The sequence below is a fragment of the Helianthus annuus genome, chromosome 16 (genome assembly GCF_002127325.2).
Source record: "Helianthus annuus cultivar XRQ/B chromosome 16, HanXRQr2.0-SUNRISE, whole genome shotgun sequence".
In the NCBI taxonomy this organism is placed as follows: domain Eukaryota; kingdom Viridiplantae; phylum Streptophyta; class Magnoliopsida; order Asterales; family Asteraceae; genus Helianthus; species Helianthus annuus.
In genome coordinates this window covers 188,136,734-188,280,912 of record NC_035448.2, presented here as the reverse complement: position 1 = coordinate 188,280,912, position 144,179 = coordinate 188,136,734, and the positions used below count along the sequence as shown (strand labels likewise).

Sequence of the window (144,179 nt, the reverse complement as noted above, 5' to 3'; positions counted from 1 at the left end):
ACTCACATCTCACACACACTCAACACACACACACCAACCAACTCTCTCCCTTGCTCCCTCCCCTTCTCTCGGCCGAACACACCCACACTCACACCACCATTTTCGAGTTCGGGTCTTGCCATTCCAAGCATACACTAGTGTCGGGGATCACGTACAACGAAGCTTGGAGCAAACGGAAGCTAAAGGACCTCGTGCATTTGCTTTTATCCATGCCGTTTTCGCCAAAGAACTTCCCTAGCCCCGAGCTAGAGGTATAACATTTAAAACTCATTTTTAATCGTGTCTAAAGTGGTTAAAAGGATTTTTGACGGTTAAAAGTCGGTAACCCACTTCTTGAATCATTAAAGTCTACTAAAATGTGAATATCGTTGGTTAAAAGCACATAACGCGTGTAAATGTCATAGTATTCAAGTATGTTGGTTAATAAGGCCCGATCTACGATGTGGTGGCTCCTATCATCGTTTAACCCGACTTTGTTAAGATCCCGTATCTTAACATAAGCTTGTTTCTTTTGTACAAGGGTTAAAAGGTGAAACTCCACCACACGGGAAACATGAACTTGTGTAAAAGTGTTTTAACATGAAAAATAGTATTTAAAACGAGCCGATCTACGTATGTACAAGTGGTATATCCGTAGGACCGGGTGTCGAGAAAATCATGTTTTACAAAAGTGGATAACATGTTAATAAAAGACGATTTCTATAAACTACAAGTGTAAAAACACTTGTGAAACGAAAGATCCGACAAAATAACAATTTTTATAAAAATTGTCGGAAGTTGTAAAGAGTGATTTGTTTCAAAAACGGGGTTTTTGCAAGACTAAACTATTTTATACATAGATCCATAAATTATAACGAGATCTACACCATGGTTTTTGGAAAAACTACAAGTTCATGAAACGATGCGATTTTACATACTAGTCTACAAATTTGAAGTGTTGAAACTTGTTTATTATGTTGGAAATTGATTGATTGAAATAAAAGAAAATGATACGCTTGAAAGCGTGGCCACCTCCAGTTACAGGGGAAACTCTGGCGAAATTTTTCTAAAATCTAACACTTAGAGTTATTTACAAGTGTTAGAATTATTTTTGGAAATATTTACGAATATATATTTTCGCCATAACTTTATTTATTAAATAATCGGAGGTGGGATTTTCACAAAACTAAACGTGATAAATATATATTCGGTAAATATATTTTTCACAACACTGTTTATGATTATTTTGTGAAAATGTATAAATATTATTTTTAGAGTAAAAATAATATTTACTAACTTGTCAAACCCAAAATAATACAAACGCTTATACGACAAGCATAAAAGTTACAACGGTAATTTCTATTACCACCTAATCATTAAAACGTAACTTACGCCTTACGCGGAAATATTCACCAACACGTATGTTGTCAACGTATTATTTTGGAAAGTATTATGTAAAGAGAAAATATATTATTTTTGAGAAAAATAATTATATTTTGGAAAGAGCAATAAAAATATATTAAGTGGGACTTAATGAGATAGTATAAATACACATGTATTTAAATCCCCCATCCTTGGGAAGGAAAGTAAAATACCAAGTATGTACACGAAACGGTTGTCTAACCGTCTCCTAAAAATATAAGTTATAAAGCTAAGGCACGGCCATCCGTCTAATAGAATTAGCACCTGTAGGTCGTTGCACAGCTTCGGATATTCGGATTACTTGGTAGAGATACGCATTCACTGTGAGTTCATGTCCCCCTTTTCTCTAACTGTTTTCAGTTTACTTAACTGCGGGGGTGAAATACATGTTACTATGATTTACGAGTACTTTTCAACGGTATGTTTAACGTAAGGAGGTGTTATACGATCATGTGAGTGGATAGGAACAACATGGGGCCATTAGTCCTCATGGAGGGACCGAGGGACATGAGCGGTAGATCTATCTGGGTGTAGCGAGCCCAGCCCCCGGCCAAACTAGAAACGGACCGTGGGGTGACTTTGTCCACATACTTTGCCGTGGCGAAATCTGCTAGGTTTGAGTCTCCCTATTTGCACTTCACATATGTCAGTGGCCTTGCAAACCATTGGTGATCACAAGTCCTCTTACACTGCTACATACCACAACTATTTTTATACTCACAAATGTTTTACATACTCACCTACACGTGAAATCGCTCAACATTATTGTTGATTTTTCAACTCACATGTATTTCAGGAAATTAAACGGATCTGGCACGGTATGGAACGTTTTCCGCTGCACTGGTCATGAAGTCATCAGGGTTTAGGGTTGTGTCTCTTACCTGGACAAGACACAATCCCTAAATCACGTTTATGTTTTGTTATAAGTTGTAATGTTACTGAACAAGGTTATGGTTGCATGTTAAAAACACTGGTATTGTATGATGTTTTCAAAAACTTAATGGATGACTTGCATGGTTTTTAAATTCATATAGCTTTGTTATGATTAAGCTATGGTATTAAGAAGTCACACAAATTAACCACGCTTCCGCAAAGCCAGGGTGTGACAGCTTGGTATCAGAGCTCTGATCATAGCGAACTAGGATTCTTTCTTGAGTCTAGACTATGATCACTAGGGCTCTCACGAAAACATTTTTCTGCATACCACTTAAGTCCAGATCCACAAACTTTTTACAAACAAATGTTGAGCACATTTTATTCATTATTCTAGGCTCAGTCTGAGAGGCTGAGGTTCGGGCTAGTGGGACTAGGAAGGACAGTCTGGGAGGCTGGGAGGCTAGTGGGACTAGGAAGGACAGTCTGGGAGGCTGGGAGGCTAGTGGGACTAGGAGTGTTGGCTAGTGAGACTAGGAAGGACAGTCTGGGAGGCTGGGAGGCTAGTGGGACTAGGTGGATTATGTGGTTATTACCTGGTAACTTATGTGATTATTTGATTCACTGATTTTGTGCTTATTCTGTGTTATGTTACAGACCCATGGATTCACCAGCTACAGGTGGATCAGATACCACTGGACCTCTACCGTTAGTGTCAGACGATGTTATGTCCTCGGAGCATGAGGTGCACACCTCGGATTTTACGAGCACAGACGATGACGATTTCCAGCAGTTCGCGCTACCCGACGGCGCCGATGAGCACACTGACGACTCCTTGCTCTTTGCTTTACCCGACGGCGCCTTTGAGCCTATCGCAGACCCACCTGCTGAGTACCTTCCCATTATTGCGATTCCGGCACCGATTCCTCTTGCTTCTTACCCTGCGTATGAGCTTTTGCCAGACGCCGATGCCGACGGCGACATCGATCTGTACGAGGACGAGCCATTTGAGGACGAGGCTCCTGACGTAGCTCCTCTACCTGCAGGCGGTCTCTTGATGATAGCTGATGTTCCAGCTGGAGACTCGCCCATTCACTCACCCGTCCTAGACTCTTTTGAGTCTGTGGCATCCGTACCATCTCGCGGGGCGAGCGTGCAGCAGTTTATTCACGACTCGGACCCTGATCAGGCGTCTTCAGTCGCCCCCATTCCGAGCTATGCCTTTGAGCACGATGATATCGAGGATTCTGACCCTGTTTTCCCTCCAGGATTTGATCCTGACCACGATATCGAGTATATTCCTATGGATGAGCATATGGAGGACCCTGATGATCCTATCGGTCCCATTGATCCAGATTTCGACTTTGACATGGCGTTCGACGACCCTGAGCCTGCCATAGCCCCAGAGCAGACAGCTGCTTTTGACCCTTTACCTGAGCATGACCCTGTTCATGCTGATTTTCCTCTTGAGCCTGTTGATGCTGATCCCCCTGTAAATGTTCCTGTGATCGAGGGCGATCATGTTGCTGCTGATCCCATTGTTCCTTTACCCGTTGGTGACATACCCGCTGATCCTGTTATTGATCCTGTCGATCCTGATATTGCACCTGTTGACCCCGTTATTGCTCCTATCGATCCTTTACCCATCGAGCCCGAGCAAGCTCTTTTTGCTGAGCACATGGATCCTCCAGATGAGGAGGCACAGCACGGGTGGATACCGGCGGACGAGGATGTTCCACCGTTTCCCCCACATCACACTGGCACACATCATACTGATTTCTCATTTCAGATCCCATCATTTATTCCTCCAGCGGGGCCTGGAGAGGGCTCTTCAGCCCACCCATTCGGTCATGTACCGATGACCATGCCATTCATGCCTCAGATAGCATCTATCCCATCTTCTGTTGCACCTATCGATCTTACCAGCACGCCATTACTTTGGTCATCTTCCTCACCGATGCCACCCACTGATCCATATCATCCATTTTATTTGGGCCATACTATTGAGGATCTTTTGATGTCGTTTGTACACCAGCACGAGTCTCATTCACAGCGACTCCAGGAGCTCGAGAGAGCTCAGTTGTCTTTTGGTCCATATCTTGGTCAGACATCTTCATCTTTTCAGCCTTTTCGATCATTTCCTCCTGACATTGCTGCCCGACTTTCGACCTTGGAGCAGCAGGTTGCGTCCGTGATCCGTACTCAGCAGGCGATGGAGGAGGACTGGTATCACTTACGCCGCTTACTTTTCGCTCACTTTCCCCCTCCTCCACCCCCATTTGCATAGAGCTCATTGGTTGCCATAGTGGTAGACGTGGTGAGACGACCGCGATTGCGATTGCACAGATTTTTGGAGACCAGCCGACGATACAGATTTTTTGTTGATATTTGTTGATGTACTGGTTGTATGTGACCCTGATGTGATGTTGTTTTTGACAGGGGTGATGTAGCCCCTATTTGATTTGTGATTGTATGATACAGTGACGTGTTGACACACTTGCTACACTTTATGGTCTCGATATATAACAATCGCTGTATTCTCACCATATCTGTTTCACATGGTTGCTTATTTATGTTTTGGGACATGGGATGTTGTATGTATGATATTTGCAACATGGGATGTTGTGTATGTATAAGTAACATGGGATGTTGTGACATGGGATGTTGTGTGTGATATTGATAACATGAGATGTTATATGCTATTACTATTACTATATATATATGTTTATTATGGCCTAATCAATGTACGCATCTGTAGAAGATGGCACCAAGACGTCAACCGCAGCCGATGCCCACGACTCATGAAGAACTCCAACAACTTATCGCTAGCGCCATTGCTCAATACGCTGCCTCGCAAGGAGGACCGAGCGGAAGTAGCTCGAACATTAACGGCAACCAAAATCCTCCTCATGGGTGCACCTACAAACAGTTCATGGACTGTAAGCCCATCAACTTCGACGGCACAGGTGGTGCTGTTGCTTTCGTTCGCTGGGCAGAGAAGACTGATTCCACCATCCGCATGAGCAAATGTGCGCTCGACCAGCAGGTCACTTACATCTCAGGGCTGTTTCTAGACGGAGCCCTATCTTGGTGGAACTTACAAGTACAAACACTAGGCGAAGCTGCCGCCTACGCCCTGTCTTGGGCCGAATTGAAAGAGCTTATGCGCAAGAAGTACTGTTCCCGCGCAGAAATTCAAAGGTTGGAGACTGAATTTTGGCACCTAAAGATGGATGGGCCAAAGGTTGCAGAATACGTCCAGAGGTTTCATGACCTATCTCAAGTGGTTCCTTATATGGTCACGCCTGAATACAAGCGAACTGAGCGCTTCATTTGGGGATTAGCTCCCCAAATCATTAGCATGGTGACCTCCTCCAAACCGGCAACTATTACGGAAGCCATTGATTTGAGCGTGGCTCTCACTGAGGAGGCAATTCGTTTAAACAAGTTTGATGAAGTCAAGGCGAAGAAGACAGAGACTCACGTTGAGTCCTCAGGAGATAACAAAAGGAAGTTTTCAAACTTCAAACAAGGCGTCAGTATGGCAGTAAAGAAAGGAAAATCAACTGGTAGTACCAAGAAAGGGAAAGGGTACCAGGGCACCCAGCCCAAATGCAACAACTGCCAACGCCACCATGCTGGCTATTGTAACGTGAAAATTTGTGAATCTTGTGGAAAACCGGGCCACTCGAAGGAATCATGTTGGGCTAGTACAGGCCGGGGAGGCCAGGGAGGATATATGAATAGAAACGATAATCGTGGTGGTTTGGGAAATCGCCCACAAGGGAATAACCGAGGCTACAATGCAAATCAAGCCGGAACTGCCAATCAAAACAACCCGCCAGCTGGGGACGGTGCGGGAAGTGGAAAAAGATTAGGATGTTTTTATTGCGGTGACATTGGGCACTTCAAGAAGGATTGCCCGGGATTGAACCAAGCCCGTGGAAGGGTGTTCCAGATCGGTGCACGGGAAGCACGCCAGGATCCCAACGTTGTTACTGGTACGTTCCCTGTAAATCAACACTATGCATCTGTTCTGTTTGATACTGGTGCCGACTATAGCTTCATCTCACTAGAATTTAAGAATATACTTGGGCTAGCCGCTAATAAGTTAGACATTCCCTACGCAATCGAATTGGCTAATGGAAAGTTGGTAGAAGCCAATGATGTGATCAGAGGCTGTGTGATTGAATTAGGAGAACGTGAGTTTGCTCTCGATCTACTACCAGTCCAGTTGGGAAGCTTCGACGTGGTAGTAGGGATGGATTGGTTATCCGGGAACAAGGCAGAGATAGTATGTCACGAGAAGGTTATTCGTATTCCGACCGACGATGGTGAGACCATTGTTGTTCATGGAGAAAAGCGTGAGACGCCGTTAAGGATGATTAGTTGCCTGAAAGCAAGAAAGTGTCTGAAGAAAGGATGTGTTGCTTTTCTAGCACACATTGTGGATAAGAAGGCTGCTGAGCCGAAGATCGAAGACATCCCTGTCGTGAGGGAATACCCAGAAGTCTTTCCAGAAGACTTGTCTGGCTTGCCACCTCAAAGGCAAGTGGAGTTTCACATTGACTTAGTTCCAGGCGCCGCGCCTGTGGCTAAGGCACCTTATAGACTTGCCCCGTCTGAGATGCAAGAGCTGTCGACGCAACTTCAAGAGTTGTTAGACAAGGGTTTTATCCGACCAAGCTTCTCGCCTTGGGGAGCTCCAGTTTTGTTTGTCAAGAAGAAGGACGGAAGTTTCCGTATGTGTATCGACTACAGAGAGTTGAACAAGCTGACGATCAAGAATAGGTATCCCCTGCCAAGAATCGATGATCTGTTCGACCAACTTCAAGGTTCAAGTTTCTACTCAAAGATCGATCTTCGATCTGGATATCATCAACTGCGGATACAGGAAGAGAGTATTCCGAAGACAGCCTTCAGAACTCGTTATGGACACTACGAGTTTCTCGTTATGCCGTTTGGTTTGACAAACGCACCTGCAGTGTTCATGGATTTGATGAACCGAGTTTGTAAGCCGTACCTGGATAAGTTTGTGATCGTATTCATCGATGACATTCTGATTTATTCAAAGACAAAGGCTGAGCACGAGCAGCATCTTAGAGCCATTCTAGAGTTGCTAAAGAAGGAACAACTGTACGCCAAGTTCTCTAAGTGTGAGTTTTGGCTACGTGAGGTGCAATTCCTTGGGCACGTGGTAAATGGAGATGGAATCCACGTGGATCCCACCAAGATCGAGGCGATCAAAGATTGGGAAACGCCTACAACGCCAACCGAGATTCGACAATTCCTGGGTTTGGCTGGCTACTATCGAAGGTTCATCGAGGACTTCTCGAAAATCGCTCAACCTTTGACGCTCCTCACGCAGAAGGACAAGACGTTTGATTGGGGAATCAAACAGGATGAAGCATTTCAGATATTAAAGGATAAGCTTTGTAACGCGCCAATCTTAGCTCTACCAGAAGGTACTGACGATTTCGTGGTATACTGCGACGCATCGCGTCAAGGTTTGGGTTGTGTGTTGATGCAACGTCAAAAGGTTATCGCCTACGCATCACGCCAACTGAAGGTGCATGAAAAGAATTATACCACGCATGATCTGGAGCTAGGCGCAGTGGTTTTTGCTTTGAAGATCTGGAGACACTACCTGTATGGTACGAAGTGCACAATCTTCACAGATCACAAAAGCCTACAGCATATATTCAACCAGAAGGAGTTGAATATGAGGCAAAGACGATGGGTTGAATTATTGAATGATTACGACTACGAGATAAAGTATCACCCAGGGAAGGCGAATGTAGTCGCCGATGCCCTAAGTCGTAAAGAAAGAATCAAGCCCATAAGGGTTAGGGCTATGGAAATGATAATTCAAACCGACCTTACCTCGCGCGTTCGTGCAGCACAAAAGGAAGCTCTCAAGGAGGGAAACCTTGAGGAAGAATATCTCCGTGGAATGGAGAAGCTTTTGGTACCAAACGAGGAAGGAACGTTATGTTTTGGGAAAAGGATTTGGGTTCCTCTATTTGGTGAATTAAGGGAAGTTATTTTCGATGAAGCGCACAAGTCACGGTACTCTATCCACCCGGGATCGGATAAGATGTACCAAGATCTCAAAAATTACTATTGGTGGCCTAGGATGAAAGGCGACGTTGCTATTTACGTGAGCAAATGTTTAACGTGCGCTAAGGTCAAGGCGGAATACCAGAAGCCCTCGGGACTTCTGCAACAACCTGAGATTCCCAAGTGGAAATGGGAACAAATCTCAATGGATTTTGTTACAAAACTGCCAAGAACGCCAAGAGGCCACGATATGATTTGGGTGATTGTTGACCGCCTAACAAAGTCCGCACACTTTCTGCCAATCAAGGAGAAAGACAGTACTAGTAAACTTGCGGAAATTTACTTGAGAGAGATCGTAGCACGACATGGAGTACCCCTCTCGATCATCTCTGATAGAGACGGAAGGTTTGTGTCGAGGATATGGCAATCCTTCCAAGAAGCTTTTGGCTCACAATTGAATCTGAGCACTGCGTTCCATCCGCAAACTGACGGCCAGAGCGAGCGAACGATACAGACTTTGGAAGATATGCTGAGAGCATGTGCTATGGATTTGGGCGGTAGCTGGGATAAACACTTACCTTTGGTCGAATTCTCATACAACAACGGCTACCACACCAGTATTGGTGTCGCGCCTTTTGAAGCCCTTTACGGACGCAAGTGTCGATCGCCACTATGTTGGGCTGACGCAGGTGATAGGCAGCTTGCCGGTCCCGAAATCGTCCAAGAAACGACAGACAAAATTGCGCAGATTCTTAAACGCATCGAAGCCGCTCGCCACAGACAAAAGGCCTATGCGGATCCAAACCGAAAACATGTGGATTTTCAAGTTGGAGAGATGGTGTTATTGAAGGTATCACCCTGGAAAGGGGTGGCACGCTTTGGGAAGCGTGGGAAGTTAAATCCACGCTACATTGGTCCTTTCAGAATTCTAGAAAGAATTGGAACCGTAGCATACAAGTTGGACCTACCTGCTGAATTAAATGGTGTTCACGATACATTTCATGTATCCAATTTAAAGAAGAGTCCAACTCAAGTTGACGTTGCCATTCCTATCGACGAGATTCATGTTGACGACACGCTCCACTTCGTAGAAGCACCTGTCGAGGTCACAGATTGGAAAGTGAACAGGACCCGCCGGAGCAGTGTCAAACTCGTCAAGGTTCGCTGGAATGCCAGACATGGTCCTGAATACACCTGGGAGCGTGAGGACCGGATGAAAGAGAAATACCCCCACTTATTTCCCAAAAACTCTGCATCTACCAGCAGAACTTAAATTTCGGGACGAAATTTATTTAACGGGGGGAGAATGTGACAACCCTCACAAAACCAGGTATCCGTACGACTTAATTAGCTATTAACTGTTGCCTAATTACTGTGCTTAACTGAGATTTCTGATAAACTGCTACTTGATTGTTGATACATGTACATGTCTGCATCATACTTTGATTTTTCCTGTCACTACATTATTTATTTACTGAACTCTAGTGACAAACTTGATGCACAAGAAGCACAGTAGCACTAAACGGATACACAGTGAACATGCTGATATAACCAGCATCAGGCAAACACTGCCTCTAAAGGCCTGTAAGAGCCAGAATTATTTTACTACACCCGTAGAGTGTGTAGGGATACAAGGGTTGTATAATTGCGTCTCTAGGAATAAGATACAGAGATTGGATGTGCCTAAAACGTACCTTAAGCACGGAACACAGCACTTTTATTTACACACTAGCTTCTAGCTAATTAATAAAGTGCCAAAATACAAAGAATTATTCCCGACACCTTGCTGAAGAAATTGTGTCGCTAAAAATATTACTTACGACGCTTAAAGGATATCTTAAGCACTTTAACGGATTCCTATCCAACCGAACAACCGGACAATACCCGGAACATAAAAATATTGCCAGAATTATTGTTGGTATTTTTCTGAGCCAGTTAGGGTCCCTGATTACCCTAACACCCGCAAATTAACACATTAAACAACTAACAGGGTTAGACCTTAAAGTAACCGACTTTAACCAAACTAAACTGTAACTGCACGATCGAGACTCAACCGGGCGACCCCACACCCCTTGGGCCGGTTCCATTCCTTTGGAACTAGGCAAGTACACTTTTGAATTTTTTATTAGAAATCGTGGATATCTAGGAGCATGGAGAACTGGTGGACGATAACTAAACTTTTCTCTATAAATACTCACATCTCACACACACTCAACACACACACACACCAACCAACTCTCTCCCTTGCTCCCTCCCCTTCTCTCGGCCGAACACACCCACACTCACACCACCATTTTCGAGTTCGGGTCTTGCCATTCCAAGCATACACTAGTGTCGGGGATCACGTACAACGAAGCTTGGAGCAAACGGAAGCTAAAGGACCTCGTGCATTTGCTTTTATCCACGCCGTTTTCGCCAAAGAACTTCCCTAGCCCCAAGCTAGAGGTATAACATTTAAAACTCATTTTTAATCGTGTCTAAAGTGGTTAAAAGGATTTTTGACGGTTAAAAGTCGGTAACCCACTTCTTGAATCATTAAAGTCTACTAAAATGTGAATATCGTTGGTTAAAAGCACATAACGCGTGTAAATGTCGTAGTATTCAAGTATGTTGGTTAATAAGGCCCGATCTACGATGTGGTGGCTCCTATCATCGTTTAACCCGACTTTGTTAAGATCCCGTATCTTAACATAAGCTTGTTTCTTTTGTACAAGGGTTAAAAGGTGAAACTCCACCACACGGGAAACATGAACTTGTGTAAAAGTGTTTTAACATGAAAAATAGTATTTAAAACGAGCCGATCTACGTATGTACAAGTGGTATATCCGTAGGACCGGGTGTCGAGAAAATCATGTTTTACAAAAGTGGATAACATGTTAATAAAAGACGATTTCTATAAACTACAAGTGTAAAAACACTTGTGAAACGAAAGATCCGACAAAATAACAATTTTTATAAAAATTGTCGGAAGTTGTAAAGAGTGATTTGTTTCAAAAACGGGGTTTTTGCAAGACTAAACTATTTTATACATAGATCCATAAATTATAACGAGATCTACACCATGGTTTTTGGAAAAACTACAAGTTCATGAAACGATGCGATTTTACATACTAGTCTACAAATTTGAAGTGTTGAAACTTGTTTATTATGTTGGAAATTGATTGATTGAAATAAAAGAAAATGATACGCTTGAAAGCGTGGCCACCTCCAGTTACAGGGGAAACTCTGGCGAAATTTTTCTAAAATCTAACACTTAGAGTTATTTACAAGTGTTAGAATTATTTTTGGAAATATTTACGAATATATATTTTCGCCATAACTTTATTTATTAAATAATCGGAGGTGGGATTTTCACAAAACTAAACGTGATAAATATATATTCGGTAAATATATTTTTCACAACACTGTTTATGATTATTTTGTGAAAATGTATAAATATTATTTTTAGAGTAAAAATAATATTTACTAACTTGTCAAACCCAAAATAATACAAACGCTTATACGACAAGCATAAAAGTTACAACGGTAATTTCTATTACCACCTAATCATTAAAACGTAACTTACGCCTTACGCGGAAATATTCACCAACACGTATGTTGTCAACGTATTATTTTGGAAAGTATTATGTAAAGAGAAAATATATTATTTTTGAGAAAAATAATTATATTTTGGAAAGAGCAATAAAAATATATTAAGTGGGACTTAATGAGATAGTATAAATACACATGTATTTAAATCCCCCATCCTTGGGAAGGAAAGTAAAATACCAAGTATGTACACGAAACGGTTGTCTAACCGTCTCCTAAAAATATAAGTTATAAAGCTAAGGCACGGCCATCCGTCTAATAGAATTAGCACCTGTAGGTCGTTGCACAGCTTCGGATATTCGGATTACTTGGTAGAGATACGCATTCACTGTGAGTTCATGTCCCCCTTTTCTCTAACTGTTTTCAGTTTACTTAACTGCGGGGGTGAAATACATGTTACTATGATTTACGAGTACTTTTCAACGGTATGTTTAACGTAAGGAGGTGTTATACGATCATGTGAGTGGATAGGAACAACATGGGGCCATTAGTCCTCATGGAGGGACCGAGGGACAGGAGCGGTAGATCTATCTGGGTGTAGCGAGCCCAGCCCCCGGCCAAACTAGAAACGGACCGTGGGGTGACTTTGTCCACATACTTTGCCGTGGCGAAATCTGCTAGGTTTGAGTCTCCCTATTTGCACTTCACATATGTCAGTGGCCTTGCAAACCATTGGTGATCACAAGTCCTCTTACACTGCTACATACCACAACTATTTTTATACTCACAAATGTTTTACATACTCACCTACACGTGAACTCGCTCAACATTATTGTTGATTTTTCAACTCACATGTATTTCAGGAAATTAAACGGATCTGGCACGGTATGGAACGTTTTCCGCTGCACTGGTCATGAAGTCATCATGGTTTAGGGTTGTGTCTCTTACCTGGACAAGACACAATCCCTAAATCACGTTTATGTTTTGTTATAAGTTGTAATGTTACTGAACAAGGTTATGGTTGCATGTTAAAAACACTGGTATTGTATGATGTTTTCAAAAACTTAATGGATGACTTGCATGGTTTTTAAATTCATATAGTTTTGTTATGATTAAGCTATGGTATTAAGAAGTCACACAAATTAACCACGCTTCCGCAAAGCCAGGGTGTGACAAACATAAACAACCAAATATCCTAAAATGTGCAAAAGAGGGTTTAAATCCAAACATTAACTCAAAAGGACTTTTTCCTAACAACACAGATGAAGGTAACCTGTTGATAATATAAACAGCAGTCAAAACACAATCAGACCAGAAAGAAAGAGGAACACCACTTTGAAACAATAATGATTTGGCTAAGTTTAACAGATGTCGATGTTTCCTCTCAACAATACCATTTTGTTGAGGGGTATAAGCACAAGTTGTTTGATGTAAGATGCCTTTTGATTTGCAGAAAACATCCATTTTACTATTTACAAATTCAGTCCCATTGTCACTTCTAAAAACTTTAACCCTTTTTTTAAACTGAGTTAATATTAACTCATAAAAACTTTCAATATTTTCAAACACTTCCATTTTGTTTTTTAACAGATAACACCAAACAACCCGGGAATAGTCATCAACAACAGTTAGAAAATACTTAAACCCATCTCTGCTAGTCACCCTATAGGGTCCCCAAACATCCAAATGAATCAAATCACCTACATGTTTTGACTTGTGTTCACTCAAAGGAAAAGGAGTTCTAACCTGTTTAGCTCTATGACAGATTTCACAAGATTGTTTATCAAAACCAACAACACCTAAATCATTTTTTAAAATAGACAAAACTTGATCAGCAGGATGCCCTAATCTATTATGCCACAAATTGCTAACATTCAAACTATTAAAACATAGATTAACAGCATTATCACCTTTACTAATAAAGTACAAACCATTATCTTGTTTACCAATCACCAGGGCTTTCCCTGATTTCAAATCCTGAAGCACACAAGTATCTTCATTAAACACAACAATAATTTTATTATCTTTTGCTAACTTAAACACAGACAAAAGATTAACACTATAAGTAGGTACAAAGAAAACATCGCTCAAAATAACATTTTCAGCAAGTTTTAAATTGCCAATTTTTGAAACCTAAGCCTTTGTACCATTTGGATGTGAAACAGACAAATCATACTCAGACACATCAACACAATTAAACATATCTTTATCAGTTTTAACCATGTGCTGATTAGCACCTGAATCACAAATCCAGTTGTAATCAAACCCAAAATTAACCATACTAGAACAACTCACAAACTCTCCTAAAGAATTAAAACCACAACTAGTCTTACCTCCTATATTAGAAGGTTGAGACTCAGTACTTGACTTTTCTCCCAACAAACTTAAGATTTTAGCAACCTGCTCAGGAGAAAATGGAGAAGAAGATGGAACAGAAGACACATTTGACTTAGGATTAGACATATTTTTTCCATTTTGATTAACAGATTTCTTTTTAAATCCCTGAGGATATCCTATTACTTCAAAACACCTGTCCACAGTATGTCCAATTTTATTACAATGCGTGCATTTAAAATTTGGATTTGGACCTTTAAATTCTCTTTTTTTTGATCAAAGGATTGATTAGTTTTAGAGACAAATGACACACTTTGATTCTTAGTAACATTACTAGAATTCCTATGTGATTCTTCTCTAGACACAATTGAAAAAGCAACTTTGACTGAAGGCAATGGCTCTCTAGTTAGCAAACTAGTTCTAACAGGATGGTAAATATCATCCAATCCCATAAGAAACTGCATCAATTTTATTAGTGTAGAAAAATCATTAAAATCTTTTGCTGCTTGACAAGAACATGTAGGCAGTTGAAGCACAGCATCAAACTGCTTCCACATAGTATTCAACTTATGATAATATTCAGATACTGAACTTCCACTTTGTGTTATACAATTAATTTTTTTATACAAATCATACACTATAGAGCCATCAACCTTATCATAAGTCTCTTTCAAATCTGTCCAAACCTCAGATGCTAACTTGGAAAAAACTTGACCTAGATACAACTCTTCTGAAACAGAATTTAATAACCAGCTTAAGACCACAGAGTTACATCTATCCCACTGACTACTCAACACAGGATCATCAGTTTTCTTCTCACATTTACCATTAATAAAGCCAAACTTATTCTTAGCTTCCAAAGCTAACTTCATAGCACTAGACCAGACTCTGTAATTTTCAGTTCCTTTTAATTTTATATTAACAATAGTCAGGGAACTAGAATCACTAGGATGCAGAAACAAAGGATCACCAATATCCAGTTTACTAATCAAAGTTTGAGATGAACTAGTATTATCATCCTTATCAGTCATGATGAACAATCACAGCAAAGACAACAAACAAGATAACAGTAGCACAACAATAACAAGAAATCAACAAAAAACAAGGCGAAGCTGTATCAGTGTCCAGATTCCAGGTTCATCACTTATAGTGCCTGGACAGGTCTTAATACAGGAGCCAATACCCAAACAAAGATAAAGAATCAACAAGAAACAAAAAAATAATCAACCAGGAAACAAACAGATGTGCCGGTCCTCACTACCCCGACTTCAACTAGTCAACCAATCAACAGAAAATAAAGAGAAGGGAAAGAATAGCCTCACAGAGGGTGCAACTAGATCTGAAGTTTGCCACAACAGATCTAGAATCAGTAACAACAATAAACCACTACTGGTCAGTTTGCCCTAAATCTTCAAGGATTTAGAGACCAACACAGTATGTTTATCCACCAAGAACAAGAAGAATCTTCACACTTCCAATGAAACCCTAGCTAGGGTTTCAAAAGCAAATATCGAAGCACCACAACCAAGATCAAGACGATCTACCCAGAATAACAACCAGATCTGTACCTTCCAACAGACCTAGACACAAATCAACAATAGATCAGCAAATAACAGCGGAAAAACAACAAGATCAAGAGCCTTAAGCTCTGATACCATGTGAAATTTTAAGAAACAACTACTAATAACAGATCAACACAACGATATAGTGACAAAACAGGTGACAAAACTATTATTAAACCAACCCAAAATATTTGCCCCCCAAAATACCCAAAGATCTTACAACAGTAAGATCAGATCTTACAATAGTAAGATCAAAGTACAGAATACAAAGTACAAAACAAACGATGATGATCATCCACTGATGATCATCAACATAACAAGATAAATCTCTCAGATACAGTTGAGAGATTATCACAATCTTCAAAGATACAACAGAAACCCTAATCGGAGGATACAAAGAAGCCAAAGTACAAGATCTACGCAACTGAATGATTGAAGAGAGAGATGAAGTATTTATACTTCAATCTTCCACATAAGCCCAAAACTATCAGCAACATACACGAGCAGTCCTCCAATTTACATCCAAGCCCTTAGATATTTTCTGTAACAACAAACAGGCTCACACAACAAATAAGCCCAATAACAAACCAATAACAACCCAACTAACAAACTAAACCAACGAATGATAATAAGCCCAATAACAATATGTCCAATAGACAATTATTTTAACATAGTCGCGCACACCACAACGTCCTGGCTTCAGCGGGGAGCATGAGCGGAGGCTTCAGCGTGGTTACTGGCGCGATTGGTGAAGTTACCACAACAGATTCAAGTGAGTGGACAATGTGATGACTAGGTGTCTAGTCAGCGCCATGTGTTGCAATATTAAAGGATGAATACGGGTTGTGGCTTCAGCCACAACAGACAGTCTTATTAGTAGCGGTCATAAAAATAACCAAACAACTAGCAATGGATCGTGCCATCGAGCATTTTCAAAGACCAAAAATCGTAATGAAGTGACTTCTACGACGTGTTTAGATCATATGATGCTAACTAGTCTTTAAATGTCGGAATCAATCATAGTGAAAACAAAGTTTTTTAGTCACGTAATTTATATAATTTAAAGTATAGGTTTTAAGAATACCAATCATGGAACTATGGAAGTGTGTTTGTTAATTATTTTGGTCCCAATTTAGATATTTCATCTAAAAAGAACTATTAAAAGGTCAAATAAGACAATAACATAAAAACAAAAATAATGATCGTGTCTAATGAGTCATAACTATTGTACAAATGATCGACCCGACCAATATATGAACACTTTGATTGGTTGTTTGATAGCACACACTATTCAGACAAGATACAATGATACATATAAGTTATCCTCAACAAGTTGAATTAAGCCACATATTTGGGATTTTGTAAGGCGAAATTACTATTATACCCTTACAAGTTGCATGCATAATAAATTAGTCACAAGAAGGCAAAAGAAAAAGGCCAAAACATGGATAAAGTGAAGGCGAAAGACTGAAAGTCGTTGATGGTTAAAGTTTATAATACTAACTTTTCAACATTAAATTCAAGCATTGTTTGAAAACAGCAACACATGTGAAGATTGAATTCAATTAATGTGACATCTAGGAGATATGGATTACGGCCCTTTACCTCAAATCTATATGCTTTTACCCAAAATGGCTTTATGATTCCCTGCTCTATGATATTGTACATTTGTACATGTGTAAACTATTTGAGTGAATTGTGAACTATTTGATATTGATTTGTTAAAAGCTCAAATAGTGCCAAAGTATAAATTGGAGCTTATTTATTAAATATATAACACAATAATCACAAAAACTTTCATTTGTTTTACTTAGGGTGTGTGTTTGGGATTGCTTTTTCAACCTGATTTTTTGATTATTGTGTTTTGAAATCGCAAAAAATCTATATTGAATTTGGTAAAAAATTAACAAAAACTGATTAATTTTTACGTTTTCTAGAGATCAAAACGTGATAATCCAAAAGTAGATCACCCCTTACTGCAGGAAAACGTGATAATCCAAAAACAATTTTTTTTTTGTCATTTCACTTATTTATTTTTTAAAATATATATATTTGCCAAACACTCAAATAGTTGATTATCTGATTATTGTGATATCAAACAACATAATCAAATCCAAACACTATCTTTCTGCAGCACGTTTTGTTACAACTAATTATCTGATTCTGATTATTCAAAACGCATAATCTATTTTCAAAACTCAACCCAAACACCCTCTTAGAATTTTTTTCATTAAAGACGTTAGAAAAATTGCCCCCCTCTCCCCCTTAACCACCTTCAACACCATCACCCTTAAGACTTCTACCATCTCAGTAGTTTAATTGTGGTATGCGGGACAGCAACATCTTTTGCCCAAACATTTTTTAATGGAATGAGGCCCAATTTGTTTGGACCCAAGTTCTTAAGTAATATCTAAAAGCTATTGGCCCGGCAATGACTTGAGTCTTAACTAATGGCATCATCAAACGATTAGACTAACAATTAGAGTAAAGAAACAATATTTGTGTGATTGTGTCCTTTGGGATTTTTAAGAATCATTAAAGATAGGGGTGAGCAAAAACCAAACCGTAACTGAAAACTGAACGGTAATCGAAATTAATTGAAACCGATCAAACCGAACGGTTATGGTTAAGTGAATATGATTAACCGACCATTCGGTTACGGTTAAGGTATCATCATTAACCGAGTCGAACCGAACCTAGTTTTTTATATTTATTTGTGATTTTTTTTATATTTACGCTTGAAGTTAAATGTTTAGGAAACATTAAAGTTATTTTTTTTATCGTCTTCCTCTTATTTTCTTGTCTCTAATTTATCTGTCACTTTACCTATTTATTTATTATTGTATTTGCATCTAAGGGTTGAGATCATGTACAAACAGTGCTAACTGTAAGAACCGTAAGAACAGATCTGAACCATTGATAGTTTAAATCAGGGGTTATGGTTGATTATAAATAAAACCCTTATAATTAAAAATTAGTACTAACAAGTTAGAGGTAATTATGTAAAATTGCTAGTCATTTGACATTTTCAATTAAATACAAATTCCACCAAGGTTTTTTAAACTAAAATAACTTTTATATACTTCATTATTTTTAAAAAAAATATATATCATAAAATCAAATATTTTTTTATCTTTAATATGAGTACCATATTGCTATACTTTTTTTTTTTGTTTATAAAAGTAATTTTTAAAAAAGTTACCAAAAGTTGTTTTATAATTGTGCTGATAATGTGCTGATTATGTGTTAATTACAATATAATTGTCCATCGAGATATTTCATAAAATTTGTTAAATATTCTTCCCATAAGATTTTATCCTGCTTGAAGCTGATTTGAATCAGCACTTTGAAAACTAACCAACACGTGTATTAACAACACTTTAAAAACATACCAGCACATATGCTAACAACACTTTAAAAACATATCAGCACATGTGCTAACAGAACTTTAGAAACATACCAGCACATGTGTAAACAACACATTAAAAACATACTGAAAAAAATAAGTAGCACATGTTTTAGCAGCACTTGAAAAACAAGCACAACAGGGAATTAAATTTGTTTTTTGCTGCACTTGAAAAACAAGCACAACAGGAAACTAAATTTATGTAAATACACATGTTAACTGCGTAATGGAAAATTAATTTCAAGTTTTTATTTTAGTTTATCTGTTTATTTCTTTATTTGAATTCTTGGTACTTATTTTTATTAACTTTTATCTTAGTTTAAAACAATCATATAGTTGTCATAATTTGTTACAAAGTGCTGATTAACAATTTGCCTGTTGTTGGAGGAGATTGTGCTGATTAATAAAGTGCTGATTAACAAAGTGCCTATTGTTGTGATTTGTGAAGATTGTGCTGATTTACAAAGTGCCTGTTGTTGGAAATTTTCAAATTTTGATTTGAAATAGTGCATTAATATAAGGTATAATTAAAATTTGGTATTAATTAAATTCAAAAAATAGAGTGATAAAGTCTAAAATACCCCTGTCTAGTTTTTTTAATGAAGGACACATGTCTAATAGTTGTTGGTTCTTATAGTTCTTACACATATTGAGGTTTGTATTTGATCTCATCTCTTGCATCTAATTATCCATATCCAGAACATGGTTATATCAATTTTTAATTGCTTATGAACTAAGTAATTCATTTTTCATTATACGGTATATGGTCTAAAAAATAAAATAGCTCGTATAAGAACATAATTAGGTTTTAATTTTTGAAATATTAATAAACTATATATAAGATAACAAGAATACAACCATATTCTTATTTAAAAAACATACATATCCGTTAATAACCGAAATTACCAAAACCGAATCTTAACCGCCGATTAACCGAACTACGGTTAACCACCTATCAGTTATTGTTACGATTAACACGTTTCAATTAACCGAACGCTCAATTAACCGAACCTGTAGTTAACCGACTTTAGTACTTTACACACCCCTATTTTCAAGAAAAGAGATTGTAAATGATTTAACTTTTATGTTTTTTACATGGGCCCACTTAAATGTGGATCTTTTCTTGTGGTCAAACTAATGAATCAATTACTTTACGAAAGAATGACTCTTGTGTAGTTATGTAACACAATCATGTATGAAAATTTAACTTTTGACGTATCTTGTCAGTTGTCATATTATATCATTTTAACGAGTAGAAATGTAAAACAAACCAGTTTGGATTTTGAAACCGGTTTTTAACCCGACTGAATACCGAACCCAAAATTTGTCTAACCTAAGCCGATTCCAACCTGGATTTAAACTGTGAGTTGGTATATCAATTCCTACTCTTGTTACTTAAACCAGTTTCAACCGAGCCGGTTTGAAAATCCGCTTTTAACCCTAACCAAAGCTATTTGTATAAGGTTCAAATATTTTCCTCCATAACCAGTGTATGACTGGAACCGGTTTCCACCAAACCGATTCATTTTACAGCCCGAACCAAGTTTCACCAATAAAAAAACCTAAATTGTACACCTCTAGACAGGGCCGACCCTGAGCATGAGCCGGTGAGTGACGGCTTAGGGCGAAAAACGTAAGAGGGCACGTATGTTTAAAAGAAAATTATATATAACAAATCTGTGTGAATCCATAAATATAATTAAAGGTGAACATATAAGAAATAATCACAGTCCAGCGGAAATGCCTCTTGTTTTCATGCAAAAGGTACCTGGTTTGTGTCTTTTCTGCGTCATTTTTTTTTTTGTCACTTTTATCCAAATGGAAACCTAAGATGCATAGCAAAATATCTAGAACATTATCTTTTCGTTCCTTCTGTCAAAATGTATCATTGGTTAATTTTTTTTTTTTTTTTGGAAAGCCTATTCAATCAACATAGATGAATATATCAATCCAGAGTTGTAATAAAATCAGCTCATGTTAAGTTTACAAGACCAAGTTCTAATTATCAAATACTTGAAGACATATACACAGCTGAGATGTACAAAAAAACCGGTTTTAGGACTGAAACCGAAGAAAAAGAAACCGGTTTCAACCCGAACCGAATCGTCGATTTATAGACTGTTTAGGGTTTTTGATCATTGGAACCAGTTTAAAAACCGAAGCCGCTTAAAAACGTTTTTTTTTTCTTCCCAAACCGGTTTTTAACCAAACCAAAACAATTAGTACCCGTTTGGGTTCCATCATGTATAACCGGTTAAAAGACTGAACCCTATTTTTTTTTTTTAACTCAAAATGTATACGAGTAGTAAAGAAACAGGGGTACAAGTGTAATATAAAAAAGTAAAGACGGACGATTGTTATTTTTCGGCAACCAACCAGTGCACGTGGCACCCAAAATTTATCACAAGAAAATTAACAAAACACACAACACCAAGATGCACCACCACCACCAACACTCACAACCCGCCGGAAACCTAACCGTTTCTTCACCGGAACCACAACCCTCAACGCCCGAGGCTCCTCCCAAGCAGGTAGCCTTAGCAATGGATCGCCTAGCTCATGCGGCTCGGCTCATCGCCGATATCCGGCTCGGCGCCGACCGCCTCCTTGAAGCGTTGTTTATCGCCGGTCAACAGCCGCACCAGTCCGGCGTTAATAAACCGTTGAGTTTGATTGTTCAGGAAGGTGCTTCTATGCGTCAGTATCTTCAGGATCTTCGAACTATTGGTAATTGTTTAATTTTGAAAGTTTGAGATTTCTAGGGTTTGTGGTTTTGAGTAACTGTTGTACGATCTGTACTCTGTGATTCAATGTTGTTGTTGTTATGCCTTCAGATTGCTTCAAATATGTTTAATTTTGTTAAATTTGAATATTGATTTACGGATTTAGTTAGGGTTTCGTAGTGTATCTTAAGTTTTGACCAGTGAGATTAACTGTTGCTACTCATGTAATACTGTAACTCAGTGTAGCAACCGAAAAAAAAAAGAAATAAAGTTGTGAAATACACTAAAGGATATCGAGATGTGTTTTACGTCAATTGAAAACTATAAGATTGAATAGCGGTAACCGATTCTGATAATACGATACTGGTACTGATGCTCGGGCTTCAGACGGTGTTGGTTCGGTTTGTCATAGTACTTGCACTCGGTATTATGACACCAAAAATTACTCTATTTTGTTTACAACTACATTGTCAACAAAATTATAAGCTAGGGAATCATACATGAAACAGGAATCATGTACTATTATTTAGTGACAATTATGAATTTTGAATGAAATCTCTGTGCTTTTATTAGGAAGACAATTGGAAGATTCTGGAGTCCTGAATGAATCACTTAGATCAAGAAGTAATTCTTGGGGCCTTCACATGCCTCTAGTTTGTCCAGATGGTGCTGTTGTAGCATACGCATGGAAACGACAACTTGCCGGTCAAGCTGGTGCGTCTGCTGTTGACCGGACCAGGTGCACCTTAACTTCTTGATTATCCGTAATCTTTTCTGAATTTTAAGTTTCCGATTATAAAAAGGCTATATTGTTATAGGTTGGCTTTGAAGGCATTTACTGATCAAAAAAGGCGATTTTTTCCTCATCTTGATGACAAATCTGTAGACGGGCCAGTCTCAAAAAAGCAGCGTGGGACCCACACGTCAACTCAACACGAAGAGTTTAGTGACTTGAAAACAATGTCAGATGTATTAACAGAACTTGAGAAAGAAATTCCGGAAGTCAAAACCTCAACTTATCAACGACTGGAGTGGTCAAAACGAGCCTCTTTACTTCCTAACGATACCTTCGATGAATCACCAAAAGATCATAATAATTTTCAGAGTTCCCGAAACATCATATCTGATCAGATTGGTGTCATTGAGTTGTTAATCCCTTCTGTATTTAGGGCAGTAATATCATTGTATCCAACTGGTTCGCTGCTTCCTGATGCGGTAGCTTTCTTTTCACCAGATGAGGTATTAAATTATTAATCATAATACTAATTAATTAAATTTAATTATTTTGCATTTAAACAATCCCTGATGATGTCTTTCTAAACTGTCTTCACAGGGTGGCAGTTATGTACATGCAAGAGGGGTTTCAGCTTTTAACGTGTTTAGAAACATCACGGTAAGAAGATACATAATATTTGCACACTTGGAATTTTAATAGGGCTGCAAACGAACTGAACATTCAGCAAACGGTTCGTGAACCGTTTGGCGGGAAGTTCGTTTGTGTTCGTTCGTTTAATGAATGAACGAGCACGGACAAGAAATTTCATTCGTTTAGTTAAAGGAACGGACATGAACAGAGGCTGAGTTCGTACGTTTATGTTTATGTTTGTGAATGTTCGGTCTCGTGTTCATTTATGTTCGTTTGTGTTCGATAGCTCATTAGTGTTTTTAATTTCCATATTTTATTTCAAAACTTGTATTTAGTTAGTATCAGTGTATTATATATTCTGTTCATGAACGTTTGTTTGCGTTCATTTGTTTTCATTTGTGTTCATGAACATTAGTTTGTGTTCATGAACGTTCGTCACCTAAAATTAACAAACAAACACGAACACGTTCATTTCCTTAACGAACAAACACGAACAAAAAATCTCGTTTATTCGTGATCGTTCGGTTCGTTTGCAGCCCTAAATTTTAATACAGCAACACTTGCTTCATATTCAGTCTTTTATACATATTTATTTTAATTGCAGGAGCATGCTGCAATGGCTCCACAGCATTTTATCGGTGTCAATGCTGAAACGGCCCTCTATAAGTTACTGGTATAATCTTTAGTTACGTTATAAATCTGTTTATACATTGATGCAAACCTTTTTATTAAATTAAATGTTGATTTTTTGTCGCAGCATTGGATCTGCAGTTATCAAACTCTATTTACTAAAGTCTGCAGGTATACATATACATACATGATATATTGAAATTATATTGTTTGTTATTTTATTTTATATTTATGTTTTTTGTGCAGTAAATGTGGGAAGCTTCTTTCAATGGACAAAGAATCAGCTTTGCTTTTACCGCCTGTTCAACGGCCATACCGTAATTTCTCTGTGAGTAAAAATTTGTCACAGAATTCGTCAACTAAAGATCAGAGCATGAATGATGTCCCGGCTTATCACATTGGTTGTTTTCCCCAAGAATGATAGTTTAGACTATAGATATGAAGTTATTTGTAGATATTAAAAGTTGTATTTTTTATATTCATCAGGTGATAGATTTTCCATCATGTGTGTTGTGGTTTCTTTTTTTTTTTTTTTTTTTTTTTTTTTTTTTTTTTTTGCATTTTATGACATGGTTCTGTTTTTTTTGGGGGTTATGTCGTCTTCAAGTTTCGCAATCCCGCGTATCTACACTTTAGATTGTTGGAGAGCTGGCATGAACACGACCCCATAGCCTGCTGAAGGATCATTGAATGACTGCCCAACCCGCATTTGCTAGTAAGTGCGTGATGGGCTACGTTAAAAGAGTAATGGAAATGAATTGGTTAAGTGCTTATTTTACCATTACTCGAAGTCGGGGTTCGAACCCCGTAATCTTCTGATTATTGAAAATATGTAGAGTAAGTTGCAATTTGTGTCCTTGTGGTTTGGTGGCGAGATCAATATCCATACTTATTTTTCACTGCCTGAGTCCTTATGGTTTAAAAATCTCACATTATGCGTCCCATCCGTCATCTAGCTGTTAACTTACACTGAAATTATATATTTACACCCAGGTCATCTAGTGTCCGGATTCCACTAAAACTCCCCCAAAATTTCCCATCATCTACAAGTCAAGGAACTACATTTATATCACTTCCCCAATTATCAACCCCATTTTCAAGAACACTAGAAACTCTCCATCATCAAGAAACCAGCCCTTTACTTGCACGATCAACATGAAGTTCTTTGATACCAATAAATAAATCCTTAAATTTCATGCAATCAACAAGACAATGAGAAATCAAGAATCATAACACACTGATCTGTCACGCAATAACATAGATTTGTTTTTAGAACTTGTGTAAACCTTATCTAATTCACCAACAGCGCTGGGTTATTCCTAACTCGATCAAATCCCCCTTATTTGGTAAGGATTTGTGTTGGGTATAAAATTAAAATTGGATGAGGTTAACAAAGTAGATGAAAATAGCTAATTTTAGAAATACACAAATATTTTTTTATTTGGAAAAAAGTGTGACAAAACATATGCGACGAAAATGACATTTTGCTCTTATAAATATGACTAGTTTTTGCCCCGTTCGTGTTGCGGGGCACTAAGTTGAATATTTCTCTCTCTCTCTCTCTCTTAACATGTACGTCTGTGTTTCGGTTACTTGTATATACTACTCATAACACGACCTAAAAAAATTACATCGAGTCAACCAATTAAAACAAAACACTACCATACTTTTGCTAAAAAATAAATAAAAAATAAAACGATGGAAATACTATAATTTTAAACTGGGCATTGGGCGCAAAATTGTAATTTTATTAGGACAAATGAGCGTTACGAATAAAAATTACACCGAGTCAACAATTAAAACAAAACACTACCATAGTTTTGTAAAAAAAAAAAACTAAAACGATCGCATGACTGTAGTTTTACACAGGGGGCAAATTCTTAATTTGACGGAAAAAAAAAACAAAAACGATGGCAAAACTGTTAATTTGAACTGAGGGCAAAATCATAATTTGGTTAGGAGAAAAGAAAAACAAAACCAATAACAATTGTAAATTTAAACGGGGCAAAATCGTAATTTGGCTGGACCAATGGGGAAGTGTGAGGTATGACTCTGACACGAAAACAAATTACACGAAAAAAAAACTAAAATGATTGCATGACTGTAATCTTACACTGGGGCAAATTCGTAATTTGACAGAAAAAAAAAAAACAAAACGATTGAAAAACTGCAAATTTGGACTAAGGGCAAAATCGTAATTTGGTTGTGAAAAAATAAAAACAAAACAAATAGTAAAAATGTAAAGATAAACAGGGTAAAATCGTAATTTGGATTCACTAATAGGAAAGTGTCAGACAGCTAAGCTACCTAACACTACTCCCCTTTATGTATTTTGTAGTTATAGATAATATGATGCTATATACGTAATATTTGTATAATATTATAACTATACGTTATATTTTTATAATATTATAACAATGATCAAGAATGTCATATAGGCAAAATATCATTCAAAGACTTGTACATATATACATGTGTCTTCTTCTCAATATAACTTTACAAGATCAACTACATTCACATAACCTCTCTTCTTCGATTAGTGTCATCTGTCATGGCAAACAATGGCTCGAGTTATCGGATGTCGGCCTTTCCGGTGACCGTCTTCTCACATTTGTTAGCGGTGTCTATTGCCACCCTTGTGTTGTATTGGCTTTTAAAGTTGAGGGAAGGCGTTGCATTCACATCTCATGTCAAAATCCAGATTTTCAATGTAAGTTTTGGTCCAAGAAAATGCGTATTACTTTATGTTTTATGCTTAAAAAACTAGTATCAAGGACCCGCGCTTTATGGCGGGACCATTAAACCGAACAAAAAGTAAACATAAAAATGATGAACCACGCACACACGTTACAGCGTGTTAATTCGCAAAAATAGACGGAAAAGTAAAACATAGAAAAGAATGACTAAGTCGGCTTAGGACACGCGAGTTTCAACGGAACTGTTAAACCGTAAAAAAATAGATGTAAAAATGTTGAACCTCATGCGCGTGTTGCAGCATGTTAACTCGCAAAATTTAGAATGAATCGTAAAGCAATAAATTTGTAAAAGATGTAAAGTATAGAGACCAAAGTCGAAAGTTGAAAAATGTTGTGGCTAAAAATAGAAAATCCTTTATCCAAAAAAAAAATAGAAAATGCTTGTGACAAATATGTAAAAGATCAAAACTATAGGGTTAAAAGTGTAAATTATGAAAACTATGATGGTCATGTAAAGATGAAAACTCTTGGGGTTAAAAGTGTAAAAGATAAAAAAAGAAAAGGGTTAAAAGTAAATAAAAATTAAAGAGTAAAAAAAAGTCAAACAAAATTGAATAGTGTTTATGTCAGAGAAGATTTTTTTTTTTTTTTTTTTTTTGCAAATTAATATATAGGTAATAAGTAAATAAATAAACAAATCTAAGTACCAAGAGTTTAACTGATTTGTTTGACTCTTTGTTTGAATTGCAGTTGCATCCACTTCTTACACTACTTGGATTCATAATTTGTTCAGGGGAAGGTAAGATTACATGTATAACATAAGTATCCAATCATAAATTAATTTAAGGCGATAAAAATCGCTTATGAGCGCGCTAACGCCTATCGTTATTTTTTATCAGCGATCATAACATACAAGGGGATCCTTGCAACTAGACAAGCCCTTAAACTAATTCATCTAGTATTACATTTACTTGCCCTTTTTGCTGGAATCTTGGGCATTTGTGCAGTTTTTAAGTTTCATAATGAACTCAAAATCGCGCATGCGTACACTTTACATTCCTGGACCGGTTTGTCTACCATCTGCTTATTTGGCCTTCAGGTAATCTGTATGCGCTTCAATCCCGAAAACCATATATTAATTATTTTCTAACATGTTACATGCTCATGTCTTACTAACACAAAATCTTAACAAATGCTAGTTGTTACTTGGATTTGTCACATTCTTGTTCCCGGGTGCCAAGTCAGGAACACGGGCCAGATTTGCGCCGTGGCATATTTTTACTGGTGTAGTCGTGTTTTTCATGGCGATAGTGACCGCGGAAACCGGGTTAATGGAAGTATTTATGTTTCAGAAGTTGTATAGAGGTCAAGAAGCCCTTGTGGTGAACTTTATAGGATTATTGGTACTTGTATTTTGGATATCTGTTGGTCTTATTGTTGTCCTTCCTTCAAAAAGGAAATAGTTTACTTCTTTTGATTTTCTATAAATTTTATGTTGGGTTAATATTGTTGTATTCTAATAGTTACACTATTCGGTGTAGAGGGGCTTGAAGGGACATGAAACACCACGTTGAAGCCCTATCAGCAAAAATGGATTTCCCCTTCAAGCTGCAAAAAGCGCGGGGTGGGAGGGGCGCGGAAGGGTGGCGTTAAGTGACACGTGACAATCATTTTTTATTTAAGTTATGTTAAAAAAATAAAACAAATCACTAAAAACATTAATATTAATATTAATTAAAGAAGAAACATTAATAAAAAAAACATTACACAAACTTAAAAGAAGACATTAATAAGAAACTACAATTTTTTTAATTATCATCTTCGTCAGCGTCGTTGTTTCGTGGAAGACTCCAAATGTGTTCAACCAAATCCACTCGAAGGTTTTAATGTATCTGATTATCATAAATTTCCCGTACGTTTAATTCCCTCGCTTCATCACTAATCTCTTCAGTGTTAGGTTGTGTCTCCTCCCCGTAGTACTCGCAAATTGCATGTCCTTCATCCTCAAAAATCATGTCATGTAATATAATGCATAAGTACATCACATTTCTAACTCTAAATATTTCCATAATCCTACACGGCATGCTCAAAAAGCACCATCTTTTCTGTAAGTGTAAAACACCAAAAGCTCGTTTGATGTCTATTCGTGCCGCCATTTGAGCACCATTAAACTGCGTTCTCTTTTTATCTAACGTTATACCCCGTGTAAATGATTTTGCAAACACAACACGGTTTTTACTACACACCCAAACCCATTTGAATTGGTTTATATTGATGAATGGAGTTGGCACTCATGCTTTTAATTCACCTATTTTATGGCTAAACTCGTTTTTGCCTACCCTAACTTTTTCAATATCCCAAGTAAGTATATTGATGAAAACTTGTATAGTATATTGATGACCCGTTTTTGCTGCAAAAAAAGAAAGATCTGTAATGGAATCTGGATTGGGCCTTAAATAACTTCTATGGGCTTTGCTAGGCTTTTGGATTTAGGCTCATCGCCATTAATTATTTAGTTCAGGTAAAGTACCTACTAAACATTCCCTTAACAACTATATGTCTTACAAACATATAAAGGCTAAAGGGCTCATATTATTTAATTACTCTGTGTAAATTTAAAAGGTTAAACTTGAAAACTTGTTAAACATTCCCTTAACAACTATATGAGTGTATAATTAAACATCGTGATTGTATTTATTCGTGTTAACAGCAGTAGATTGGGAAATATTTACCAAAGGGTTATAAAATAACTATTTACGTTCGTTTCAACTAATCTAGCTATGATAATTAGAGGTGTCGGTACAAGAAAACAACTACTTTAGATACCTGTATTGATTGAAATGTTTGACCAGCCGGAAGGGTAATGGACTCTCTAATTACGCCCATGTAACAAAGAATAATTGAAAAGAAAAAGTTGTTATATTTCACATCAAATTATTGGAGATTAGTGGAATTTTCAACCATATTAAACATAATTATTATAAATACAAAAGGTTGAATATCAACATTAAAAGATAGACCATGGCCAAACTGCCATATAATTCTAAATCTTGTTCTATTAGATAATGTTGAGAATCCCACTTAACATATTATCTTATGGCTCTAATTTGCCCATCATTTCATGGAGTTAACTATATAATATTAACGTAACAAAATAAATTAAAGAAAACTTACATGATTTAATTAATAATTAATCAAACTTTTTTGGTGGCAATTTTGTCTGCCACCATACCCTTAATAATCCGCTTACAAACAAAACACACGACTTTTAAATAAGAAAAGGACGAGACATAATGCTTGCCATGAGCCCCAGGTTTGATTTTCTAGTTTCTTTAGAGCTCTAAAATGTATAATATATAGAGAGAGAAAAGGACTTTCAAATAACAAAACACGCGACTTTTAAATAAGAAAAGAACGAGACGAATGGGGATGTTTAACACAGGATCAATTTTAAGCAGAGAGCCAAACAAACACTTATTTATTGTGCATGTTTGATGTAGTGCGAGAGGAAAAAAGAGGTAGTTATAGTATCACTAATACAACAATAAATATAAGTGTTTATGTTGTTCACATATATTTTTTTTTACTATAAATGGTTTCGTATTGAAAGTCCCTTTATATACGAGTGTGTTTTGTACATTTTGAGTAATGAATCACACAAGCACTTACGTTGTGAACGTGATATGTAGTGGGATAGAGAATGACGTGTAAGAATAAATAAATAATATATTTATTTATATATGACCATTATAATCATTTACATTATATGGATCAAAATATATAATAATCCATTAAATAATTAGTTGGTAATTGTTGATGGGCCTTATTACCATTATTAACTAATTAGGGTTCCCTCCTGGGTGCATATATAAGGAGACTTATGTTGAGGTTCTAGGGTTAGACACATAACCTAACTAATTCACATAACATCAATCGACCTCCTCTCTACAGCCGATTACCCTTTATCGGTTTCTCATACCACCATCATTAGATTGCACCCTAAGGAGGAACCAGATCAAGATGACAATCATGTCAAACCTTATTGCTGCGTTTCACATCTGGATTCTCTGCTGACCTGTACTACTGCAATCAGGTATGTTTTCATGTTTTCCATTATGCCTAAAACAGAACTAACCAACATGTGGTATCAGAGCATATGTTGATTAGTCAGTTCTGTTTTCGTATCCATTAATTCTGGGATTGAAATCTGGAAAACGGAATTTTGAAAGCCTAATTAAATTCATAGCCGGTTTCGAGTCACATAACCCGAGTCCACTGTGTCGCGGAAAAAGAATGTTTTAATGACTCGGAATCATAATCGTAAACCTTAACTGTCCGAAATCTGTATAAAACTCTTAAAAATTCAGGTTTCGGGTTCCAGAATTATTATTTTATTTATTAGGGTTCTTCATGTTCTTAGTGAAATTCGAATAAATTCCCTTATTTGGAATGAATTAAGGATTAGAAGGTGTTTTTCCTGTATTTGATTAATTTTTATTCCTTAAGATTTCGAAAAATCTGTTAATGTTATTAGATATAATTTTCGAAATTATTGGATAAATATAAAATATCTTTTTAAAATAGGAAATAAAATATACCAAATCCCTTAAAATTCGAATTTCAAACTTATCATACAATCAGCTGATTAACAGGAAGTTTCGAGATCCCTTTAACGAGCCGAGACCAAGATCTCGACTCGAGACCATAAGGTCTCTACTCGAAATCATAAGTGTTCTCAAATCTTCATAACTAGAGACAACGATTTCGAATCGAGACCACAGGGTCTCGACTCGAGACCACCAAGGTTTCGGCTAGGGGCTTAAATCTGTGCGACTCGAGACCATAAAGGTCACAACTCGAGACCATGGTTGCGACTCGAGACCTCATAAGGAGTCGAGATCTCATAATTCACAGCAGTCGAGACCATGATTACGACTCGAGACACTGAGGTTGTGACTCGAGACCATTAATGAGTCGAGACCTCATAATGTTATAAGCTGAGTCGAGACTTGACTCGAGATCTCACTCGAGACCTCATAACTAAGTCGAGATCTGACTCGAAACTTCATTATTTTAGGCTGTTTAATGTGAACTAAGATTTAGCTCGGGGCTCCGCCCCGAACCCCGTGCGGGGGCACGCTGCCCCTCTGCAACCCCAGCGCTAACAGGTGGTTTGCTACTAAATAATTGGTTTTTGTAAATACTTAGTTAATTAATAAGGATCAAATAATGTTTTACAAAACCAAAATGGCTTAACTTGAATGAGCTTTTGATGTATCACTTCTGGCCAAAGCTGATTTGATGCATCTATTTATTGTTCAAGTATTATAAAAGCTATGTTGAGTATGCATTACAAACGTGAAATGTCTTAATTCTGGCCAAAGTTGATTTAATTCATTTATGTTTAGCATGCTTGACAAGTGCATAACTAAAGTGATTGTCTCATTTCTGGCCAAAGCTGATTTGTCACGATTACTTTGCACACATGCTTAAATGATTACACTTCTGGCCAAAGCTGATTTGTCTTCGTTTAAGTAGAATTTTAAATAAGTCTATTATTTTGATGTTAGTAATAGACATATCACAACCTCTTCACACAATGATCCTTATATTAATGATCCTTAATTAATTTTATGATCATTTCGTCTACCTTATTCTTAGTACCCATAATTTTACTCACTATAATTTTCTTCTATAAATCTATATCTCATCCACTCTAATTCCTAAATCAATATGTTTTACTTAAAGTTTCTATAAGAATTAGCTCTTAAATTAAATCCTTGATTATCTCTTAAGACACGATAATCCTATTGCTCTATTCTGATAAAGCACTACAGAAGAAAAATAGAGCATGATGATTAGGATAAATCGAACATGATGACTCTTATGATAATCAAGAATAAGTATTGTCACTAAAAGGTTATTCCAGATTAAGTCTTTCCTAAGACTAATCTATTATTGTGGAATAATCACTAGAACTCCTAAGATGCATGCCTTCATTTAAAATTATAAATTATAAAGCTAAGTGGTTTATGTGAATACATAACAATGTACAATACCATGACCCATAAAGTTAAGGGCTTACGCATGGAAATGAGTACATTTTTCCAGTACATTACATACTAAGATTTTCACTTGTACAATTTGATGCCTTATAAATCAACTATAACACTCAAAAATACCAAAGTATAACGAGTGTGTTGATAAGCAACATATGTACAAAGAAATAAATGTTTGAAACTGGAAAATAAGATGTTATTCACCTTACAACCACTAAAACCTTAAGAGAGGAGTGTTCTAAGGTCCATAGACAAATTACAAGTGCTAATTCCAACTTTAAGGTTCTTCAAGGGAAAATCTCACTGCATAATTATGCCATTAGACTAGACATAAGCAACGAGACTATCCATTATTCTAAAGAACAGTTGGATAAATTAATTAGATAGTCACTTAATAGTGATATTTAAGTCTGATAATTTTAATATTCCAATTAACACATGATTAGTTGACTCTAGTTTTAAGTGTTTCCTTACGAGAAGTCAACAAATAACTAACGTGAGAGTTAGTGACAAAATTAAATGTTAAGACTATAAGAACCATAATAAGCAGTCTTCTAACAACGCTATTCGATACCTTACATATTCTGAAGATTAATCAGAATACAGTATCATTACTTAGGCTATGTTATGAGGATTGTGAGGTTTGCATAGTCAACATAAAGTCACACTTATCTTAAACTCTCCTCTTATTTGTTCTAAATATCTGGATAGAAACATTACTAAGATGAAACTAGATGATACCTTACTTTTTCACAACTTTTGTCATCATGCAAATGAGAATTTGACAAAAGGAAAATGAGACTTATAAATTTCATCCATTATAACCAAAATTCATGAGAAATCATGACATGGTTAATGAGGATGATTTTTTCATTTAATCTCATTCTAAGTGATTTTAAATCATGACGTTAAAGCCCTAAAATATGACTTGGCTTAAGGAATAAGCATGGGTCCATCATAAGTCATTCATTGACATTCGTGGAACTTATTCCAAATGGAATATTCAGACATAATTCATTTATCATTTAACAGACTATCAACTTGTATCTAAATTTTGTCACATATGGCTCATGGTCTTAGAAGAAATCTATTCATATATATACTTAATAAGATTTCAATTAAAAATGTCCCTAAAGTTTCTTATGATATCTGGACATTAAAGAAGTCAAATAAAGTCTAACGTATATGTGATAGGTTCCCACGTCACATAGCTCATTGAAACTTCTCTTGTAGCATTCTAGAGATATTAAAGATCAGTGGGAGCATTAAGTGTCTTAATAATAACTTGCAACAATTGCAAGAGGTGGGGGAGTGAAAAATTTTACATTACCTAAATTTACACCTCTTGTATAAGACACCGCTCCATCATGACACTGTTCTATCAAAACTTGTCTCATTAAATCTAATGCTACTCTTACAAAAGTTTCATTGTTGCTTAATTGTGGGCACACTTAGATTTCTTACCTAAACTAACATAATCCTCAACAAGAGAAATCACAACGACTAACGTCATTAACTTGTTTCTCTATTAGAATTTGTTGGTCGTTAAATATTGACCCTAAGCATGCTGAGTTCCTAAAGTTTTCTAAGGTTAGTGGGAGCAGTCAAAGTCCTTATCATGATTTGTAAGGAATACAAGAGGCGGGGGGAAGAGTGTCATTAAATTTCACTCCGAATTTAACTCCGATTACACCTCTTGTACACCATACTGCACCAACTCTTACAAAACTTAGAATGAAAATGATAGCAACCTAACCAAGAGCTAATCCATAAAGCTGAAACTTTTTAAAACCCAATAATCAACTCAGGAGGTCATCTAGGTTTAAAAACCTACTAACTTTGATGATTACGTAACCTCCCTAACTGAAGTTGAAATGGATTTTGGAAATGTTTACTGATCCTATCTCTTAATATCAAGCCATTAGCGTAAATTAATCATCTGAATGGAATAAAACAGTTTCCTAGTAAAACTGATTTTATGTGTTCGTGTAACGTTTGGGATTTGATTGAATTACCTAAGAGTGTTCATAACTAAACCAAATCCTGATATAAGCGTTAAGACACTAAGAAGCATGATTGATTGTCAAAGGTTATACTTAGGAAGAGATAAATTATCAAAGATTTCTTTGAGGATCATCACTGTTCTAGTAGCTTATATTGGTTTAAAGCTACATTAGATGAACATTAAAAACAATTTTCCCTAACAAATGGCTGACACATTTACATGTTCATTAGATAACAACCTAAAGTTTCAAACTGAAGGTTAAAGAACACTTTATTTGTAAGCTAATAATATCCATGTATGGGTTAATGCAAACATCATAATGTGATGAAAAGCTAACGTAATTATTTTCATCAAGAATCAAGTGGATTAATGAACCTACCTCAAAATGAGTGGGAGCAACTAAGATAAACTTGTCTATATAGATGATATTCTTTTGACAAGTATATGTTACATAAGTCAAAGCATTGTTAACACAAACTTTGATATAATAGATCTCAGAGATGTCTCTTATGTAATAGATATCATAACGTACCGAGATAGACCCAATGGGACATTAGTTTCGTTCCATAAGTTTAACATTAAATGGGTCCTTACATATGTAACAAAATACTGCTCTCCTTTAGAGGATAATAGGACAAATGAAATTATTTCCTTATGCTTCATTAATTGGAAGCCTTATGTAAGTTTAAGTCTATACTCGTTTAGATATTACTCACATTGCAACACACTAGATATGTCTAGATTAATGTGAAGCATCTAATGGAGTATTACAATATCTTTAAAAGAAACGAGAGACTATACTTTAAAGAAGAAGTGAGAATTAAAACCGGTTTATTACTCTAACTTTGTGATATTCAAAGATTACAAAATGTAATTTTGGGTATATCTTTATGTCAGCAGACAAAATCTATCTCATGGAGGAGTCATAATACACTGATATCAACAACCTAAGTTATAACGACATAATATAGTCACTAAATGTTGTTAGAAATTTATCAGTGGACTCATAAGTTTATTAACTCCATATAATGTTTTGAAGACTTAGTGTGATAAAGTCAGCTACCATAACTCCTTGAACAGTAACAGTTCAAGAGGTGCTGCATTAAATTTCGATACGCAATTAATTATTCGTTTCTGAACGAATTGAGGAAACTAAGTTTTGTATCGAATACATTCATGATATGCTTAAGGATCCTATAACTGAAGGGCTATTACCCATAAGTCTTATTAAGAGAGCTCATAGACGGGTATTAATTAATGGCCGTGCGCAATTGCATATCGTACTATGAATGACTAAGTATTAGTTAATTTTCCTCACCAGTTTGATTTTGTATGTCTCTAAGAATATGTAAAGTCGACATAATGGCATATAGACAAATAAAGATACAAATCAAACAAAGGGCTTATGCGTATTTTGATCATGACGATTAGGTTTTAAATTAAGGCTATAGTATGATTAATGGGGGTCCTGAGTCGCATAATGATTCTACGGCTGTATTTCTCTGCTATAGTACTTGTTTAAGGTTAAAATGAGTGTTAACTCCTGATCAGGCTTATCTAATACTCATAGTAAATGATTACTCGGCCAAGTGGGAGAATGTAAGAATAAATAAATAATATATTTATTTATATATGGCCATTATAATCATTTACATTATATGGATCAAAATATATAACAATCCATTAAATAATTAGTTGGTAATTGTTGATGGGCCTTATTACCATTATTAACTAATTAGGGTTTCCTCCTGGGTGCATATATAAGGAGACTTATGTTGAGGTTCTAGGGTTGGACACATAACCTAACTAATTCACATAACATCAATCGACCTCCTCTCTACAGCCGATTACCCTTTATCGGTTTCTCATACCACCATCATTAGATTGCACCCTAAGGAGGAACCAGATCAAGATGACAATCATGTCAAACCTTATTGCTGCGTTTCACATCTGGATTCTCTGCTGACCTGTACTACTGCAATCAGGTATGTTTTCATGTTTTCCATTATGCCTAAAACAGAACTAACCAACATGACGTGGTTGTGAGGTACATTTTTTTAACGGCAAATTTGGATCACTGACCACTGACGGACCACTGTAGTATTATCATGTCACCAGCGGAACCATCCGATCACATCCATCCCCACTAGGTATAATGTTTGTACACCAAATCAGGAGGAAACCAAAAAAATATGAGAAAATCCCTCATTGTGGGAATCGAACCCATGACCTATTGGTCCCAAAGACTATATATATAACATGTAAAACAATATATAAAACTAGTGGTTCTTATACTTTTTTTTAAGTTTTACGTATTAAACTGAACCTATTTATAATATTAACTTTCGTAAAATTATTTACAAACACATATTTATATTCTTATAATCTTACCACTTATTCGTTTGTTTGTGTTTAGTTTAAAATAAATTACCAATCATTATTTATCATTTGTCAATATAAAAAGAACATTTTTAAGACAACATATCAAACAATTTTCTTATGTTCAACCACGTGGTTGGATACCAAGAGTTACATAAGACCAAGGGCTATGGGGCCGGCTTAGGCCTGGCGAAGCCCGGCGCCGGTCCCTTACACCGCCCCCTTTGGCCTGGTTTGTGAAAACCGGCGTGCTGAAGACGTTTATGACGGGCCCATTTTTTCAAAAATAATGCCGTTAACCAACCGCTATAATAAAAAAAAACTTTTAAACTTTAAATAAATACCCTCCTTTCAACCATTTTTATACCATTTTCTCACATTCTTCTCCCAATCTCATCCATTTTTATGACGTAAACGACGACCGTTGTCAAATCGACATAAACGACGACCCGATATATGACGAGGATGTGTTGCCCGTTCACGAGAACGAACGTCCCACCGGAAGGGACAAAGCAAAAAAAGAGGCGGCCGGAAGCGCAAAGGGGCTGGCTCGAGTAGAGGGGGCGGCTCGAAGGCGTCTTCGAAAATGGACGAGTTGATTTCCGAATTCAGTTCGTTCAAAGACTTTGCGGCCGAAAAATATAGTCACAAGAAAAACGTGTCGGCCGACTATGCTCGAGCGGAGGATTTTAGGATAATGAGGTTGGATCTCGACTCGGTTCCGAAGGATGAACGCGAGGTTTATTGGAGGATGAAGGAAGAGGTGAAGAAAAAATGGACGTCGTCGTTTGTTTAGGTTTTTAATCGTATCGTAATTTTTTTTTTCGTTTTTATGTTTTCCGTTTCTAGGATTAGTAATTTTTATTTTAGGAAATGTAGTTTTTTTATGTTATGAAATGAATTTATTTATCTTGTTTTATGTTGTATTTTTTAATTTTTATGAACTTTTTATTAAGTTAACAAAAAAAACTTTAGAAAATTATAAAATAATTACGTGGGGTAGCCTCATCATCCACCCCTCAAATTGGGAGGAGGCCCATCCTCCATAAGATGGTGATGTGGTACCTACGTGACTACCCATCCTCATGGGATGAGCCTCCTCATGCCCACTAGTCTAAGAAAACTTTTAATCTACTCAAACTTATAATAATGGATTGTATTAACAATTTGGTAAAGATATTAAGCTTTTATATTGAGATATATATTTACTAACATATAAAGAAACAATAACTTTTTTATATTTATTTCCATAAAAAGTTAACAAAGACAAAACTAGACGCCATTAGCGACCCGACAAAGATTTGCATGAGACACGCGGTAACTACGCCTTCATATTCTGTTCCCCCTTCACACTTGTTTCTTTTACTTATTATTACTTTTTCATTTATTTCTGAAAAATATCATACACAAAAAATGTCACATAAATTATGTCTTAACAATAATTCTGATATCATATTATCATTATAGAACCTAAATCGGAAACAAGAAGCACCTGAGTTTTATATTAAAAAAGTATTTTTTTTTCTTACAAGTAATAAAATATTGGTTTGTGTTGCTTGTTTAAAACATCTAAGGAGCTAGTATTTTTAATACCATCTTTTGCACCTAAATATTATTTAACATTTCACTTGTAGTGATTTGAACGTACGGTATTTTTATGGTGGATAAACACCATACAACTAGACCACTAGGTCGTGAGTAGTTTGGGTGTTAGTTAACTTATAAGATTTTCTCTTGGGAAGTGTATGAAAATTGACACTCTTAATGTAAACATTATGTAAGTTGATTCACTATAATGAGAGATAAACGCTGACATTTAACATAGAATTCTTGGTTTGACTGAATTCTGGACTTGGTGCTACGCATCGGTTTTTTAAGGCAAATTTCTTTTATTCTCTATCGTTTATGAGATTTGAACCCAATACATCCTCCTTCCGAACCCAGTGTTTAAAGGTTTTGTCTTTGCCATTGGTGCTACGCATCGGTTATGCAAGCTACTCTAACCTGAATTGCTATAATTAGACATTTCAAAATAAATCTAGATAGTTCCGGTGAAGTTCTTTTTTTTGCAATCGAAAAGAATGAAATTCGACATCAGGTGTTTATCCCTCTACCAAAGTAGTGTGAATTCAAATCTAAATAGGTGGATTTTAGATGTTAGGGATTGTGGGTGTTCGCCATTAAAAACACACACGCACACTTCAATCGTGGACGTAATGTCGTAATCCGGCCATATTTGCTTGATTATTTCAATTATCAAATAAACCAAGTTGTCTTCATGTTCTTTATATATTTTTGTACTTCAATTCATCTTTTAATTGGTTGTGATATATATTAATTTTTGTGATATTTAACATAGCATATAAGACTATTTTTCCAACACAAAATCAAAGCTTAGATTTGTGGGGTTCCTACGCCAACTAATTATACATCGATCCCTAGAAAAAAGATGGTTTTTAAAGCAAAATTTTCAACTTTTCATATTAACAATAATTGTTTTATACAAGTAGATCTTTAAACATAAATAAAACCAAAAATTCCATATAATTGATATAATGTAACTTTTTCTTGTAGTTTTCTGGGAAAGAAAAATATTATCATGTAGAAATCAAAGAACGTATATATATATATGTATATATAATATATCAACGTAGTGGAGCTCTTTGAGGAATACCCTTTCTCTTATGAGCTACACTCTTTTTGGCCTTTAAACTTGAAGTTAACCAAGGGCTTCTTTGAGTATTTTCTTCAACCGAGTCAAGTGATGAAGAGAATGATGATTCATTTTCAATAGCAAGGCCTTCAAAGTCATTATAAGTTTCCTTACAAAAAGAATATGACACCATTTTGTGGTGTTCTTGTGTTTTTAAATCTTCCACAACAATTATCGATACCTGAAAATATTTGATATTGTAACTTATGAAGAATAACTTAAACATAGTGTTTGTGATCAAAACATATATATGTATAGTGTATACACACCTTGCAAGCAATAGAACAAAAGCGATTTGGGACCTCTTGAATATGCCTTCCACAAGCTTCACAATAAGTGCCATAAATTTTTGATTTTGATGGTCTCGAGTCCTTATGTTGAGGCCGTGGATTCAAATGCACCGCCTTTTCGCCATTAATTTTGTATGTCTGTGTACCGAATATAGATAAGTAAGTTCAACCCGAAAAGAAAGGAATTACAATTCAAATTTCTTAAGAGAAGAAAGTTTATTAAAAAGAGAAGATCAATTTGTATTTGCCTAACTGCATTAGCTTTAGCAAGTCTATATAATTGTGATAAAATTAGCCATGAATTCGTCTAGGATTAATATTAATTTAGTGTAATTTAAAAGTAGGAATAGAAAACATTCGCCGATAGAAAAAATGAAATAAAATTTGTAATCAACTAGCTAATTTGAATCAATCATGAACCTTAACAAATTCCAAATGCTTGAAACTTAACAATTTATTTTAATTTAATATATAAATAAAACCAATCAATCAACATTGAAGAACTATTCAGATATCAATTCAATCAACATACAAAAAATACAAAATTATAGAAAGAGAAATTAACCTAATTCATCAACCTAATATTGAGACAACTTATTACATTGAACTTAAATGGATTAAGAAATTCAACTGTAATTTAAATAAAATTCATGGAACCAAAAGGTTATAATCCATGTTCATATTCATCATCATAAATCAACTTTAATATCAGAAAAACATTAAAAAATAATAATAATATTAATATACAAATTCATTGAGAAAGAAAAACTTACTTGAATATTGGAGCAATCAAGATGTTTCTGAATATCTTGAAGACGAACAACATCATGGTAAACATATCGGCAAATTTGAAGACGACGGTGGTGGCGGTTACACAGTTTGAAACCAGTAACACAATGTTTACAAAAACAAAGATTACAATCAATGCAAAACATATTCTTTTCATTTTTCCTCATGTTCCAGTGATCGATACATGACCCGAAAAACTTGCTTTCAAGTAGATTTAATATCCATTTGCAATCTTCAACTTCACACTTCAACTTTAGCTGTTGAGTGATCATCATCAAAGTAAGAAAATGCTAAGAATTTGATATAATTTGAAGCAGTTTTTAATTGGGTTTGGTTTTTGTTGTGGAAATGAAACAAAAATGTGTGTTTTATGAGGGAAAAAGGAGACGAGAGAGTGGAGACATCAACTTTTAAGGGATGGGTTTTAATCATGAAAATAGACAAAAAGAAAATTATACATTTATGTTAAAAAATTAATAAGTTTTTTTTAAAAGTTAATTCTGATTATCCGTTTTTAGGTAATAAATCATTGCTTTCTTAATCATATTTATACGGTCAAATTTCTTATAATCATACGTTTTCTAAAGGCCCTAATTTGATCATACTTTAGTCACATCTACATGCGTTGAACGTTTAAATTGAGACTTGAATCCAACACTTCTTCAGTGAGTGACAGGACGTGCACCTTTGTCACTGGACCACTGCCATGGGTTACTTTTTATAAAAATATATATATGTGTGTGTAAATTTTGTAATATAGTTATATTTATTATTGAAAATGTTATAAATGTTTTTTTGTTCGTGAAAACACATTACCATAGTGATGAAGTGTCTACCAATATGTCTATTTTTAGAACAATAAAGTAAAATTATAAACTTCAATCAACTTTTTTAGTCATATCAATCAATCACAACATTATTTCTTTTTGCAACCAAAAAAAAAAAAAATCAGAAAAGTTCTATAGCATTTTCCTTACAAATTAATTCTTTAATCATATTTTCTTGTTAATTTTTCTATCATCAACCTTTAATCAATCACAACATTTGAATCCGCACTATTTTTGCTAATTAATTACATTACAATTTAATAAGTTAATAAGATAGAGTTAATTATAAATTCGTAAAACGCATGTAAGGAATTTTTGTAAATAAAATAGAGTAATGAGTTTATAAGTTATTGTATTTTTTTGACGACAATTTGGATCATTGACGGACCACTGTAATATCATTGTACAATCAACGGAACCACCTAATCATATTCATCTCCACTAGACATAATGCATATACACCAATTCAGGAGTAAACCCAATAAATATGAGAAAACTCCCATTGTGGGAATCGAACCCAGGACCCATTATGGGATGGGATCAAATAGGAAGTGTAGGTTCGCTAGGAAAGATAAGAAGCAATGGGGTTGTGACACGTGGTAAAATTGAAAAATAAAAGGGAAAGGTATTTTAGTCAATCCTATCTCATCTTCTACTTTCATCTTTCCATGCAACTTCAAAACTCATCATTTTTAAAAACCCACTATCTTCAACATTTTCTTCACTTTCTATTCAATAATCACTACATCATAGTACGATTTTCGTCATCAATCAGTGATTCAAAGACTCAATCAACGTGTTCTTCGACTTTTTTGAAGAAATCCAGTTTAATTTCATACAATTTCTCATTTTTTCCCGTGATTTTGAAGTGAATCACTTGATCGTTCGATTCGATCGTTGATAAGTGTTTCTAACATTCAAATTTCGCCAATCGTTGAAGACATTTGAAGAAATCGGCTTCGATCTGTGTAAGAATTTTTTTAATTCCGTTTTACGGTCTGGGTTTTTGAATTAAGTCATTACGTTTTATAAAAGAATGAAAAACACACTTTTGTGGTTTTAGTCCATTGTGTTTTAAAAACAACACATTTCTTTGTTATTAGTCCATTGCGTTTTAGAAAAAAAAATTTGTGTTTTTAGCTTATTGCCTTTTAGAAAAAAGGACATTTCTTTCTGTATATTGTCTATTGCATTTTAAAAACAAAACATTTCTTTGTGTTTTTAATACATTGAGTTTTATAACACTAAAAAAATTGTTTTACGCTTTTAATCAATTGTGTTAATGAAAAAAAAAACACATTTTTTGTGTTTTTAGCCCATTGCATTTCAGACCTGGAGTGTATGGGAACTAAACTGACATTATCATGTTAAAACAGCAACATGATCATGTTGTGAAACCCCCCATTGCGTTTTAGACCTGCAGACTGAAAGAACATGATCATGTTTAACAGAAGCATGATCTTGTTGAAACTTGAAACTAGGCCCATTGCGTTTTAGACCTGTATACTAAAAGAACATGATCATATTTAACAGAAGCATGATCTTGTTGAAACTTGAAATTGGAATGTGAGGTACACTAAACTAACATGATCATGTTAAAACAAAACATGATCATATTGTTGTGAAAGCCAACCATTGCGTTTTAGACCTGGAAAGGAAAGTGAGGTAACTAGCATGATCATGTTAAAACAGAAACATGATTATGTTGTGAAACCTGCGTTGCGTTGTGTTTTAGACATGCAGTACGTTTTAGAAACTGAAAGAACATGATCATGTTTAACAGAAGCATGATCATGTTGAAACATAAAATATGATCGTGTTAAAACAAAAAGATGGTCATGTGAAACCCAATTGCGTTTTAGACCTGAAAGAGGTGAGGTAAGTTCAAAGAACATGATTTTGCTCAAATAGAAACCTGATCACGTTAGAACAAAAACATGATCATGTTAAAACTCATGCAAAGAAACATGACTATGTTAAATAGAAGTCAAATCCCATTACATTTTATGCCTAGAGTGTACGTTTTATAGACCTAGAGTGCAAAATGTTGGAACAAAAACATAACCATGTTAAAACCCACTGCGTTTTAGAACCTGCAACTGCAAAATCTTTATTTTTGGTTTCATTGCGTTTTACGTATCTGAGTTTTCAATTTTTTTTGTTCAAAACTATAATAATAGTATACTCGTTTTAAAAATAAAAAACGCTCATTCTTATGGTACAATTTTTATAATAAAAATTATGTCGTATGAAATATTTATTAACGTCTAAAAAATTGGGGAAATTGGAGGATAAAGAAAACTATTGCTTTCAATTGACTAAAATACCACTACACAAACTCACTCGGCTTTTTCTTTAGGTTCAATTTCACTTATCTAATGTTAACCCTTGATTACTAAATAGCTACACAAGATTACTTAGTATCATTCCTACCGAGTAAGTTTTCTATTATATCCCAACCGATTGCAAAATTGATATATTACTCTACATTATTATGGAAGGCAAAACGGAGAATGAAAATGATAAAGTGGGACTTGATTGGGTACAAATATACAATGAACACGTGGGGATGTATCAAACCAATCAGTTTTGGAAGGCCAATCAAAGAAAAGATTTGGGCCGTAGATTACGGGCTTTGCGGCTGCGCCGTTTTGCCTCCCTAAAATAAAGTGAATTCATGCTCACTTAAAAGCTAAAGTAAAAATATTCCTTTTGCATATTTAACTTAAATTAAATTAAATTAAATACACCTTTTAGAAAGATAATAATTTAGTTTGTACTAAACCCACTAATTAACTACACAATTAGCAGTTTGCGGAGTTGACTTGTTAAACCGAAGCATAACCTATTGAAGGGGTATGGTCTTAAATCTTGCGCCGACCAGACAAGTCGCGCGCGAGACCATACCCTTAACAGACTAATTTGGTTGCTTTTCCAGCCTCGCACCGACCAAACAGGTGTGAACTAGGTCGCGCGCGGGGTCAAGGCAAACACAAGACCAGATGTCACACTTGGGCCCTTGGATGAAAACCCTCACTTCCTGGACCTTACGCCGGCTACTTGGGACATTACTGATAGCCACGCGGATGGAAGAAGCGCAACTAATCTAAGGACAAGTACTAAAGGTACAAGTGGCAGAACAACGGGCCAATGAGCGTCCAACAAGTTGTATCCGATTGTGCTCCACGATTGACAATCGTACATGAGACAAGAAGGTACACAAGGACGCTTACCTGGCACCAATCAGCGTGCGCCGACAACTGCACCATGATCTACACTTAGTCGCTGATGACGTAACAGACAACAAGGACAACGGTCAAGCCAAGTGGATCCAATCAAGGTGCGCCGGCTCTCCTCTCACCTAGAAGCATTAACAGTCGTGGCAGAGTAGACAAAACAAATATTCCTTGTTGTCGACGTCAAGGCCCAAGGCCATCAGCCCATTTCCTTTCACACCACTACGGCTATAAATAGGAACCTTCACTTCAGGTTTAAGGGGCTACTTCTTTGCTCTCTCACTCTCTTAATAACATACTTAATCCTCAAAGCATATACTTATTCTCACGCCAAAGAGTGGTTACGATGAGAACCCCGCTATTCCCCTCCTCGTAACGAGCTTAACGGGGTGTTTAATGTTTTGCAGGAGAATCACCATCACAACTTGGACGAGACAAAAAAGGTTAACCTTATTTGTTAAGACAGAATCCCAAACTAAGATTAGTTTTGTATTTCTTCACCTATATATTTATTCTTGTTGAAAAACAAATATTTCAATTTGAACACACTTATCGTGTAATTCGAACATGAATTAATATAGTTATATATATATTTTTTTAACAAAACGGAACTTTATTCAATACACAAAATCGGAACTATAGCAAGGAGCTATAGAACCGACCGATTACATCCAGGAAGTCAAGAGAACATACATCAAGGAAAACAAAATAAAACATACAGATTACCAACACTTCTCTATTCCGGTAGCAAGAATTCACTCCACTCGAGCCATGTAATCCCTTGAAACCTTGATCTTTTGTTTATCCAATCGAACGACTCCTTTTTGATCTCTTCCACTAGTTTGTATGGTTCCGTTATATCGTCGCAGAATACCTTTTTATTTCTGTTTAACCAAATGTTCCACACAGTAAGGAGATATATTGCATGTATTACTTTTGATTTTCTCCTCGGCCAACTTAATCTATCTTGGATTCTGGTTCGTAGTGACTCCTGGTGGTCCCTAACAGGAACTTTTAACCATGCCCAAATCTTCGTCCACACTTGTTTTGCATATGGACATTGAATGAAAAGATGTTGTGCCAATTCAGATGACGTACCGCAGATTTTGCAGGTTACAGATGTGACCTGCACCCCCTTCTTCTTAGTGCGTCCGTCGTAGGGATCCTTTCCTCCATCGCTCTCCATATGAAGAAGTTAGTTTTTGGCGTTGCAATTCTGCACCAATCGAGGCAGTTGGGCTCGGTATTTAAGTTTACATTCCCGCTTAAATCTTTCCTAATATCCTTCACTGAGAAGCCCAGCATCACGTTACCGGTTCTCAATTAAAAAAAAAAACTTAACGGAGTTAAGTTTTTTTTTTCCGAATTACAAACTGGCGTATTAGGGTTTTTGATCAGAACGAGGATACGAGCCTATTGATGTAAAACTTACCTCGAAACAGTGCTCCAAACGATTTAATTTTTGTTAATTGGCAGTTTAAACACTCGAATTGAAGCACCGTTTTCATCATTTGGTGCACAATTTCAAGGTAAGTTTTATATCATTCGACTCGTATCCTCGTTCTGATCAAAAGCACTAAAACGTCAGCTTGTAATTCAGAAAAAAAAAACTTAACCCCATTAAGTTTTTTTAACTGAGGACCGGTGGAGGAAAAATAAGTGAAATCTGGGACTAGCATAGGGAATATTCAAAGTTGTAACTGGCAATGGCCAATGACGTCTAGTTAGGATTATTACAGGCCAATTCCCCTGTAATAAATAGGCTACAACATATTTACAAGCTGATCTATCTACTTAAAAAAACTTAGTTTTTATACAGAAAAAAGGTTGATTGAATATGTCACGTTTTAGTTCAACTCAAATACAAACTCTTTAATTAAACTACAATCCAAACAACACTGATTAAAGAGTGAATTGAAAATTTTGTCATTTATATTTATACCTAATTTCAGACGGTTTGTCCTTTAGCCTTAACTGAGTTTGTTTTTAACGTTAAATGAGATCATGTGCATATCACATGAGTGTACTTTTATAATTTTGCCTATTTTTCTAACAAAATATGTTAACTAAAATTAAAATATATATAAACACAAAACACTGTCTCTCTTAAGAGCATTCTCATCCAAACCACCAAAATCTGTGTGGGGAGTTTTTAAAATATAAGAAGTATAAAAAGTGGTTGTGAGTGAAGGAGAGAGAAAATGTTAGTGTTCATCTGTATATTTGGGGGGACACTGTTCACCCCCTATACTTTTTTAATATATATTGAAAGTGGTTGTGAGTGGAGGAGAGAGAAAATGTAATATATATTGAAAAGGAGAGAGAAAAAGTATTTGTTTTTAGTGGAAATATATTGATATAGGAGTTGTTTTTTAGTGGAATGTATGTATATTTTTAGTGGATTGGATGTGAATGCTCTAAAACCCTTTCTCTCTCTAAAAACACACACATTCTCTCTCTCTTCTCTCTGCCTTAGAGCATCCACAATAGAGATATTTTTTGGTGTTTTTAAGGAGAGAGGGTGTGATGTGGAGGAGAGAGGGTGTGAGGTGGAGGAGAGATAGTGTAGTGGTGTATGTGAGAAAAAATGAGAAAAATGGAGGAAAGAAATGTATGTGAGTGTGATAGAGGAGAGATGAGAGAGGAGAGAGAAGATAAATATTTGATGGGTATTTTGTTTGCGAGAGGGCAAGAGAGAGAAATTTATGGGCATGTGTCATGTGGCACCTTAAAAACATCTCCTAAATATTGCTTATTGTGGATGCTCTTAGTTCTGTAAATCAAAGCTCATTTAAACTATTTTTCTCTTCTCTCGCTCTGTACCCTAATTCTGAAGAATAAGCAAATAATGGATGGGCGGTAGTTGTGGGAGGTCGCTAGTAGAGGTGTGGCTGTGGGTGCAGGTGGTTGTAAGTGACCGATCATGCAGGGTTGGTTGTGGGTGTGGTTGTGGGTGGCCGACAGTTGTAGGTGGCCGATGGTGCAGGGTTGGTTGTGGGTGCGGTTGTGGGTGGCCGACGGTTGTAGGTGGCCGGTGGTGCAGGGGTGGTTGTCGGTGGCTGTTGGCCGGTGGTGCAGGTGATGGGGTGGCAAATCAGACTGGTGATGGGGTTTTGGGATACAAGTAGCCATAGTAAAGTGAGCAAAACGTCGCTGGACCCATCTGCTTTGCAAGAATCTCGATCATAACTCCTGCCGGCGATAACTCCACTTAAACCAAAGTACTCAGGTGATAATTTTTCTTGTAGGTAACCCTATAGGTTGTGTCCCATTTAGTATTTATAGAGGGGAAGAAAAAAAATTAAGATGGTGGAAAATCAAACAGGTAATGATTGTGGGAAAGTTCTAACAGAATTTGTAAAGATTGATTCTTGGATTGGTATTTTAGATTTAGGGCTTTCAATTTAGCTTCAATTTCGTATACAAGTGATGGGGTTTTGATGGGTGGCAAATCAGATTTGCACCGAATCTGAAGAAGATGAAGCTTATGAAGATTTGAGGTGGCAAATCTGATTTGATGTGGGGTTGTTGTTCTTCAGATTTGGGGTGACAAATGATTAGGGTTTGGATTATTTAATTTGGGGAAAAATTGTAGAAGGTAGTGGAAAAGACGAATCTACCCTCATGCGATATGCACATAATCTCATTTAACAGAGAAAAAAGTAACTGAGCTAGGCTCAAAGGACAAACCATGCAAGATTTTGAAACATTAAATACAAAAGTCGTCAATTTTAAATGTAAATGACACCGACTGAAATTGAATATAAAGATAAAGGACAAAACTTGTCATTCACTCCTGATTAAATAAGTCACGTTTATTCATGTCATAAATTATCACCCAAAACTAAAATCATGCAAATTGATTTGGATGATTTTGAACGCAATAGTCAATATCTCTTTACATTTTCACTATTGTCTAAGTTAAGCTTTACCCGATTTGACATAGTCCAGAGATATAATTTGGATTCTATTTCAATTCTTTACATATATTTTCAAAAGTAACATCGTGACTTTTGATCTAACTTCTTTCGGTGGAATTTAATGCAAAAAAAAAAAAAAAAAGATAATTCTTATTTTTTATTCTTTCTCAATATTAATAAAAACATAGTTTTTTTAAATGTATTATTTTATAATTCTGGTTCTATATGTTTTTTTTAGTAATACATTTTATGTATGTATAAGAAGATGGTTATTTCTATAATACGATGGAGGTGCTTTTCATAAGTCATAACATACGATGTTAATCTTCATTAGTTTGTAATAATTCTTTAAAGGCGTGTACATTATATATTAATTAAAGAGTGTAACTGCTTTATTTATGTTTATGAAAATAACTAGTTTTAACTACATTCCATGAGTGCTTTAAGGAAGTGATCATTGATTTTGATTAGCATCATGGAGCATACTTGAAATCATAAGGATTTATCTTTCATCTTTGTATGTTCGATGTTCGAGTTTTACTGGTTTATTCTTGTTTCTAACTCGTTAGAGTAGTGAATGTAATCGATTGAGTATTTCAAAAAATAGATATGGACTCAAGAGTGTTTGAAGTTGAATGTGGCCATTTGGTTATTCCTTATCTTTTCTTTTAACGGCAATGAGTTCTTTAAATAGGCTACCGGCGAAATTCACCATATCAGGATAAATTTGTCTCTGAATCAGGGAAAACCCTCACCTAGGGCCGAAGCCCAGGAACACTCGCCCGAAGGCACGGCAGTGCGATAAGGTAAAACCCGCTTAGTTCAAGGATCGAACTAACGATTGCTGCCTACTCGCCTAGTCTCCAATCATAACAAGGTGCCGCCGAAATGGTGGGGGCAAGAGTCGAACATGTGTCACTTGGTACCAGGTCTCTCCTCTACTATTTCATCACCAGCTCATTGAGTGCTGATTATTCCTTATCTAATCATTATATATATTTTAGAAAAAGATAAAATTATCTCTCTTTGTGTAATTGTGTTAAATCTGTCATGTTAATTCTACTTTAAAACTTATAATATTATTACCTTCTATTTTAAGCACACGCGCATCTCCATGTCAAAGTAATTTGATTTTTATTATATATGTTTTTTGCCATTGTCATTTGTCAAATCAGCTTTACTTTATTCAGTTTTATTATGCCTTTTTTATAGATATAATTACTTTCTATTTTAAAGTTTACTTTAATTTATAAAAAATAATTTATCCAGTTTTTATATATATTAAATTAAAAACGATTTGAACCAACTCAAGTAAAGTAAAATTAAAAGTTATATGAGGTTATTAAAGCAAAATAAATATTAATTTATTATGACTGGTAAAAAATAGTAATTTCATTTGATTAAGTAAAAGAAATAATATTTAATATAACTAAAAATAATAAAATAATCTGTATATACGCGTGTATTAAAAATTCATTCATTTCTTACGCATTCTTTACTTCATTATTTTAACGATAACATCAACGTTACATAAACTATTCATTGGTTCGTAAGTTACCTTATTAAATCCTTAGAGCATTCACAATGAAGACCCTTGAGTGGGTTTAGTTATATTATAAAGAATGGTTGTTAGTGTTTTTGAGTGATTATTTGTAGAGTAGAGAGAAAATATATGAGAAAATTACTGTTCATCTGTAAGTATATGGAAAAAAAAAACTAGAGAGAGAAAACTTTATAAATTTTTTTAGTATTTTTAGAATTGGTTGTCAGTGGAGGAGAGAAAAATGTAATGATAAATATATAAAAAAAATTATTTAATTGAAAATTAGAGAGAAAAAGTAGTCGTTTTTAATGTAAATATATGGATATAGATAAAGAATTCATTGCGAATCCTCTCATAATATGTGTAATGGCCATCCATATGCTTTGGTGTTTTCTTGTCATGTGTCGTCCCGTTATATTAACCATTTCACATGTTGAAATGATAAAGTGATGAGACATCTGAAACTAGTGGGTTAAATATATAGTTTGGAATTGAAAATAATAATAATAATAATAATAATAATAATAATAATAATAATAGTAATGTCTAAACCTCTCGAACTTTTCACTTAATAGTGTTCGCTATGTAGTTTTCATATAGAATTTTTTAGGTATATACGTTTTCGACCCCCGGTTTTATAATTTTTTAGGTATAATTTTAGATCCGGTGACTTCCGACCCCCCCGGTCAGAAAATCTCAAGCGACGCCACTGCGTGAAGATAAAGACAACTGTAGTTGGAATAACTGTTAGTGTATACTTTGATAGTTAGTTTAGATTACGGATCTGGATGAACATAAAACTTTTCAATCAATAGAATTGTTAAAGGTATGTCCAAAATTTTAGACTTTATCGAGTTTCTTAACCCTTATATTATTATTTGAAATAATTTGACAAAATTTTGGTTGAAGACTTGAAGGTTGAAATGGTTTTTGACATTCATTAATTTATATCTTTTACTGTAATTATTATTATCTATATAAATAAAAGGAGAACGTTTTCGCTGCAGAAATCTTTAAGAATTTTCAACGTGACCAGTAAAGTTTTAGTATTTGACATTTGACACAGAACCATTGCATTGACACAAATAACGTTAGGGTTGTTATGGAAGAGACTAACATATAGTAATTAATTTTGTTTATGAATAATAGTATAATAATTTCAAATAATCTGACAATATTTATGGTTAAAAGGATCCATAAAGTTGAAATTTATTTATAATCATGATGGTCAAAGCTCAAGTGATAAAAGTAGAGATGCCAAAGCTCGATTAAGCAAACGAAGCCCGGTCACTAGATCCAGTTTTAATTTCACTAGGCCCAATTTTATTTTTCATTTCACTTTTATTGTTTTTAGTATAATTAATTAAGTAAGTTAGAATTATTTTCAGTTAAACAGTGTTTCTGTACATATCGTTTTCTTTTACACGTTTTTTTTTGGTTAACAATTAAAAAATGATGAAAATGGAGGAGATAATGACTAAACTACCCCCAGACACAACCTTTTCAACACAATTAGGGGTGTAAACAACCCCGGATGCCCGAGAGCAACTCGTTATCGGTTTGGCTAAAAACTTGAACGAGCCTAGTTTTAACGAGTCCGAGCCCGAGCCTGAAATAGAGCTCGTTTAGTTATTGAGCCCGAGCTTGAGCTCGAGCTCGAGTCTGAAATACAAAGCTAGTTTAGGTTCGCGAGCCTATACGAGCCCAAACAACATTGTTTATATATGTAGCATAATAAAAATGATAATAATATTGGCGATACGAGCTTTGGCTCGTTTAAGCAATATTGAAGCGAGATCGAGCCGAGCTTTTAGCTCGTTTGAGATTGTTCTCAAAATAGCTCGAGCTGAGCTCGAGCTTTGGGTTTTACTCGCAAGCCGATCTCAAGCTCAAATAAGTAGGCTTGAACCGAGCAGAGCTCGAGCTCCGCCGAGCTCGTTTACACCCCAACTTAAATATTTTTATGTACCTTAATTGTTGTTACTAACTTAAATATTTTTATTTGTTATCTATAATCTGAACTGATGTGGGTACATTCACTCTAGTTTTTTATTTATTTATTTATTTAGGAAAAATACCAAGTTTTTACCATTGCGCCTTAGTTTTCAAATATGCATCAATTCAGTTGATATGATTTAGGCTTCATGGCAATTCATTGTAGTTGGAAGATCATTGTTTCATTGATATATGGGCGATTTGGCTAGCACCAAACAATGTATGTGGTTTTCACAAATTGTTTTCTTTGTTACATCATAAATTATGCTTTTGTGTTGGTGGATGTGGATTTTATTAACATAAGAGTTTTTTTTTATTGATAAAAGAATTCATTGTTTAATCATACAATGAAAACACACTATATTTTATGATGAATTTACAAAAACTCTCTATGTTTACACGTTTTCTATAAATTTACAAAAACTCTGTAAGTATTTTCTATATTATTTATATTTTACCATAGTTGGAATAATTAGATGTGAATTTAATTAGGGAAAATTACAAAAAATAACTATTGGTCAAAACTATTTTTAAATTTGGTAACCTCACGCATCCTTAGAGTGGCGCATCATGCGTGTGATACGTCTTTCAAGCACGGGATGCGTTTTTAGTGTGAAACCCAATAAAAAGTGGAAACGTGGCCAACATGACTTTCAAAAGGGGCATGAGATGCGTCTGCGAGGGCATGAGATGAATTTGGGCCCACCTACAATATTTGAAACAACACGTGTCATTTTTATTGGGTGTTTGAAAGGTCTGCATACAGACGCATCCAATGCTTGATGCGCCGCTCCAAGAACGCGTGAGGTTGCTAGATTTGAAAAATAGTTTTGGTCAATGACTATTTTTGTAATTTTCTCTTTTTTTTAATGTGATATAATAATTTAAAAGATCACAAAATCTGATTAAAATTGATAACTCCATCATGCCGATGTACGTTATCATGGCAAAATACTTTGAACATTGCCTTTTGAGAGGAATAACTTTAAGTTATAGTTAATGGCCAAGTAATTCCAATATTATTAAATGTTAATAAGACAAAAAGGGTAGGTTAATTTTCCTAAAAACATTCCACTTGCCCCGTATACTTTTTACAAAAAGTGGAAACATGTAACTAAACACGTTTAAATGGTTGGAACTTTAACGATGATTCATAAAATTTGAGAAAAAAATAATAGTTAAAAGGACATATAAATCAAGAGGGCGGTCTCACCTCACCTTTAAGAGACATAAGCCTATATCAAGTGGGCTAGCCCCATATTAGTACTATAAATACATAATAGACTTATTATCCCACCATTATTTTATAAAATTCTTTTGTGTCTACTTTTCACTATTCATTTTTTTACCACCCCATATAGCTTAAGTCAATGTGTAGTGGGGCTTCATATGGCGCCCTTTTCTCCTATAACGCCCCCATAACGTCTGGCACACCACTACGAGCGGCGTTATGAGGCAAAAAAAGGGGGGAACACGATCTATATAGCGCTGGTATGGGCGAACTTTTCAAAATTTGGACCAATCAAAAATTAGTTAATGCTTTTATAATTAATTAATAAAAAACGAAAATTAATAATTAGGTAATGATAGGTAGGGGCTTTATGACTACGGACTCTAGTGATATAACGCCCCATAAAGCCCATGTGTGATGTGGCACGACACGTGTCGCATAACGCCCCATAAGGAGCTTTATGACTACGGATGGCCTAAGTACAGGTTGATGAAGTATTAAAAATCAGAATTCTGTTTATCCATTATCATTTTACTTTCTCTATTTGTGATCCATTAAAACTTCTTTGTTAATCATTAGTTTATATTTTAGTTCATCACTCTCTCCTTCATTCTAATATTGACATGATAGATTGTGACAATATAACTTAACTAATAATAATAGTCATCATCATATAACTCTTATTTGATTTTAAATTTCATGTTCTACATTTTAGTATAATTTTTTTGAGTTAATACTTTGCAATGTGTGCGTGTGGTTCGACGTTTTTTACGTCTGTTTTTTATAATTTAACGGTGCCGTCGCAACACGCGGGTCCTAAGTCGAGTTAGTTATCCTTTTTCATGCTTTTCGTTTTGATCTATTTTTTTGTGAATTAACACACCGTAACACATGTGCATGGTTAAACATTTTTACGTCTACTGTTTGTTTGGTTTAACGATTCCACCGCAACACACGAGTTATAATATGAACCCTTCTATCCACTCATGATTATAAGACCATGTGTAGTGGCCAGGACGGTCCCCAAAAATACGAAGTCCCTCAAGGCCCTGTGTGAGTAGGAAAAATGGGCCCCCGAGGTGTTGTGTTGGGTGCAAGCAAAATTGGGTGTGTCAAGCGTGTATGACTGATTCAAGCTTTTTAGAGCCCTAATGTAACAACTCTCATTAAAATCAATAATTAGAATGATAATTAGTCAATAAGGAAACCCTAATTGAGACACCCAAGTAATTCTGCACTAACCCTAAAATTTTCGGAACAATCGGAATTAGGATCAGGGCCCCTAAAACTCAGGGGGGATAAACCCTAGTGATAATTATCTCTAAAAAACGTTGTCACAATAGAAATTAATAAAACTGTCAATTCATGCAAGCTAGTCCCGAGCCTAGGCAGCCTATAATTAGACTGCTTAGCTTACGGACCGTAAGGGATCAGGCATACGGTCCGTAAGGGAGTCCCAAAAATCACTATAAATAGCAGACATTGGCACTTGCATTTTGAAGTTAAAACGACGTAAAAACTCTCTGTGGACGTCGAGATATCACAATAGTATTACAATTAAACACACACTGATCACGAAGTGCTGCCGCAAAACAGGGTAATAACTCGATCGCTATTACGATTCATTTTCCGACTGATCAATATATCCAATGGATGTTTAAGTGCCGCCCACATTAGGGTGATACTTTGTCGTTCGTCGTTAATTCGATGGATGTTTAAGTATCGCACTTTGTCGTTCGTTGTGAGAATTTGATCTCGTGAGTTATCGTAAATGCTGTATTGATCACTAACCCGGTTTTGTGTGCATTATTATTTAAATTAGGTTAACAAGGCTAAACCATATTATGTCCGTGTTAAATCTGCAATGTGAGTCATTCTCTTTTTATCAACTGTTTTACAATACTCCAAATTATTTTCAGAATTATAATTACAGTGATTAAGTTTATGTAATCACCAAATTACAGCCAGTATGTGGGGTATTGTGCACATTACTACTGTCTTAATCACGTTAGGTGGGCGAACCTAAAATTAAGTGATATACGTCATTCATTGGGGCAGCCAATGGTGATATGACCACAGTCACAGATCCGGTCGAGTGACAAATACTGTGGGTAGTTGGTAGATATCAGAAACATATGTAAAAACTCTTAATACTGTAAATTATAATAAACGAGTCATTTTAAATAAATAGAATAATTCACTCAGTATTTCCCGTTGACAAAACCTTTTTCAAACATGTTTCAGGTGATCTATTGTAATTCAGGAAAAGTGCTGAGGAGCATTTCAAGCTTAAGAAAGTGGCTCATTATAAAATGGAGAAATATGTTTTCTAAAAATAAAGATTTCTCAGTAAAATCATGTTATTGTAAATTACCGGGATTTTATCCCGAGTTGTGAAATAAAATAATCGAGAAAATTTTAGCTTTACAACGATCCTGATAATAAACTTCCGCTGTTAAAACCAATTAAATAAATATCACGGGATTTCTGTCCCGCGGCTCCTGAAACGGGTCAAACCGGGTCGGGGGCCATGACACCTAAAGCAAAGCGCATGATAAATATAACATCGTTTTCGCAATAAAATAAAAATAATAAATTGATTTCAATCCTCAAACAGTTATAGTGTTAACTTTGGGTATAGTGATAGACAATAATTAGATGAAATATATACATAGATGAACATGATTGGCAACATATTGATTCAAGTTTTGTTGTCAATTTTAAGTTAGAAATTTTACATCAAACTTACAAATGCATGCTTAGATAAACACTAAAAAGAGATGCTTAGAGAATAATCAATCAAATCACTAGGATTAGGTTAGCTTTAACTAAATTTTAGGTGGCAATCTGTTTGATGGAAACAAATGATATTAACACGACCAAGGGACTACTGAGTCAAATTGGCCTTAAGCAACCAAAACAACAGTCAACAGAAGGGCCCCGAAGAAACCAAGGGGATTAAAAAAATTGTTAATGCTGAGTTTCGAACGCACATCTTGGGTGGAACTGTGGAAGGAGAGGACGCTTAACCATTTGTGCTACAATATGATTGCTTCTTTACCTACATTTAAATATAAATTACATATATAAAACGAAAATAGTTTTGGGCCCTAAAAACGTTGGGCTCTGTTCGATGGCACACCCTGCACACCCTATGGACCGGGCCTGGTAGTGGCAAAGGAATTGGGCGTTTTTTTTTGCCCATAATGCCTAACCACGCCCACCACCCCGCCCCCTAGGCGTTTTCTTTCAAAATGTGGCTTGGGCATTTTATTTAAAACGTCTGTCGATCAAAAAGTTAATTGAATGGGCCAATAGGAAATTAGAAAATAGAAATGGGTAATCATCGGATGGGCATTATTAGACATTGTATCACTACACCCATTTTAAACTAATGCCCCATAATACTCTAATGCTGACTAGACTGCCACGTGTCGCTTCAGGCCCAAGGGAGGGACATTAGTTTTAAGCCCCACTACAAATTGTTTAATTGATGAGTGAATAAAATCTAATCCACTTGTCAATTGTTATAGCTTATAATAACACTTTTCATTCGATATTGATATGCTCTAAAACATATAATGTACTTATCTCATCACCGATATAAATTAATAGAAACTAGATGTAAGACCCCGCCGCGTTGCAGCCGGGGCTTACAAATTCAACCGGCATGGGCTAGTTAATAATTAAGGGGCTGTTTGTTTACCTCTTAATGAGGGTTTGAATGGTTCAGACCTCTTACTGGTTCAACACTTAATGATTCATACTGTTTGTTTCGTGAGTAAATGTCTGAATGTTTCAGACATTTGCATCTGAATGGTTCAGACATTTGCATCTGAATGATTAATTATTATACCGAGTCTCAATGTTTAAGACCTCTAATCTGAATTGTTCAGACATTTGTTTCTGAACGGTTAAGCATTATACTGTCTCTTAATAGTTCAGACCTCATACTGCTTAATTGTTGCCATAAAAAGTTTACGTCGAAACGTAGAGCAAATTGAATTTATATCGACACGCACATAAAAATATGCACATAAAAATTAGTTTTTCTTAAGTAAAAGAGATATAGTTGTAAACTCGAAACAAATTATTAGTAAAAAACTTCATAGGTTAAATATGTCCGTAAAATCGTGCCAAGTGGCACTAATGCCACAGCACTGCCAACAACCACCAACATCAAAGGAGCTTGTAAAAATAAAATAAATTAAAAAGTAAAAAATAATACCGAACGAAAAACAGCCGTAAAATCGTTGAATCACGTACGCCCATTGTAGCGTGTTAATCCAAAAAAATTAGACATAAATGTAAAACGTAGAAAAAAATAACTAAGTCGATCCAGGACATGCGTGTTGCGACGAACTTGTCAAATGGAGAAAAATAGACGTGTTGCGACTGCCTGTCAAATGGGAAAAACAGAAAAAAAAAAAAAAAACGTTGAATCCTAGACACATGTGGCGTGTTGACTTGAAAAAATTATAACGAAACTTAAAACGAAAAACTTATGAAAGATGGAAAGTATGGGGGACCAAAGTTGAAAACAAAAAAGTGTTGGGGTTGAATTGTAAAAGATGAAAAGCTTTTTGGTAAAAGTAAAAAATTCAAAGGAGTAAAATGCAAGAGATTAAAATCTTAGGGTTAAAAGTGAAAAAATACAAAAGTTTTTTGAAAAACTCCCAAGGCCTATGTTACAACAACATATAGCACAACTTTGTTGTAAATTTATAGTTTGTAAATTTGCTCTCATTTGGTGCTTAGTTTGTTTATATCCTCTATTAGGGACGTAAAGAGAAAGTTTGACAGAAAGACTCACCCAAAATTGAAAACATAAAGACTTATTAATCACAAAATTGACTTCCTAAATAAGCGTGTAAACTACTCAAATCAAAGGTTTTATTAAGATGACTAAAATCGCGGTAAAATATTTGAATTCCATGCGGCTTGAATGATATGATAGAACTCCGGTCCGATTGTTAACCACATGCTCGGCTCGTTGAGACCATTCTACTCACTATCAATGCAGTTATCCGTCCCATAACACATAACTCCATCAATAGCCTCTTTAAATTGGATCACTTCTATTTTGTTGATACTCAACTACGACTCGTCCACTTGTATCAAGTAAAAGTTTGCTAGCTTGTATTCATTTTGTGCTTAAAAATAAGATTGCATGAAGAATGTTGAGGCAAAATATCCTTTTGATGTGACCTTAATATTATTATTTCATTGAGTATTAATCACCTCTCATTTTTATACAATCAAAACTTAGAAATGTTTCAAATATTTATATTTTTCCGAGAAAATTACAAGAACGTAATTACAAGAAACATACACGGACTTTTAAATGCTTTATGCCCTCGTGAACTTCCTGCTAATCACTATACGCCACATCACGACCTTCACAATCAAAGAGATTTACAATGATATTAAACTTTTAATTACAACACTCCTAATTAACTTTTTTTTTTTTGTCAAAATATGCAAATAAAAAATTTATGAAAATACGACCAAGTCTTCTTGCTATATAGTTAGGGCTGCAAACGAACCAAACGTTCGACAAACAGTTTGTGAACCGTTTGTCGGAAAGTTTGTTTGTGTTCGTTCGTTTATTAAACAAACGAACAGGGACAAGAAATTCCGTTTATTTAGTTAAATGAACGAACATCAACAAAGTCCGCATTCATGAACGTTCGGTAACGTGTTCGATAATTAATTAGTGTTTTTTTTGTTTATATATATTATTTAAGTATTTCAAAATTCTGACAAATAAAATATTTAATAAGTGTCGGTGTGTTATATCTTATGTTCGTGAACGCTTGTTTGTGTTCATGAACATTAGTTTGTGTTCATTTGTGTTCATCAACGTTTGTTTTCGTTCGTTACCTAAAATTAACAAACAAACACAAACGAACACGAACAAGTTCATTTCTTTAATAAACGAAAACGAACATAAAATCTCGTTCGATAATTGTTCATGAACAGTTCGTGAACATATATATTTCTTAACAAATGAACACGAACAAGGTCTTGTTCGTGTTTGTTCGGTTCGTTTTCAGCACCATATATAGTCTATCTAATTGTATTGTAATTGATCCTTGATTCCTGGTCCTACTAGCCGAATTGATTTGGTTATAAAAACCATGCATATTTAGTTATGTATGCATACGCATATTCCTATATATATAGTCACAACTCTTGTATTCTTCATTCACTACAACACAATATGAAATTCAAGCTTTTAATCCCATATCTCTTATCCACACTTCTATCCTCTTGTTATATAACATCCACCCAATCCCTACAAACGACCATTGTTGCCGCAACTACCGCCACAACGCCTTTTGACTCTGATGGTCATGAAATTCAACCGGGTCTAAAGTACTACATAACTCCAGCCCAATCCAACGACAGTGGTGGTGGCCTTTCTTTAGCGATACGAGGTGGTATTTGCCCACCTTTTGTCGTTCAAGAAAACACCCAACTCTCAAAAGGCCTCACTCTTCGGTTCTTACCACTCGACAACAAACAAAACGCCATATATCTATCTAGTGATCTCAATATTTTGTTCAATGCCGCAACAATATGTGTCCAATCCACTGTATGGAAGCTTAGTAACGGTGTTGGAAGTGGTGGTGGTGGTAGTGACGACATGGTGGCAGGACGAAAGTATTATGTGAGGAGTGGCGGCATCATAGGGCGGCCAGGGGTGGGCACCGTGAGCAATTGGTTTAGGATTGAGAAGGCTGGAGACATTGGGTACAAAATTGTGTTTTGTCCTAGTGTATGTAGTAGTTGTAAAGTTGTGTGTGGGGATGTTGGGGTGTTGGAGGAAAATGGGAAAAGATGGCTTGCTCTAGTTGACCAACCACTTGTTTTTACCTTAAAGAAGGCCTAATGGTTTATATGTAAAGAATAATTATTATCGTTTATATGTAAAGAGAAGTGTTTTACTACATAAAAAGACAACTGTGAAATCGTTGTTTTGTTAAAAGGATTGTCTTAACGACAAAGTTAACCAACGGACTTGTAGTCCAATGGTATCAAGATGTTGCATTTATGGTATCAAGTGATGATGGTTAGTCTCATTAGAGACAAGTGGTATACATTTTAGTAGTAGTGTAGTTTGTTGTTAAAAAAAAAACTAAATGTGTTGATTTGTTATAAGGAAGTTATACGGCATGACACCTTTTGCACAATTAAATTTTTGTTTTAATAGGGAACTTAAACACACCTCTAGCTACTGCTAAGTTACCCAAATAAAGGTAACTGATTATTGACGCGACTTGTTTAACATGACTATTGAACATGAACACAACAAGTTTAAGTAAACATATATTATTAAACACGAACACTGACATGTTACACAACTCGACACATATAACACAATTAAATGTATCTGGTTATTGACACGACACAATATAGTTTGATAAATGATAACACAAATGTCATGACATTTTAACACATTTATTTCCATAACACATTTAACATAATTATTGACACAATTCACTGAACACCGTTAAAAAAATTACAAAACACAATTAACCTGGTAAAACTATCGTATTTTGATAAATTAGTTATGCACATGTTTTGTCGACCTATTAACCTTTAGACGCCTTTTTAATCGTGTCATTAACGTGTCAACACAGTTGTGACCCGAACAGCCGAACCCATTTATCCCAAACACCAAACCACTCAACTTTGTGTCCTTGTGGGGTCATAAACTACCCACTTTAACAAAATATATAAAAAATATTTTAAAATAATCCCTAAATCAACGTATTTACTTCAATTTTTCATCACAGAATTAGGAGAGGATGGTATTGATTGGGGCAGCCGATGTTTTCGCGGGAACCTTTTTTTATGGTTTATCTTTACCATCCCCCACCGGGCACCGGCGCCGATCAAATTCTCCTAATCCCGGTTTTGAACTTATATAAATCCTCATATATCGGTACGTATCACATCAACCGGCGATCCCTTTTTTCATTTCATAATATCGATTTCTTGATTTCATTCGGATACAACATCTTTGCATTATCTTCTGCCAAAATTCATGCAAGTTTGTTATATTAAATTTGAAATATTTTTGTGTTTGTTAAATTTCTTGTTTTTTTTTTTTTTTTTTTGTTGTGGTTGTGATTATGTAAAATTTGTAAACAAGAATAATGGTTAGGGGTTGTGGATTAATTTTGGTGGTGGAACAAACTTAACCAATGGGTGGTCCATTGGCAAAGGCAAAGTATTTAAACACCTTGGGAGACGACAGGAATAAAAAGAAATTTGCCGTTAGACTATACGTAGTCGTTCAAAAATTGGGCCTTTTTTACCCAAGCACGCCCCGATGTCGCCCCACCCCCCTTGGCGTTTTTCAACCAAAATTTTGAAAGGCGTTTTATAAACAAAGCCATGGCCCCTTGTGTGTTGACCAATCACCCTTTTTTAATGGTTTTTTGTCCAATAACATTTTTTTGATAGTTTTTTTTATTTAATTCTATTATTAAACCCTTTTTAACATAATGTCTCACATCCCCACTACACCCATTTATAAAAAACGCCTCATTGCTGACTGTACTGACACATGGCGCAAAACGCCCTAGGGTGGGGCATTATTCATGTGTACCACTACGCATAGTCTTAAAAAAATAAATAATTATTATTTTGATGATGACAGGAATAAAAAGAAATTTGCCGTTTAAAAAAATAAATAATTATTATTTTGAATTTTGTGCTGGTTATGACCATGGGTTACTGGTTTCGTCCCAGCTGATTGTTAGGGAGTAGAGAGGTGTAAGCATTTCTGACACACGTCTTTCCTTAATCGTTAAGGCAAGGACCGAACAGGAACCCACACGTCAAAGGACATTCTTAAGTAGACGTGATCCTCAAACATTTGACCAGTTACACCATGCTAGCTAAGACACATAAAAGAAATGAAACATGTCATTTTTGAATGTGGAAATGCTTTCAGAATATATGGTTGAACATTTGCGATTTCATTGTAGGTTTCCATGGCTGCAACTGAATCGAAAACTGAAACAGAAGTTCCCCCAACAACCGGGAATGCTTCAGAAGTGAGAACAAACTTCCTTTATTTCTTTTATAAAAATTTAAATATTTAAAGGTACATTATAATGATATCATGATCTCAAATCAACAGACGAAAACCGTGGAAGTGAGTAATGTCTCAATGACGGTCACTGAGAAGGATATCCGAGAATTCTTCTCATTTTCGGGAAATATCCATTATGTTGAAATGAAAAGGTTTAAGTGACACTAATAGTCTCTTTTCATTATTCAATATGCAACTATCTAAGTACTTGAGATTTAAGAAGCCTTCTGATTTTAGATGGTTAACTCTGCAGTGAAAGTGAAACCACCCAACGCGCGTTTGTCACCTTCAAGGAATCAAAGGGAGCACATACAGCACTTCTTTTGACAGTACGTTAACTTTTACGTTTTAACTCATAGTCACAGGAAACGCTAGCCTACCCTCGATCTACGTGCCAGATCGTTCGTACCGGAGACGGGTACAAAATTGTACCGATCGCTCAAGGTACGCGATCCGGATCGCTCTAATTGATAGTTTTCGAATTTCTAGATTATCGTGCTTTGTTCATGTAATTTGCGTACCCGATAGATCGATTCGCTGATAGGGGTTGTAATAAAACACGTACCGGTTAGTTGTGGGTCGCTGATTCGATGTACCAGACTATATGGTACACCGTACCACGTACCGAATTGGTGTTTCGAATGAACCTACCCCCTCGTACCAAATTTTAGAAATGCACGAATCGCGTACCTGTTTTCGTTCCGCGTACCGGAACGTACCGGGATCCATGTGACTATGATTTAACTAGCTTTATTATGGTCATTTTAATGTTTTTAGACAAACTTTACAGGGAGCCACGATCGGCGATTTATTAGTTTCACTAAGCCCGGTTGAGAATTACCAGTTGCCTGCGGGGGCTCCTCCTCTAACACCGGTCGTTACTATATTTTCACTGATATATCATTGGGGCGCATTCATTACAAAACCAATTGTTCGGCTACACAACAGCCTTATGTATCACCATTAAAAATTGGTTTTGTATTGAATGGCCTTTTATATTGTTACTGTTGGATGTATAATAATTTCATTAATGGATTTGACTCTGTAGCAGACAGATACAGATGGGAAATCTGAAGTTGCACAACAGGCAGAAGAAGTGGTAAGCACGATGCTTGCAAAGGGTTTCGTTCTGGGAAAAGACGCGCTACAAAAGGCGAAGTCGTTTGACGAGAAACACCAGTTGACATCGAACGCTTCTGCGACCGCTGTTTCCATTGACCAAAAGATGGGTTTGACTCAGAAGTTAAGTACGGGGACAGCTGTCGTGAATGAAAAGATGAAAGAAGTCGACGAACGTTACCAAGTATCCGAAGCAACAAAGTCCGCTGTTACTAAAGCCGAGAAGAAGGCGAATGATGCTGGTTCCGCTCTCATGAGCAACAAATATGTATCCAATGGAGCTGTGTGGATCGCGGGTGCTTTTGCTGCGGTTGCAAAGGCAGCTGAAGGTGTTGGGTCCAAGACTAAGAAAAAGGTTCATGAAGCCGAAGAGGAAAAGGAGGGTTCAAAGACTAAAGACTCGGTTCAGAAAGCTGAGGGTTCAAATAAAGACTCTTCTGTGTCACCTGTCAAACCATCCAATGAAAACAACAAACTTCCAAATCAGTGAACATGCGAAATGAGAACATGAAATCATATTGTCTGCAAATCTAGATTGATATCTTCTTTACTAATACTATATAGAAAGTTTACAACAGAGGATATAAAAATGGTAATATCTACTTTTAGTGTGAAAAAATGGATAGTTTGTGTAACTATGTTAACAAAATATACCTTTTGGAACCTTGTTCCACTTATTCATAACCAATGTCTGTTTTTTGCTTGTTTCAAAAGTGGGATAACTTTTATGGGTACCAATCTTCCAGTTATGTTATGTATTATCATATGTACTGAACCAACCATTCCAGAGACTGTCAACATACAAGAACAATATTAGCTTTATGATTAACAGAACTATTTCACATATTTTAAATTTATGTGTGTTCGTATTTATGAATTTTGATATCAATTTTTTAGCCAAAACCAGAGGTGTTAATCTTGTGGGGTTGCGGGTTGAATTATTAAAACCGAACACGACCCATGTTTTTATTCTTGTCAAAGACATCAACCCGTAACACACTTGGTAACTATAACACAAACCGTTGAACCCATTATCTAAATAAGACAAACATGTTGACGGGTTGTAATGAATGAGTTGGCGAGTCGACATGTCTAATTAAATGTGTTGAAAAAGTAAACCTGAACACAAGCAACTTACTAAATGGGTTAGATATGGTAACCAACTACCATATCATAGTTGTTAATGGCGAATTGCGATAAATAGCGATAAGGTACCTACATGGTTGCAAAAGTCGCTAGGCGCTCCCTAGTCGGATTCGGGAGTACTCGGGAGGTACTCGGGAGTATTCGGGAGTACTCGGGGAGTAATTGGACTGGGAGAAGAGTACTCGTGCCTCGGCAACCTACCTTGTAGCGAGTACTCGGGGAGTACTCGGAGCCTAGTCGGGACTTTTACAACCATGGGTACCTATACATAGCGAACAATGATAAACAGCGGATTTATAAATAGCGATACACTACAAAAAAAAATTATATTTTTTAATATGTATATTATATCAAAATACCTTAGTATATACGCTAATTTTACATGTATGTTTAATAAAAAGCTAAAATCCAACTCTTTTGTAGCTATATTTAATCGCTATTTATACTTAAAAAATCTGAAAATCCGCTCTTTATCGCTACACGCCTTGTAGCGACCTTCGACCTATACACTACACTATTCGCTATAGTGACCATAGCGACCGCTATTGACAACTATGGACCATATTATTTTCGTGTCGTGTCAGAAATTGCCACCCTTAGCCAAAATGCAAATCTTTGGTTTGGATGGAGGCTGCTTTTACATGTAAACAATATGGTTTGTAATTTATTACCTTTATGCATTCAGGTAGATCCTTATCATTCGACCCGTTGTGAATCTGAAATGCAAAATCCAGAAAGTTGGATTAGTAAATAGATGGCTAGATTTCAGTTATTCCATAACTACACTTTTTGGCTGTATTTGAAGAAATTAAGTTTTATACCCATGCGATTTGTTGGAGAGAAGACTGTTCATCTCCTGCTAGACATGCTAAGCTGACTAAACTGGCTGCAACGGTTGATGGCCAATAGCACAACTGTTCATGGCCCAATAGTGCAAGCACTGCAAGATATTTGGCTGTTTTATCTACTTCTTCATCCGATCTTGCAGCTTTGAGATAAAACCTTTTTCATTTTTCATAACACGACAATGAACAAGAAAAGTCAGCAAATTTCCGATATATATACTTGATTCAAAATTTTTCAATAGAAATGAAGACTTCTGATCATGTGGAAACACTTTTTATTACCATAAGAAATTGTAGATGGTTGGTAAATAGCACTGGAAGTTTAGGACATCCTGGACCAGCCATTCCATGGCGACAACTTCAGATCTGCTGTATTCATTGCTTCCTACATTGAATAGCTTTTGCTGAATGCTGCAGTGATTAAAATATACAATAAAATACCAATCAGGTAAAAAGTAAACGAAAAAATATTAGTATGGACTGTATGGTATCTGCATTCAACCCAATAACGTGGAATTTGGCAGCCATCAACTCGTTATGGATCAGGAAATTGATTGGGCAAACATCAGACCTGTTGTAGGGCTGGTTTTCTTCAATCCTTGTTGCAAGTGTGAGACACGCAATGTCACGGCCCCCGACCCGGTTTGACCCGTTTCAGGAGCCGCGGGACAGGAATCCCGTGGTATTTTAATTTAGGCGACAGCGGAAGTCTTTTTAAAACAGGATCTTTCAATAATTTAAACTGCCCGTTTCATAACTTAGGGATATATTCCCGAAAGTTACAATAATGTGATTTCTCAGGGAAATCTTTATTTTCAAAACATGTTCATTTATTTATTTACATTGAGCCACTTTTCTAAGCTGGGAGTGCTCCACGGCACTTTTCTTTGCTCATACTATATCACCTGAAACATGTTTGAAAAAGGTTTTGTCAGCGGGGAAATACTGAGTGAATCATTCAGTTTACTGAAAACGACACATTTGTTATAATCTACAGTATTAAGGGGAATTACAATGTTTCTGATATCAAACCAACTACCCACAGTATTTGTCACTCGACCATCCATTGGCTAGCCCATTTGTCCAATGGTGTCTGTGACTGTGGTCAGATCACCCCTTGGCCACTCGTTTGTCCAAGTGTGACGGGAAATAAGTAATGTATACAAAACCCCACATACCGGCTGTAACTTGGTGATTACATAGACTTAATCCCTGTAATTATAACTTTGAAAATAACTTGGAGTTTTGTAAAACAGTTGACTCACAAACTGTGAGAAAAGAGTTTATAAAAGTGGAATGACTCACATTGTAGATTTACGAGCAGAGTATAAGCTTTACTGATTAGCCTGCTAACCTAATTTAAATAACAATGCATACACAAACGGGATTAGTAACTAATTCAGCAGTTACGTCAATTCACGAGATTAAACCCTCACAACTATTATCAAGTGCGATACTTAACAATTCAATGGATTCACAACGAATGACAGAGCATAGTCCGAATTCGAACAGCACTCAAACATTCAAGTTGAAATCACAATGAATAACAAAGTACAAGCTCAATTTGAGCAGCACTCGGACAATCGTTGGATAGTTATAATCGATCGGACGTTGAATCGTAATAGCGATTGAGTTATTACCCTGATTGCGGCAGCACCTCGTGATCGTGTGTGTGTTTATTGTGATATAATGGCCTGAACTCGACGTACACAGAGACAATTTACGTCGTTTCAACTCCCCTGTGCAAGTCCCAAGGTCGGCTATTTATAGCCAAAATTTGGCCTTGCTTACGGACCGTAAGCCTGATCCCTTACGGTCCGTAAGGGATACCTATTTGTCCTAGACTTGCCATGCACGGGAGTAGCTTGCATGAATCAATGGAATTGGCCAATCAGCTTTAAGCAACGTATTATTGAGATAATTATCAACTAGGGTTTACCCCCCTTGAGTTTTAGGGGCCCTGATCCTGATTCTGATTGTTCTGAAAATTTTAGGGCTAGTGCAGAATTACTTGGGTGTCTCAATTAAGGTTTTCTTATTGACTAATTATTGTTCTAACTATTGATTTTAGTGGCAGTTGTTACACGCAATGCCAGCAATTTCAAGCTCCTTTTTGCTTCTGAAACACCCTTTGCTCAAAAACCGGTCCAAAAGGCTGACACCTAAGAACATAGTTTCCTTCCGGAGGTCCTTGCTAGCTGATTGTTGCTTTAGAAAGTATGAAGTAAGAGTCAAATGTTTGTTTATAACTTACAAGAAATCTCCAGTTAGTAGTGCAAATGTTCTAGTGAATGTTGTGTAAGTAAAATGTTTATTTAACTTGTATTGCATAAAGAACATGTTTCTAACAAAACAATTTAGATAAAAAGACAGTTCTAACAAACCTCCATTATCCAATGCACCATCTGCAACCTTTGCTGGACAACCAAATCCCCATATTCCGTCATCCCACAGTATTCCTCAGCATAATCATGCAAATACACCTGCCTCCTCTCTCTAACCTTCATCACCTGGTAGCTTTCTTCATGTTCTTCATCTTCAGGTTTTAACAATTTCTAAACACAGTAACATAAACCACCTTATATCTACCATATAACAATAGTAAGTAATCCAGCAAACAACTGGCAAATTAAGCACATAAAAAATCTCAATGCAGTACTATACTATACTTATATTCCATTAAAACATATATACCATATACGAAATAATACTATATACAAAACTAATGTTGTAAAAAAAAGTACAACGTCAAACTACTATTTCCAAACTAATGAAATAACTAACACTATAGATATAGGCATCATCAGTTCATCACTTACAATAATTCCATTAGAAGGTTCGTTTTTGTTGTAACAGTGTTCTGAAGAGATTTTTGTATCAAACTCAGATTTGCAGAACTTTTGACGGTAGATGAGGAACAGCTAAAACGTCGGTGACGGAATTGGATCACCAATCGATCGTTCAGAAAACTGACTGCCGGAATCGAACCACGACGGTGTAAAAAAGCCTGAAGAAATTTCCACTCAGAACTGTCCATATTACCATCCGTACATCCGGCCGATGAGTAACCGCTCACTTCATCTCCACAATACAACTGTTCTGAACATGTCAAATCAATCTCAGCTGAAATCAGCTTTGACTCTCCACAATTCTCCGTTTCATCATCGTTGTTGACTGTTATATTCGTTGATTTTAACGCTGATTCACTGTCGTTAATCGTTGTGTTTGATAAATTGAAACTCGTCGTTCCGAATTTTGCTTCAGGAGAATCTCGTCTAGAGGAAACAGAAACGACGTCATTTTCTTCATTTTTATGGCTATCTCTTCCATTTGTAACCTCTTTCTGGAAAACTGAACACTCGGATCTCGTTGAAACTTCTGATTTCTCGATTGCACTAACAGCAACTGAAACTGAAACTTCATCATCATCATCTGAATATCTCAACGCTGCATCTCCTTTACGAATTAACTTCTTCGAGCTCGAATCACACAATTCAACACACGATGAAGCTTCCGACAATTCAACTTTAAATTTCTGGCTATAAGACCTAGTAATCCTCCGAAACTCACCGAATCCATCGTCATTTCTGTCGGAAAAGCTTCTCTTCTTCATCGATTTGTTGTTTGTGGACATACTGGAGGAATCATCGCACGAGAACGCAACATCTCGCGTCAAATTCGAAGAAGAAGCAGCGAACGAAGTTGAATCGAGTTTTCGTGCTACAGAAGGTATGAAAATCGGAGAAAAATTCGAGCGTTTCCGGCGAGGTATGTTTGATCTGAGCTTCTTCATTGCGAATAGTGAACAGTGCTAAGTAAGTATGATGAACGATTGAAATGAAGTTCCAGATCTAGAATTTGATGAAAACGGTTACGTTGAAGTGTTTTGAATGTCTGGTGATGGAGTACGTGTGTGATATGAGAAACGGTTAGCTATGGCAATTTTGTGGGGAAGAATGGGTTGTTTTTACCGGCCCCACTTAGACCGTGGGGTATGGTGGGGCTTGGGTTGGGATTGGGTTGGGGCATTTGTTGACAAGTGGCTTGGTGGGGCATACATGGGGCGACCCACATTTAAACAAGGTATGGTGGGGCGGGAGTTTGGGGCGTGGGTTTGGTGGGCTTCGCTGGGCTGACCCGGTGGGCTGTTTGTTAAACAACAAATTTAATTTTTTTAATATTGTTAATTAAAGAAAATTACATAAAAAAATTCCTAATGTTTATATTTGTTTTTTATCCCTTCTCTCATCTCCAAGACTAGTTGTAACTCGTCACCTGTAGGTGATCAATAGGCTGGGATAGAATTTTCAAATCATCACGTCTTTGTCTCAGGGCATCTCTAGCTTCTTTGTTCCTTCGTTGTTCGGCCCTTTGTTGTTGGAAGACGTTGAATGTATCTAACTTGGATGAAATGTCATCCAACTGGTCGCTGTATATTCCCCTACGCAAGCCCGAACTCCCAGCTGAAGGCGATGCCGTACCAGATCTTGATTTTTAAGCACGCCTTTTTGCGGCATCTCTTCCATACTCAGGCCGGTTTGGGCTTGGCGAATCATCCAAAAGGTCCTCAAACTCTTGATCTCGTGCATTAGATTGGGCTTGGGACGAGGCCCTTGACCTTTTGGAAGACGTGTTACTTTCGCAACCACTGGGGATATTCGCCCACTTTGGATGGAACTTACAAATCTCCCAACAATGCATGAAACAGAAGCCGGTCCCTACATTTGATTTGAATTGAACCAATGCATTCATCACAATGTCGGCTTCGGTTTCACCACTTTTTGGGTTTTGTTTTGCTTTATTTAAAAACCCACTATATTTTGTAAGTTGGCCGCTTATCTCGCTCCACTTTGAGGATAAGCTATCGTTTTCACGATAAACCTCTCTTCCCAATTCTTTATGGAATACTGTAGTAACCCTTTGCCACAAATGGTTCGATGTTGAGAATTTCCTATTTTTATAGAAACAAAATTTAATATATTACAAAGTTATATAAAAAACCATTAATATAAACAAAGTTTATTGAGAATACCTAAAGTTGCATGTTGAGATTGTTGAAACCAACCCCTCGCCAATGCAACTTCTTCAGGAACAGTCCATTTTAGTTGTTTTCGCTTGGCGGTTTCAAGTGCTTTATCCGCCTCAGTTTTTTTCTTATGGCTTCTCTTTTTGATGGGTTTCGATGCAGAAGGACCATCGTTGGGTGGTTGAGTTTCGGGGACGGTTTCGTTTTGTGAAAGGTCGATGGAGGTTGGTGAAAGGTTGATGGACGTTTGTGTAAATGGGCTACGTATCGCATCATCGGTGTGTGGGAAGTTAGTAAACAAACAATTCCCAAGATACGATGCATAACTCGCTTCTTGGGGCATAGAAGAGTGTATCAAAAATGGACGAGGCATTGGACGAATGGGTGGTGGGTTAGGATTATTTTCTTGGAATGCATACGGATGGTTGGGGTCAAAAGAACGGTTATGAGGATGCATTTTTTCGTTTTATAGAAAGAGAATTGAAGATGATTACAGAAGATGTGGTTGAATGTGGTAAAAAATGGAAGAAAAATGTGAGTTTTATAGTGGAAAAATATTTTTTTTAAGATAGCCGTTGGCCAACGGCTAGCCCAACAATTACTTTGGTTTGTCCACTGAGAGCCCGCCTTGTCAGCTTGGCCAGACCGCCCCACGCCCGGCTTGAAATCCAAGCCTCAAGGGCCTCGCCCCAACCCAAGCCCACCCGGGGTGGTGGCTTGGGCGTTTTCCCCCAACCCACGCCAAAACCCCCACCCCATACCCCACGGTCTTAGCATTAAGGGGGAAGGGGTGGTCACTAGTAATAGATTTCTATCACTCCCAATATCCAATCAAATCATGTCATGTCATCACCCAATATACTATCACTAGTGATAGAATTGTAGTGGGGGTGGTATCACTAGTGATGGGATTCCAATGTACAAGTATTAATACATAATGTACAAGTCATACACATTCATTCATCAATATGTTCAACGCGTTATATAATCAACGAGTTATTCCTATCACTCGTGACCAACATGGAGGCGGCGGTGTTAGTGATACTATCACTCATGATGTAGTGATAACGGTTTATGTTCACCAATTTTTATATAAAAGTTTTATAGAATTATGAAATACAGTTTTATTAAAATCACTTTTTAACAATGAATTTCTTTTAATTCATGTCGAGAGGTTTAAGTTGATGTGATAACGGTTTATGTTCACCACTAGAAAGTTGCATTGCAAGGTAGCGTTTTTTTACCATAAAGCTTTTTAATAAATGGATAGAACTTTTTTTTAACGGTTTAATTACACTAATCTGTCATTGATGGAGCTTGAATCATTGATATTAACGGGAGCAATACTTTGACTTAAATTGCTTTGCCAATTGGATCAACCCGGCCCCAAAATGAATGAACTTCACAAAAAAACCAATAGTTTATATTTTTTCTGTATTTATATGTAAAATAATGAACGAGTTTTAAATTGTAGCTTTAAGTAATAACTGTTAAATAACTATAAATCATACGAAACATTTTCACCCACTGCTCTCTCTTATGTCTTTTCGTATCCATAAATCATTATCGTTTTTTGCTTTTGTTTATTTCATAATCAATATTTTCTTCTTTTATTTCTTTCATAATCAGTGATTTATGTAGTTCTAACTTATTCAGTGGTTGTAATCTTTATATTTACATTTTAAAACAACAACAACAACAACAATAATAGAATGAATAATGTCAGTGTTTTTTTTTAAATAAAAATTGGACAACGGACATCATTATTTTTCTGGACATAACATAACCGGTTGATAAAATAATGGTAATTAGATTATCACAATATTGTTTAATTTGATTTTTCATTTTTTGACTTTATAAATCTAACCATCTGATCCCAGCATTCATAAAAGTCACGATGAAATTGTTTTGTGTCTTGTAAACGTGTTAAAATGTGGTTTTGTTATTGAAGTAACACGATCATGATCATGATTATGATTTATATTAAATTCTACTTCAGAGTTTAGTTTAGTGAAACTCGAGCTCAAATAATGAGTAATTTACAAGGTTAATTTTGGATTGGAAATGTTAGTTTTGAATTTAATTTAGTGTCACGTTATACCTCAGTGATTCAAATTTGTCGTTAAAAAATATTGGTTCACATTGCTCTTCTTAAAGTGCAACCAAGATGGGGTTACATGTCACAATATGGTCAAATTCAGGGCCTCTCGCAATTTATACCAAATCCAGCCTAAATCCTGCAAATACCACTAAAATTTTTGACAGACTCATAAGACTAGAAGGTATGGTTTGGCTCATCCCCATGGGGATGAGCCTCCACGTAGGCGCCACATATGCGGCTAGCATGGGATGAGCCAAATTGAAGATGGAGGGGGATGGAGGATGGGGCCCCACCACATATTTTTTATTGTTTAATTCATTTTAATTGTTTAACTTTTATTTATTTAACTTTTTTTTTTATAAAAAGTATTCAACATTTAAATAAAAATACTACTAAAAGGAAGATAATAAAATCCATTACATAACATAAATAAAATTTACATAACCTAAAAAATAAAAAATTACGCTACCTAAAATTTGAAAAAAAAAAGACTAGATTTAAAAATTTAAAACAAACACACTACTCGTCTTCGTCTTCGTCTTCGGCTCCGTCACCGTCCACCATGTTAACGTTGTTCCAAATATGTTCTACCAAATCTTGTTGAAGGTTTGCATGCGTGAAGTCGTTTGTTAGCGAGAACGAGTTTAAATCCTGTTGTGGGGGATCAACCGGGACAGTGTTCCCCCAAGCTGCATTCTCATCATACTCACAAATCGCCCGACCTTCGTCTTCAATAATCATGTTATGGAGCAAAATGCAAGCGTACATACAAAGACGCAGCCTTTTTGGGGTGAACGCACGTGCCGGTTGTGCAACGATGGCCCATTTTTTTTTGTAAGACACCAAAAGCATGTTCGATGTCTTTTCTTACAGCTTCTTAACGCTTGGCAAATTTTTTCCGTTTTTCGTCCTCGGGATATGGAATAGTCTTCACAATTGTAGACCAAGACGGATATATCCCGTCAGCAAGATAATACCCACATCTATACTCAACCCCAGAAACTGTAAAACGTGTGTCCGGTCCCGTTCCATTAACGACATCGGTAAAGATGGCCGATTGGTATAACACGTTGAGGTCGTTGAGTGAACCAGGGAGACCAAAGAAAGAATGCCATATCCACAAATCTTGTGATGCCACAGCTTCAAGTATCACGGTTGGATATCCGTGATCACCTCGCGTATATTGGCCGCGCCACGCAGTCGGGCAATTATGCCACCCCCAATGCATACAATCAATGCTACCAAGCATTCCCGGAAACCCGTGCCTTGCTTCATGAGCTTGGTACAACTGTTGAACATCATACGCGTTTGGTTTCCGCAAATATTTTTTGTTATACAGTTTCACCACATTATGGCAAAACCGATACAAACATTCCCGCGTAGTTCTTGCCGACATCTGTAAGTACTCGTCCAAAGCGTCGGCCACTGTCCCGTACGCCAGTTGTCGAATGGCCGCAGTACACTTTTGTAACGTTGTAAACCCTTCATAATTTCGAGCATCAGGACGTTGCGTGAAAAACGGGTCTAGCCCCGCCAAATCATTGGCAATCCTTGTGAATAAGCGGCGACTCATTCGGAACCTGCGTCTAAAAATGTCGGCGTTGTATATCCGAAAAATAATCGTTCACCAATTTGTCGTGCGCTCCTGTCGTATATAATATATAAGTACGAGTTAAAAAAAAATAAGGACAATGAAATTTTGTAATGAAAACCTTGGCGGTCTCTGTTAATGCGTATTCGTCTGGTAATAACATTTTCAGACGAGAATTCTTCCTCTTCCTCTTCCTCTTCCTCTTCGATTAAAATCTGTCCCGCCCGTAGTACAGCGTTTGCGAAAAACATCTCCTCTTCGTCATCCGAAGACGAGGGCCACCAAGGATTAGAAGCCATTGTGGGTAAAAAGATATTTTTTTTTATAAAAGTAGGGAGAAATTGGTATAAAAGTGAGAGGGTTTTGGGTTGAAAGTGGGGAAATAATATTGAAAGTGGGTGAATTTATAGAAAAAAATGAATTTTTTTTTTTAATAAAAAGAGCCGTTCAACGGCTATTTTTTTGAAAGGTGGAGCGGCACACCCGGCGGTGGGTGGCCGTTTGTGACGGAAGCCGGGCCAGGGGGCGGTGTGGGGGTCCGGCGCCGGGCCAAGCCGGGCCAAGCCGGCCCCCATAACTTCCAGTCTAAGTTATTGCTTAAAAGGAGAAATCAACGAATGGTATATTTGTTTCTTAAAAAAACTAAGAACATTTTCATTATTTAGTTTGTTTGTTTCCCTAAATTAATATAAACAAAACCGAATACAACCTATGTATCCACTAAATGCCCTCCCTAAGTGAAAAAAAGTTATAATCATTGGCTCATCGCACATACATTATGTAATAAACAATATTTTATCATGTTATTAAGTGATGACGTATCTTTAAAAAAAAAATAATAATGCTTTCTCATTAAAAACATGAACTTTACTTTTTTTTACACTAAATCCGTTTTCAACAGGGCTCGAACCCTTGACCTCAAGGGAAGCAACTCTTTCAAATATCACATTTGAGATAAAACACAACATATTCAATACAATTCCTTATTACTATGAGCGTGTTTATTAATTTTGCTCGATACTTGTTTTGAAACTACTATTACAACTTCGATATCGATTCAAACTTCAACAACTACTTTTTGTTATTTAGTTATGTTTCTACGTTAGTTGAAGTAACGAAAATCCTTAAAATTTTATATGATGCTTGGCAGTATTGCAATGGAACATGTTCTATATGGTTAAAGGTCATCTATGTGTATATCTTGTTTTTTTTTTTTTTTCTTTTGTGTTAAACGTGTAACCAGTGACGAATCCAAAAATTACTTACTGGGGGTGCGAATGTGGGTCTTAACCAACATTTCAAAGGGTGCAGTTGGGATTTGTGTCTACAAAATACACTAATTTTTCTTTTCAAGAAGTGCGCCCACCCACCTAGCCTATATAACCTAGGTCCGCCTCTACGCGTAACGTTACTTGATGGATTGCAATATGGTTTACTTTCTTTGATGAGGAAACTATTTTTGTTGTAAATCATTTGGTGCCTTGGAAAAGTATATTAACGCTTGTTAGGGCTATCCATGATATCACTAATCACGTTTGGAAAACAACAAACCATATTGGTAAGGTTCTTTAGGTCAGCTGGACCGATTTCTGATAAAAATGGCTGAGTTTTGACTGTTTGAGCCGTCTTTTTTAATGATTCTTTTGTATTTTTTTATATATTGATAAAAAGATGATATGTTAATATAACGTATTTGGATGACTGGGTATTCTTTAAAAAAATACTAAGAAAGATTTATCGCGCTATTCGATTTATATTGTTGGATTAACTTTTAAGTTTCAAGCTAGCAGTCGAATCCCTAAATCGGTTAACTTGGTTGATTTGTTGATTCTTAGGCCGGAGGGTATGGGAGGGCGCCACCTCACCACCGATAGCGCCCCCGGGGCGCCACCACTCAGACCGACCGAGTTAAACAGAGGCGCCATGGGACTCTCGCCAGCATGTTAACGACGAATTGTTTAATTGATCGAGGCATTTGGTCAAGATAAGGGGGCGCTATAGGCATTGAGAGGGCTTTATCCCACACCCTGCAAGTTAATGGAAGAGGCCTCAAAGCCCTCTGTCTGACGTGGACGCGACGTGGCGTGATAAAACCCCTAGGGGTTTTATCCCACACCCTTCAGCCTTAATGATTTGTGTTGGATCAGTTCTGTTTAAACATAATGGAAAACATGAATAATACCTGTTACAGCAGACATGCCAGCAGAGAATCCAGTCAGAGATGCAGCCATGGAGTTTGACATGATTGTCAGGATGATCTGGTTCCTCCTTAGGATGTAAGATTATGATGGTGATGAAAACCGAAGTAGGGTAATTTCGGTTATGGGAGAGAGTCACGAAATTGATGTTAATGAGGGTTATGATTGTGTAATGTGTGTAACTGTGTAACCCTTTAACTCTCTAATAAGCCCCTTATTTATACACCCAAGAGGAAACCCAATTAGTTAATAAGGGTAATATGGTCCATCAACAATTACCAACTAATTATTAATAGGTTAATAAATATATTTTGATCTAATATAATATAAATGATTATATAGGCTACAAGATTAAATATTACATTTATATATTTAATCTCACATTCTCCCACTTAGCCAAGTAATCATTTATCATGAGTATTAGGTAAGCCTGGCCAGGAGTTAACACTCATTTTAGCTTTAAACCAAGAACTATAGCAGAGAAATACAGCCGTTGAATCATCATTCGACTCAGGACCCCCATTAGTCATACTATAGCCTCAATTTAAAACCTAATAGTTACGATCAAAATATGTATAAGCCCTTTAGCGTCTGATTTGTATTTATGTTTGTCTATATGTCATTACACCGGCAGAACATATGTTAGAGACATACAAAATCAAACTGAGGAAATTTTATTAATTAAAACATAAGCTAGTACAATATGCCATTAAACAAGGTCTTTAGTAAGTCCCATATTCGATACATGTTCTTCGAAAACTTTAGGTGGGAGACCTTTAGTCATCGGATCCGCTAGCATATCTTTAGTACTAATATACTCTATACAAAGATTATTTTCCTCAACACGTTCACGTACGAACAAGTACTTTGTATCGAGATATAAACCAGCTCCAGTCGAACTGTTACTGTTCGAGAAACTAACGGCAGCTGAGTTATCACAGTAAAGCTTCAATGGTCTAGAAATGGAATTAACAATTTTGAGTCCAGTGATCAGATTTCTAAGCAACATTCCATGACAGGTTGCGTTGTAAACAGCAATGTATTCTGCCATCATTGTGGAAGTTGTAGTTAACTGTTGTTTATGACTCTTCCATGAGATAGGTCCGCCTGCTAACATAAAGATGTAGCCCGAAGTGGATTTCTTGTCATCTTTGCATTTGGCAAAGTCAGAATCAGAATAACCTACCACTTCTAAGTGATCACTTCTTCTATAAGTCAGTTTATAGTCTTTCGTCCCTTGCAGATATCTGAGGACCTTCTTAGCTGCTTTCCAGTGATCTAGGCCAGGATTAGTCTGATAACGGCCTAGCATTCCAGCAATATAAGCGATATCTGGGCGAGTACAGACTTGAGCATACATCAGGCTCCCGACTACTGACGCGTAAGGTATCTGGCTCATTTGCTCCTTTTCAACCTCTGTTGTCGGACACTGGAATGAACCGAAAACATCTCCCTTAACTACTGGAGCGACGGAGGGTTTGCACTGTTGCATGTTGTATCGTGTAAGGACACGATCTATGTAAGTCTTTTGAGACAATCCTAAGATCCCTTTGTGTCTATCTCGGTGAATTTCGATGCCAATGACGTAAGAAGCATCTCCGAGATCCTTCATGTCGAAGTTATGCGAGAGTAACCGCTTCGACTCATGCAACATGTCTAAACTATTACTTGCCAATAGAATGTCATCTACGTAAAGGACAAGTATAGTAAAGTTACTCCCACTCATCTTGAGGTAGGTGCATTGATCCACTTGATTCTTCATAAAACCTTGCCTCTTCATGACTTCATCAAACTTGAGATACCATTGACGTGATGCTTGTTTTAACCCATAAATGGATTTCTTCAACTTACAGACTAGATGCTCCTGACCTTCAGGTTTGAAGCCTTCAAGTTGTTTCATGTAAACATCTTCGTCTAAGTCTCCATTAAGGAAAGCAGTTTTGACGTCCATCTGATGCAGCTCTAAATCAAAATGAGCTACTAGGGCCATGACGATCCTTAATGAATCTTTACGAGAGACAGGTGAAAACGTCTCTTGATAATCAATTCCCTCTTTCTGAGTGTAGCCCTTTGCAACCAATCTCGCTTTATAGCGTTCAACGTTCCCATTCGGATCTAGTTTTGTTTTGAACACCCATTTACAACCTACAGGTTTGACACCGTTGGGTAATTCTACCAAATCCCAAACGTCATTTTTCTTCATGGATTCAAGCTCATCAATCATTGCTTTGTTCCATTCAGAAGACTGATCACTGCTAATGGCTTCATTATAAGAGATAGGATCATTGAGCTTTCCAGCATCCATTTCAGTCAGGTAGGTAATATAATCATCCCAATTAGTAGGCCGTTTTTGCCTAGATGACCTCCTGAGCTGATTTTCGGGTTGAGCGTTGTCTTGGTTTTGAGCGTTTGATGTGCCTTCGTTATGAGGTATAATGGGTTCTGGTTGTGGAGTTGGAGTTTGTGCAGTGGCTGCAGGTGCAGTTGCATGTGGTACAAGAGGAGTAAACGGAGTAATGGTAAGCGACGAGTCTCTCCCCCCCCGCGTCTTGTACTTCTTGCAATTCTTCATAAGGGTTAGTACTGCTCCCACTGACCTTGAAATCCTCCAGGAACGCGGCACGCTTGGTTTCAACAATACGGGTGACATGGGAAGGACAATAGAAACGATAACCCTTTGAATGATCAGGATACCCGATAAAGAAGCAGGTAACTGTTTTAGGGTCAAGTTTCCTTAGGAAAGGATTATATAATTTTGCTTCAGCAATGCAGCCCCATACTTTCATATATTTAAGACTCGGTTTCCTTCCTGTCCAAAGTTCATAAGGAGTTTTAGGGACAGACTTAGAAGGAACTCTATTGAGTATATGAACAGCTGCTTTTAACGCTTCAGTCCAGAGGAATAATGGTAAATTAGTGTTGGCTAACATACTGCGCACCATGTTCATAAGGGTACGATTTCTTCGTTCAGCGACACCATTCTGCTGAGGTGTACCAGGCATGGTGTATTGGTTCACAATCCCCTGGCCCTTACAAAACTCATAAAATGGACCAGGAGCTTGACCCACATCAGTATGTCTTCCATAATATTCACCGCCTCTGTCTGATCTCACAACTTTAATCTGACGATCTAATTGCTTTTCAACTTCAGCTTTATAATCTTTAAAAGTTGTAAGAGATTCAGACTTTTCCTTTATAAGATACAAGTACATGTAACGAGAATAATCATCAATGAAAGTGATAAATGAAGTATGTCCTGTGATGCCAGCGATTTGATAGGGACCACTGATGTCAGTGTGAATGAGTTCTAATAAATTAGAGCTCCTAGTGGCACCTTTCTTATTCGCTGATGTCATTTTGCCTTTAAGACATTTGACACATGTTCCAAAATCGGTGAAATCGAGAGGAGGTAAGACTTCATCCTTTACGAGACGATTTAATCGTTCTCTTGAGATGTGGCCTAAACGTTGATGCCACAACATAGATGAAGTCTCTAAGTCTCGAATTTGTTTCTTTTCCATCTTTGTGAGTGATTCATTAATATTATATGACAACAAAGATTTGGAAAAATTATCATCGAGTTCTAATCTATAGAGACCACCATCCAGAATGCCAGTACCATAAACAACGGAATCATAGAGAATAGAGAGTTTGCGATGACCATGAGAAACTACAAAACCGTCCATGTCTAACTTTGGTCCTGATACAAGGTTCCGAGTTACCTCAGGAACATATAAGGTATCATAAAGTTTAATACATAAACCAGTTTTCAAAAATAATTGTAATGTTCCTATGGCCTTCACTTCTAATTCCCGATCATCCCCAACTTTAAGTGTTCTTTGGTTTCTTCCCAGCTTCCGGATTGTAAGGAATCCCTGAAGTGAATTGGTTACATGAACCATAGAACCAGAATCAAACCACCAAGAATTAGCAGGAACATTTAAATTAAAGGACTCAAGTATCATGAAAAAATCGTTACCTTTCTTAGCCAGCCACTCCTTAAAGTCAGGGCATTCCTTTTGCTTATGTCCTGTTTTCTTACAGAACTTGCAATAGGGTTTGCCTAAGGAGTTCTTAGAGCTGGAAGGTGCACTTGTATTAGGATTTGGATTTGGCTTTTGAACCTTAGAAGCATCCTTTCTATGATAAGAGTTCTTCCTCTTCTTTGAGCTGGAAGTGGTGAAGTTAGCAACATCAGTAGTGCGATCCATCTTCATACGCTCTTCCTCCTGCACGCACATAGCGATCAGCTCACTCATCGTCCATTTGTCCTTCTGAGTGTTGTAATTGATCTTAAAAGCTTCATAGGACGAAGGAAGCGAAGTGATGATGAAGTGAACGAGAAAACCATCACTGTTTTCGGGTTGTTTGTGACCGAAATCCCTGTTTTCGGAAACTGTTAATTGATAAACCGACTCGAAATTATAAAGATTAAACTTATTATCACGAAATCCCTTACAAAACCATTAAAATCAGGTTTCGGATTTCCAGATTATGTTCTTATTTTGTTAGGGTTCATCATAATGTTCTAAGGAAATTCGAAAAATTCCATAAATTTTGGAATATAATTTGGATTAGTGGGTGTTTTTTACTGTTTTGATCTTATTTTTATCTAATAAAATTCCGAAAACTGTTAAAGAGATATCAGTTATTATTTTCGAAATATTTTGATAAGATTAGATCAGCATTAAAACAGGAAACATTATCCCACAATCCCTTAAATTTCGAGTTTTCAGTTATTATCACAAAACAGCTGTTAACGAGGTTGCTACTCGCAACCATGAGGTTGCTACTCGCAACCATGAGGTTGCTACTCGCAACCATGAGGTTGCTACTCGCAACCATAAGGTTGCGACTCGCAACCATAACGTGATTTATCGCAACCATAACAGCACAACTCGAGACTAAGGTTGCGACTCGAGACTAAGGTTGCGACTCGAGACTAAGGTTGCGACCCGCACCCCCCAGCGAACTCACCGCGGAGTTCGATCCGCGCTAACAGGTGGTTTGCTATTAAATACTTGGTTTTGTTAATACTTAATTCATTAATCAGAATCAGATAACTTTTTACAAAACCAAAATAGCTTAACTTGGATGAGCTTCTGATGTATTAATTCTGGCCAAAGCTGATTTAATACATCTATTTATTGTTCAAGTATTATAAAAGGCTATGTTAAGTATGCATTACAAACCTGAAATGTCTTAATTCTGGCCAAAGCTGATTTAATTCATTTATGTTTAGCATGCTTGACAAGTGCATAACTAAAGTGATTGTCTCATTTCTGGCCAAAGCTGATTTGTCACGATTGCTTTGCACACATACTTAAATGATTACACTTCTGGCCAAAGCTGATTTGTCTTCGTTTAAGTAGAATTTTTACTAAGTCTATTATTTTGATGTTAGTAATAGACATTATCACAGCTTCATAATTAAAATGGTCATTATTTATGCCTGCCTTAGTGTAACAAGCTCTGATACCACATGTTGGATCAGTTCTGTTTAAACATAATGGAAAACATGAATAATACCTGTTACAGCAGACATGCCAGCAGAGAATCCAGTCAGAGATGCAGCCATGGAGTTTGACATGATTGTCAGGATGATCTGGTTCCTCCTTAGGATGTAAGATTATGATGGTGATGAAAACCGAAGTAGGGTAATTTCGGTTATGGGAGAGAGTCACGAAATTGATGTTAATGAGGGTTATGATTGTGTAATGTGTGTAACTGTGTAACCCTTTAACTCTCTAATAAGCCCCTTATTTATACACCCAAGAGGAAACCCAATTAGTTAATAAGGGTAATATGGTCCATCAACAATTACCAACTAATTATTAATAGGTTAATAAATATATTTTGATCTAATATAATATAAATGATTATATAGGCTACAAGATTAAATATTACATTTATATATTTAATCTCACAATTTGCTCTATAGCTTAAACAAATCAAAAATGTTATACGCTCACTTTCACGAAAGTTAGTCATTTCAACTTACATTTTGTTGTTAACAAATCAAATATATACATTTAAACTTCTGGACAAAAAATGGTGAAGCATGTTAAAAGCTTTTATCTTTTTATCATTGTTTTCTTAATATTCTTTCACTTTTGTCATCTTCGACACATAGTTATGAACTTGAAAAATCAAGCATTGATACATCAACTCAACCTCACAAATTTTGACTCTATCTTATAAAGTTATTTGTTTTAATCAGACCTTTCACAATGTAATATTGAAGTATCAACCCTTTCTTGATCACTCTGAACATTCTACACGTACCTCCTCTAATGACATAGTGTTACTCAACTGGATATAGGTGTTATTCAAATGGATATAGTGTTACTCAACTGGATATAGGTGTTATTCAAATGGATATAGTGTTACTCAACTGCAATAACTGATTAGTCTTAGCATAGGTATTAAAATACAAAAATTGTTCATAAAAAGATGGTTGTTCATTTGAGTCGGCCCAACAGATTATTATGGACCCATGGAGTCCCGACCTATTATCCTTCCACTGTCGTGAGCAAGGGGTTTTTGCAGCAACATTTATGAGCTACTGTTAGGTGTGGGCGAGTAGTTTTTTAAATAAGTTTTCTAATTTTAGACTTGGGTTAGAAAAAAAAACTATTTTTTCTTGGTATGTGGTTCCTAGAAGGCTAGAAGAAGCATACAAAACACCTTATTTTTACCCAAATTGAACTATAAGTCTATAAGTACTGAAATTGCAATGAGGGTGTTCCCAATTCACCCAAACTATGTCATAAAACCAACAGCTATATCGGTTTCTCCCTCGGGTGCAAGAACCAAATTTTGATTCCCGAATACACCACCCGAGTTAATTGCCGCATACCTACAGTGTTCCGATTTACCCAAAGTGTCCGAAAGGGGTCCTCGAAGGCGCCCACCCCCTACACTCTAAAACCTAAAAATAACATAAAACAACTTAAATCCGAATGCACAATTTGGTCCGGTCATCGGTTCTAGTTTCATGGTCTTTCCCGGTGTCTATCACTCTATCAGGTTTGCGGCCACCCCCTACATACATGTTACATCTTAAATTCGGTGTTAACTACACTTTTATCAAACATACTTAATAGAATATATTAAAAATGATAGTTTACTATTTTAGTATATACCAAAAACTAGGTTATAGGTTATAACTTATAACCCGTGAACTTCACAGGCTGTAAAATTTAATAACTATATATTATTCAAACCGTTATATTTCTGCTCAGTTGTGCAAAATCTGTTACACTCAGCCAAGAAAAGGCCTGCGTTTGGTCCCAATCCATTTGTCGAGTTAGAAAAGTGTCTTATCCCCGCGCCCCGGTTTAACCCCTAATCTGTTTCGTGTGTCGATGTGACTTGCCCCCAGTTCCAAACCCACCTTGATTATATATTTTTTTCCAAACTCCACATTTGGTAGTTTTGACAGGGATCGCCTCCCATATCCTCGGGGTGCATATATAAAAACTAAAATTTTGTTTAGGCTCGTTTAGGCAACCTAAACAAGCTTTGTATTTCTGGCTCGAGCTCAGACTTGATAACTAAACGAGCTGTATTTCAGGCTCCTGCTCGTTAAGACTCGGCTCATTCGAACTTTTAATCGAGCAAATCCCGAGTATCTCGAGCTTTTGGGTTTCTTTACACCCCTAGCGTAATCTAACAAACGCCACTAACTAAACTAAAAGGGCCACTAATGAAACTTACATTTCCCATGCGAAGATCACCATATATATGGACCGTTTACAGAAAACTTTTCGAAATCCTCCACACACACACACACACACACAGAGTAAATTCACGTTCAAACTCAACAAAAAATGGGCGGCATCAACGAATCGGAAAAGTATCTACTCAACCGGCACAAGGAGCACCACTTCACCGCCGGTGAAATCGTCCGTGACGTCATCATCGGCGTCTCCGACGGCCTCACCGTCCCGTTCGCGCTTGCCGCTGGTCTTTCCGGTGCTAACGTTTCGTCCTCCATCATCCTCACCGCCGGTATAGCGGAGGTTGCTGCCGGTGCTATTTCTATGGGACTCGGAGGGTAATTTAACCGATTTTTGTTAGTTCGCTAGCTTTTTTAGGTTTGATTTGTTGATTTTGTAGTTATCCTCTGGTTTTGAATTTGTGATAGGATTGTAAAACTAATTGTTACGAGTTTACGATGCTTCTTCGTTGAGAATTGCATGTTGATGTTGTTCGTTTGTAGGATTTAGGTTTTGAGGTTATACCTAGTGTTATTGATTTTCACTATTTGATATGGATTTGTGATGAATTCAGCTCTAATAACTTGTTACCTTTCGTTTTTGTTAATAACTCGAATGATTCGATTTTGTGATAGAATTATAATACTAATCACATTGTGAATTTACGATACTCCGTTTCGAATTACTTTAGAGGTCAAACCTAGTGTTATTGATATTCAGTATTTGATTTGGATTTATGATGAATTAAGCTACAATAACTTGTTACGTTTTGTTTTTGTGTTATTATTTGATGCCGTATCAAATGCTGATCAATAATTTGCAAATGCTGATCAATAATTTGAATGATCCGAATTTATGATAGAATCATAATAATTCTTATAATTATGACTTAATTCCAATCATTACGAATTTGCGATACTCTATTGTGAATTGCATGCGAATGTTGTTAGGTTATAGAATTCAGGTTTTGAGGTACAACCTAGCGTTATTGATTTTCAAAATTTGATATGGATCTATGATGATTTTAGCTCCAGTAACTCGTTACTTTTTCGTTTTGTATCATGACTTAATGCCGATATCATACTCTGATCAATAATTTGAATGGGTAGGTATTTGGCTGCAAAAAGTGAAGCTGATCATTACGATAGAGAGTTACGTAGAGAACAAGAAGAAATTGACACGATACCTGATTCAGGTTATTTCATAATTTCATTCAAAAATTAGATGCATACTTGATTGTACGGAATTGATAATTGGTGACCTGATTATGTATACAAACTGTAGAGGCGGCTGAAGTGGCGGAGATACTGGCAGAGTATGGGGTGGAGCCACATGAGTACGGGCCTGTGGTGAATGCTTTGAGGAAGAACCCGCAAGCGTGGCTTGATTTCATGATGAAGTAAGTGTTATTACATGTCATCAAATTAACTGTTTAGAACAAAGTAATGGAAGCTTGAGGGCTAGATTAGTAAATTTGCTTCTTATTTCTTGATTTTAGACAATTGGAATCTTAGTAGGACATGGTTAGGAAACTTTTAATCGTTTCTTGGAGTATTATATGTAAGCTAGCCATCGATAAGCTAAACATCGTCTTTTCATACGTCTTTCTTAAGAATGTTTTGTCTTTTACAGTTTTACTATTAAGGAGAGTTTATGCATGTCAGCATGTGGTGTTTGGCAAACCAGAAGCAATCTGCCATTCAATTAGAACAATTATAAACAATACTGAATTAACTTTGTTGTTTAGTGTTTTAGGTATATATATAAAATTGATCATAAGTTATCTTTTATGTGTACCATTTTGGCTGTTTTAGCACGTTGGCCACACTTTATGAAGGTCAAAATAAAATAAGTTTATTGGAGACAAAAAATCAGTCACCATGATATACTTTTAGCCAAAGAAAAGTTATAAGGAATATTACAAAAGCAGATCTGAGGCCTCCATGCATGTTGTCTTATTACTTGAAGGCTATGCAGTTAAATCGGTGATATATCACCGATATATCGGTTATCGGTCCCCATGTAAAATATTGGTTAGAATATGGTACCGATGTTATGGGCGATATTGACCGATATATCACCGATTATCCTGATATCAACACCTTTCTTCTTAGATCTACCATTCTTCTTTCTTCTTAGTTCTACCATTCGTCTTTCTTTTTATTGCTGCCATGAGTGTTGTAAGTCTTAGTTATTAATTGTTTGTGTTAACTTTTAGTGTTTCAAGTCTTAGTCAGTTCCTACTTGCTACAGTTGTTAGTGTTTTGCAAGTTGCAAAAGGTTAATTTGTTAATGGTGGGAGAATATACTGAATTGTTAGTGTTAAATTGCTATATATATAAATTTTGCATGATGTTAAAATTACCGATATCCCACCGTGATAACCAATATCTCAAATATCGGTCCTTGACTGATATCTGATTTTTTTACCGTATTAACTGCTTAGCTTGAAGGAATGCCATTTGTACGCTAACACCATACTTTATGTTTTGGACCAACTGAAGCCTCCATTAGACCCGACCCACATAATTATCACGTATTTTGACTTGAATCCGCAACCTAATCTGCTCATTTGCTACCTCTAATACAAACCGTCAACAACTTGTAGAAAATGTTAATGGATATGGTGTATGTGATCTTTGGTCATTATGAATGTATAACAATTTCTCATATTTTTATTATCCAGATTTGAACTTGGACTTGAAAAGCCTGATCCAAAAAGAGCACTTCAAAGTGCACTAACAATCGCGATCGCTTATGTATTGGGTGGATTGGTCCCGCTTCTACCTTACATGCTCATCCCAGTGGCCCAAAAAGCTTTGGTTGCATCTGTCATGGTGACCATATTAGCCCTGCTAATCTTTGGGTTTGCCAAAGGTTACTTCACCGGGGACAGACCAGTTTGGAGTGCCCTACAAACAGCCCTGATTGGAGCCATAGCGTCTGCAGCCGCTTTTGGCATGGCTAAGGCGGTACAGGGGTAGTAAATGGTTACATTGTTATTGCTTCTATTTTGATTTGACTTTTAAAGTCAAACATGTCGGTTTTTTACTTTCGATATTATAATTGAGCTCTATGTTTTTTTTGAGGAAAATCGATTGTTATAACATGGTAAGACTAATTTGATTTTAGAAAATTTAAGAAAATATTTAAATATGTTGATAATGAACGGGTATAAAGCTTATCTGTAATGTAACTAAATTTAAATTTTTTTCTGATGTAATCAAATAACAAAAAAAATTATCGAAAATGGTTACATTTGAAATTTATGTTTTTAATCCGATAAATGAAATAACATTAGATATTGGATACTTTTTAATATATATACTTTTTAAAAGATACTAGTGGGAATGCCCGCGCGTTGCGGCGGGTGTCCTAACTGATATAAGATTCAATTATGATGTCCATTACAAATGTTGACGTTACACAATCCGTATGACAATTTTCGCCTGTCACACAATCCGTACCTGTGACTCATTTTCATTCGATGACTTGTGTGACCACTTTTTGCCCATCATACGACCCATATAACCATAATTTTCACCCATACGACCATATGTAGAAAAACAAAACAAAACCATAATTTTATTATTATTATTATTATTATTAACTTTAACAAAACAACTATATATCAAACTCTATTATTGAGACCCAAGCCAAACACATGAGATCCAAATAACAAGTTACGCGATAGGTTCCTGAACAAGCCACCACCAATCATTTGAAGTAGATATAAAGCGAACTACAGAATGTATCCATTACACTATTTATTTGCAACTCTTGTAGTAAATTTATATATACAAAAAAACCAGCTCGACAAATTTGTTCGTCCCTTCGCTGAGCCTTCTTCATGAACAAGCCACGACCAATCATTTCCGATCCACGTCTGCATTTAACTGAAGAAAAGAAACCATCAATAATCTACATATATAAACGCTAGCGGGTCAACCCAACTCAACCTGCACAAAAATCTACCCATTTTGACTTGTTATCCAACCCACCTAACAGGTCCGTTTTGTCGTCTCAGTTTCAAGACTGAAAGATAACAAGAGTGCTAATCCATGCTTTAAGAGAAGTGACCTTAACCATAACCATATCATCACTAACACATTGTTGAAGGCATGGAAGAAACCTTTATTGAGCCCCAGTTATCAAAGGATACAATATACACAATTTGGTAAGTTTGAAACGAAAACTCATGACAAAATTAGACCTGGCAAACGGGTCGGGTCGGGTCAAAATGGGTTAATTAAAAAAAGGGTTATTTTGGTTCGGGTTGAAACGGGTTCGGGTCAAAACCAGTTGAGTTGGAAGGGGTTCGGGTTAAAAATTTTAACTTTTAACCGTCATTAACTTTAAGTCAAACAATTGTAGACCAATAATCTATGTCTTTAATAAAATAAGATGCTGACTTTTTTGCTATGATAAATGGCAGGGGAACACAAAGAAATGTAGAAAGCAAACGGATTATCACAATTTTGAAGAAATGAGGAAAGGATAAAAACTAAATGAGCTGATTTGAGTTAAATTGCATCTATACGCGTCAAATGGCTCAACTTTAGAAGCATGCCTACATATGAACAAATCAAACAAGCTGATACACACCTAACGTGTTATCCAATTTTTTGCAAGCTTCTAAATTGATTTATTTAAACAAATATGCCCAAGTCCAATAGTGTAGTCATTACCTTACTATATTCATATTTAATACAATAAATTTATATAAAACTAAAAAGATGGATATAAAGTATTGGCGGGTCGACACAACTCAATCAAACCATTTATATTCACATTATAAATTATCCGTTTTGACCTGAACCCATTGTGACCCACTACCCAATCCACCCATTTTGTCACCTATAAAAATTCATAAAGAGTGAATTTCAAGTTTTGTCCTTTATCTTTAGGCCACTTTGCAAGTTTTGTCCTTTATGTTTAAATTTGACGAGTTTTGTCCTTTATGTTTAAAAATCAAGCACGTTTTACCCTATATGTTTAAAAATCAAACACGTTTTGTCCTTTATGTTTAAAAAATCAAGCACGTTTTGTCCTTAAAAATCAAGCATAAAGGACAAAACGTGCTTGATTTTTAAACATAAAGGACAAAACTCGTCAAATTTAAACATAAAGGACAAAACTTGCAAAGTGGCCTAAAGATAAAGGACAAAACTTGAAATTCACTCATTCATAAATTAATGTTGAGGATATCTAACCAAAAATAGAGGTGGCTTCCTTCTACGTTCATTGTGCCCAGCCAACCGTCAGCGACAGCTTCTTTTCCCCTGATCAAACTCGGGTAGTTGATGCAACCTGCAAGGAAAGATTATCATTAAAACTGCATGTTCTTATGTCTAATGACCAAAAAAAAAAAGCATAATGGAATGGAATAAAGATCATAACCTGAACGAAACAATGATGAAAATGAAAGCGAATAACCAAGGCTGCATTCAAAGACCATTACGTGATACCGCAACATTAATTGAAGTTTGAATGGTTGAAAGTGCATTAGGGTACGCCTACTCTGATCATCATATGCCATATAATAATAATAAATCAATATAAATAGAAAACATAAAAACAAAGGAAAGAAGGTTATCCCCAAATCCCCACACCTGAAACAACTTCCAATTCAATGTAGTTGGTCCTGTAAAGCCAATGCAAGCTTAACGGTTTTGAGAGTAATCAAAACTCAAAAAAAAAAAAAAAAAGGAGAACAGGGAATGACTAAGAATACCCATAAATGTTGAATTAAACCATGTCAAAACATACCTCTACTGATATATTAAACCACATTAGAAGTTACCTACAACATACACAACAAATTGGGAGCATTAATTCAATACAAAACATAAAATAAAACAGAAAAAATATAATATTTGATATCAAGAGGGTGGAGAGCAGCAAACAGAGGGTAAATATGAGTATATATACCAAATTAATTTAAAAATCAAGCACAAATCAGAAAACCTAGAGGATAAATAGAGTGAAATAAAACCTTACAAAGAACATGCAAACATCAAAGTCGTTGGCATAGTTTTCACCGAAGAAGAAGAAGGGGGCAACGATCACACGAATCGACTGAATAATGAAGCGTTTGCAGAACACCAAAATAGAGTCATGGTCCGCTACTGTTCGTTGTTAGCCGTAGGAAACAAATCCAGCACCGGATGCACTACCCACCGGCGTCTCTTGAACTCCACTGAACCAGAACTCCATTAGGGGATTTGAGAGAGAGAACGAAGGAGGAGCCCTCCTTTATAACAATCTGATGAAACGGGATATAAATCATTTGTACGGTCCGTCTTCTTCACCGGGAGAATCAGGTTGCTGTCATCCAATCGTCCAGAATTGATTAATTGATTGTATTACTAATTGCAGTGACGTTTGAGTCATTTAGTAGTGTTATTTAGGTGTAGGGTTGATTGTGGGCGTAATCCAATGAACTGGGGGGCAAAATTGGGAAAGAACAGGGAATAAGGCATGACCCGTCTTAAAATTTTAGGGGTAAATTACTTTTTACTACAGAGGAAATGTATTATATAGTACTAGTGGGAACGCCCGCACGTTGCTGCGGGTGCGCCTAAACTAAACACCTTTTACACCCGCCAAAGTCAAGAAACAGTGACAAAGAAAAAGATGTGTCACATAACTTTTAGACTTGAGAATATCATCGAATTAAACCCACATTTGAGTACTAAAAGTTGAATGTGCATATCATTGAATTAAACCCCGACACAAAAAAATAGTTAAAAAAATAATTATAAAAATGCCACTAAAAAGGGTGTTAAGAAAATGTTCGCTCGTTGCTACAAGTAGTTATGTTTTTTTGACGCATGTTTTGTGGTGGGTTTCAAGTTGCTATGCCATCACATTAAGTAAAAAAGTCTCTTATTCACTGTTTTGAGGTGTACAGTCATATTTAATGTAGCAAGAAAAGTAAAAAATGGCTATAGGGAAAAATAGTCAAACATGATCAATGCTACATGATAAAAAGTCCAAACATTATCAATAGCTGGCACATTATTATTTTACTGAACATGTAACCAAGTCAATCTCTATATACTTTGAATCTATGTTTTGCAGTATAAACAAGGGCGGACCTAGTAAGGGTCCAGGGTGGGCGGGCGCACCCCCTGAAAAAAAAAAATTTAGTGTATTTTATAAGGTAAAATTCTCCCCGCACCCCTTGAAAATTTGGTTAAACCCCTTCTCCGCACCCCTTGAACCCTTGAAAAGTTGGTTAAACCACTTATCCGCACCCCTTAAAAAATTTTTCTGGGTCCGCCACTGAGTATAAATACGAAAAAACACAAATGTTCCATCATTTTCATTGGCCTGTTTTGGGAGAAATAAGTCGTTCAGTGTTTATAAGTTTAGTGCTTGAGAAAATATAGAGTTCATTCAAGCAAAATGCACAATTAGCAATAAAAATACCATAAAAACATGATACATAAATTTTGAATTCTTCATATTCTCTCTGCCCAAAAAGGAACAAAGTAACAATTTTTACTCGAGAAATAGTAAAGAATTGAAGATTATTTGCGTCAAATGGTTTCTACCTTCATAGCTCGACGGTCTTTGACAAAAGTTGGCTGAAGTTTGTGTTTGAGGTAGTCAATTTTTTGGCAAAAATACCATTCAGGAGCTCGGGGCTCTATGTTATATTTCTTGCAAAAGTAAACCCATTTTTTTGCAAACTCAGACTCGGTCAGAGCTTCGAAAGTCAACATAGCAGCTCCGTCATCAGAAACATAGCATGAAACCTTGTCAACCGGATAGTCAACTGCAAGTATAGATAGAACAGTGTTTGCTGTCACAAGAGGCGGTTCCTTTAAGGGATCCATAATACTAACAAATATGTCAACAGCAGCTAACTGTGACGGTTCTCCTTCCTGGTCATACCTGTTACATTGATTTTGGACAAGTCCCAACTTGACCCGTATAAAAATACCCATTTGACCCGTACCCAGACCACCGTACCCACCCATTTTATCACTTATATAAGATTGGTTCCTTACCAATCAGCAAACTGCACGGTGCATTGGGTTTAGATTGTAGCAACACCAGCATTGACATCTTTGGGAACGACGTTTCCACAGAACATCAAACAACAAGCCATAAGATTTCCATGCCTAGGATCACATTTAGCCATCATGCTTGCAGGCTCTAAAACTGAACTTGTGATTTTAAGAACGGAAAGCTGCTGATGGCAAGCTTTCTCAACTGAGATCACAGGTGCATATGAAGAAAGCATGAAATGGGTACAATGGTATGGCACAAAATAGTCTGGAACTCTGTAATATCATCGTTAATGGCTCCATTAAAATGCAGGGATGTATTCAAAGATGAAATGACCTGAGAAATCAATCAGTTCAAGTTGGTATAAGTTACCCTTCAATGTCTACATAAAACAACAGTATTGTAGTTATAATACAAATCTTTATACAAATATAGATTTACTACGGATGAACATCACCCTAGTCAATGAGTTGACCTGATTGGCCTAAAACACAACCCAAGTCAAGTAATAAACACGTAAATGAGTAGAAATTGCCACCTGTAAAAACAGATGGTATACGGATAGTCGAATAGGTAATGTATATGTAGCTTGAGAAAACAAATAGTGACACGATGTATATACCTTAGGAGATGATAGCAGGATTATGTTTTTGAAACTTTCCAAAGTCTTTTGCTGAAAATATAATAACACGAAATGGAGTTTTTAAGTGAATAAACTAAAAGAAAGAAATTTGAGAACTAAAAAAGAAAAATTAACCAGAAAATGAACTGTTTAGATTCAAAAGTATAATAGAATGAACCTTGGATAGATTGTAGAAGAAGGTATTCTCGAGATCTATGTCATCAGTGAAAGTCGGCTGATGAATGCAACAGGTGTTTTTAAGCTTCTTCAACAGCCATAATCCAGAATTGAAAAGAGAATTGGAACTGTAGAGATAACCTAAATGTGGGCCCGATACAGAAACGTATGTATGCAGGTACCTATGGTATGGCTCCATGATGCTCTCTGCAAGTTTAAATTACAAGATTATAAATAGAACCTTTAGCATTATAGAAGTGCATATTCGACCTCTTTAACGGCTCAAATGCGTAACTTGAAAAACTTGATTATTATTGAAACTTTTGAAACAGGTCAAACGGGTCGAAAGTGACGCGAAATATCCTATATATCATTCAAACGGTTGTACTGAATACGCTTGTGAGCGCATCCCTAAGGCGCACTGCTTCTTCTTGTCCTGCTTGGCCACCTTAAGTGTTTGGCCTCACACTTTTCCAGCATGATCCAATGATCCGTGAACCTTTCCTATTATCAAATTAAACAATAACAGACTTCACTGACCGGTTAATACAACTACATATTAAAAAACAAACGAAGAGATATAACTAACTAAAAATCAAATACCAACTACAAAATCCCTAAAGAATCAGCTAAGGTTGATAAAACTAACCAAAAATCAAATAATTCTCATTCTTTATAACTTCAATTTTATGTAACATTTACATAGTTCAATCATATTTGACCAATGTATGCACTTACCAGTCTCTTCATCAGACCGTGATTTCCACCCTTCACACCTATGAGTCGATTCCCATTGTATCCTATAACACATATGTTGTTCGATCTTCCCCATGGCCGGATCCGAGCGATTAATTATGAACGAACCATACCGTTGGTCGCCTTCAACTGGCAATGAACCATCAATATGCCGTTTGGATGCAATAAACAGAAGTGTCCATAGTTATTAAACCAGGGAAACAAATTAACAAATAACAAACCTAGACATATTTTAGGGTTTTGTAATCAAATCTACAAAAGCCAATAAACACTCCAAACAATCAAAATCAAATTAATAGAGAAAGAAAAAACCAAACAAATCGAAACACCTAGAGTTACAGGTTACCTGTTTCTGAATCTTCATAGGTGGATCTCAAATAAACTTGAATCTTCGTTTTCACCTTGTAGTTCTGACAACGAACCATAGATTTTTTGAACTCAGCAGTTCCCATGTCATGAGATATGGTCGATTGAGGTAAGAATCGAAAAAACAGGTTAGGGAGAAGATGAGATTCATCGTTATTGATGGAATCTTTAAGAATCAAAAATCAGGTTATAGGGGAGATGGGAACTGTGGAGTACCTAAAGGTCGCATTAAACGATGGCGATTGATGTTCAACAAACGGCCGATGAGTTGTAGGGTGAAATCCCAATTTTAACCCTACGGGCGTCTTAAAAATAAAGCCAAATCCTATTATATTGGCTTGCATTTTCTTGTAAATGTTGCTTAATAACTTGTACTTGTAGTAAAATTACAAATTGGTACATCACTTCTCCTTTTTAATATATTATAGATATTATAGATTATAGATTATAGATATAGATTATAGATATAGATTAGATCTAAATAACCTGAATTTTCATCAATTAGCCGATTTCACTTCTATCTTTCAATTTGTACCACATCATTTCCAACTTTCAACTAATTTTCCTTTGGTACTCCCAAACGAACTGAACCCAAACCTAGTTATCTGATATCAGATGTCATGTCATAAAAAATGTCATGCCAGCTGCCACGTCAGCCAACACGTCATCAAAATCGCCATGACATTTGCCATGTTAGATGCCACATTAGCAAAAATGTCACGTCACCAAATAAAGTGCCACATCAGAAAAAAAAAAAAAAACAAAAAAAATAACTAACCAGTTGGGGTTCAGCTAGTTTCTAAGTGGCAGAAAAAAAAAGTTGAAAGTTAGTGAGTAATATTGATCAATTAGTGAAAGTTAGAGTTATTTAAATCTAGAGTAAAATGCACGGATAGTCCCAGTGGTTTTGCGAAATAACAGCTATAGTCCTCAACTTTTGGAAATTACACTGGTGCTCCCTGTGGTTTGACAGTTTGTTACTCGGATAGTCCCTGGAGTGGATGACGGTTAGTTTTCTCCGTTAAATGGATGTGAAATGACAAAATTACCCTTCATCTCCCCCATCTCCCACTCTAACCCACCACTCCACCTTCAACCCACCATCACCACCACCTCCTCCAATGACTAAATTGGCAGTACTTTACCAACGGGGGAGTAAAATCATGAAGTAGAGGTATTGTTTCTGGTATCCCAGTTCCCATAAACGGGAAAGAACTCTCTCCTGCATCTCTTTTAACCGAGCTAAACGACATCGGTGGCCGCCCCGGTATCGGCCGAATCAACATGGTGGAAAACCGGCTAGTCAGAATGAAAAGCCGCGGGGTGTACGAGACCTTTGGCGGGACCATCTTAGCCGCCGCATGCCGTGAGCTCGAGTCACTAACTCTTGATAGAGAAGCCATCCAGTTCAAAGACATCATGGCTCTCAAGTATGCCGAACTCAGTGTTGTAAAAGTCGCTAGGCGGTCCCTAGTCGGCCGACTGGGGAGTTGGGTGTAATCGGAGTACTCGGAGAGTACTCGGGGAGTACGCGGACATGGTAAATATAAAGAAAAATAATTGTTATATATTATTTATGTGTTAAAATAAGCATAATTCATGTCAACTGAGTATAATTTAAAATGAAACATGTTTAAAGTTCAAATATTCTGAATACAAGTCCGACTAGTCTGAGTACAAGGCCGAGTAGTCCGAGTACAAGGCCGAGTAGGCCGATTTTGACCGAGTTTGACCGATTAAACGTCAACAAACCACGTTGACCGCCTAGACCGACTAGGTCGACTACGTCCGACTAGGCGCCGACTAGGCCGACTAGGCACCGAGTGTGACACCCCAGGAAAACAACACAAGTTAACTAGCTTCCTCAGTAACTACGCGCTAAATTTCAGGACGAAATTCTCTTAACAGGGGGAGAATGTGACAACCCTCAAAATCCTATGTATTCCGTACAATTTATTATTGATAATTAAAGTGTTTGACGACTGTGTGGAATTACTTAACTGCTTTCTGATATCTGTGTTATGCTTACACGCATTTGTTAATATACTAATAGTGTACAGAAAGGTCACTAAATAGTCCGTTATATTTTCCCAAGTGTTAGAAAGTAAAAACGTTACAAAATATATAAATAGGACGCCTTACGAATTAATTAAGCACTTTAACGGAACAGTATCTAACCGAACAACCGGACATTACCCGGGACACCAAATATTTGTCAAATACATTGTTTTATTATTTTTGACTAGTCATGATCCCCGTATACCATAACACCCCCTGAATATCAACATACTAATATATGTAAGTATATACTTGACAACCTAACTAACCTTTACCAATTAGTTACAAAATTTGCAACCAACCCCCCCCCCTAACCGAATCGGTCACAAGAGGACTCACAAGATCCACACCATGACCATACTTCCTAGATCTCTTAGTATATTTTATTAGATATTATTTGATGTCTTGCTTAAGAATATGAACAAAATATATGGTGTAAGATTATGAGTACCTTTGCAAGATCACCATGATTCTATTAGATCTCCTCATATATTTTGTTTAGATTTTATTTGATTGTTGCTTGATCTAGTGGGCAAGATATTAGATATGAAGATCTTTAAGTACGGTGTGTATCTCATTCCATCATCTCATATCTTTCAACTAGATCACACCATCTCCTTCAACTCTCCCTCTCTCCTCTCGGCCACCCACAACCGGCCACCATACACCACCCACACACCACCCATTTTCTTGCAACTTCAATCCAATCCAAGGTGATAGCAAGGTGCTAGGAGGTGAAGTAGGAAGCCCGGTGTGCTTGGAACTCGAAGGACCTCTCTTGTGTGCTATTATCCTCCACATTTCCGACTTGTTTCTTCCATAACCTTGTGCTAGTAGTAAGACACTCTAACACTCTTGATCTACATATTTATGATGGTTAATAGATGGTTAATAGATGATTAATGGTTAAAAACTTATGAAACTCTAAAAGAACTTACATTAGTCTTGGATAAAAGATGAATAAAGGGAAGATAGGTGTGTAACTCATGTAGATCTTGTGTGATTATGATTATTGGTGGATTATTTGATGTTTTGCTGATTGTTATTGATGTGTGATGTTGTTGTGGTCACTAAACATAATTAACGGGATCAACCGAACACAAACTAGTAAGCTAGAGACCAAAAACAACAATCTGTCCATACTTTACAGCCAACTTCAGTTGGCTGTAAACAGGTCATAAACTCAACGAAAAACCGATATTTTGAATCTAAAATATTTCATTATGAAATACGGTTCTAATGGCACCAGAATCGTAATTTTTGGACTTTGTTTACTATTTTTAAAGTGTTAATTTGTAACAGCAACTTAAGCTGAATTTTGACAGCAATAAATGGGTGTTATACTTTCAGTCATAACCTGAGTTTTGTGATGAATCGGACCATGAAATTTTTACAGTAGATGACAACCGATGCATTTGTAATTACCCCACTGGAATTTCGTAAATCGGACACTCGATGAATTTTTAATAAATTGTTCCGTGGAATGTGGTCAGAAATACACAAATCTGAGTTCAGTCCGGAATATGAATTTTTATAAAATATTGGTAGTGAACCGGACCCTGATATTTTTACACAATAAAACGTGGAATGTTTATGACGTTCTGTAAAAATCTGGGAATTTTTGGAATAAGTTAACTATTTTATTGAAATGTCCGAAAACAGCCTGGTTTTGAATATTAATGCTGAATTGATATAAGCTGTGACTTGCGTGTCTAAATGTCGAGTATGCTATCTGTGAATGATCTAACATGTTATATGTGTTACGTGCACTATCGTATGTATGCTTATGAGTGGGGAATGGATGGGAAATATATATATATACGGGCATAAACAGTTAAAGTAATGCATGCTATGTGATAGATACGTGTAGGAACTTTGTGCTCTATTTGTAAGACACTAAATGACTAACTGTAAATCATACTAGGACGTGATTGACCGACCTTGACTGTTAGCGATATTTGAGAATCTAACCGAGCAAACCGAGGTGAGTTCACACTTTTCTACAAAGCATGGTAAATTCCCGGTGGGAATGGGAATGGGAATGGGTACAGGAATAAGGATTCCTCGTCCTTTGAGACGTGTTCAGGAATGTAAATTCCTCGTCCTGTTGGGACGTGTTAGACTTACTGGACTAGAACTCTATCAGCGAAGTCCCTCCCTTTTTGTATCGACTTAATCGTCGAGGCTATGGCGAGCGGGTCATTAGTTAATAGCGCTATTAGGTTTAACAAACCTCACACCGTGCCAGTCGGACGGGCGTGTACTAATGGACCATGGCACGTCGGTGGTGATAGAACACCGATGCTAGGGCACAATTGATTTTTGTTAGTAGTCGATATGATAAACGAGTCTGGTAGTTTAAAATACTGGGGTAGCTCCCCACGGCCAAGGAGCCGGGCTGGATAGCCAGGGAAGGTGGGCATGGGATGGTTAACAAATAAACGTTTTCGAACTATGGGGTAACCCCCACGGCTGGATAGCCGAATGAGATTAAACTATGTTTTTGGAAACAACGCTAAAATGGACAACCAACCGTGAACTCACTCAACTTTGTTGTTGACTCGCTATTACATGCTTTGCAGGTCATTAAATGCTATGGAGCTTGCATATGGAGGTGGTCGTTGTGGGATGCGAACTGAAATGTCTCGTATTTAATAAATAAACTTTATGAACTTATTAAACCTACGTTTTGGACTTTAAACTTATGAACTGCGAACTTATGTTTTGAACTTTATGTTTTATGCTTCCGCTGTTAAACTAAAATCGGATTACTTCTTATTGGTCACCAATCGTATTGTGTTTGGTTTTATTTACTTGATTATATTGTTCAATATGATTGGTGGCTCGATCCTGGTCACGTCACGCCTCCAAGCGGTGATACTCCGCAGGGTGGATTTTGGGGGTGTGACACCGAGTACTCCCGAGTAATCCCGAGGCCGACTAATTGAGACCGCCTAGGAGGAAGTCGCCTCGGAGGGGGTCCGAGGACCGAGTACTCGCCGATTACTCGGCCGAGTAATCCGACTTTTACAACACTGGCCGAACTCTCTCCTTGAAATCGGTATTGTATCTGGTATCCCAGTTTCCATAAACAGAGACCCCTAATTGCTTTAACCATGGTAGATTTAAGTATGAAACGAAGCTTCTTGAAAATAATATACATCTTCATGGGGCTACCATATTCATGAATCCTAATTGCTTTGACCATGGTGAATGCTGCTTCAACTGATCAATCGGTCTGCTATTATGGATTAGTGATTTTATGTGGTTAATGGTGGGGGGAAACAAGAGAAAGGTGGGGGTGGGTGAGGTTGTTTTGTTTTAATAGGGTGGAGAAGAAGAAGGGTAAATTTGTCATTTCACATCCACTTAACAGAGAAAACTAACCGTCATCCACTCCAGGGACTATCCGAGTAACAAACTGTCAAACCACAGGGAGCACCAGTGTAATTTCCAAAAATTGGGGACTATAGGTATTATTATGCAAAACCACAGGGACTATCCGTGCATTTTACTCTTAAATCTAATATTTAATTTTTCAAATTTAAATTGTTAATTCTTTATAGCTTAAAAATCCATAACGTTTTTGGTCTTTAGAATGTATATCAATTTGTTAAGTCGCGACTAGCACCTAAAGATCTAATCCTCATTTCACTAAAATACATGGGATGACTTATTAAGGGTGAGAGGGGCACTCCTCTCTTAGACCACCCGTAGTGGTTTAGAAAAATAATGCCCCCACCATGGGGCATTATCCGACACGTGTCATCCCAGTCAGCATAAGGCGTTATTGCAAAAGTGGCGTAGTGGGAATAATGCCTGATAATGCCCCTTCCAATCATTAAACAAAAAAAAAAGCAAACTATTTTCTCATTGGTGGGTCAACCCCAGTCAAACCTTCCTTCTTCCAATTTAGGCGTTTTAATTATAATGCCCAAGCAATTTTTTTTAAATAATGCCCCATAATGCCCTATGTAATGGGGGAGTGGGCGTTTTTTTTAAATAATGCCCCCATAATTCCCCACTACACATGGTCTTAAGGGAGTCCCCTCTCTTACGCACGGCCAATCAGCACGCGCCACGTCAACTCCCCTCTTAACCCCCCTCACACCCTAAATTTGATGGCGGCACTCCTCTCTTGGGGGACTTGTTTTTTTATTTTTTTTCTTAATTACATAAATACTTTTCATCCAATCAGCACCTTTCATCTCATCATCATCTCTCTCTCTCTCCTTTCTTTTTTGTGCGGTGAACCCTCCCCGATCCCCCTCCCCGCGGTGATGGTGGCGGTGTTCCCGCTCGGGGACTTGGGTCACCGCCCCACTCCCCGCATGGTGCCCCGTATACCTTAAAAACAAACGAACTTTCACTTTATTGGCTAAACTTACGGTTAAATAGTTGATTGTAGTGACCAAGTCTTTGTAAAAGTAAACAAACATGATAATAACACCTGTATACGTTTCAATTCACTTTTCGATTATATTCATCATTTGAGCGTTATTCTACATATCAGTTTTTACACATGCAATTATGTGTGAAAATGAGCTAATGCACGTTTATATCACGAGTGTTTGTGTTTTACTCGAACTTAACTCGTTTAATTTTTATTAAATATCTGGTTATGCACGTATATTAGTATTTAAAGGGTGAGGATCAAATACAAAGTCTCTTAAAAATAAGAAGTCGTAAGAAAGATATCAAACAGACTCTGATTGACCTCATTTAATGGCACTAAAACCGTCTTATCGAATTCTATGATGTGAGAGTTTGGGTTTTTGTATCCACCTTGTTCAACAATGAAAGGGTTTTGCTTTGAATGAATATTATTGATACAGACAAACCAATATATAGATATACAAGTTACAAATAAGGACCTAAAGAATTAAATAAATACGTATAAGTCATACAATCTATCTAACATCCCCCCTCAAGCGAAAAGGTGGCAGACCAAGGCGAAGCAATTTTCGGAAGGCAGCAAACTGAGAGGCAGGAAGACTTTTAGTGAAGATATCTGCCACTTGAAGCTTGGTAGGAACAAATTTAGTTATCAATTTGCCAGAGGAGACCAATTCACGCAGAAAATGATAGTCCAAATCAATATGCTTGGCACGCTTGTGAGAGATAGGATTTTGGGTAAGAAATAAAGCACTTTGATTGTCACATAATATAGTAGGTCTGACCGAAGGATGCGCATGTAATTCTTGAAGCAGATGGGTGAGCCAAACAATTTCCGCAGCAGTGTTAGCCATAGCTCTATATTCAGACTCACAACTTGACCGAGCAACAGTGGGTTGCTTTTTAGCATTCCAAGATATTAGATTGCCTCCCAAAAAATAGAATAGCCATAGGTGGACCGTCGAGTTTCTAAGCATCTAGCCAAGTCCGCATCAGAGTAGCCCAGCAGAGACGTATGCTCGGGTTGACTGTAGTGAAGCCCATACGCAAAAGTGCCCTTTATGTAACGAAGAATGCGTTTTACTGCTTGGAAATGATCAATAGTTGGAGCATGTAAAAATTGGCTGACTTGATTAACAGCATACAAAATGTCAGGTCTTGTTATCATGAGATACTGAAGTGCTCCTACAATGGACCGATAGTAAGTGGTATCTGAAAAAGATTCACTTGCAGAGACAAAAGAGACATTCGTGCTTAAAGGTGTTGGAGCAGGTTTTGCATCCAACATTTTGGCACGGGATAGAATATCTAAAGCATATTTTGATTGATTTAAAAAGAGTCCATTAGAAGTGTAGGTAACTTCCAATCCAGGGAAGTAGTTGAGTTCTCCCAGATCTTTGATAGCAAATTCATTATGAAGACACGAGATAAAGGATTTGAGAGCGTTAGGATCATTGCCCGTTAGAATGAGATCATCAACATAGACAAGAAGGTACATGGCACAAGAATTGCGTTTGAGGATGAACAAGGAAGGATCAGCACGACTGCACAGAAAACCATTATTGGTGAGGAAAAGACTTAAACGTTGAAACCAAGCCCGCGGGGCTTGTTTCAAACCGTAGATGGCTTTATTTAATTTGCACACATGATCAGGAAATCGAGAATCAACGATGTGACACCCTAGGAAAACCAGTAAATGATACAACTTAACTAGCTTCCTCAGTAACCGCATGCTAAATTTCGGGACGAAATTTCTTTCAAGTTGGGGATAATGTGACAACTCGAGTTTCCGAGATTCCACTTTCGCATTTATTGCACGTTCACTGTTTGTTTAGTTGCTTACTTACACAATTTGTTTGCTTTGTAACTGTATACGTTGTGACTTGATAAAGTGTATTGTGATTGTTGCATGGTTATGTGTTATTTTACGAATGATTTGACAAATGCATGAACTTGTGATGAAACTGTAAATTATATTGTGATGGGTGTGTTTTATGTAAAAGATGATACTTAGGGGTGTGTAGAGTAGTTAGTGAAATTTTAATAACTCTTAACCCTAACCTCCCTCACAATCATCTCACAATCATCATATGTACCTTCAATATTCCTCTACAATCCTCTCCTACAATCATCTTCTTCATCATTCTTGGTGGCACAAGCTCTTCATCACTTTTGATCTCTCTTCATCTAGAATCAATCTAAGGTAAACGTTTAATGATTATTTGTTGTTAATCCTTGATTATGTGATTCATGCAAAACCCTAGTTCTTCATATAATGGCTCTGTGTTTGTTGATTCTCCTGATTATTGTGAAATGGTTTATGAATAGTTGCTTAATCAAATGCTTGACAATGAGATGCATGATATGTTAGAATTGCTTGATTGTTAATTTGATTACAACACTGGCATTGTCTGGGATTAGGGTTTCTTGATCGTAAGTGTGACTGTTCCATTGAAACTGTAAAATGGTTTTGGAATCATGTATGTTGATAACTCGGAGTTAAGTGTCAGGACTTTGTGAAGTCACAAAGTCCGAATTTTATATGAGATGCATAGTTTGAGTTTCGATTAAATACTATATGGTCCGAATTATATAAATGAACATGGTCTGACTTTTGATTGCATGTAAAGTCCGAATTTTATTGTGTATGTGTAGTCCGAGTTTTGGTTATTATGCATGATGGTCTGAACTTTTATAACACATGAAGGTCCGAGTTTTGAATACATGAAGGTCCGAATTTTATTTGAATGTATGATCCGAGTTTTAATTGTAAACACATGGTCCGAATTTATATATGAGATGCATATGGGGTCCGAATTTTATAAGGGTATGCTTGTATGTCCGAATTTTGTGTAAAGGAAACTAAGGTCCGAATTTTACATGAGAAACATAGTCTGAGTTTTAAGAATTGATGTGATCCGATTTTTAAAGGGTGGAGTTTGGTCCGAGTTTTTATGGGGGAGTGTTTGGTCCGAGTTTTGTTGCCCAAGGACTAGATGTCCGGATTTTGGTGATGATTGTATGATCCGAAGTTCTGTTAATGCTTGAAAAGTCTGAGTTTACTTATAATGCTAAGTTCGAACACTTTGCATGCTACTGTATGCTACTGTATATTACTGTATGATACTGTATGTTACTGGATGATACTGTATGTATGAACAATCCATGTCATGTCATTCTGTACACGATTATCACACGGAACACAGTTGTTTGGACATCAAGGAATTGTAAACCCTAATTGAACGTAAATACTTACATCGAGTTTATGTGCAATGTACCCTAGGTCGTGTGTAACGGACCTAACCATTAATTAACACTAGAAGCAATCACAAACTGAGCAAACCAAGGTGAGTTCACACTCCTACCAAGGCATGGGATTCCCGGGATTTGGGAATGGGATTAAAGGAATGAGATTGAATACATACTTGTACTTACACTGTTACTAGACTATCTACCATCGTCCGCGGATTCGAAGGATACATACGTAAAACCTACGTATACTTGTACTCATCACTGTCCTCAGGTTGCGAAGGACACTTACGTAAAACCTACGTAAACTTATACTCACTACTGCCTCGGATTGTGACAGGCACTTACGTAAAACCTACGTAAACGCTCAGCAACCTGTTTGCACTTTCAAGAACTTCATGGGTTGTCGTCCTAGCACGTTTAGTGGCACTGAAGGAGCGGTTGGACTCCTCCATTGGTTTGAGAAGCTCGAGTCGGTGTTTGAGATGTGTGAATGCCCTGAGGCTCGCAGGGTGAAATGCGCCACTGGTACTTTAGAAGGAATTGCGCTAACTTGGTGGAATGCGCAAGTTCAGATTTTAGGGTTGGCAGCTGCTAACGCCACCCCTTGGAACGATTTCAAGGAACTCATCAAACGAGAATACTGCACACGTGATGACATCCACAAGTTGGAAGTGGAGCTCTACCATCTGAAAATGACAGGGTCGGAAATCGAAGCTTATACGAAACGGTCAAACGAGCTGGCCATCTTGTGTCCAACTATGGTGGACCCTCCAGTCAAGCGCATTGAATTATATCTCAAGGAGTTAGCACCTGAAATTCAGAGCCATGTGACATCGGCTAACCTCAATAACACCCAGGATGTTCAGCGTCTTGCTCATCGCCTCACGGATCAGGCAGTGGAACAGAACAGGCTGCCTAAACGTATCAGCGCTACTACTACTACCGTTACCACTTCTGCTACTCCTGCCACTCCCAGTGACAACAAGAGAAAATGGGAGGGGGATTCCAGCAAGGGATCAGCTTCAATTCAGTCTCAGGTTCAGCAACGAAAGACTGACAACTATCAGAGCCCTAGTCAGCAATCTTTGGGCAGTCACAGGCAGGGTGGATATCGAGGGAACCTCCCAAGGTGTAACAATTGTAACAGACACCACAGTGGCCAGTGCAACAAGGGTTGTTGCTAGAGGTGTCTCAAGATGGGTCATGAGGCCAAGGATTGTAGGAGCCCGCGGCCTGTGAATCAGAATCAGCAACAGCAGCAAACACCACAGAATCAGCAACAGGGCAACAAGGGATGTTTTCATTGTGTCGCTGAAGGTCACTTCAAAAGACACTGCCCTTAGTTAAACCGAAACCAGAACAACAACAACAACAACAACCAAGGCAACGGAAACAACAACAGTGGGAACAACAACGGCAACAAAGCAAGGGGACGTGCATTTGTGCTGGGGCAGGGTGATGCCGGGAATGATACCAACGTAGTTATGGGTAAGTTTCTTCTTGATGGCTTTTATGTTACTGTATTATTCGATTCGGGTGCGGATACTAGTTATGTGTCTTTGAAAGTTAGCCAAATGTTAAAACGTGCACCAACTCCCCTAAACACCAAACATGTCGTAGAGTTAGCTAATGGTAAAAGTCTAGAGGCCACACACATAGTTTAGGGTTGTAATCTTATCCTCGCTGGTCAGACTTTCTCTATCGACCACATTCCTATAGTTCTGGGTAGTTTCGACATCGTCATTGGTATGGACTGGTTATCCCAACAGCAAGCAGAGATCCTATGTAAGGAGAAGATCATTCGTATTCCCCGTCCTGGTAAAGAACCTCTCGAAGTTCAAGGCAACAAGAGTGGTGCTGTGGTTGGCATCATCTCCTTCCTGAAGGCTCAGAAATGTTTACGAAAGGGTCATACTGCCATTTTGGCACTAGTTACTGATGCATCAACGAAAGAGAAAAGAATAGAGGATATCCCAGTTGTACGCGATTTTCCTCAAGTGTTTCCTGAAGATTTACCTGGGCTACCGCCTCATCGCCAGGTCGAATTCCAGATTGAACTAGCTCCTGGAGCAACACCTATAGCTCGCGCACCGTATCGATTAGCTCCAACTGAACTGGAAGAACTATCAAAGCAACTACAAGAGCTCTTGGATAAGGGATTTATTCGACCTAGCTCTTCGCCTTTGTGAAAAGGAAGGACGGTACCTTCAGGATGTGCATTGATTACCGCGAGCTCAACAAGGTGACAGTGAAGAACCGCTATCCTCTTCCTCGTATTGACGACTTATTCGACCAGTTGCAAGGGTCGAGCTACTACTCCAAGATTGATCTGAGGTCAGGTTACCATCAGCTGAGAGTCCGGAATGAGGACTTCTCTAAGACAGCATTCAGAACTCGCTACGGCCACTATGAGTTTCTAGTCATGCCATTCGGGCTAACGAACGCACCGACAGTCTTCATGGATCTTATGAACAGGGTGTGCAAGCCTTATTTAGACAAGTTCATGATTGTTTTCATCGACGACATTCTGATCCACTCCAAGAGTCAGGAGGAACACGAGCAGCACTTACGACTTATCTTGAACTTCTTCGAAAGGAACAACTGTACGCCAAGTTTTCAAAATGCGACTTCTGGCTTCGTGAAGTCCATTTTCTAGGCCATGTGGTAAACGAGGATGGGATTCATGTTGATCTATCTAAGGTAGATTCGATCAGGAACTGGCCTGCACCGCGTACACCAACGGAAATACGCCAATTCTTGAGTTTGGCGGGTTACTACAGACGATTTATCAAGGATTTCTCAAAGATCGCACAACCGCTTACTCTACTGACACATAAGGGTGTCACCTATCGTTGGGGTAATCCCCAGGAAGCCGCTTTTCAGCACTTAAAGGATAGACTTTGCAGCGCACCTATCCTCTCATTGCCAGAGGGCACGGACGATTTTGTGGTCTATTGTGACGCATCGATACAGGGGCTTGGTTGTTGTATTGATGCAAAGGGATAAAGTCATTGCCTACGCTTCGCGGCAACTTAAAGTTCATGAACGGAACTACACTACACACGATTTAGAGCTGGGAGCTGTTGTATTCACGCTTAAGATATGGCGACACTACTTGTACGGTACCAAGTGCACTATTTACACCGATCATAGGAGTCTCGAGCATACCTTCAAGCACAAGGAATTGAACATGCGTCAACGACGATGGGTCGAACTGCTGAATGATTACGAATGCGCTATCAAGTACCATCCAGGCAAAGCCAATGTTGTGGCTGACGCCCTCAATCGGAAAGACACTACACCTAGGCGTGTACGAGCCTTGCAACTCACAATTCAGTCTACTCTTCCTGCACAGATACGAGATGCTCAGGTAGAAGCATTGAAACCAGAAAACGTCAGGGCCGAAGCCCTACGCGGCTCAAGGCAACGATTAGAACAAAGGGAAGATGTCGCCTACTATGTAACAGGACGCATTTGGGTTCCACATTATGGCAACTTACGCGAGCTGGTAATGGATGAAGCTCACAAGTCTCGCTACTCGGTACATCCAGGTTCGGACAAAATGTACCACGATCTTAGAACTACGTACTGGTGGCCTAGCATGAAGGCCCACATAGCAACTTACGTCGGCAAGTGTTTGACCTGTGCGAGGGTCAAGACGGAGTACCAGAAACCCTCAGGCCTACTTCAGCAACCCAAGATACCACAGTGGAAATGGGAAGAAATTTCCATGGATTTTGTTACTGGCCTGCCTAGATCCCAGCGTGGGAATGATACTATTTGGGTGATCGTGGATCGACTCACTAAGTCTGCTCATTTCTTGGCTATCAAGGAAACTGACTAGTTCTCTACATTAGCAGACATTTACTTGAAAGAAGTTGTTTCGAGGCATGGAGTGCCAACCTCTATTATTTCAGATCGTGATGCACGATTTACTTCAGAACTATGGCAAGAAATGCACAAATCTTTTGGCTCTCGGTTAGACATGAGCACAGCTTACCACCCTCAGACAGATGGGCAGTCTGAGCGCACTATCCAGACTCAAGAAGACATGCTTCGGGCGTGTGTTATCGATTTCGGCAACAGCTGGGAAAAACATCTCCCGTTAGTGGAGTTTTCGTACAATAACAGTTATCACACCAGCATTTAGGCCGCACCATTCGAGGCATTGTACGGACGTAAATGCCGGTCACCTCTCTGTTGGGCAGAGGTGGGGGATAGTCAAATCACAGGTCCAGAAATGGTAGTTGATGCTACTGAACGAATAGCACAAATACGACAGCGCATGGCGGCAGCTCGTGACCGTCAGAAAAGTTACGCTGATAAGCGCAGGAAACCGCTCGAGTTCCAAGTTGGGGATCGAGTGCTACCCAAAGTCTCACCCTGGAAGGGTGTGGTTCGTTTTGGTAAACGGGGCAAGTTCAATCCGCGGTACGTTGGACCGTTCGAGATCATTGAAAGAATAGGCAAAGTGGCCTAAAAACTGAATCTACCAGCTAAACTCGATGAAGTTCACAACGTATTCCACGTGTCGAATCTGAAGAAGTGTCTGTCAGATGAGACCCTCATAGTTCCTTTGAAGGAACTCACTATCGACGAACAGTTGCATTTCGTCGAGGAACCTGTTGAAATCACAGACCGGGATGTCAAGGTCCTCAAGAACACCAGAATACCTCTTGTACGAGTTCGTTGGAACTCCCGTCGTGGCCCAGAGTATACCTGGGAACGAGAAGACCAAATGGAACTCAAATATCCCCAGTTATTTCAGGACAATGCAACTACTACTGAGGCCGAAACTACTACAGAATTTCGGGACGAAATTCCAAATCAACGGGGGGATGATGTGACACCCCAGGAAAACCAGTAAAGGATACAACTTAACTAGCTTCCTCAGTAATCGCATGCTAAATTTCGGGACGAAATTTCTTTCAAGTTGGGGATAATGTGACAACTCGAGTTTCCGAGATTCCACTTTCGCATATATTGCACGTTCACTGTTTGTTTAGTTGCTTACTTACACAATTTGTTTGCTTTGTAACTGTATACGTTGTGACTTGATAAAGTGTATTGTGATTGTTGCATGGTTATGTGTTATTTTACGAATGATTTGACAAATGCATGAACTTGGTGATGAAACTGTAAATTATATTGTGATGGGTGTGTTTTATGTAAAAGATGATACTTAGGGGTGTGTAGAGTAGTTAGTGATTTTAATAACTCTTAACCCTAACCTCCCTCACAATCATCTCACACTCATCATACGTACCTTCAATATTCCTCTACAATCCTCTCCTACAATCATCTTCTTCATCATTCTTGGTGGCACAAGCTCTTCATCACTTTTGATCTCTCTTCATCTAGAATCAATCTAAGGTAAACGTTTAATGATTATTTGTTGTTAATCCTTGATTATGTGATTCATGCAAAACCCTAGTTCTTCATATAATGGCTCTGGGTTTGTTGATTCTCCTGATTATTGTGAAATGGTTTGTGAATAGTTGCTTAATCAAATGCTTGACAATGAGATGCATGATATGTTAGAATTGCTTGATTGTTAATTTGATTACAACACTGGCAATGTCTGGGATTAGGGTTTCTTGATCGTAAGTGTGACTGATCCATTGAAACTGTAAAATTGTTTTGGAATTCACGCATGTTGATAACTCGGAGTTAAGTGTCAGGACTTTGTGAAGTCACAAAGTCCGAATTTTATATGAGATGCATAGTCTGAGTTTTGATTAAATACTATATGGTCCGAATTATATAAATGAACATGGTCCGACTTTTGATTGCATGTAAAGTCCGAATTTTATTGTGTATGTGTAGTCCGAGTTTTGGTTATTATGCATGATGGTCCGAACTTTTATAACACATGAAGGTCCGAGTTTTGAATACATGAAGGTCCGAATTTTATTTGAATGTATGATCCGAGTTTTAATTGTAAACACATGGTCCGAATTTATATATGAGATGCATATGGGGTCCGAATTTTATAAGGGTATGCTTGTATGTCCGATTTTTGTGTAAAGGAAACTAAGGTCCGAATTTTACATGAGAAACATAGTCCGAGTTTTAAGAATTGATGTGATCCGATTTTTAAAGGGTGGAGTTTGGTCCGAGTTTTTATGGGGGAGTGTTTGGTCCGAGTTTTGTTGCCCAAGGACTAGATGTCCGAATTTTGGTGATGATTGTATGATCCGAAGTTCTGTTAATGCTTGAAAAGTCTGAGTTTACTTATAATGCTAAGTTCGAACACTTTGCATGCTACTATATGCTACTGTATATTACTGTATGATACTGTATGTTACCGGATGATACTGTATGTATGAACAATCCATGTCATGTCATTCTGTACACGATTATCACACGGAACACAGTTGTTTGGACATCAAGGAATTGTAAACCCTAATTGAACGTAAACACTTACATCGAGTTTATGTGCAATGTACCCTAGGTTGTGTGTAACGGACCTAACCATTAATTAACACTAGAAGCAATCACAAACCGAGCAAACCAAGGTGAGTTCACACTCCTACCAAGGCATGGGATTCCCGGTGTTTGGGAATGGGATTGAAGGAATGAGATTGAATAGATACTTGTACTTACACTGTTACTAGACTATCTACCATCGTCCTCGGATGCGAAGGATACATACGTAAAACCTACGTATACTTGTACTCATCACTGTCCTCAGGTTGCGAAGGACACTTACGTAAAACCTACGTAAACTTATACTCACTACTGCCTCGGATTGTGACAGGCACTTACGTAAAACCTACGTAAACTCCCGCGTACCACTGTCCTCGGTTTGTGAAGGACACTTACGTAAAACCTACGTTAACCTTGTACGTACTACTGTTCTCGGGTTAAGAAGAACACTTATGGTTACAAATAGTCTAGTGTATATGCAACTATGGGAAGCCCCCACTAATAGAACATACTATCGGCCTAGTAGAGCCACACGTTACGAAACATACTTACTATTACGAACTTACTTACTGTGAACTCGCTCAACTAGTTGTTGACCCTCTGTTACATGCCTTGCAGGTCGTTAGGTAGATATGGAGCTTGCACTGGGAGGCGTGGTCGTTGTGGACAAGGATCGTGAATGCTTTGATTAAACATTATGACATTACATACTTTATTTATGTTGGGCTTTTACTCATATGCTTCCGCTAAACGTTGAATTTATACTTATGTTTTGAACACCTTTCATATGGATTGGTTTGGTTAAATTACATTTACTTTTACTATTTACGTTGTTTTATATGATTGGTGGCTTGATCCTGGTCAGTCACGTTCCCAAGCGGTGATACTCCGCAGGTGGATTTCGGGGGGTGTGACAAACGAATCCCGGATGTTGTTCCATAAAGACACTTTCGGTGAGATGTCCATGTAAAAAAGCATTGTTGACGTCAAGTTGATGTACGTTCCATTTATTTATGACTGCCAACGAGAGAACTGTTCGCACAGTTGCGGCTTTAACAACCGGGCTAAACGTGAGAGAGTAGTCAAGTCCCGGGATTTGACTGAACCCTTGAGCCACAAGTCTGGCTTTGTGTTGGCGGCGGTGTTCCCGCTCGGGGACTTGGGTCACCGCCCCACTCCCCGCATGGTGCCCCGTATACCCTAAAAAAACGAACTTTCACTTTATTGGCTAATCTTACGGTTTGTTAAATAGTTGATTGTAGTGACCAAGTCTTTGTAAAAGTAAACAAACATGATAATAAAACCTGTATACGTTTAAATTCACTTTACGATTATATTCATCATTTGAGCGTTATTCTACATATTGGTTTTTACACATGCAATTATGTGTGAAAATGAGCTAATGCACGTTTATATCAAGAGTGTTTGTGTTTTACTCGAACTTAACTCGTTTAATTTTTATTAAATATCTGGTTATGCACGTATATTAGTATTTAAAGGGTGAGGATCAAATACAAAGTCTTTTAAAAATAAGAAGTCGTAAGAAAGATGTCAAACAGACTCTGATTGACCTCATTCAATGGCACTAAAACCATCTTATCGAATTCTACGATGTGAGAGTTTGGGTTTTTGTATCCACCGTGTTCAACAATGAAAGGGTTTTGCTTTGAATGAATATTATTGATACAGACAAACCAATATATAGAGATACAAGTTACAAATAAGGACCTAAAGAATTAAATAAATACGTATAAGTCATACAATCTATCTAACATCCCCCCTCAAGCGAAAAGGTGGCAGACCAAGGCGAAGCAATTTTCGGAAGGCAGCAAACTGAGAGGCAGGAAGACTTTTGGTGAAGATGCCTGCCACTTGAAGCTTGGTAGGAACAAATTTAGTTATCAATTTGCCAGAGGAGACCAATTCACGCAGAAAATGATAGTCCAAATCAATATGCTTGGCACGCTTGTGCGAGATAGGATTTTGTGTAAGAAATAAAGCACTTTGATTGTCACATAATATAGTAGGTCTGACCGAAGGATGCGCATGTAATTCTTGAAGCAGATGGGTGAGCCAAACAATTTCCGCAGCAGTGTTAGCCATAGCTCTATATTCAGACTCACAACTTGACCGAGCAACAGTGGGTTGCTTTTTAGCACTCCAAGATATTAGATTGCCTCCCAAAAAATAGAATAGCCATAGGTGGACCGTCGAGTTTCTAAGCATCTAGCCCAGTCCGCATCAGAGTAGCCCAGCAGAGACGTATGCTCGGGTTGACTGTAGTGAAGCCCATACGCAAGAGTGCCCTTTATGTAACGAAGAATGCGTTTTACCGCTTGGAAATGATCAACAGTTGGAGCATGTAAAAATTGGCTGACTTGATTAACAGCATACGAAATGTCAGGTCTTGTTATCGTGAGATACTGAAGTGCTCCTACAATGGACCGGTAGTAAGTGGTATCTGAAAAAGATTCACCTGCAGAGACAAAAGAGACATTCGTGCTTAAAGGTGTTGGAGCAGGTTTTGCATCCAACATTTTGGCACGGGATAGAATATCTAAAGCATATTTTGATTGATTTAAAAAGAGTCCATTAGAAGTGTAGGTAACTTCCAATCCAGGGAAGTAGTTGAGTTCTCCCAGATCTTTGATAGCAAATTCATTATGAAGACACGAGATGAAGGATTTGAGAGCGTTAGGATCATTGCCCGTTAGAATGAGATCATCAACATAGACAAGAAGGTACATGGCACAAGAATTGCGTTTGAGGATGAACAAGGAAGGATCAGCACGACTGCACAGAAAACCATTGTTGGTGAGGAAAAGACTTAAACGTTGAAACCAAGCCTGCGGGGCTTGTTTCAAACCGTAGATGGCTTTATTTAATTTGCACACATGATCAGGAAATCGAGAATCAACGAATCCCGGATGTTGTTCCATAAAGACACTTTCGGTGAGATGTCCATGTAAAAAAGCATTGTTGACGTCAAGTTGATGTACGTTCCATTTATTTATGACTGCCAACGAGAGAACTGTTCGCATAGTTGCGGCTTTAACAACCGGACTAAACGTGAGAGAGTAGTCAAGTCCCGGGATTTGACTAAACCCTTGAGCCACAAGTCTGGCTTTATGTTGGCGGCGGTGTTCCCGCTCGGGGACTTGGGTCACCGCCCCACTCCCCGCATGGTGCCCCGTATACCCTAAAAACAAATGAACTTTCACTTTATTGGCTAAACTTACGGTTTGTTAAATAGTTGATTGTAGTGACCAAGTCTTTGTAAAAGTAAACAAACATGATAATAAAACCTGTATACGTTTAAATTCACTTTACGATTATATTCATCATTTGAGCGTTATTCTACATATCGGTTTTTACACATGCAATTATGTGTGAAAATGAGCTAATGCACGTTTATATCAAGAGTGTTTGTGTTTTACTCGAACTTAACTCGTTTAATTTTTATTAAATATCTGGTTATGCACGTATATTAGTATTTAAAGGGTGAGGATCAAATACAAAGTCTCTTAAAAATAAGAAGTCGTAAGAAAGATATCAAACAGACTCTGATTGACCTCATTCAATGGCACTAAAACCGTCTTATCGAATTCTACGATGTGAGAGTTTGGGTTTTTATATCCACCGTGTTCAACAATGAAAGGGTTTTGCTTTGAATGAATATTATTGATACAGACAAACCAATATATAGAGATACAAGTTACAAATAAGGACCTAAAGAATTAAATAAATACGTATAAGTCATACAATCTATCTAACATCTCCCCTCAAGCGAAAAGGTGGCAGACCAAGGCGAAGCAATTTTCGGAAGGCAGCAAACTGAGAGGCAGGAAGACTTTTTGTAACACCCCGTGTTTTCCAAAAGTCAAAGTCAAAGTCAAGTGTTGACTGTTATTGGAATTAAAGATTAATAAAGATTAATTTCATTTTAGTTTCATTTTGATTTTTGTATTATTTGGAGTAAGTGTTGTATAATCAAACTAATCGACCGATAATCGAACTGTGAATCAACGACCGACTGTGAATGGTAGGAAGTAACAATGCAATAAAGCTAGTCAATCAATAATCAAGCTAATCGAATCAATCATCAAACTCAAGTGTGGGGATTTTAGTACTTTTATACGTGTGTGTGTGCCTTATGTGTTACTTGTGCATGTTTACTTTTATGTTAAAGTGTGTGGTGAATCAAGCAAATCAATCAAGACTCAAAGGTGAATCAAACTCAATGGAAATCAAACCCGAAATGGTTGTAAGGATGCTTGTATGTTAAACATAGTCTCGACTACTACTAAAAGTAATTTGATTAGGAATTCTATCATTCTCAAATCATCGTCCATCAAACTCGAAATATCAAAAATCGTCGCGAAACACTCAAAACCAGGCAAGCCGATCGAACAGGGCAACCTGATCGAACAGGCTAGCCGATCGAACAGGGCAACCTGATCGAACAGACTAGCCGATCGAACAGACTGTTCGATCGGACAGCTGCTCGATCAGGGATGCTGTTCGATCAGCTGACCCCTTTCCTCTTTTGGAAGCCTATAAATAGGGCTGTCTTTGTCAACCTTTCCACTTTTGGAAAAGCTCTGACCGACCAGCCTCTTCTTCTCACTAAATCTCAGATTTCTCTCAAACCGGTAAGTATTTCGCTCTAATCCTTGTACGTTTTTGTTCATTAATCGATTCTCCATCTTTCTATCTTTCAAAATCTGAATTTCATCCATGAAATCACCAAGATCTAGGTGTTCTTGAGTGATGTCATCATGGTGTTCTTGGTGTTCATCAAGAACTTCATGTTCTTGACTTCATTCAACCATGAATAAGCTAGATCTAACCGATTTCCACATCAATAACTTAAAATCTACCAAAGATCTTAACATTTCACGGTGAAAAAGGATTGGAAGATGGGTTTTCATCTATCTTTCAACTCTTTTACACTCAAAAAGGTGAAAACGAGACTTGAACCGATTTACAAGCCAATCTAAACAAACACATGGTTCAAGATTCGGGTTCTACCGAGAGATATACCGATTCCGGGTTAAACGTTAAACTTGGGTTCCAAACCGTCTCTGACCGAGTTTGGGTGATTCCTGCTCGAGTCAGTAGACTAAGTAGGGACTTCAGCTTCGTGGTTCAACTCGTAGTCAAAATATCTCTAAAACATCAACAATTAACGGGAATAACCAAGTGTTAAGTGGTAGGTTAACCGAATCGAGAAGCTGGCCGAACGGCTAGGCTGTTCGATCGAACAGCCCAACCGAACGACTATGCCAGCCGATCGGCTAGGCTAACCGATCGACTAGCACTTAGTCCCACAAACTCATAAAGTGTAGTATTGACGAGGTACTGTTCGATCGACTACGCCACTCGATTGTAATCATTACTGCTCGAATCATGAGATACTATACTTCAAAACACTTAGACTTTTCGAAACATTGGAATGTCACCCGATCGAGCATGCCAGCCGATCGAGTGACATATTTGAAAACAATGCAATGCTAACCGATCGGTTGGGCTAACCGATCGAACAGCTGTTCGATCGACCAACTTGAAAGGTAGTACAAACCATCATACACAAACACATCCTTCACATCAAAGGAAGAAACAATCCACTTGAAGGAACCAGCCGATCGAGCCAGCCGGCCGATCGAACGGATGTTCGAACGGATTTTCAAACCAATCGAACAGCCCACTCGATCGAACTGCTGTCCGATCGAATGGCCTACTCGATCCAAGTACATTGTTTACTTTTCCGCGTTACTCATCGTTGTGTTATCGAACTATTCAGGCTAACCTATTCTCAGTGCTCCCTTCAATCCACAACCAACCACTGTGAGTATACTCGATCCCTTTTTGCTTTCAGCACTTTTGGGTGTTACATACGTAATCTATCAAATTCACCAACAACACAAACTATTTGAACGCTAACCTACTTGCATGTATTACTTGTCTAAATGATTGCTGTTTATTATGTTTACACGTGGAGTGCTATCTACCTGCTTTAGCAACGTAGTACTATAGTTTGGACTCAGCACCCGTTCACACGGGGGTTGCTAAGGACAATTTCTTGCATGGATTACGGTGGTAATCATGTATTGCGAACTGTCTCGGACAGTCAACTCGAAGTCGTTGGTATCGATGGTCCCATGTTGATAATTTACATGCATCGTTTGCCCTTGTGTACGTGCTTAGTTATGCGTAAACTATTCGAACTCTATATGCTATATCAAACTTGTGTACTCACCTTTACATTATATGTATTGACTTTTATTTTAACGTATGTGACAGGTGTTTAAGCTACTAGCGTGCTAGGGAAGCGAGGCAATAATAAGCTTCTAGGAGCCAGTGACCTTAGGACAGTGTCCACGTACCTGCCCCAGGGCCATAATTATCTGTAGATCTTGTACTGGCACCTGTAGTCAGTGAGATTTACGGATAGCCGTCTAGAGGTCTTAAAACAATATTTAATTCGGTTTGTAATAATTAAGAATTTGAGTTGTCGGAACAGTTCCCATATTGTTTAGTTGATTTCTATGATAACTTGTTATTATTTGGGACACGGTATGGGACGTGTTATATAACTAAATTGTATGATAGTTGTTGTGGAAACTTCTGAACAATCTGTTTCGCTCAGTGCCGCGCCCCGATGATTCCGCCATCGGTTGGGGTGTGACAGATTGGTATCAGAGCCATAACTATAGGGAATTAGGTTAGACACGATCTAGTCCGGATCGCTGTCTTAGAGACCTAGACTATAGTTAGGAACCAAGAGACCAAGTTTATGTGCTTATTTTGTGTTGTTTCCTTCTATTCTATCATTACATCCGAACTCCGAGCCAAATTTCGTAATTTGGACGGGATTAGGAGTGAAACCCGCAAATTCCTGCCTAAATTACAAATTTTTGCCAATTACTTTGTACAAATTTCTATCAACAAACGGGGGAAAATTATACCAAATTAGGGCTGAAACCCGTAATTTGATGAAAACTTTCCTCCAAATTTTCTTAAAACAAGGAAGAAATTGCTGAGCTAGGGGTGAAACCCTAATCTTGGCAGTTATTCCAACTTTATTTTATCCCGCCAAGGCAATTGACGGACTCCAACGACCTGAACTCACGAGTATGGCCTAGAATGCGCATGCATAATGCCCAAGAATCGAGGCAGAAACATGTCCCCTAGAGTCGAAAGTGACGACAAGTCAACTGTGAATAGTTAAATTGCCATGGTTAGTCGAAGTCTAGTAGCCGCAGACAATCCATTTCCCGATTTTGAGTGTTGTTTCGTTGATTTTATATGATTTACCTGTTTACGTGTTTTAAGATTTGTTGGTTACTCCATTTGTTGTCAATCTGCGTGACCTTTGTTGCCATCCTATCTCGATTCAAATCCCTGTTGATGTGATCTAAACGAAACCAGTGTGCTATGCTACGCTATACGACTAAGTTAGACGATACAATGTGGTGCTATCCGATACGCAAAACGAACGACACTCGACTTGTGGTTATAGGTTTCTGTTTTCTGACTACCACTGTGATAAAATTGCGTACGTGTTTAGGAAATTAAGTGCTCTATTTGCTTAATTGCTTATGTGCCCTAATTGCTTCTGTGCTTATGTGCCCTAATTGCTTCTGTGCTTATGTGCCCTAATTGCTTCTGTGCTTATGTGCCTCTATGATTATGTGCTTATGTGATTATATGTGTTACGTGACGAGAGATGCGACGTGATTCTAAGCTTTAGAGATCTAAGAACGTGTGAGACTCGAATTCGTTGTGTTGAGCCTGTGACGATGTCTATTGCAGACCATGTCGTCATCTGGACAACCTAGATCACGCTCACGTCTTACCCGCCAGGAGAAAAGAGATCGACGTCTGGCTGCTATCATCTCTAAGACCGTGGCGAAGGCCGTGAGTGAGGTTTATGAGAACGCCAGCAAATCATCTGAGATGTCACAAGCTGATGCTCCGAAAGAATCCAGCAAGACTGCTTTTAGCTTCAAGCAATTTAAGGCATGTGGGCCAAAAGAGTTCACCGGCGAGGATGGTCCAACGGCTATGTTTCACTGGTTTGACTCGATAGAAGTCACCTTTCGTCAAAGTGGATGCCCAGATAATCTCCGAACTCTCAATGCTACTGGCGTCTTCCAGTCCCGTGCTTTGGACTGGTGGACTGCTGAAAGAAACAAGCGCGGAAACGACGCAGCCTATGCTCTGTCATGGAAGAAGCTGAAGGAACTCATGATCGAAGAATACTGTCCCTCCCATGAGCGTCATAAGTTGGAGGATGAATTCTGGGGTATTAAACAAGACAAGGGTGACAACGCTGGTCTCATTGCTCGCTTCAAGCAGTTAAGCATCATCTGTCCAGACCAGGTCAAGACTCCCGACATGACCATCAAGAAATACATCCGTGCTCTTCCTGACTGTGTAGCGGATTTTGTCCTAGCTTCAAAGCCCGCAACGATTGAGGAGACCTACCTGCTCGCCGCTGAGATTAATGACAAGCGGGTGAAGGCTGGTTTCTGGGATAAGCAAGTCAAGCCCCTGCATCAAGTCACCGCCGCATCAACCGACAACACCACCACTCAAGCCTCCAAGTCTTCGAGAAGAAGAAAGAAGAACAAAAGTTGCGCTGCCGCAACCACTGCTGCTCCACTACAGTCTGTACCAGCCCAGCAGCAACAGCCACAGCGTTCAGCGCCAGTGATCAATGCGCCGCCAGCGAAGCGTGCGTACACCGGCCCCCACCCACTCTGTGCTACATGTTCTTATCATCACCCGGTGGGTGTGGCCTGCCGTTACTGTACCCACTGCAACGTTTACGGGCATTTCACTGCGAATTGCCGCTATGGTCCCCGTCAGACGCAAGCTCAGGCTGCTGTTAACCAAGCCCTGCTACCTGCTCCTCAAGCTCCTCAAGCTGCACAGGCCCCGGCAAACAATGTTCGGACCTGCTTTGCATGTGGTGACCCTAACCACTTCGCAAACCGGTGCCCGAACAGGGTGGTGAAACAAGAAGCTCAACAACCCCAGCAACAACAACAACAGCCTCAACAACAAGCCGCTCACGCCAGAACTTTCAACATCAACGCACGCCAGGCTCAAGCTGATAACAACGTGGTCAATGGTACGTTCCTTGTGAATGGTATATATGCATCATGTTTGTTTGATACTGGAGCCGATAACTGCTTTGTGTCATTTGAATTTGAGAAGCTTCTTAGACGTAAGCGCTCTTATCTTTCGACACCCTTCGAAGTAGAAATCGCTACCGGAAGAACCATTGCTGTCAATTCTGTGCTCCGTGATTGTACTCTCGAGCTCAACAATCATATATTCCCGATCAATCTTATCCCGATGCAACTCGGAAGTTTCGATGTCATAGTAGGCATGGACTTTCTTCGTGAAAACCGTGCTGAAGTTGTGTGTTCCGATAAGATGATTCGTTTTGTGCTAGCTAGTGGTGATATTCTATGTGTTTATGGTGAAACTACTGCGAAAGATCTCAAGCTCATGTCCTGTCTTCAAGCTCGCAAATATCTCCGCAAGGAATATCGAGCCTTCTTGGCCAACATTGTTGTAGCAGAGACGGACAAGAAAAGGAAAGTTGAAGTCAAGGATGTTCCTGTTGTCCGAGAATTTCCTCAGGTGTTCCCTGATGATCTTCCTGGATTACCTCCAAGTCGTGATATCGACTTTCGAATCGACCTTATTCCAGGAGCCAACCCAGTGGCCAAGGCTCCATATCGACTCGCTCCATCTGAGATGCGAGAACTCTCAAACCAACTCCAAGAGTTACTTGAAAAAGGCTTCATTCGCCCGAGCACTTCTCCATGGGGCGCACCAGTCCTTTTCGTCAAAAAGAAGGACGGGTCGTTCCGAATGTGCATCGATTACCGGGAATTGAACAAGCTGACCATCAAGAACCGATACCCCTTACCAAGAATCGACGATCTGTTTGACCAATTACAAGGTGCTCAGTGTTTCTCCAAGATTGATCTACGTTCAGGCTACCATCAGTTGCGGATTCAAGAGGAAGACATACCCAAAACCGCTTTTCGAACCCGATACGGTCACTACGAATTTGTTGTCATGCCTTTTGGATTGACCAACGCACCCGCGGTCTTCATGGATCTGATGAATCGCGTGTGTAAACCGTTCTTAGACCGTTTCGTCATTGTATTTATCGACGATGTCCTGATCTATTCCAGATCGAGGGCCGAACATGCGCAGCATTTGCGATTGGTTCTCGAGTTGCTTCAGGGAAACCAACTCTACGCCAAGTTCTCCAAGTGTGAGTTCTGGTTGGAGGAAGTTCAATTTCTGGGTCATATTGTGAATAGTCGGGGTATACACGTTGATCCTGCAAAGGTTGAGGCAGTCAAGGGATGGGTTACGCCAAGGAATCCGTCAGAAGTTCGCTCTTTTCTCGGATTAGCTGGTTACTACCGACGATTCATCGAAGGATTCTCGAAGATTGCTGTACCGCTTACCTCCCTTACTCATAAAGACAAGCCTATCGTGTGGGGAACCGCACAAGAGACTGCTTTCCAAACCCTCAAACACATGCTGTGCCATGCACCAGTTCTTACACTGCCGGACGGAAGCGATGACTTCGTTGTCTATTGTGATGCTTCAAACCTTGGACTTGGCTGTGTTCTCATGCAACGAGACAAGGTTATAGCTTACGCATCTCGACAGCTCAAAATCCACGAGAAGAACTATACGACCCATGACCTCGAGCTAGGCGCAGTTGTCTTTGCCTTAAAGATTTGGCGACACTACCTGTATGGTACAAAGTGTACGATCTTCACCGATCACAAGAGCTTACAACATATCTTTAACCAGAGAGAACTCAATATGCGTCAACGCCGATGGGTAGAACTTCTCAACGATTACGACTGTGAGATCCGTTATCACCCAGGCAAGGCGAATGTAGTTGCAGACGCCCTCAGCAGAAAGAATTACGTGATAGGTGTTCGAAACATCCAGGCTCAGTATAACCTCGAAGCTCTCATCCGCGAAGCACAACACGCATGCTTTAACGAGCGTACGTTGAAGAAAGAACGAATCTATCACGATGGAACTCAACTCGTGAGCAAAGCCAACGGGATATTCTATTATCTGGACCGAATCTGGGTTCCGAGGAGGACAGATTTGCGAAAGATCATCATGAACGAAGCCCACAAATCCCGATATTCCATTCATCCCGGTGCGGACAAAATGTACCAGGACCTTCGCTACAAGTACTGGTGGCCTGGGATGAAAAGGGATATTGCTCTATATGTTGGTAGCTGTTTAACTTGTGCAAGAGTCAAGGCTGAACACCAAAGACCCTCAGGCTTACTCGAACAACCGCCGATACCCGTATGGAAGTGGGAAAGCATAGCTATGGATTTCATAACTAAGCTTCCGGCCACGCCATCAGGTCACGACAGTATTTGGGTTATAGTCGACCGTCTAACCAAATCAGCCCACTTTTTGCCAATACGAGAAGACTACAAGGTGGCCAAGCTAGCCCAAATCTACACCGACGAGATCATTAAGAATCATGGTACGCCTCGAGACATCATTTCTGATCGCGATGCTCGGTTTACATCGAGATTGTGGGAAACTTTTCAAGCAGCTCTTGGTACGACGCTGAATTTGAGTACCGCATTCCACCCGCAAACCGACGGGCAGACTGAAAGAACGATTCGTACTATTGAAGACATGCTCCGTGCGTGTGTTATCGATTTTGGTGGTAGTTGGAACAAACACCTACCGTTAGTCGAATTTTCGTACAATAATAGCTATCACTCCAGCATCGAAATGGCACCTTTCGAAGCCTTGTATGGTAGGAGATGTCGCTCGCCTATTGTATGGCACGAGGTCGGTCATTCACAATTGACTGGGCCCGAGATTCTACAAGAAACGACTGACAAAATCCACCAGATAAGGGAAAACTTGGTAAAGGCACGGGACAGACAAAAGATGTACGCCGATAAACGACGCAGGCCCCGCGAATTTGCAGTTGGCGACTACGTGCTCCTAAAGGTATCACCTTGGAAGGGAGTAGTCCGATTCGGCAAAAGAGGGAAACTTGCGCCTCGATTTGTTGGACCTTTTAAGATTCTGGAAAGGATCGGTAAAGTTGCCTACAAACTCGAATTACCGGAGGAACTCAGCAATGTCCACCCGACTTTCCATATTTCAAACCTTCGAAAATGCGTAGCCAACCACGACGCAATAATACCACTCGACGATCTTCAGGTCAATGAGACGCTACACTTCGTGGAAAAGCCTGTCGAAATCATGGACCGACAGACCAAGCAACTCAGACGCTCTCGCATTCCTATTGTAAAAGTACGATGGGAAGGCAAACGAGGCGCGGAGTTCACTTGGGAACTCGAAAGTGACATGAAGGCCAAGTACCCGCAGTTGTTCAGATAGATCTGAAGCATCAAATTGGTAAAATCACACGGCGATGTACGGTTCTCGGCCAAATTTCGGGACGAAATTCCCTAAAGGAGGGGAGACTGTAACACCCCGTGTTTTCCAAAAGTCAAAGTCAAAGTCAAGTGTTGACTGTTATTGGAATTAAAGATTAATAAAGATTAATTTCATTTTAGTTTCATTTTGATTTTTGTATTATTTGGAGTAAGTGTTGTATAATCAAACTAATCGACCGATAATCGAACTGTGAATCAACGACCGACTGTGAATGGTAGGAAGTAACAATGCAATAAAGCTAGTCAATCAATAATCAAGCTAATCGAATCAATCATCAAACTCAAGTGTGGGGATTTTAGTACTTTTATACGTGTGTGTGTGCCTTATGTGTTACTTGTGCATGTTTACTTTTATGTTAAAGTGTGTGGTGAATCAATCAAATCAATCAAGACTCAAAGGTGAATCAAACTCAATGGAAATCAAACCCGAAATGGTTGTAAGGATGCTTGTATGTTAAACATAGTCTCGACTACTACTAAAAGTAATTTGATTAGGAATTCTATCATTCTCAAATCATCGTCCATCAAACTCGAAATATCAAAAATCGTCGCGAAACACTCAAAACCAGGCAAGCCGATCGAACAGGGCAACCTGATCGAACAGGCTAGCCGATCGAACAGGGCAACCTGATCGAACAGACTAGCCGATCGAACAGACTGTTCGATCGGACAGCTGCTCGATCAGGGATGCTGTTCGATCAGCTGACCCCTTTCCTCTTTTGGAAGCCTATAAATAGGGCTGTCTTTGTCAACCTTTCCACTTTTGGAAAAGCTCTGACCGACCAGCCTCTTCTTCTCACTAAATCTCAGATTTCTCTCAAACCGGTAAGTATTTCGCTCTAATCCTTGTACGTTTTTGTTCATTAATCGATTCTCCATCTTTCTATCTTTCAAAATCTGAATTTCATCCATGAAATCACCAAGATCTAGGTGTTCTTGAGTGATGTCATCATGGTGTTCTTGGTGTTCATCAAGAACTTCATGTTCTTGACTTCATTCAACCATGAATAAGCTAGATCTAACCGATTTCCACATCAATAACTTAAAATCTACCAAAGATCTTAACATTTCACGGTGAAAAAGGATTGGAAGATGGGTTTTCATCTATCTTTCAACTCTTTTACACTCAAAAAGGTGAAAACGAGACTTGAACCGATTTACAAGCCAATCTAAACAAACACATGGTTCAAGATTCGGGTTCTACCGAGAGATATACCGATTCCGGGTTAAACGTTAAACTTGGGTTCCAAACCGTCTCTGACCGAGTTTGGGTGATTCCTGCTCGAGTCAGTAGACTAAGTAGGGACTTCAGCTTCGTGGTTCAACTCGTAGTCAAAATATCTCTAAAACATCAACAATTAACGGGAATAACCAAGTGTTAAGTGGTAGGTTAACCGAATCGAGAAGCTGGCCGAACGGCTAGGCTGTTCGATCGAACAGCCCAACCGAACGACTATGCCAGCCGATCGGCTAGGCTAACCGATCGACTAGCACTTAGTCCCACAAACTCATAAAGTGTAGTATTGACGAGGTACTGTTCGATCGACTACGCCACTCGATTGTAATCATTACTGCTCGAATCATGAGATACTATACTTCAAAACACTTAGACTTTTCGAAACATTGGAATGTCACCCGATCGAGCATGCCAGCCGATCGAGTGACATATTTGAAAACAATGCAATGCTAACCGATCGGTTGGGCTAACCGATCGAACAGCTGTTCGATCGACCAACTTGAAAGGTAGTACAAACCATCATACACAAACACATCCTTCACATCAAAGGAAGAAACAATCCACTTGAAGGAACCAGCCGATCGAGCCAGCCGGCCGATCGAACGGATGTTCGAACGGATTTTCAAACCAATCGAACAGCCCACTCGATCGAACTGCTGTCCGATCGAATGGCCTACTCGATCCAAGTACATTGTTTACTTTTCCGCGTTACTCATCGTTGTGTTATCGAACTATTCAGGCTAACCTATTCTCAGTGCTCCCTTCAATCCACAACCAACCACTGTGAGTATACTCGATCCCTTTTTGCTTTCAGCACTTTTGGGTGTTACATACGTAATCTATCAAATTCACCAACAACACAAACTATTTGAACGCTAACCTACTTGCATGTATTACTTGTCTAAATGATTGCTGTTTATTATGTTTACACGTGGAGTGCTATCTACCTGCTTTAGCAACGTAGTACTATAGTTTGGACTCAGCACCCGTTCACACGGGGGTTGCTAAGGACAATTTCTTGCATGGATTACGGTGGTAATCATGTATTGCGAACTGTCTCGGACAGTCAACTCGAAGTCGTTGGTATCGATGGTCCCATGTTGATAATTTACATGCATCGTTTGCCCTTGTGTACGTGCTTGGTTATGCGTAAACTATTCGAACTCTATATGCTATATCAAACTTGTGTACTCACCTTTACATTATATGTATTGACTTTTATTTTAACGTATGTGACAGGTGTTTAAGCTACTAGCGTGCTAGGGAAGCGAGGCAATAATAAGCTTCTAGGAGCCAGTGACCTTAGGACAGTGTCCACGTACCTGCCCCAGGGCCATAATTATCTGTAGATCTTGTACTGGCACCTGTAGTCAGTGAGATTTACGGATAGCCGTCAAGAGGTCTTAAAACAATATTTAATTCGGTTTGTAATAATTAAGAATTTGAGTTGTCGGAACAGTTCCCATATTGTTTAGTTGATTTCTATGATAACTTGTTATTATTTGGGACACGGTATGGGACGTGTTATATAACTAAATTGTATGATAGTTGTTGTGGAAACTTCTGAACAATCTGTTTCGCTCAGTGCCGCGCCCCGATGATTCCGCCATCGGTTGGGGTGTGACACTTTTGGTGAAGATGTCTGCCACTTGAAGCTTGGTAGGAACAAATTTAGTTATCAATTTGCCAGAGGAGACCAATTCACGCAGAAAATGATAGTCCAAATCAATATGCTTGGCACGCTTGTGCGAGATAGGATTTTGTGTAAGAAATAAAGCACTTTGATTGTCACATAATATAGTAGGTCTGACCGAAGGATGCGCATGTAATTCTTGAAGCAGATGGGTGAGCCAAACAATTTCCGCAACAGTGTTAGCTGTAGCTCTATATTCAGACTCACAACTTGACCGAGCAACAGTGGGTTGCTTTTTAGCACTCCAAGATATTAGATTGCCTCCCAAAAATAGAATAGCCATAGGTGGACCGTCAAGTTTCTAAGCATCTAGCCCAGTCCGCATCAGAGTAGCCCAACAGAGACGTATGCTCGGGTTGACTGTAGTGAAGCCCATACGCAAGAGTGCCCTTTATGTAACGAAGAATGCGTTTTACCGCTTGGAAATGATCAACAGTTGGAGCATGTAAAAATTGGCTGACTTGATTAACAGTATACGAAATGTCAGGTCTTGTGATCGTGAGATACTGAAGTGCTCCTACAATGGACCAGTAGTAAGTGGTATCTGAAAAAGATTCACCTGCAGAGACAAAAGAGACATTCGTGCTTAAAGGTGTTGGAGCAGGTTTTGCATCCAACATTTTGGCACGGGATAGAATATCTAAAGCATATTTTGATTGATTTAAAAAGAGTCCATTAGATGTGTAGGTAACTTCCAATCCAGGGAAGTAGTTGAGTTCTCCCAGATCTTTGATAGCAAATTCATTATGAAGACACGAGATAAAGGATTTGAGAGCGTTAGGATCATTGCCCGTTAGAATGAGATCATCAACATAGACAAGAAGGTACATGACACAAGAATTGCGTTTGAGGATGAACAAGGAAGGATCAGCACGACTGCGCAGAAAACCATTGTTGGTGAGGAAAAGACTTAAACGTTGAAACCAAGCCCGCGGGGCTTGTTTCAAACCGTAGATGGCTTTATTTAATTTGCACACATGATCAGGAAATCGAGAATCAACGAATCCCGGATGTTGTTCCATAAAGACACTTTCGGTGAGATGTCCATGTAAAAAAGCATTGTTGACGTCAAGTTGATGTACGTTCCATTTATTTATGACTGCCAACGAGAGAACTGTTCGCACAGTTGCGGCTTTAACAACCGGACTAAACGTGAGAGAGTAGTCAAGTCCCGGGATTTGACTAAACCCTTGAGCCACAAGTCTGGCTTTGTGTCGCTCAATAGATCCATCTGAATGATATTTGGTTCGAAAGATCCATTTGGAACCAACTATATTTGCTTGTTGTGGTCTAGGGACTAAGGTCCATGTGTTGTTTCGATGAAGCGCGTCTTCCAATTGCATGGCACACACCCATTTAGTGTCTTTTAAAGTAGAGCGATAAGTTTTGGGATCGGAAGTGGCGAAGAGCACATGATGAAGAGGAAGGTTTTGAGTGTGTGCCAATTCGACACGATGACGGGGTTTGAATATGCCTGCTTTAGACCTGGTGGTCATGGGGTGTGATGGTGGAGGAGGGGGCGGGGAAGGTGGCGAGGGTGACGGTGAGGGAGAAGGTGGTGGGGACGGTGGAGGAGAGCTAGCGGGAGTAGTTGTTTCGGAGGTAGATGTGGAGGTGATAGGGGTCGATTGAGGCGGAACTGTTGGTGTGGTTGATGTACTAGTTGGGAAAAAAAATAGGTGTTATGGGATTGGTGCATGATGTAGTGGATGGAATTTGATGAGTAGGCTGAGGTTGGATATGTGAGGTGGGAGATGGTGTTGTGAAGGATGCATCGAGAAAGGTTGTTATTTCAAGTTCATTTATCGGTTTGGCAGTGGAAGTGGCATCATGGGGAAAGTAGGTTTCATCAAAACGTGCATGACGAGTTATATAAGTACGTGAGCTGCAAAGGTCTAAACAATTATACCCTTTGTACTTAAAGCAATAGCTAATAAAAATTCATGGTAAGCTTCTTGGGGCAAGTTTGTTTGGGGCATAATCACGTAAAAAAGGATATACACGACAACCAAATGTACGAAACGAAGCATAATTGGGAGTTTTAGTATATATAAGTTCAAATGGAGATTTACCATTAAGAATGGGTGTAGGAAGGCGGTTGATAATATACACCGCGGAAGAGAATGACTCAACCCAAAAAGATGCTGAAAGTTTAGCATGAAATAACATTGCCAACCCAGTTTCGACAATACGTCGATGTTTACGTTCAACCCGTCCATTTTGTTGAGGGGTATATGGACAAGACATTTGATGAAACGTGCCATTGGATTCAAACAAGGCCCGAGCCTTATGGTTAGTGAACTTGGTTCCGCCATCACTTTGGAACGATTTGATTTTTGTGGCGAATTGTGTTTGAACAAATGGCATAAACACAGATAAAGCATCAACAAATTCTGATTTGGCCCGTAAAGGGTATAACCACGTGAATCGCGAAAAATCGTCTATAAAGGCAACATAATAAGAAAAAATATCATTCGATTTAACCGGTGATGGTCCCCACAAATCACAATGAAATAAATACATAACCTTTTATTTTACTCAAAAAGGTATAAACTGTCATGAAAAAAATAATCTGTCGACTTGCAATTGGCCACTCCAAAGTCGGCAACACGCAAATAATAATAATAATAATAATAATAATAATATTCCTATACTAATAAACAAAAATCTTTTTTGGACACGTGTCACTCTCTTGGTACTTTCTCACCTTATTTTCCTATTTATCTCTCATATTAAATAATAATAATTTAAAAAAAATACTAGATAAGAACAAATATTTAGATAAGGATAAATGTTTTTTTTATTATGAGCATATTAATTAATAAGAATAATGATAATAATTTAAACAGAAAGTTAGATAAGAATATAAACTTTTATTTTTATTATGATCATAGTAAATAATAATAATAATAATAATAATAATAGTAATAATAATAGTAATAATAATTTTAAACAAAAAAATTAGTTAAGAATAAATGTTTGTTTTTCTATAAATAATTATAAACAAAAAATTAGATAAGTATAAACGTTTGTTTTTATTATGAGAAGATATATATACTTTGGAGTTCGGTGATTGAAATTATGGTAAATTAGGAATCAAATGTTCCCGTTTGATATATACTTACTAACTGTATTATTGTGTTTTTTTCCACTAGAATTAAATTATTATTCTAGGTCGGGCATATGCTTCTATCAAATTGTAAGTGTTTTTCGACGCATCGCTATAATAGGAGGCATATGTTTCTAAATTGTAAACTTTAAACCCATCATTTTTAGATATAAAGAACATCACTATAATTGTAAACTTTAAACCCATCATTTGTCGCACATTGCATCAACATGTATAAAGAACACCATTTTTAAATATAACAATTCTATACTTCATTCAAAGAGAATTTATTTCTCGATTTTACGATATAATTCATAAAAATGATGAAATATATAAAAACATGGGGATTGATCTCCACCTTTTTTGTACCGTAAACTCTCTTGAATACAAATTTAAGACGGGTGTTTTACGAATGAAATAAACAAATAAGCATGAAGGTGCATAAAACTAAATAAAATAATTGTATATTATAATTTGAATGTATCATAAAAACGATATTCAACCCCATGTAAATATGTAATACATGTGTTTTTAACCTAATAATAATAAAAAAGCGAAGTAAAATGTTATAATAAGTAAATTATACATCAAAGTTCATTTTTAAAAGATAAATTTTGACGACTGTATGTGTTAACACGTGCAATATAGGAGTTTTTTTAAAGATATATCTTTTTTTATTGTTTATTATATAAAATTAAATTCATGCAAAATAAAAAAGCAAAGTAAATGTTATAATATTAAATAGTACATAAATGTTCATTTTTTAAATGATAAATCTTGATGACTATTTTTGTTAACATATGACATTATATTTTTTTCAGCACGTGCAATATACGAGTTTTTTTTAAAAATATTCTTTTTATTATCTATTATATAAAATTACATTTATGCAACCCGTGTAATACACGGGGTTTTAACCTACTAATATAACAAAAATAATACATAAGAAAAGAAAAACGTGACATTTTACATGATAGGCTGTTATCCTCCTAATCAAACGGGCCATGAGATGTGGGCCTAACGGGGCCCATATTAACCCTGGGTCCATTAAAGGCTTAGCCTCATTCTTTTCCTCTGTATTCGTTCTCTGCTTTTTGCCCCTTTCTTCTTCTCACCGATTTTTAGGGTTCCAACAAATTTCTCAATTACGTAACTTAAATTCCTCTAAATTCAATTATTACTCGAATCCTGATCGAACGTCTATTGCTGCAACAGGTTTGATCCTCTTCATCTCGTTCGATTGTTTTCGTACTCGTTTTTCTTCTTTTTTATCGTTAATTTAATCGATTTTTCAATTATTTGCATTCAGAATTGTTAATAACGATACGTATTCGTTAGATCTTATGTACGATATGAAAATTTTGACATTTAGGAGTGATTGATCGGCTTATAATTGAATCGATTTGACGAATTAGGTCAAAATTTGGAGTTTTGTTTCTGTTATGAAATTTAGACGAATTTTTAGGTTGAGGATTTGTGATGTTTGGTTCAGTTTTTGTATGTCAGTTTTATACATATTGTAAGATATGAAAGTATGATTGCAAATATAATGTTTTGGCTGGTGTGAATAATACTGTAATTGTATAAAGTTGAGTTGTATATAATGACACTCTATGATGGATAGTGAAGTATGAATATATGCCTGCAATGTGTGGATACGTGATTGTGTGAAAGTCACAAATCAATAAAAAAATTTGGTTTAATAAAGTGGTTGTAGGTAAGTGTGTAGGTGTGGTGGAGGCTTGAGTGCTTGACCTAATTTGTGCTTTTGTTGGATGTGTACTTGACTGGAAATTTTGATGTGGATAGTGAGGGTGGTGAGTTTTTGATTGTGACATGAATACAAGTTAACGATTTAGTGATTTACCGTTGGAAAGGTTAGATATATGATCTGAAGGCCAATAGGGGATTTAAGGTGGATAAATACTTAGTGGAAACTTTTAGGTGTTTGAGATTGATAGTCGTGGTTATTCACTTATTTATACGCTCACTTTTAAGCAAGCTTTTGAACCCTATGCCAAATGCTAAATGTCAAACCATAAACTGCTATAAAAGGTTGTTGATTTCGATGGAAGATGTAGTTGTAAGGTCATCAAAACATAACTCTAGTTCAGACGTCACGTTGCCATGCTGTTTGTTAACGTATGTTGTGAAGTAATAGTGTAGTATATCTTTAAGGTGGGAAAGGGAAGATGTGTACCAAAGGGTGGTGCACGACCTGTATGTCAACTACTCAATCGTCAAGTGCACATCCTACTAAAAGAATAAATACTTCATATCTCTGCGAGTAATGTTATCACACAATAATTATGATGCTTACAAGGGTGGATCATGACTACAATATTCCTAACGTATACGCTTCGTTACCTTCTAATATATTGTTTCCAAAGCCATCATATGTGTTTACCCTTTCGCGTTGCATAAAACTTTGAAAGTAAAAACTACTGAACTGCATTTCACAAACATCTTACTATCAGTTTTTAAACAAAAGTAACAGCTGAAGCTTTTTAACTCATGCAAGTTTCCCACCATCTTTCATTGCATAATGGCAAACCATCTAACAAAGTGTATCATGTTAAGTTCTAATCTTGTTTTTTGGCTTGATAACATGTTACTGCAAGATTGAGTTATCTATTGTCTTTCAGGTTAAGCGATTCAGTGGACCCCATTTAATGATTTGGAACTATAATTTAATCTGCATTTCTTCTTCAATATGAACAATTCTCGTGGTCAAGATCAAGTAAGCCTCAACGAAAACATCTTTGCTATTGTATGATTAACAAATGTGGTAGGTTCACCCCATCTACCAATGCACTGGTTGTTTTTCTCCATGATCCAAAATGGGTCAAATCATTGCTAAAATGGCAAGGGGTCAAAGTGGGTCAAATCATTGTAATACCGTTTTTTACGTTTTAATAAAAAATGACAATGACAATTTTTGACCTGTTACATAACCGTGTTGTAGGAAACACCTGTTGTAGCTGGTTTTGAAGTCCCGAGATCACCCGACGCAAGTTACAACAATGTCTACACCGCAAGTGAAGATGACGGGCGGGACCCACCAGTAGTACCTCAACACTTGCAACACACTGTACTGAGCTACCCCACCAACAGGGGCCCTTCTGCTCCTCTACCCGACCCTCAACACGTTGTCCTGAACCATCTCTACATCGAAAACCGTGAGGCTCCACGGTCAGTAGTGGCACTCGGGTTCTCCCATCGGTTTCGGGCCAAATACGTGAACGTTGTTCTCTATAAACCGGTTCAAAGAAGGGGTAGCAGCAGCACTTGACCGGCCGTTTTTGGTAAGGTTATAACAAAACTTGTCCATGTTTTCTTATGGTTGGAAAAGTTGAAGTGATTATTTGAAAAATTTGCGACGGTTTCCATTTGTGTGGACTTGAAATTGTTAACTGGTGTTGATAAAATTTTGCACATCTATGTCTCGTAATGTGTACTGTAAATTGAAAAACTTCCATGCTTAACTATCTTTATATTCGTGTAGTATAAATATAAATTTTGTATGGCAAAAAATGAAGAAAATTTCACCTAGTCTGTATCAAAAAATTTGATAATAAAATAGTAATATGAATTGTTTTTTTGTTTGATGCCATTAGAGTTGAAGTTACATAACCATTGGGTGTCAGCCCAATGGCCACCAGCCCGCATTCTAACCCGGAGGTGGCGGGTTCGAGTCTTGCTCGTTCCCAATGCCTCTACGGTAGCGGATTTACCCCCAGACTCAGGCTTGCTGGGTGGCGGTCTGAGAGGTGGGATCACCTCGGCGGTTGGGAGGACCGTGGAATACACCCCTCCCCCCCCCCCCCCCCCCCTCCCTAGAGTTGAAGTTACATGGCATATTCTTTTTATTAAGTTAAGATTGTAATCGGAAAAGCATATATTGTAAAAGAGTACGATAGATTATCAATGTTGCATTATATTATATTGTTATTATTGTTGTTTGGAATAAGTCATCAGACAATTCAAGGCAATATTTTGTAATTGTCCCCTTAAATATTTTTTAAACGGTGTTGGATATAGGCATTAAGAGAATGTCAACTTTAGAGATGCAACTTTAAATTCGTTAAAAAAGCAATAAGGATCAATATTTTTACAATCTTGCATGTCGCTTCATGAAAACTTATGACTTTGAAGTGGCATCACTCGTACATTTTAGTAAGTTAATAGTAATAGTGTTGCTTAACATCACTCACATGCTTGACCATACGAATCAACCAAAAACATTTATTAATCTTTTGATTTGATAGAACATATTATGCTTGAATCATCTTTGATAAAATACAACTAATTTATGTTGTCTGTGATTTAGATGAAATAGTTTCTTGATGTGTTCGATATTTTTTTAACGGCTAACAGAATCAATCTCGAGCACTCTCGGGACACCCACTAGACCAAATAGCAGTGGCGGATCTAGAGAATCCGCCAAGCCGTAACGTTTTATAAATAAGCCGTAACGAAATCGAAAAAACCTCAAATTTTTCCAAAATTTACACTAATTTTTCCAAATTTTTCCGCGCCAAGCCGTAGCGGGCGTTGCCCCCCGGCATAAGGTAGCTCCACCCCTGCCAAATAGAGTACTTTGAGAGTGACCCGAGTCCACCAACAATTCCGGTGAAACCTCGGTAACCCACCCGTCCGTAGGCACGGCGGTGAAATTACCAGTAAAACTCGTTTGGCTCAAGGATCGAACTCAGGTTTCCTTGTGTCTTCTATCATTTACCGCCGGGTAGGGGTGTTCAAAACTATCCATATCTGAAAATCTGATATTCGAATTCGAAATATTTGGAAAATATCCGAAAAGTTATATTCAGATATCCGAAACTATCTGAAATATCCGGTTCTAAATATCAAAAAATAATTAGAAAATATAAATTAAATAAAAAATTGTATATTTGGATATCCGATTCACTATCCAATCTGATATCCATCCGAAATTTTGGATACGGATTCGGATAGTGAAATCTGGTATCCGAAAATTTCGGATATCCGGTTTTGAACACCCCTACCGCCGGAGAACACCACCGCCGACTCTCATTTCACCGCAAGGGGAGTTAGAATTCAGTGATTAATCACCGCATAAGGGAGATGAGGGAAGAGGAGAGAGGGGTGTATAGTGCGTCCCACTCTCTTCCAACCAGTCATACATTTTTCCTTTATAAAAATGGTTTGGGTGAGCTACTCCTTATGGTTATTGGTTAAGGGTAAGAGGGGAGTTGACATGGTAAGAAATCAGTGGGTATGTGAAGAGTTTACGCTTCTCAAGAGGTGACCACTCTTTACACCCCAATATACACGAATATCTGCTTATATGTATTGTAGTCCATCAGCAAAACGTAATACAACATGAGAAGGTGATACACAGAATCTTTCGATGCGAATTAAACAGGAAAAAAAAAAGAGAAGTTAAAAGTGATATATGATAAGTGTGATATATAACTTTGAGTGTTTAAATAATTAATCTCTAAGCCACGCGTAAGCAATGATTTGACGTTGGAACCTTTACGTTTTAAAGAAGTAAAAGATGTTTTAAAACTAGTTTTGAATCGTGACTATTAGCCTATTAGGGTATTTTTTTCAATGGTGACTATTAGCCTATTAGGATATTTTTTTCAATTATTTCCATGCTCATTATTGGGTGTTAGTTATATGTGACGTCGACGTAATTTATTATTTATTGAGTTTTCTTACTAATTTTTTCTAATATTCTATTAATAATAAATTATTTATGTTAAGATTTATAAGTGAAACAAGTGGAAATTCCTTTGTGCAATACAACAGAAATCTTAGGAATCATATATGTATTACTAGGTTTTTACCCGGATTGTTTCTCGGGCTCGGGAAACTTAGTTATATTAATTACTGTTTGTTAGTAATACGACCATATTATATCAACCATCTCATTCGATTCAACAACAATGTCTTCAAATCACCGGATTAGATCAAGAACCCATATTAAAGGTCAAACAAAAGCACAACAGGACCACATGAATAATACCATTTCCACTTTCACTTCAATGCACTTACATGATAGGGTGATTTGGGATTTTGTAAAAATGTTTGTTTTTGTACTTCTTTACAAAATAAGATGTTGACCAAAATTCAAACAGATGTTGACCAAAAGTTAATCAGATGTTGAGCATAAAAACTGATTCTATAACAACTGACACTACAAACACTGATTATATTCAAACTACTGATACATAAACACTGATTCTACATTCCACTATTGTAATCTAAGGACTGATGTTGAGCATCAGTGCTTTCTTCAAAGGGTGATCAGACCTTGAATGGACAGTGCTTTGATCTTCAACAGTGCTTGGATCTCATCAGTAGTTTGAGCTTTAATCTTTATGCTTCATCATTGCTTTGACTTAACAGTTGTTTACAAGACCAGTACTTAGAGTATAACAGATGTTGGAGCCACTGTCAAGGGGAAAGCTTAGTGTAAACACTGCTTATTGTGGATCTTGTTGTACTGAACCAGTTTTGGCGTTTATCATCTGTTCTTCTGTAGGGTTCAACCTCAACAATCTCCCTCTGGAACAGATGATGTCAAAACCATTCATTATTGAAAATCTTCTGCATCAGTCAGCTTTTGCTGAGCTGTCATCTTCAAGTGCCATTCTCTTGATGGCCTCTTTAAAATACACAGCTTCTTGCTTTTTCTCTTCTGTATCAGTCAGCTTTTGCCTATTTCTTTGGTTTAACATAATGACAGAGGTATCTGATGATGTGAACAGTGGTTCAAAAGTATGGACCTGCTTCTTTGACTTGTCAATGGTTTTGTAATCAGGCTTCTTTGGAAGGCTAGGATCTGTTTCTCTCCTTTTTCTCAGCCTTTCATAAGCTTCATCAGTGTACTGCTTTGTCCATTTTGCTATGGCCTTGGCAGTTCCAACCTTTGCATCAACCAACTCTTGTTTCTTTCTTTTATACTCCAAGGTAAGATCATCAATAGCCTTTTTGTATTTACGCCAGTTTGGTGCTGACCTTTTCATGATTGGATCTCTTTTTGTTCTTTCAATTCTATTGAGTTCTGTCTTGAGAGCAACAAGTGGCCAATCTTGGAATTGTTCTTCCTTGGCAGGGTAGAACTTCTCACTCATAATTAGTGCTAGAATGTCTTTTCTCATATCCTTTTGCAGGCCAACTTCTGGTGGTAAATTTGACATTTCTCTACTCAACTCTCTAGCATAGTCTTCCAGGAGCTTGACTTTGGTGAGTAAAAACTGACAATGACTTGAAACCACATTGTCATTTTCTCCTTGGCATTCAAGTCTAGCTCTTATTTCAGCTTGTCTAGCTTTTAGTTTTAGATATCCATCCATGTTTTTCGGATCTCTAAAACCAAGCAGAGAAGGGAATTTCCTTTTTGAAGGATCATCCACTGTGTAGAACTGCCTTATTTCATTCTTTACTGCATGCAGTTCCAGTGGATAACTGGCAGCTACTGGTGTAGTATCTGCAGAGTCATATCCTTGAAGAGCTATTGGATCTTTGATTGGATTGACCAACTTTGGAGGAATAAAAGATTCAGGTTTGGTGATTTTGTAAGGTACAGATGAAACAGGATCAGGTGCTGGTATGTCATCATCATGCACTTGAAACTTTTTTCTTCTAGTATACACATTTTTAGGAGGAAGTGTTTTTATTTGAGGTTTTGGAGCAAAAGGAATTATGGCTTGGGAATGATTGTTTGAAGTGGTAGGTAATTGACTAACAATTGTTGAAACAACTGGTGTCTCAACCACTGTTGTCACTACAACTGTTGATGTATCAACAGTTGTCTTTTGCTTTAAGGCAGGTGGTGATTTTTGTGATGATGGTTTTGTTTGTGGTGTTTGAGTAGTGATGGTGTGTGTCTGACTGACAGCTGTTGAAAAAACTGGTGTTTCAACCACTGTTGCTATTACCACAGATGATGTGTCAATTGTCGTCTTCTGCCTTTTGGCAGGTGGTATTGGTGGTGGTGAAGTGATTTTTGGTAATGGTGATAAGGCAGTGGATGTAGTGTGTGACACCTGTGTCACTTCAACCATCAAACAAATGCCAAACCAATGAAATATTGTATTTCATACTTGAAATTTGTATAAATATGTGTATCATTTGCACGTATCAATTCTTGTTTGATTTCAAGCTTTAAATCGCTTTCTGGAAGGTTATACGCGCACGGATGCGTAAATATAACCAGTTTAATGCAACGAACACTCCGGAATAGTGAAATAGGCTTAACATACCTTAAATAACCTCCACATAACTTAGAAATAAGTTTTGGATGGTTTGGTGTGTTGAAATCAAGTTTGTTCGATCGCAGGGACTATTTATGTCAAACTGTGAAACTATACCAATTTGTATAGTAACGAACCTTCCGGAACGTGATCATAAGTTAAACATACCCTAAATATCCTTTACATAGCTTAGAAATAGGCTTTGAGGGGTTCGGTATCCTAAAATAAACTTTATTGATCAATAAGGACTAAAAGCGTCAAAAAGTGCACAGGTTTGCATTTTCGCGCATATCTTACGTTATAAATATATCCGGACATCCAAAAATTTATGTAATCATTAAAATATTATATTTTTGTGATTGGCATGATAAAATTCCATTCGTCGCTCAATTTGGATCGTTTTTGCGTTCGTTACGACTTCCGTCGTAATTAACCGAACAACGCAATCGTACGACCAAACGAACCGACATCCGAGATATTTTAGAGCATGTTTTAAGTTCCCTATACTTTAACTTCATTTTAGAGCTTTGAAATGAGGTTAACGGGGCTTAAACGTGTCAAAAATGCATCGAAAACCAAGTTTTGGGCATGCAGGGGCTAAAAGTGTAAATCTGTCAAAGTCTTAGGCCTGGGGCGTAAGCCCAAGCTTAATTCTTACGCGGGGCGCGAGAGCCTATCAGACAGAAACATTGAATCTGGTCTTTTAGCTCGTTTTTTATGGTTTTGATCAATGGTTTTCAATGCTAGGGGCTGGTTTGTGTGGAGAACAAGTCCCCCAATCAGTCCTTAACACTTGTATGGCCTAGATCATTCCCTATTCTCCAAGAAATGATCCTAACGGTCTTGCGAAAACTATAAATAGCCATCCATTTTTCACTTGTTCCTTGCTCATTTCCCTCATTCTCTTCTCTACAATCTGCATTGGGAGCTTTCTCAATCTGATTTGGAAGTTGGTTTTCTTGTAGAAAAGATAGCAAGGACCCGTAGTGAGCATTCTTTCATTCTTTTTATTGTTTTCCTAGTTTGAAAGTCAAATATTGTTTGACTTTCAGTTTGACCAGTCTATGGTCAACGCAAAGTTCGGTTGAACTTTGCAACGTGATTGTAATCACGTTGGTTATAATCCTTAGTGATTATACCCGCTGATTACCACGTTAACTAGGTGTAGTGACGAGTCAAAGTTTCAGTCAAAATGCGTTTTAGCACGCATTTTGCAACGGAACTACTATTAGGTATCAAAACACTTTGTTTTGATACCAAATCAGTAGGTTAAACATGTTTTGACATGTTTAGCTCGTCACTTTTAGTTAGTGCTTGTTTAGAGTCGTAAGTCGAGCGGTCTAAACCACCGCTTAGACTTTCGAACTCGACCCGTTTGGTCGATCATTAGGATCCGACCAAGCATGGTTAGTGACCATAGTTGCATAGGGAATAACCTTCCGAGGTTATACCTTATGGTCACCGAGTTTAAGTAGTTGTATGATAGGTGGATTATATGCCTTAGGTAAATTACCAAAATGCCCTTTTCATACATAATTGGACTTTAAGCATATGTAACCTAACTTTTGTCACCTAAACTGATTATGCAACTTATTTAAACATCTTTAGGCATATAATACTTGTCATAGGACTAGTTAGACGTCTCGAACGCGTTTTACGCGAACGACGCGTTAAGGTAGCGTAAGCTACCTAAACGGGTCATAACGGGTCAAAAGCGCTTAGGTTAGGTTTGAATTTAGGATGTAGGCTTTGTTAAACCATATCACATGAGTTCCAACACCCATTTGGTTTACAAGACCTCATTCTATCCGATCTCCCGATTTAGGTCCAGTTATTTACATAGTTACCTATATAGGGTGCCGTTTGATTCCCTGATCCCTCTAGCTTTGCTTGGTTGTTGTTCAAGACTTCTAGGAACCCTAAAGTGAGTACATAGTCCCCTCTTTTACTGTTTTCAACTGTTTTGGGGTGAAACATGTGTACCTACCTGTTATTTTCATGATTTCAAAGTATAATTGATTATACATGTTAGTATTTATCTTTTGACAAACTCAATGATTATTTATGGCCTAAACACTGATTTTTCAAAGATTATAAAATAAATTGTTGGAATAGTACTTATTTTTGTTCACCAGACCGGTTGGTAGTATGATATAGCGCTATAGGATTTGACACCCCATTCCTGTTGTCATGGAATGTCTGAAACCAATTTATTTCTCCATCCAAATAGGAATTGCCTTTGTGGTATTTCTATAGTCTCAAAGGTGTATTTTGATGCACTAGGTCTGAATGAATTCTTAAATCACATTATTTTTGTATATTAAGTTATACTCCCAAAAGTATAGTTTGATATGCTCTCATATGTGATATTGTACAAAACCAACAAATATTTTATTTATCAAATCCAAAGCATAATTTGATATGTTATTTATAAAACCCAAAGCATATTTTGATATGTTATTTGTAAAACCAAAACATAGTTTAATATGTTATTTTCATAACCAAAGCATAATTTAAATACGTTATTTATAAATCCAAAGTATACTTTTGATATACTACTGAAAACTTATTTATTTCAACAACTAAAGTATATTTAATATACTATTTACTTAATGACTGGTTTTTGGTTAGTGTTTAGATAACGGGACGGGTGTAATGTGATGAAAACATGGTAGATACGCCGCTGGTACTTCTTATATATAAGTGTTTTCATCGCATTACATATCGTGGCGTTATTTAGTACACTTGGGTTAACGGTTTTGGAACTGAAATATATTTTAATATATTACTTATTCGACTTTCTTAAACCAAAGTATATTTTTTTATATATACTATGAATCTTTTTATCAAAATATTGTTTTTCAAACAATATATTTTTATACAAACTTATACTACCTACTTATTTAATTTCCTACGTATTATTATTTCATATCATCTGATTTCTTATAAATGATTTATAATAGAAAACCTTTTACAAGGATCATGACTACTTTTATTAAAACTCTTTCTTTAAACCCATAAGTCATGAATCCTAAATACAACAAAACCTATGTATCTCACAGGCATTTTTATGCTGACGTACCTATTTTTACACATGTTTCAGGTGCTGCTTTGTGATGATTGATGATATATGCTACACTTAGGATGGACTCGTGCCTTAGCGACTTTAAAACTTGAAAGATACTAGTTGTACTTATTTGATTGTATTAAAACAATGAGTTCACTTATTCAATAAAACAAAATTATTTATTCCATGGTTATAAAACAATGATTCTGTTACAACACTCCCCGACGTTTCCGCCACGTTTTGTTGTTTTACGTGGTTGGGGTGTGACAGAAAAGTTGGTATCAGAGTCAATGGTTATAGGGAATTAGGTTATTAGTAATGCTTTGACCTAGACTATAACCTTCCTAGGACCCTAACACAAGTTATCTTGTGTTTAGTTTTAAAATAATACCGTCACTTATCCTTAGGTGACAACCACAATAAGAACACAAATTTTGAATCCGCTTTGAAAACTAATCATCTGTTCTAGGATGATTGATTACTAGGTTTTGAACCTTCAAAGTTTTCAAAATCCCGTCAAAGTTTGGTCTAAGTAATGTGAACACGTGCAAACTGGAAGGGTGGGTGCCTGTACCCTGAGCTTTCTGTCTAAGGCTAGAGTGTTCGTACAAATCCGCAGTATCAGACCAGTCACTCTTACCTGGGAACTCTTGGGGTGAGTGTCCACTTATAGAAAAGCATGTCTTCGAGATACATTATATTGACCCATTTACTTTGATTAGTCACCGTCTCATTTGTTTGCCTTAGGTAACAAACAAATGATCGCAATTTTATGCATTGTTATTCTGTTTTCATTTCCCTTGTTTCCTCCCATGTCTCCCATTTTCTTCATGGTGCCTCTTCATCGCAACAACAATGTCCGAACTAGGTGCTATAATTGCCCATCAATTAGGCATCGTACTACCAGAAGGCTGTTGATTTAGCTATCACCGTGACTCGTCTCAGGGATGAAGCCATGCAAGGGAACCGCTCCTTAGAGCAATCAATGCAACCGTCATAATCCGAATCAGATACTCCATTTCAAATGTACCAACAGTGGACGATGGGGACATTTGGTTAACATGTACCGCTTTGCAATCCAAAGCAAAGCTGATACAAATCCTGCTATTGTTCAAACCTTCAAACTCTGCTTCATATGTCGCTTGGCATATCTAGCACCTCCACCTCATGAACTTTCTACCTTGTGTATCGACTTAAGCACGCCTAGTGCAAGGTGTCGAAACACCTCTCGTTACACAAAATTCCAAATTCCAAAATAGGATCTTTCTATCCTCATAATTAGATCCTTATGGATGATTATCAATCAAATCGGAGACCTAAATTGAATTATTCATATGCCTTAATACGTATATTATGATTCAATAAGGATAAATCCGAATTCCTATTAAGATCTTTCTATCTCCATAGTTAGATTCTTATGTTTAAAGTGCCAAATGAAATCCACGGATTGGATTCCTGGTATGCTTTAAATACCCGCGACCAAAGATAACAAATTAAAGATCAAGTTAACTAATTATGTGAATATGTGCTTATGTGTTTTCTTATATGTTTTGTGTTTTTATGTGATCCATCCAAATCCTCGTAGAATCTTCCATATCTCATATGAGGGATTCATAGTAGGATATCCAAAGGTACTATCTTAAATCCTTAATGGACTTCTACGTTGTAGTAAAGTCCCTTGGGTTTTAAAGTACTATTCTATAATTGGACCCCTTGAGTGGTCTAGTTAAACAGATTGATTTGAAAATCTCGTTAGGAATATCATGTGATGATATAATTGAAAAAATCCCTTAAGTGGTCTATTTAAGGAGATCGTACGACGGTCTAGTTAAGAAGATCATATGTTGATCTAGTTAAAAAGATCGTTCGTTGATCTAGTTAAAAAGATCCTTTGGTGGTCTAGTCAAGTCGCTTCATGTTTGTTCAATTGATTTTTCCCCTACGCATTATGAAATGAAATGTGCGGACTGTGCAAGGAATTACGTAATTATGGAGGCCTACATAATTATGGAATTCAGTGCACAGAAACCACAGGAAGTTTTGTCATGTGTTAAGACCTATAGTGACAAGAGTAATGATACGAGAGAAGTCTTGGACCTTGACCAATGTCCTTTTATCTTACACTCCCCAATTCTGAATTCAAGCACACACAAGTATCCTATGATAAGTCTTCATAAGAAACGTTCCTTTGTCCGTAGTTCGAAACCCCATGTTTTGATACTACAAGGACTTCAATTTGAGGGTTGACAATTTCGCTAAGAATCCTAACCTGGCTCAGAGTTTTACTTAGGGTTCGAGGGATTCGTTTGAAAGCAAAACCATCACAGTTGTCTTCACAAGTTTCCCCTAAAATTAAATTTTGGGACGAAATAAAGAAGGGGAGACTGTGACACCTGTGTCACTTCAACCATCAAACAAATGCCAAACCAATGAAATATTGTATTTCATACTTGAAATATGTATAAATATGTGCACCATTTGCACGTATCAATTCTTGTTTGATTTCAAGCTTTAAATCGCTTTCTGGAAGGTTATACGCGCACGGATGCGTAAATATAACCAGTTTAATGCAACGATCACTCCGGAATAGTGAAATAGGCTTAACATACCTTAAATAACCTCCACATAACTTAGAAATAAGTTTTGGATGGTTTGGTGTGTTGAAATCAAGTTTGTTCGATCGCAGGGACTATTTATGTCAAACTGCGAAACTATACCAATTTTTATAGTAACGAACCTTCCGGAACTTGATCATAAGTTAAACATACCCTAAATATCCTTTACATAGCTTAGAAATAGGCTTTGAGGGGTTCGGTATGCTAAAATAAACTTTATTGATCAATAAGGACTAAAAGCGTCAAAAAGTGCACAAGTTTGCATTTTCGCGCATATCTTACGTTCTAAATATATCCGGACATCCTAAAATTTATGTAATCACTAAAATATTATATTTTAGTGATTGGCATGATAAAATTCCATTCGTCGCTCAATTTGGATCGTTTTTGCGTTCGTTACGACTTCCGTCGTAATTAACCGAACAACGCAACCGTACGACCAAACGAACCGACATCTGAGATATTTTTGAGCATGTTTTAAGTTCCTTATACTTTAACTTCATTTTAGAGCTTTGAAATGAGGTTAACGGGGCTTAAACGTGTCAAAAATGCATCGAAAACCAAGTTTTGGGCATGCAGGGGCTAAACGTGTAAATCTGTCAAAGTCTTAGGCCTGGGTCGTAAGCCCAAGCTTAATTCTTACGCGGGGCGCGAGAGCCTATCAGACATAAACATTGAATCTGGTCTTTTAGCTCGTTGATGGTTTTGATCAATGGTTTTCAATGCTAGGGGCTGGTTTGTGTGGAGAATAAGTCCCCCAATCAGTCCTTAACACTTGTATGGCCTAGATCATTCCCTCTTCTCCAAGAAATGATCCTAACGGTCTTGCGAAAACTATAAATAGCCATCCATTTTTCACTTGTTCCTTGCTCATTTCCCTCATTCTCTTCTCTACAATCTGCATTGGGAGCTTTCTCAATCTGATTTGGAAGTTGGTTTTCTTGTAGAAAAGATAGCAAGGACCCACAGTGAGCATTCTTTCATTCTTTTTATTGTTTTCCTAGTTTGAAAGTCAAATATTGTTTGACTTTCAGTTTGACCAGTCTATGGTCAACGCAAAGTTTGGTTGAACTTTGCAACGTGATTGTAATCACGTTGGTTATAATCCTTAGTGATTATACCCGCTGATTACCACGTTAACTAGGTGTAGTGACGAGTCAAAGTTTCGGTCAAAATGCCTTTTAGCACGCATTTTGCAACAGAATTACTATTA

The 144,179-nt window shown here is 37.5% G+C and overlaps 9 protein-coding genes, 1 long non-coding RNA gene and 1 pseudogene across 15 annotated transcripts; 6 read left to right on the top strand and 5 right to left on the bottom strand.

Annotated features, from left to right (window-relative positions):
• Window positions 1-21,523: 21,523 nt before the first annotated feature.
• Window positions 21,524-24,387, top strand: LOC110918736 (mediator of RNA polymerase II transcription subunit 27). Its single transcript, XM_022163019.2, has 7 exons — window positions 21,524-21,891; window positions 22,461-22,626; window positions 22,706-23,126; window positions 23,221-23,280; window positions 23,858-23,926; window positions 24,011-24,054; window positions 24,130-24,387. Exons 1-7 carry the CDS (start codon window positions 21,600-21,602, stop codon window positions 24,302-24,304), a joined length of 1,227 nt encoding a protein of 408 aa, XP_022018711.1. The 5' UTR covers window positions 21,524-21,599; the 3' UTR covers window positions 24,305-24,387.
• A 2,047-nt stretch (window positions 24,388-26,434) lies between these two features.
• Window positions 26,435-28,042, top strand: LOC110920204 (probable ascorbate-specific transmembrane electron transporter 1). Its single transcript, XM_022164427.1, has 4 exons — window positions 26,435-26,593; window positions 27,330-27,378; window positions 27,479-27,678; window positions 27,779-28,042. Exons 1-4 carry the CDS (start codon window positions 26,435-26,437, stop codon window positions 28,040-28,042), a joined length of 672 nt encoding a protein of 223 aa, XP_022020119.1.
• Window positions 28,043-39,475: 11,433 nt separating this feature from the next.
• Window positions 39,476-41,192, bottom strand: LOC110917054. Its single transcript, XM_022161672.2, has 3 exons — window positions 40,799-41,192; window positions 40,005-40,163; window positions 39,476-39,916 (listed from the first exon to the last, which is right to left on the bottom strand). Exons 1-3 carry the CDS (start codon window positions 41,087-41,089, stop codon window positions 39,668-39,670), a joined length of 699 nt encoding a protein of 232 aa, XP_022017364.1. The 5' UTR covers window positions 41,090-41,192; the 3' UTR covers window positions 39,476-39,667.
• Window positions 41,193-59,753: 18,561 nt separating this feature from the next.
• Window positions 59,754-60,682, top strand: LOC110918735 (miraculin). Its single transcript, XM_022163018.2, has one exon. The coding sequence runs from the start codon at window positions 59,790-59,792 to the stop codon at window positions 60,459-60,461; it is 672 nt and encodes a 223-aa protein (XP_022018710.1). The 5' UTR covers window positions 59,754-59,789; the 3' UTR covers window positions 60,462-60,682.
• A 677-nt stretch (window positions 60,683-61,359) lies between these two features.
• Window positions 61,360-64,502, top strand: LOC110918734 (binding partner of ACD11 1). Of its 6 annotated transcripts, none has more exons than XR_002581531.2 (6): window positions 61,360-61,517; window positions 62,569-62,637; window positions 62,724-62,827; window positions 62,929-63,119; window positions 63,466-63,549; window positions 63,727-64,502. XR_002581531.2 is itself a non-coding variant. In XM_022163015.2 (6 exons), the coding sequence occupies exons 2-6, from the start codon at window positions 62,575-62,577 to the stop codon at window positions 64,282-64,284; spliced, it is 888 nt and encodes a 295-aa protein (XP_022018707.1). In that variant the 5' UTR covers window positions 61,363-61,517; window positions 62,569-62,574; the 3' UTR covers window positions 64,285-64,502. The 6 variants fall into 6 exon arrangements, 4 of the variants coding, with proteins under 4 accessions (XP_022018707.1, XP_022018708.1, XP_035840872.1 ...); XM_022163015.2 differs by having other exon boundaries at window positions 61,363-61,517; window positions 62,929-63,004; window positions 63,724-64,502; XM_022163016.2 differs by having other exon boundaries at window positions 61,364-61,517; window positions 62,929-63,004.
• A 727-nt stretch (window positions 64,503-65,229) lies between these two features.
• LOC110920203 lies at window positions 65,230-70,311 on the bottom strand (annotated as a pseudogene).
• A 3,478-nt stretch (window positions 70,312-73,789) lies between these two features.
• LOC110920202 lies at window positions 73,790-74,485 on the bottom strand. The gene has a single exon (XM_022164425.1). It carries the CDS (start codon window positions 74,483-74,485, stop codon window positions 73,790-73,792), a length of 696 nt encoding a protein of 231 aa, XP_022020117.1.
• A 9,977-nt stretch (window positions 74,486-84,462) lies between these two features.
• LOC110918733 (vacuolar iron transporter 1) lies at window positions 84,463-87,516 on the top strand. Its single transcript, XM_022163014.2, has 4 exons — window positions 84,463-84,760; window positions 85,532-85,617; window positions 85,707-85,821; window positions 87,109-87,516. The coding sequence occupies exons 1-4, from the start codon at window positions 84,534-84,536 to the stop codon at window positions 87,404-87,406; spliced, it is 726 nt and encodes a 241-aa protein (XP_022018706.1). The 5' UTR covers window positions 84,463-84,533; the 3' UTR covers window positions 87,407-87,516.
• Window positions 87,517-91,822: 4,306 nt separating this feature from the next.
• On the bottom strand, window positions 91,823-94,584 carry LOC118488012. The gene is made up of 6 exons (XR_004883261.1): window positions 94,343-94,584; window positions 93,979-94,125; window positions 93,242-93,744; window positions 93,064-93,114; window positions 92,441-92,777; window positions 91,823-92,205 (listed from the first exon to the last, which is right to left on the bottom strand). It is a non-coding gene; the product is annotated as an uncharacterized LOC118488012 (long non-coding RNA).
• A 7,150-nt stretch (window positions 94,585-101,734) lies between these two features.
• Window positions 101,735-102,313, bottom strand: LOC110920201 (uncharacterized mitochondrial protein AtMg00810-like). Its single transcript, XM_022164424.1, has one exon. The coding sequence runs from the start codon at window positions 102,311-102,313 to the stop codon at window positions 101,735-101,737; it is 579 nt and encodes a 192-aa protein (XP_022020116.1).
• A 27,783-nt stretch (window positions 102,314-130,096) lies between these two features.
• LOC110918731 (SNF1-related protein kinase regulatory subunit beta-3) lies at window positions 130,097-132,523 on the top strand. Its single transcript, XM_022163011.2, has 3 exons — window positions 130,097-130,250; window positions 131,681-131,775; window positions 132,001-132,523. The coding sequence occupies exons 2-3, from the start codon at window positions 131,749-131,751 to the stop codon at window positions 132,325-132,327; spliced, it is 354 nt and encodes a 117-aa protein (XP_022018703.1). The 5' UTR covers window positions 130,097-130,250; window positions 131,681-131,748; the 3' UTR covers window positions 132,328-132,523.
• The last annotated feature ends 11,656 nt before the right edge of the window (window positions 132,524-144,179 follow it).

Excerpts from the sequence above, each read along its gene's own strand:
- LOC110920201 (XM_022164424.1), bottom strand. The coding sequence starts at position 102,313 with ATGTACCTTCTTGTCTATGTTGATGATCTCATTCTAACGGGCAATGAT.
- LOC110918733 (XM_022163014.2), top strand. The coding sequence starts at position 84,534 with ATGGGCGGCATCAACGAATCGGAAAAGTATCTACTCAACCGGCACAAG. Across the intron at positions 85,618-85,706 it reads TGACACGATACCTGATTCAG|AGGCGGCTGAAGTGGCGGAG; the intron begins GTTATTTCATAA and ends TACAAACTGTAG. Across the intron at positions 85,822-87,108 it reads TGGCTTGATTTCATGATGAA|ATTTGAACTTGGACTTGAAA; the intron begins GTAAGTGTTATT and ends TTTATTATCCAG.
- LOC110920202 (XM_022164425.1), bottom strand. The coding sequence starts at position 74,485 with ATGAGTCGCCGCTTATTCACAAGGATTGCCAATGATTTGGCGGGGCTA.
- LOC110918736 (XM_022163019.2), top strand. The coding sequence starts at position 21,600 with ATGCACCACCACCACCAACACTCACAACCCGCCGGAAACCTAACCGTT. Across the intron at positions 21,892-22,460 it reads TCAGGATCTTCGAACTATTG|GAAGACAATTGGAAGATTCT; the intron begins GTAATTGTTTAA and ends TGCTTTTATTAG. Across the intron at positions 24,055-24,129 it reads CTATTTACTAAAGTCTGCAG|TAAATGTGGGAAGCTTCTTT; the intron begins GTATACATATAC and ends TTTTTTGTGCAG.
- LOC110918734 (XM_022163015.2), top strand. The coding sequence starts at position 62,575 with ATGGCTGCAACTGAATCGAAAACTGAAACAGAAGTTCCCCCAACAACC. Across the intron at positions 62,828-62,928 it reads CATTATGTTGAAATGAAAAG|TGAAAGTGAAACCACCCAAC; the intron begins GTTTAAGTGACA and ends TTAACTCTGCAG. Across the intron at positions 63,005-63,465 it reads ATACAGCACTTCTTTTGACA|GGAGCCACGATCGGCGATTT; the intron begins GTACGTTAACTT and ends CAAACTTTACAG.
- LOC110917054 (XM_022161672.2), bottom strand. The coding sequence starts at position 41,089 with ATGATGATCACTCAACAGCTAAAGTTGAAGTGTGAAGTTGAAGATTGC. Across the intron at positions 40,164-40,798 it reads TTGATTGCTCCAATATTCAA|ACATACAAAATTAATGGCGA; the intron begins GTAAGTTTTTCT and ends TTCGGTACACAG. Across the intron at positions 39,917-40,004 it reads TTTGTTCTATTGCTTGCAAG|GTATCGATAATTGTTGTGGA; the intron begins GTGTGTATACAC and ends AAATATTTTCAG.
- LOC110918731 (XM_022163011.2), top strand. The coding sequence starts at position 131,749 with ATGAACAATTCTCGTGGTCAAGATCAA. Across the intron at positions 131,776-132,000 it reads ATTCTCGTGGTCAAGATCAA|GAAACACCTGTTGTAGCTGG; the intron begins GTAAGCCTCAAC and ends ACCGTGTTGTAG.
- LOC110918735 (XM_022163018.2), top strand. The coding sequence starts at position 59,790 with ATGAAATTCAAGCTTTTAATCCCATATCTCTTATCCACACTTCTATCC.
- LOC110920204 (XM_022164427.1), top strand. The coding sequence starts at position 26,435 with ATGGCAAACAATGGCTCGAGTTATCGGATGTCGGCCTTTCCGGTGACC. Across the intron at positions 26,594-27,329 it reads TCAAAATCCAGATTTTCAAT|TTGCATCCACTTCTTACACT; the intron begins GTAAGTTTTGGT and ends TTTGAATTGCAG. Across the intron at positions 27,379-27,478 it reads CATAATTTGTTCAGGGGAAG|CGATCATAACATACAAGGGG; the intron begins GTAAGATTACAT and ends ATTTTTTATCAG.